The 129,928-nt window shown below is 45.8% G+C and overlaps 3 protein-coding genes and 1 pseudogene across 10 annotated transcripts; 2 read left to right on the top strand and 2 right to left on the bottom strand.

The window, feature by feature from the left end:
* Positions 1-9,448: 9,448 nt before the first annotated feature.
* On the bottom strand, positions 9,449-54,204 carry DDI2 (DNA damage inducible 1 homolog 2). 4 transcript variants are annotated; one of them, XM_032594198.1, is made up of 10 exons: positions 54,020-54,203; positions 46,381-46,510; positions 43,034-43,270; positions 41,088-41,214; positions 36,603-36,730; positions 31,931-32,059; positions 25,170-25,273; positions 22,827-23,016; positions 20,437-20,499; positions 9,449-17,936 (listed from the first exon to the last, which is right to left on the bottom strand). In XM_032594198.1, the coding sequence occupies exons 1-9, from the start codon at positions 54,155-54,157 to the stop codon at positions 20,483-20,485; spliced, it is 1,200 nt and encodes a 399-aa protein (XP_032450089.1). In that variant the 5' UTR covers positions 54,158-54,203; the 3' UTR covers positions 9,449-17,936; positions 20,437-20,482. The 4 variants fall into 4 exon arrangements, with proteins under 4 accessions (XP_032450089.1, XP_030183324.1, XP_030183325.1 ...); XM_030327464.1 differs by lacking the exon at positions 20,437-20,499; XM_030327466.1 differs by lacking the exons at positions 9,449-17,936; positions 20,437-20,499 and adding an exon at positions 17,943-19,592 and having other exon boundaries at positions 54,020-54,204.
* LOC115521302 lies at positions 36,834-37,197 on the top strand (annotated as a pseudogene).
* A 22,143-nt stretch (positions 54,205-76,347) lies between the features above and the next one.
* Positions 76,348-84,845, top strand: AGMAT (agmatinase). The gene is made up of 7 exons (XM_030327122.1): positions 76,348-76,619; positions 77,819-78,021; positions 80,218-80,266; positions 81,327-81,522; positions 82,224-82,403; positions 84,016-84,100; positions 84,772-84,845. The coding sequence occupies exons 1-7, from the start codon at positions 76,348-76,350 to the stop codon at positions 84,843-84,845; spliced, it is 1,059 nt and encodes a 352-aa protein (XP_030182982.1).
* On the bottom strand, positions 84,425-128,749 carry DNAJC16 (DnaJ heat shock protein family (Hsp40) member C16). Of its 5 annotated transcripts, none has more exons than XR_003971147.1 (16): positions 128,574-128,668; positions 126,539-126,723; positions 122,345-122,411; positions 120,345-120,681; positions 109,822-110,006; positions 107,648-107,752; positions 106,712-106,870; positions 95,518-95,648; positions 93,211-93,394; positions 92,266-92,448; positions 92,040-92,116; positions 90,693-90,773; positions 90,229-90,327; positions 89,474-89,644; positions 85,724-88,983; positions 84,425-85,597 (listed from the first exon to the last, which is right to left on the bottom strand). XR_003971147.1 is itself a non-coding variant. In XM_030327117.1 (15 exons), the coding sequence occupies exons 2-15, from the start codon at positions 126,703-126,705 to the stop codon at positions 88,584-88,586; spliced, it is 2,346 nt and encodes a 781-aa protein (XP_030182977.1). In that variant the 5' UTR covers positions 126,706-126,723; positions 128,574-128,749; the 3' UTR covers positions 85,668-88,583. The 5 variants fall into 5 exon arrangements, 3 of the variants coding, with proteins under 3 accessions (XP_030182978.1, XP_030182977.1, XP_030182979.1); XR_003971148.1 differs by lacking the exon at positions 84,425-85,597 and having other exon boundaries at positions 85,668-85,854; positions 87,792-88,983; XM_030327117.1 differs by lacking the exon at positions 84,425-85,597 and having other exon boundaries at positions 85,668-88,983; positions 128,574-128,749.
* Positions 128,750-129,928: the final 1,179 nt, after the last annotated feature.

Genomic DNA, 129,928 nt, shown 5'->3' with positions numbered 1-129,928 from the left:
CGTGGGTTCGAGCCCCGCGTCGGGCTCTGGGCTGACAGCTGGTGGCCTGGAGCCTGTTTTAGATTCTGTGTCTCCTTCGCTCTCTGCCCCTCCCCCACTCGCACTCTGTCTCTGTCTCAAAAATAAATAAACATTAGGGGCGCCTGGGTGGCTCCAACGGTTGAGCGTCCGACTTCGGCTCAGGTCACGATCTCACGGTCTGTGAGTTCGAGCCCCGCATCGGGCTCTGGGCTGATGGCTCAGAGCCTGGAGCCTGCTTCCCATTCTGTGTCTCCCTCTCTCTCTGACCCTCCCCGTTCATGCTCTGTCTCTCTCTGTCTCAAAAATAAATAAACGTTAAAAAAAAAATTAAAAAATAAATAAATAAATAAATAAACATTAAAAAAAAAAAAACAACAAGGGGGCACCTGGCTTGCTCAAAAGGTACAGCATGTGACTCTTGATCTTGAGGTTGTGAGTTCAAGCCCCCTGTTGGGTGTAGAGATTATCTAAAAAAAACAAAAGCAGGAGCGCCTGGGTGGCTCAGTTGGTTAAGCATCTGACTTCAGCTCACGTGATGATCTTGTGGTTCGTGAGTTCGAGCCCCAGCTCAGACTCTCCGCTGTCAGCACGGAGCCCATTTTGGATCCTCTGTCTCCCTCTCTCTCTCTTCCCCTCCCCTACCCCTCACTACCTCTCTAAAAAAGAACTAAACGTTTAAAAAAAAAAAAAACTCAGAAAAAAAAATTAAATACCCCAGGATGCCTATCAATCTTGTTATAGGGAGTCATTGAAGCTCCTTCATTTATTGCACAAGACTGCTGATCATGTGGAAAGTGCATGAGACTCTGAGGCATGAGGAGTTGAGACGCTCAGTTGACTCATGCTAAGGCCTCGGGCAAATCACTCTGTCTTAGTTTCCAAATCAGTGTCACAGGAAAGATGACTTTCTTCTTCTTCTTTTAAATATCGTCCTGACCTCGCAACTGCACAATCCATCGGGCGAGGGATGAAGTTGGGAAAGAAGGCACATCACAGAAAGTCCACAGACTTGGCCACCAGCTCGTCTTTACTCTTCTTTCCAAAGATGTGCGCTGCCTCAGAGAGGAAAAAGATAGGAAAAAAGTCTGGCAGCTTTATCCTGCCACAGCCTTAAAAGGTCATTGGACTGGATCATTTACAAAAGGTTTTTTTTAACGTTTATTTATTTTTGAGAGACAGAGAGCGTGAGAGGGGTTGGGGCAGAGAGAGAGAGAGGGACACAGAATCCGAAGCAGGCTCCAGGCTCTGAGCTGTCAGCACAGAGCCCAACACGGGCTCAAACTCACGGACCACACCACAAGATCATTACCCGAGCTGAAGTCAGAAGCTTAACCAACAGAGCCACCCAGTTGCCCCATTGGACTGGCTCATTTAAAACAAACAAACAGGGACACGTGGGTGGCTCAGTTAGTTAAGTGTCTAACTTTGATTTCAGCTCAGGTCATGATCGCACAGTTCATGCCCTGGAACCCCACCTCACGCTCTGTGCTGACAACACGGAGCCTGCTAGGTATTCTGTCTCCCTCTCTCTCTGCCCCTCCCCTGCTTGCTCTAAGAATTTTTTTTTTTTAAAAGTGGGGGTGGGCAGGGGGATGGATGGGTTAAATGGGTGATGGGTATTAAGGAGGGCATTTGTGATGAACACTGGGTGTTGTTTGGAAGCGCTGAATCATCAAACTCTACACCTGAAATAAATATTACACTGGAATGTAAACTAACTGGAATGTGTTTTATTTATTTTATTTATTTATTTATTTATTTATTTATTTATTTATTTATTTTTGAGAGAGAGAGAGAGAGAGAGAGCGAGCCAGAGCGTGAGCAGGGGAGGGGCAGAGAGAGAGGGAGACACAGAATCCAAAGCAGACTCCAGGCTCTGAGCTGTCAGCCCAGAGCCCGAGGTGGGGCTCGAACTCACGAACCATGAGATCATGACCTGAGCCAAAGCTGGACGCTAAGCCGACGGAACCACCCAGGAGCCCCCAAACTAAGTGGAATTTAGATAAAAACTTGGTGGGGGGGGGGAAGGTGGAGGGTGGTTTAAGCGACTATTTCCTCCCTGGCTCCTCAACTCAAGGCAAATACATTCGTGTTTCCAGAGGAGGGAGTAAATATTTCCTTGGTCATCAGCTTGTGAAGCTGAGTCCCTGAGAGGGGAGATAGGAGGGGCTGGGGGTACATCACAGCAAGCCTCAGGTTCCTATACTTTAACTTTGGCACCCACAAGTGCAGACGGTCTAGAGATCTAGGACTGGGTAAATCAAAACAAGGCAGCTTTAGTCCAGGTGATTTATTTTATTTTACTTTATTTTTTAGAGATATTTATTATTATTATTATTATTATTATTATTATTATTATTATTATTTTAAGCTTATTTATTTGGGAAGAGAGACAAAAGCAGGGGAGGGGCAGAGAGAGAGGGAAAGAGAGAATTCCGAGCAGGTTCCAAGCTGTCAGTGCAGAGCCTGAAGTGGGACTCAGTTTCACAAACGATGAAATCATGACCCGAGCCAAAATAAAGAGTTGGATGCTCACCCCCAGGTGCCCCTAAAGATTTCATTTTTAAGTCATTTCCACATCCATGTGGGGCTCAAATTCACAACCCTAAGATCAAGAGTTGCAGGTCCCACCAACTGAGCCAGCCAGGTGTGCCCAGGTGATTTTATTTGAAAATGTTGAACATCCAGGGGACCTGGCTGGCTCAGTTGCGAGAGCGTGTGACTCTTGATTTGGAGGCTGTGCGTTCGAGCTCCATGTTGGGTGTGGAGAGTGCTAAAAATAATAACAATCTATTTTTTTTAAATGTCGAGGGGCACCTGGGTGGCTCAGTCGGTTGAGCGACCAACTCTCAATTTCGGCTCAGGTCATGGTCCCAGGGGCGTGGGCTTGAACCCTGTGTCGGACTCTATGCTGAGCAGGGAGCCTGCCTGAGATTCTCTCGCTCCTTCTGCCCTACTCCCCTACTTACCCTCTCTCTCTAAAATAATTTTTTTTTAATTAAAAAATTTTTAAGAATGTTGAACATCCAGTTCCTTCCTCATCACTGTCCAGTCAGCAAGACAGTTTGGTGAAAATTGGGAAGTCATTCCACCTCCTAGTTTATTTTTTTTTAAGTTTGTTTATTTTTGAGAGAGAGAGAGAGAGAGAGAGAGAGAGCAGACACATGAATGAGAGAGAAAGAGCAGGGGAGGGGCAGAGAGAGGGGAAGAGAGAGGATCCCTGACGGTGCAGAGCCCCATGTGGGGCTTGATCTCCCGAATCTTGAGATCGTGACGTGAGCCGAAATCAACAATTGGACGCTTAACCAGCTGAGTCACCCGGCTGCCCCAGCTTCCCAACTTCAACGCCTCCATATCTTCACGTCACGGCATCTGGAAGGACATCCGGACTCTTCTCTGGCCTCCAAGGTCACAGCTGATTGGTCCAGCCTCTCTCCCTGACTCATCTCCCAAGCCCTCGGCTGGTGCGTGCCGGGACCTGTGCCAGTCCTTGTGCCGTCCTAGTGCGTTCACGGGCTGCCCAGCTATTCACCAAAATCCGCTCTCTCCACAGTGACAGCATCGTAGCCAGGCCCAGGGCCAGATTACGTCCTCCTCTGTAGTGGGCACAGCTATCCCATCAAGTTCTCTCTAACGGAACATGAATAGAAATAAAGTGATCAACTTCTCGGCTGGGCTTCCGAGCAAGGAGTACTCCTTCTCCGTGCTGTTTCTTCTTCCACCAGGTAAGATGAAGCACAGCGGAGGTCACACTTATGAGATGTAAAGAGCATGGTTCCGGGGCGCCTGGGTGGCTCAGTCGGTTGAGCGTCCGACTTCGGCTCGGGTCATGACCTCGCGGTTTGTGGGTTAGAGCCCCGCGTCGGGCTCTGGACTGACGGCTCAGGGCCTGGAGCCCGCTTCGGATCCTGTGTCTCCCTCTCTCTCTGCCCCTCCCCTGCTCATGCTCTGTCTCTCTGTGTCAAAAATGAGTAAACATTAAAAATAATTAAAAAAAAATAAAAATAATTTTTTTAATAAAAAAAATTTATTTTACAGTTCATTTATTTTTGATATAGTCAGAGCGCAAGTCAGGGAGGGGCAGAGAGAGAGGGAGACACAGGATCCGAAGCGGGCTCCAGGCTCTGAGCCGTCAGCACAGAGCCCGACGCGGGGCTCGAACCCACGAGCCGAGCGATCATGACCCGAGCCGAAGTCGGACGCTCAACCGACTGAGCCACCCAGGCGCCCCTAAAATTTTTTTTTTTTTACATAAAATAAATGTTAGCTTCTCAGAAGACCTTTCTCCTTGATTATTCAACACTAAGGAGTCTCTAGTCCCTTCCAACATAGAAATCTACTCCATTTTTGTTGTAGGATTTATTACTACCTGTCATGTTCTTATTGGCGTCACTCCTCAAAGACACCGCTATGGTATAAGCTCCCTGGGACTCTATGCCTTTGCTCAGTTCATGCGATGATGTAGTCACAGCATCAACTCTGTGTCTGGCACATGATACTTAATGTTTGTTGAATTAATGTCTTCTGCTTAATTTTTTAAAGTTTTTTATTTTATTGTGAGAGAGAGAGAGCACGAGTGAGTGAGGGGCAGAGAGAGAAAGGGAGAGAGAGAATCCGGGCTTAAGCTCACCCAACGCAGGGCTCAACCTCACGAACCGTGAGATCGTGACCCGAGCCAAAGCCGGATGCTTAACTGACTGAGCCACCCAGGCGCCCCACCTTCTGCTTAATTTTTAATCCGATAGGGATGCAAACAACCTTTGTAGCTGGCCGTAGGAATAAAAGGATGGAAGAGAAGTGGGGCCCAACATAAAGTCACTTCTCTTTACACCTGATTTGGGCTTTTCCATTCTAGGAAGGTAAAGGATGGGACAGTGTAGTCAAAGCCTACACAGCCATCCGCTGAGGGGTGCTGTTTGCCTACGTCCCAGATTAGTTGTCTATGTGGGTATGATAAAAAGTACTGCTTCAGGGCATCTGGCTGGCCCAGTCTGAAAAGCATTCGATTCTTGATCTCAGGATCATGAGTTCAAGCCCCACATTGGGTGTAGAGATTACTTAAAAAAAAAAAAAAAAAAAAAAAAAAGTCCTCTTTCAAAATCTATGCTAAACTCAAACTCAGCAGTCATCCTAGGCTAGAATTCCTAAGCCTGCAAATTGACCTCGGTGGCCTGGCCCGGTTTCAGGCCCAGTTCTGCTATGTCACTCCACTTACGGGACAGCCCCTCGGGGCCTTTGAGATGAAAAATCGCAGCAGCATGATGGCGCCCACGGACTTACTATCCGCTCTGCATCGGGCACCGCTCTAGGCACTGGGGATACAGCGGTGAGAAGGACAGGCATCAATCCCTACCCTCCGGCAGTTTCTTTCTGACAGAGAGAAAGGAAGTAGACAAGAAGCGAAATGCAAGGATGTTAGGCAGTGGTTAGTGCCTCGGAGAAGAATGGAGGGAAATGACATGGAAGGGGGTGGGTGGGTGGCTTCAATTTCAGATCAGGTAGCCAGAGAAGGCCTTTACGGAGGTGATAGTTGCGGAAAGACCTGGAGGAAGTGAGAGAAAAAGCCACGAAGGTGTCGGAGGAAAGAGCATTCCAGACTAAGGAGACAGCAAATCCAAAGGCGAGAAAGAGCTCAAGGAATACGGAGGTCAGGGTGGCTCAGAATACGAGTGAGGAGGGGAAGGAGGCAGGAGAGCAAGGCGGAGAGGTGGGTAGGGGGCCTTGGAGACATCGTAAGGACTTTCAGCTTTTATCCGAGTGGGAAGGGGCCCCACTGAAGGGTTTTAAGGAGAGGTGCGGGCTGGCTGTTGTGTTAGGGAAGAACAGAATGCAGGTGGACAGGAAGACCCACTGCGGTAACCCAGGCGAGAGGTGAGGGGTCCTGGGACCGGGGTTCTAGAAATGATGGGATTTTGAATATGTTTTGAAGTGAAGCCAACAGGCTTTCGGATGGATTGGATGTAGGTTGAGAAAGAAGAGCCAAGGTTTTGGAGTGAGCAACCGGAAGGAAGATGTTGCCATTGACTTCTCGGGGAAAACGGAGAGGAGCAGGTGTGGGGTGTGGGTGGAGTATTTCTAGCGCAGGGCTCTGTGATGTCAGATACCTGGAGTCTAAATGGGAAAATGTCGGCTTTTAGTAACTCCCTAGGAGGAACCAAACCACTCTAGCTCTTTTTTTTTTTTTTTAATTTTTAAAAAATGTTTTCTTTATTTTTGAGACAGAGACAGAGTGTGAGCGGGTGAGGGGCAGAGAGAGAGGGAGACACAGAATCAGAAGCAGGCTCCAGGCTCCAAGCTGTCAGCACAGACCCCGATGCGGGGCTCGAACTCACCAACTGTGAGATCACGACCTGAGCTGAAGTCGGACACCCAACCGACCGAGCCACCCAGCTACCCCGTTTTTTGTTTTCATAAAGATGTAGTGAATTCCCCTTTCTCTGTGCCAAGGACCCATAATTCTTTCTGCTAGTAACTAATTATGTCTCACATTTTCTATCACTCTATAACCATTTTCAAATGGTTATCAAAAGATTGAGATCTGAAGAATGGCAACATAATTCTTACCTCCAACTAGAAGTAGCCTTTGCTGTCGTCATTCTTATTAGACAGGCAAGGGATGGTCACAGGATAAGGGAGGGGATTTGTCTAAACTCCTCCCTACATATACCAGCTGGTCCAGGTCCATTGAAATCTTCTTTTTTTTTTTTTTTTTTTTAATTTTTTTTTTCCAACGTTTATTTATTTTTGGGACAGAGAGAGACAGAGCATGAACGGGGGAGGGGCAGAGAGAGAGGGAGACACAGAATCGGAAACAGGCTCCAGGCTCTGAGCCATCAGCCCAGAGCCTGACGCGGGGCTCGAACTCACGGACCACGAGATCGTGACCTGGCTGAAGTCGGACGCTTAACCGACTGCGCCACCCAGGCGCCCCCATTGAAATCTTCTCAAGTGAAGACCCCACAATACAAACCATACAGAAAGCAATGACTCCACATTGGCCAACCCCTCAAAGGTGTTTCCAAGTTACTCACTGATCTCAAAATCATTAATCTTATGTTATTTTAACATTTTTTGTAAAAAATTAAACACACGGCGTTTACAAGCTTTAGGATAGAAAAGAGATCGTCCTGCAACCCTCAACAAGTAATTGACTCTCAGTAGTTCAGAATGAGGGGTCTCAATTTGTGAATATGTAACTGGGAGTCAAGACGAGACTCTGTCCCCTGAGCAGACATTAGAAGGTGGATATTCTTTCCGAGACAAAAACTGGGCTAATCTCTTATCGCGCACAGAGCTAGTCTACGTTTCCGTCTCTCTTTCAACTAGGTGTGGCCAGTTACGTGGTTTTCATCGATTGTGTGTAGGGAGGGACAGGTACCATTTCCAGGTCTGGCCTGTAAAAACCACTTGAGCTCGACTCTCTCCTCTCTTCTATCATCTTCCAATTGAATGTAGACCAGGGCAACCTTGGAAGCAGGGCGAAAATGGCAGAGATGCTGAAAGCCTGTTTCCTGAATGACAGCGTGAAGAGCCCTCCTGCCTCCACTGACTTGGACTGTTAGTTAAGGAGAAACAAGGTTCTATCGTGTTAAGCTGCTTACATTTGGGTTGAGTATGTGACAGCGGTTAGCCTATCCTGATACAGAAATTGGTACTGAAATGGGATAGTCACCATAAAAATCCAAAAGACCCTGTCTTGGTGGTCAGGAAGCAAACTGGTCTAGGGAGGCTAGAAAAATAGGAGACCTTTAAAATTCAGTGGCAAAACATCTACTGAAACTCTCCTGTGGCAGCGTGGATGGGTGACTACATTTACTACATAGCCCGAAGTTCAGGTCTACGAGGAAGGGTTGAAAACTCATGTTTGTGTGTTGATTTTTACACTATGAGAAAGACCAAAGTTTAGGAAAGAACTTGTCGCAAGCCGAACTGGAAAGGAATAGAGCTAAGAACTTTGGGGCCTTGAATGCAGGGTTGTATAAGGAAATGAAGTCATGCTTGAGGACTGTGTACACGAAAGAACTCGAGTGTGGTTACTGGTAACGGAGGATTGACTGGAGCAGATAATCAGAAGGCCACTGTGACGGAGGACATTGTTTTGCCAAAGAAACCACAAATCCAGAGTTCAAAAGCCACAGCCTCTCTTCCAAGCCTTCAGACCAACCCCCAGTGCTCTAGACTTGTGCCAACAGTAAGCTAAGAGAGCTGTGTAGCTCCCAAGGAAGGTAGAGACCTAGCACCTGCTTCAGATGGGACCACGGACGATGGATACGGGAGTTTCTTCCACTGAAGATAATTAGAGTTTTAAGCAGTTTCCCCAACCCCTTCACAAGGGTTGCACTTCCTGTTCTCTGTTCTGTTAAGGGATTTGCTAATGCGGTTTATTCTGTCCCTGCACCCCAAGGTGCAGGAGCAAGATAACTTATCTCAAGTTCAGTTTGCTAAACAATAAAAAGCCACAATCAAGACCCGAAGGAGGGCAGGGGATCACAGGGGATTCTGGACTGAAGTCAGTTGAGTACCCGGATAGTATGTGGAGCCATCTCCTTGGGGGGTGTTAGGTAGTGGTTGAAACACTGCTAGATGGCCCTAACTGTACTCGTCGCGTTGGGCACGCGAGTAGATTGTATTTCACAGCCTCCCTTGCGCTTCGGTATGGCCGTCCGGATACCAAGCCAGGGAAACGGATCCAGGAGTGATTGCACCACTTCCAGGCCTGGTAGAAAAACTTCCACGAACAACCCTCATTCTCTTCTCCCGTCAGTGGATGCTGATATCCAAGGTAATCTTGGAAGTCACACGTTGAAAAGGTCGGAACCCTGGCAGCCTAGGACCCTGAATGACGGATTGCATGGGGGGGGGGCAGAGCCACATCTGGCTCTTGGAACCGCCCAACTTCTGGTAACTGCATGTCGCATTCTCCAATCCCTTACGTGACACAATGAATAATACTAGCTAATACCTAATGAGCGCTTAGTACGTGCCAGGTACTGTTCTGAAAGGATTAACTCGTTTAATCCCGACAACCACTCAGAAGGTCCCCATTTTACAGATGAGGAAACAGAGGCACAGAAAGGTTAGGAGACTTACCCGAAGTCACATAGCCAGGAAGCCCCAGAGCAGCCTGGCTCTAGAGGCTAATCTAACCACGACACCCTACCACAGCGTTCTGCCTGTTCCAGTGCGTCAGCTGCCCACACAGGCACAAATGCACGGTCTCCGACATGCGCACATAGCCGTGCCCCTGTAGCGGTCATCTGCAAGTGAACTTCAATGGCTCGGGCATAACCCATTTCTTCGGAGGTACAGGCAGCTGGCTCCCAAATCACAGTGCCCGCGTACAAGTTGTTCAAAGGGGCAGGGAGACAGATCAGGACTCAAGTTAAGCAACCATCTCAATTTAAAAGAAACCGATCAAACAAGAGTCTTATGATAAAAACTTTATTGTCTTATTAAATATCAAATGTTTTACACATCACTTTTTCTTCAGAAAGTTCCTATTAAAAAAAGAAAAATAAAGTGTTTTGATTATTTAGGGCTGACTTAACATTTCAGTATGTGACAAAAACTCAAACCCAAATGCATCTAGTTCACTCAGCTGCAGACAGGTCCTATGTCCAGCCCCTAAACCAAGGGCACAGTGCAGCCAACCGTGGGATTCCTGAGTTTGGTTCCCTTAAGTTCTGAGTTTCCCAACTCTCAAAACCAAAGCGCTATGGAGCGACTAAGCTATTGGCAAGCCTATTTTGCCAATCTGCCTAGCTTTTTAAAGACGCAGTAGTCTCAAAGCTTAAAGAAAAGTCAGCAAAGCAATACGTGAGCAACTGCAAGAACAAATAAAAGGGTTGGAGAAGGGTTTCGATTTGCTAAGATTTGCCAAGTGTGGCTACAAAACTGGTAAACAAAGCTTCCTTGACAGCAAAGGCCATTAGCTCAACTTGCCATGAAGACGGGACTTTGAGTAACAATGAGCATCACCAATTTTCGCTGTACGTGCACGGTGAAAAAAGCAAGTATGACCAGTATGTTGAACTGCTCTGAGTGCATCACCAGAACTATCTGAAAAGGGTGATGGAGAGAACAGAGAATGGGATATAATCATTCAGAGAGAAAGGTCCCAGATAGGGGGCATAAACTCAGAAAGCTGTGGGGCCTGCAGGGAAAGAAAACTGTCTGGTCAGCATCAGGTCATCTCAGGCTGAAGGAATCTGGAAACCAAATGGCTCATCTGACTGCCTCTGGTAGGAGATTAAGAGAGGTCTACCTTCCTCTAAACCACAGACGCATTCAGTCAACGTTGCATATAGAGCAAACTCCTGGTAAACAAAATCATTTCCCACCAGACACGGATTTCCCCAGGGAAAAATAAGCCAGCATGCCCCTTCCCCAAGTCGGCTAATGAGAACCTTCGTATGGTACATATTTAGAGAAATATAGTTCTGTAAAAATTCTAATTTTGTATTCTACACCCCCACCCCACGTCTTCGATAATCTGCCTAACTTTTTAAGGTAAAAGAAACATTCTCTAACTCCTACACCCTTGAGCCATTTTCTCTGTAGAGTTTATTCCTTAACATTGTGCCCTGAAACTTACCAGCTATATCCCCCTCACCTTTTACAGCCCCCAGAGGATCTAAATTACCAATCACCAATAAATATCCGATGAACTTGGGAGTTTTCTAATTGTAAGCCTCAGAAGTCACTAGCAGTCAGGCTGTATGCCTCAGGATTACAACATACGTGGTGACATTTTAAAGAATGGGTTAAAGAATTTTCTTTTGATGGAGCGATCCTGCTGAGAGATTTGGTAGAGCCTCGAATCCTCTTGTGAATAATTCTGCCCACCACCCAGTCCCAGAACTGTCGCTTGCTACATTTTCTGCTCTAGATTCTCATTTCCACATTTTGCACTCAGCTGTTTTAAAGCAGCAAATGCCACAGAATCCTCGAAGTCCCGTGGGACCAGATGGCCAGTATTCCAGAGCAGCCATGCTCAAGGTGGGGGGCGGGCAGGGAGAGGATACCCCGGCACACTCCACATTTGAACCCTGCGTGGAAGGATGCCCTGATGGGAGGGAAAGCTCACGGTCACGGCTACATATTTGGGATCTCTCCCGTTTACTTGGACTTCTACCCTGCCCACCCCACCCCAGCAGCATAAATTACTTGCAAATAATTTATACTGATTTCTTCAAGTATTCCTATAAATATTTGAACATTTTTTGTTGGTTTCTGATTCCATAAAAAAATTAAAAAAAAACATTTTAGAGCAGTTTTAAGCTCTAAATAAGCATCGAATTCCATTTTGAGCCTGATTTTCCCACTCTCTGAATTTGAACCAAATCATTCTAGTATGACTTTTAAAATAAAACCATGCTAATAGGCAAAAGCAGATCGTTCTCCTAAAGCTAAAATTTGCTTCATGTCTCCTTACTAGACAAAGCTTCATGAGGACAGGCTTCTAATCTGATTTAGTCACCCCTGTGTTCTCCGTACTCACCAGTACCTGGCACACAGGCACTTAATGTCTGAATCAATCGATTTTTTTTTTTTAAAGTAAACTCTACCCCAACATGGGGCTGGAACTCACGACCCCGAGATCAAGAGTCACATTGCCCCACCGACTGAATCAGTTAGGTGCCCCATGAATCAATGAATTCTTAATCAAAGGCTCATACTGTATAGCCCTCAAGAGTACCAGATTTTCTCAAACTTTTTCTGTGTCTTAACCACCACAATACTGATAGTGCAATGAAGAAAAATCTAATAAACATCTAGAAACCATTTTCTGGTACTCCCAATGCAAAAAAAAAAAAAAGCCCTATTGGAATTTTTCTGTCTAGGGAAATCTAATGATTTGGTGCAGGATAATTCTGAATCGAAGGGGAGTCTTAGGACCACTCCATGCACGCCCTCTATTTCTAGGAAGGCCATTTTCAAACTTTCTCCCCGGTATTTCCACTTTCACTCCCCACCAAAATGTGATGCCTCTGCTACTTGGAGAAACTAAGGCACAAGAGAAAATCAAGTACTTCAAAGGTTTACCCCTAAAATCTTAACTCAACGGACTCCTAGGAACACCTCACTAACACTGAGGGACCTCTAAGATACAGAGCTTGAGCCATGAATTTTCATTTCCACAGTTCTCAAAGACACGCTTTAAATTTACTTGGTCTTTGAGGAATTGGCGTTTTTAATTCTTCCAGGAAAAAAGCTATTTTATGGAACTCCTAAAACGTTAACATTCATCTTCTAGGAAGGGAAACTCTTGATAACGGTTTCTTTCTAACTCAGCCACAGACTATACTAAGTAACCAAATTCAAAGGAGAAATTTGGCTTTTTGGTATTTGTGCTAGAGATTGGAAGAATGCATAATCTAGTTAGCTTCTCTTAGGATATGTTACCGGTGATAACAAGTTTGAAATACACAGCAGTTCAATTATGCTGCCTGCTCTCACTGCAGGTGGCAAACAGGTAGGAAAAGGAAATCAGACGCTCTGCAACTTTCCTGGCTGGTTACCGGCAAGGCTGTTTTTATATACATGGTGGGATAAAAGCCACCGTATGTGGAGGATATATCTGTAAATAGAAAAATTGCTTGCTTTTCATTCTATGTAAAATTAACCGTAGGCTATTTGTCAATCACATATGTATATATACATATGAGCTGATGGTTAAACCAATGAAGTTTTTATGGCTTTTACTAGAGAGAGAAAGCTGTGCTAAGGGAAGAACAGATTCCAGTTTTAACTGGTTATCAAAATTGGTGACACAAAGTCTCATGTGTCTTTCCATTTTTATGCAACCCTCTTGCTAGAGAAATGCTTTGGACAAAAAAAAAAAAAAAAAAACACGGGCTGTGTCTTCCTTTAGTACATATGGAGACAAGGAGCGCTGGGAGGTTTCACAGGCTCCAAGGCAGACCAGTTTTAACACCCACCCACCATCTATCCCATTCTCTTTGCCAAGCCACCGGTAATCTTTAGATGTTAACGCCTAAAGCCCAAACTGAGGGATGAAGGCTGCCGGCTGGGGCCCGGGGGCCTACACAGGTACAAGTGGAAATCCTTCTTCCCAGCTTCAGTGGGCAAAATCTACAGCTGTGTTAGGCACAGCTGTCTGGTCACCAAGCACATTCCAGTTGATTCCATGGAAATCAACTGAAGGTAAACCGCAGAAGTCCTCCAGGAAGGACAACCTCCTCCTCTCTCTGGTGAGTAAACAGAGACCACCCTTGGAGGGGAACACTGACCACAGAACCGTCCGTTACTGGTTACGGCAAAGAAGCTATCCAGTAAGGTGGCCCGTTACTGTTGATGGCTGGCCAGGATCAGTTCTGTTGGCAACCAGAGGAGTTCACAATGATTTTACCTCATTTTTAGAGAAGTTAATCTCGAATCTCTGCACTTTTAGTAAAACTGACAAAGTTCACTAGTGTCGTGTTCCTTAATTCCCTTTGTGTTTTAAGAACTGCGTGATTTAAAATTACTCAAAATCCTAATAATGTCAGCGACTTTACGTTCATACGAATGATGGGACAGGAAAATAAAGTTTTAAAGATCCAAAGCAATTATACACTGAAAAATAAATGATGAAAAAGGACAAGGCTATCTGGCAAGAGGGTTCAGCTCATTCATTCAAGGTACTCCTAAGGAGAATACATGTACAACTATAGGCCTATTCGATTTTCTCCTAAAAATAAATATACATACGTAAAAAGCTATTGTAATCAAACCTTTTCCACACTGATATTCTGTATTCTACCTAGGATGGATTCCCAGATCTCCGCACTGTGAAAATTCAGTGGCCAAGCCGCTGAGCAGTGCGCCACTGCTCAGAAAGACTAGGAGGCCCGTCTTCACCCAGAAGGCCTCTTGGGAGGAGTCTGTTGTCACTGATAACTTCCCCCACCTCACACCCACCCCACTTTATAACCCTAAAGATTTATTAGCTTAGAATAAATTCCCAGTTACCACCCGTAAAGCAAATACGGGGGCCACTGCATTGCTACTGGATTTTGCTTCCCTCATAGCACCAACTACTTAATTATGGTCGCAGCTCTAAGAGTCGGTTGACAGAAATCCTACATGCAGTTTCCTAGTGCATCTTACGTCTTTGGTGTGGGGCAGGCAAAAGGGTCTGCAGCATGTGATTGTCTCAAAGAACATCTTAAAGACAACCTGGCTGACCTGCTGTTCGGAGCGCCCTCGTGAAAACGGTAAACCACAACTCCTTCTGCCAACCATCTCCCAACTTCGGAGGATCATGATGAATCTATGTGACTTTCCGCCACATCACTGAAGACTCACAACATACATACAAACGTCACAGCAAAAAGAAAAGACGACGGAATAGGACAGAAGAGAAAGGTCTCTAAGTGCCCCCAAATGAAAATGTCAAAAACTCCTGAGATATGAGCCTCCGTTTTGATTGTGCTCAATGACTTGAATTTAGAAAGAAAGAATACGCTTGCAAAGAGAGTAAGACTTCACACAAAATCATTTAACACTAAGTTCACGAATCACCCTTTCGAAGCATCTGTTTCAAACACATTGCAAACTCTAGCTTGGAATCAGGAGTCATCCTCAAAATTCTTTTCAATAAAACCAAGATTTCAGATTCCTGCTGGGTACATAAGATAATTTATTTTCTGGGAAAAACTACCTAAAATCTATCCAGTAGGATTATTGCACAGTGGGGCCCACAGGACAATGATTTCCAAGGGCTAGTCCTCATATAAAAAAAGGCCACAATAAATACATCTATATACTATGCCCCACTCTACCTTGACACGGTAAACACAAATGTGATGCCGCCTGCTTTAAAAAAGAAACTCCTGAGGAAAGAAAGGGATGGAAATCTCTACCAAGGCCACTTGAGTCAGAAACTGCCATTACTATTTCCATTGCCGTAAAGGCCACTCACCAAACAGGCTGACCATTCCAAGCACCAAGATGAACCAGCGACAAGGTTATCACACTTCATGATATCTCACTCCGATCGCGGCTCACACTGAGCTTTGGAAGCACTTCCCAGTAGATGAGCTTAGAAAGGAAATGAACTGCAGGCAAATCAACCCCTTAGCAGAAGTTCATTGTTGGTCGCTAAGGGTTGAGGTGAGATCAGTAAGATGCTCGCAAACCCACTCTCTAGTAAATTCCAGCGTTTAGGCCATTATTTTTCACTCCCGGTCCTTGAAACATCACCAAACATTTGCAAACAGAATTACACGCTTTTCCCTTTTCTATCTGGGTAGCACCACGTTCCATTCTGATGTTGATTCCCCCCCACCCCAAAATACTTGGCAATCCATGCAGCAGCCTGTCGCGTACAGAGCAGCCCAAGTTTTAAATCCTCCCAACTCACCCATAAAACTGCCAAATCCTAACCACACAAATAAAAACATACCACTCTAGGAGAGATCACTCAATTATTCTTCAACTTCCTCTTATAACTGATGCACCACCAATACACAGAGCACTAAGTGTAATTCCAAACACCACACCATGTGATCAAGTTTGTAAATGGACAATTGAGCCAACAAGCCATACCCTGCCTACAGCACAGACACAGCCAAAGTGGGAAGGTGATCTGCTTTCAGCTGCATGGGGGGTAGGGTTTCTCATGGCTTCTGCTTTTTAAAGCACTCACTCTCATTCTAAAATGGTATGCTATACACAAAACCATCAATTTTATTCCAGAATACATCATCTTGATAATAAAAAGCTTTTGTATGCACATACTGCCAATACATTTAAAAGGCCCAAATTTTAACAAATAGAATAGACAAATTCATCAGACAAGAGATAAGTTACTTTGGCCGAAAAAAATCTTTAAAAAAAATCTGGCTCAACATTCTGCTTGCAGGTTTCTACATATACTGTGTACGTGGTGAGTGAGTGAGAGAGAGAGACAGAGAGAGAGAGAGAGAGAGAGAGAGAGAGAGAGTGAGTGTGTGTTGTGTGTCTATAGCTTTTTTTTTTTTTTTTTTTTTAAGGGAATGGAGGATGGTTTAGCCCACTTTTCCTTGGTTATGTAGGAACTACAATGTTCTTTGCGAGCAAGACAAGAAGTGCAAGGTCTGCATTTCCACCAACTCGATGCAAAGCCCCAAGAGCTTCCTGCAAAGTGAAGCCGGCACGGAGAATCCGGTCAATGTCTGCAGCAGGAAAAATCAGTGGTGGAAGGATGGAAGGACTTGATGATGGGTGGTTGGTGGGCGGTTCAAAGTCAACAAGTGGCCCTGCAGCTTCAGGACAGACATCCTGTCGTGTCTCAGGCCTGTCTGTCACCAGATTCTGTGCGCCCTGACCCAGATCTTCAACCAACGTGAAATTGGACCAGGACTTCGTTTGCTCAGAAGTGGGACTGACACCATCCTCCTCACCTGCTGAAAGTTTGGGTGAGATTTCTACACCTAAGGTGCAGTGTAATTGATTAGACGTTTTTGCTGAGGCTAGAGCGTCAGAACTGCTCTTGTTCTCGGATTCTCTAGACTCGGGGACACTTTCCTTATCAGTGACTAGGCCATCACCTGGATCCCTGACATTAATATTTTCTACATCTTCTACTCCAGCACCATTTGAAGTGTCTGTTAACTTTTCTGCCCTCACCGATACAGTTATGGTCTGATGAAAGGAGACTTGGGAACGCTCTTCGTTCTGGGTAACTAGAACATGCTCACTTTGGGTCCATCTTTCAGAAAGGTCCTTCACACCTGTTTGGCCCTCAGTTACCATTTCCGATTGACAGATAACTTCTTCAGATGTATTTTCTGAAGCTGGTTTACTACTAATGACCAAAAGTTCATGGAGTTCCTTCAAGGCTGCTGTTAGAGATGAGCAGGATTCCTCTGCTGACTCCACAGAAGGCTGACAACTGCCACAGAGACTTAAAGACGGGGAGCAATCCCCATCTTCTTTATTTGTTCCAGACATTTCAACGTTATTGTCTGGGAGTTGTAAATCCTGAGTGCAAATTGAATTACTCAAAATTTCGGACGAAGGGTTACATTTTGATGTTTCTACTTCCATCAGGGGATTATCTAAGGTGAGATCGGGTGCACCGATGTTCTTGACACTGGCATTCTGACCATCCGCTGAGTTAGGCACAGCCACTAGGGACTCTTCAACTGTATCCACTTCCATGAGTGTTTCTGAATGGGGGCAGCCAAAGCATCCTGAAGGTAGAATATTTTCCTCTGTACCTGGAAGGTCCACATTCTGCTGTAGCCTGTCTTCTTTCATTGTAGCTCCTAAATCAACACTTCTCTGCGGATTCTGTTGCCTTTCTCCAAGAAGTTCAAAGTCCTCTGTGTTACAGAGATGGTCTTGTTCTTGGTCATGTAGAGCATTCTGTTGTACAACCTCATGCTGTTCATTCCCTGGTTCTTTGTGCTGCTGAAGGCCATTCCCTTGACTCGGGTTCTGACTTTCTGGATGCCAACCCTTTTCACCTAGAAACCCCGGTGGTTCTTGCACACTAGTAGTCGTGACGGATAAACTCGCTTGCTGTCTTGTGTGGAGGGGAGATCTGAGGCCCTGGGTGCTTCTTTCAGCAGATTTCGCCATATTCTCTGCAACAATGGCTTCTTCGGATGAATTCTGCAGAGGCATGGCTGGAGCGCTGTCTGCTAAAGAAGCACAATCAGAAAGATCCTGTGGAGGAAGATGTTCTTTCTTTTCAGAGGTTATCTGGAACTCAGCGGAAGCCTTCAAAGCCTTTGGAGCTTTAGGTTCAGTGCTGTCAGGGTCACTGGGCTCGATAGGGCAGCCTGAAGCAGAGACAGAGTGAGCAAGACTCGTAGGATTACCAATCTCAGGACTCTGTCCTGAAGGATGGGCTGAATGGTTAAATCCATCTGAAGTTGGTAAGGATGACATTCCCAGTGAGGTAGTTTCTTTACCACTTTTCTCTACATGGAACAAAAGGGAAAGGAAAAGAGATTAATCAGCAGGTTACAAAGGCCAATTGCTTCTCAGATGATACAAATCTCAACAGGACAGAACAAAATCAGGTCCTTAAACTTGGGTTTGTCTTATACTGATACTTATACGAGAACCATTCTCACTGGGGTAGACAATTCAACATCACAGCATCAGAATAAGAGATAGGCACGTTCTTAACAAAACATGTACACTGTAATTCAGTATTTTTCTTTAAGTACCATTAATAAACATCCACATAATGGCTGCGTTAGTGCTCAACACTGAAGGACATTCATGTATCTTTATTCTCCGTGGGTCCGACCCTCTTAGAAGAGTTTCTCCGGGTGTGTTCTATCACTTGCCCTGAAATCCTGTTTGCTAAGCATGCACACTCTGGGGCACCATCGCTGGGAGTAAACCCATGGGTCTGCACTTTCAAAAAGCTCCTCAGGTGGTTCTGAAGCATGTTACAGATTTTGAGGATCTCTGCACTAGAGCGATTCTCACATCAATGCACTTTTAGCGTTTCAAACGACAAGACTAAAACCAGTTATATCTGGAACAGAGTGGGAATTATAAAGAGAAAGGAGAATATGCTCGGGATTCTCTAGGAGACAGAGAAACAAATATTCTATTTAATTCATTTCTATCCAAACTCCCATGATCCAAATCATGAGATAGCTGTCTGAGCAAGGACTCAAAGCACAAAAATAAAGGTAAAGAGCAAACAGATTAGATCCAATCATCACCTTGCCAAATGCGGCAACCTTAGAAAGGTTTATCAGTTACTTTATCACATTAACATAGTACAACTAAGTGAGGACACTGAAGTCTTTTAGGGCAGGGAAAGGGGGTAGGGTCCTGGCAGCAAAGGCGGATGGTTCATAACAGTTTTCAGACAGGCAATGACCAATTAGACTCAATACAACTGACTGGGCACTCAAGGGTGGCAGGCTCAAACACCACCTCACGAAGCCATTAAACGTCAATTCCAACTCTCCTTTTGCCACCGATACGAACACTGACCTCTATGCAGTGACTAGAAGACTGTTAATTAAATGCCAACGGGTGGCAGCAAAAACTACTTCACGATACAATCTCTCAGGGCAGATGCTTCTCAGACTCAAATGCTTCGTGTTGACTGCCATCCATTGTGGGGGGCTTGATCTTAAGTCAGGAAGCAATCCAGATTCAAATGGCTCTAAATCATTCTAATCCAACACCGGTTAACAGCACGATGAGATAAAGCACTGACTCTGTTGGGAAGTTACTGACTTCTGGTGAAACAATATAGTTTAGAGGTCAACAGGAAAACAGCATTTGCTTCAGTGTAAATTATATCCATTAGTGTCTAGAAACACAGTTATCAGTTTTATTTATCAATCTCTAAGGCCGACTCTGAAAGAGGTTCAGTTGTGAGTTAATGAGAACAGAAAAGATGCATCACAGTGAAATATCCAAGTTAAGTAGCACGGGGCATGTGATGATGGCCTTCGGGCACTGGCACGCCAGTTACAATCACTGTGTCAGGTCAAGGAGAACGTGGCCTCAGTGTGTGTTTTGTGCTAAGAAAGCAGCACACAGTCCTCCAAGGGCTGAGACTTCACTGGCCTAAGTGCTGACCATAGGGGACAGGCTCAGTACTACAGGAGAGGAGAAGGGGATGAGAACAATGGATATTAAGAATAATTAAACTGTGCCTACTTTTACCCCATCTTTCTAAGGAAAAAGAAAAAAACGAAGAAATTAAGTGCTAGGGATCTAATCACAACCAGCCTGCAACCCCGTATGAAGCCCAAGGCTGGGAGTTGCCTTTTTTCCTCTTGATAAATCAGCCAGTAAACTCAGGCTGCCGTCTCCCAAATTTACACTCCAGGGAGATGGGAACAGAGTGTCTCCCGGGGAGGCTCTGCGAGGCTAGGGAGAGAAGAGTCAAGTCTTAAGTCCCGTTTCAGGGAGAATTAAACCTCAGCGCTGCCCACGTTACTGAACCTGTGCCCCCAGACAAGTTTACCTGGCCGAAGCCTCGATTTCGTCTTCAGCGGAATGAAAATTTCTTTCAGGTAGAAGTGCCCTTCTACCACTCTAGGCAGTTGTGTGCAGGGATATGAAAAAGGAACTTCCAGTTTTCCAGAAGAAACAGGCTCATGAGACCCCTAACGGTGTAGTTACCTTCAACAACAACATGCTGCGGGGCGGATATTCTTGATTTGCTCTATTCACAATGGCCAGATGGACCTGGCTTTTCCTGGGATCTCCCTCCCCTCCTTGGACTGTTCCACAACAGTTGATGAAACTATAAATAGGAAACTATACTTCGATGTGTACGCGTGCCAACATACGGATGTATATACAGGCTGGTTGTCACCAGATCAGACGAGGTGACATGGATGGCAGAAGCTAAGTTCCAAAACTGCGGCGGACACAGAGACTTTCAGAGCACAGACGATAACCGGATGGAAGGCTGAACGTGGCGTCTATAAATACCTGGTCTGGGGCCCACTCCAGCTGCAGCACACACACACTACATGCATCATGGCTTCTGACGCTCTGTTTGAATTAGGAAACAGACAAGCAAACTTGGGTTAACAACGCAAACCACACAGCATGCAGGGTTATTGTCTCCATTCCTCTGCCGTCTTTATAATCAGGAGCTGGTAGAGTCAAAGTTGGGGAACGCTTCTGTAGTCTGGTTGGTTTAATTCTCTCACAATACACAGAACAACGTGTCAACTTCAACAGATCTTCAATAGAACTTGGAAAGGAATTCATCTCACACACCCACACACATGGAACTCATGGGCAGACGTGTGAGACAGGTGGAAACAGCAGACCCATGGATGGGATTACAAGCTATGGCAATCTTCAAGGTGAGCGAACACTTGTGACAGTCACTTTCCCAATTTCTTTCTCAGTTGACATTTATTTTTGGGAGAAAAACAAATGAAACTGGATCGTCCTGGCTTAACTTCTCTTCTAGTCAGTGTTTAGAAAATGTATCAGATATAGCTCCTGTCCTGACTTATTTTTCTGCTGATAGAAAAGATAAAAGATACTATGGTATAAGGTATCCACCAAAGGAACAGTTTTTGGCAAAAATACTTTCACCTACTATGTCCAGAGTTTTGATTTTGAAGATACTGGCAAGTCAGCGTTCCAAACAAGACAGACCTGATGTCGAATTCATTCACTATTTAAATATTGGAAAAATTAGCACAAGCCACGTATCGTCACTAAAAAAATATCCTCTGGGCAAAAAACCCACTTCCTTTTAAATCCTTTTCTGAAAACTATTTTTATTTTTTTATCTTATTTTTTTATGTTTTTAAAGTAATCTCTACACCCAACGAAGGGCTAGACTCTCGACCCCGAGATTAGGAGCTGCACGCTCTGCGAACTAAGCCACCCAGGAGCCCCTCCTTGTAATCGTTTGAATTGCCACATTCTGTTCACTATGCCTGAAAACACCTGTGGTTTCTATTTTCATCTCCTTAACTTTTTATTACAAGAAGGTAATTACCCAAAGAGGGTAACTGTTAGTAGGTTAGAAAGCATTGCTATCATCAGCCAGTGCTTCTCAAATAAAAACACCACATTGTAGGGGGAAAATAGACATTTCACAAGATGGTAATACATCCTCATTTTATTAATACCCAGAATGATGACTCAACTGACAAGTTACTAAAAACAGGTAAAACCTTCTAAGTGGGTATGTCAAACTCAGTCAAGCTTGCCTTGCAGGGAAGCTTAAAACTATTCATTCCATGGCTGTTCAGAATATTCCCCTTCCTACAACCAAGGCTGTATTTTGTACGTAAAACTCAAAGGTGCCAAAAGGTGTCAAGGAGCAGACTATGAACACAGCCAGCTTGGAAAAGTCCATCCGCTACCCACACCCATTTTAATTTAAAGAGGCTCAGGGCTACACCTTGGGTGCTCTCCATAAAAACACTGGCAAAATCTGGCTGCCTTTTTCTTTTTTTTTAATAAGCTCCTATCTTTTATGTCTTTAGGAGAAAGCTATTCCCTGGACTTGTAGCTCTAATACATTTTACTGTATCAGAAAACACAACATGTGGTATTAGTCACTGATGAATATAGCTCAAGACTTGAAAATAACCCCAACTTAAAAGTTAATTCTCTTCAGTGTCTAGAAAATGCATCCCACAGTCACGGTTTTAGAACAGATGGGGAAAATGATCACATGGAGGTAGGATCTCATCGAGAATGTGTCCTTCCATCTTACCCAAGAAAACTTGGCTGGGTCTTTAGACTTAAACCAAGACAACTGAGACTCACAAAGAAGTGAATGAGGAATCCCCGTGTCAGGGGTTTGCAGACGGTTCTAATTTGGCCCAAGAACACACTATGCAATCTCATTAATAGCATAAACCCTGTATTCTGATTAGTGTTCAATTATGCTCCTCATTGTTGGTTCCTCTGTCTCTGGTAGCAGCGCTTTCAGTAGATATTAATTAAAAAGGTCAGGACTGCTTAGTCAGGACGACAATGCTATCCTTCAAAGGAAGCGGGCCCAAGAAAAGGAAAATAAATGTTCAGGGAAACTGCAGAACTAAAAGGAAATGTCTGCTTACTGCAAGAATTTGTGTTAGGAAAAAGGAAACAAGAATTTTTAGGAAGCCTACCAAAATGCGCTTAAGCAAATAACTGCCCAAGGTACCTAGCACACAGCAATGGATCTGTCGAAACACCGAGTTTTTCTTTACCGTATTGAGAGAGGACAAGGAACACATCCGTGACAGCACGATGACATGGATTAAGAACTGAAAAGGTCCCCAAACCCTCTCAAGCTCCAACCTCCCCGGCTCACTGACAACAATGAGCAAGTTATCCCAGAGCATGGCCACTGCAAATACCTGCATCCTCTACGGATTTCTGAAGAGCTTCTGCTAATTCTTGGTCTGCAATCTCTTCTGGCCGCACATCCTCTCGCCCCGCCCCATACGCCAATCGGGCACACTCTGGTAACTCTCCCTCGGGCAGGAAGGTGGTCTGTGAGCCTGTCGTGCCGATCACGAGCACGTTTTTCTTGAGGTCGATGGAACACTTAGAAGGAAGAAACCAAAGACGGATGATAGCGGATAAAACACCATGCAGAAAAGTTATCCTGAATTTAAATATTTAAGTTTTATTTAAGTATTTTTTTAATGTTCGTTTATTTTTTAGAGAGAAAGAGAGTGAGCGAGTGAGCAGGAGAGGGGCAGAGAGAGACAGAGAGAGACAGACAGAATCCGAAACAGGCTCCAGGTTCTGAGCTGTCGGCACAGAGCCTGATGCAGGACGCAAACTCACAAACCAGGAGATCATGACCTGAGCTGAAGTCGGGTCAGAAGCTCAAAAGACTGAGCCACACAGGTGCCCCTAATATTTAAGTATTTTTTAAAACATTTAAAGTTTATAGCAGAATCAAAACAAAAAGCTTATAGGAGAATCATCTTTATATGATGTAGTTTTATACATATTTGTCCAACCCAACCTCTGTTCATTTCTGAATTTAAATGTAATACACATCCACTGGACAAAATTGGGAAAAATGCCAAGCATAATCAGCAGCCCCCCTTTTTAGAAATACAGAGATGATTTTTTCTTAAAAAAATGAGACATACCATTTATACACTCACATTACTATTTACATTGTGCTTACTACACAAAGTACCAATCATCTCAAAAGTGGTATATGGGCAAGGCGATCTTTATTTTTTTTTCTTCTTATTTTTTTTAATACAGAGAGATGGAGACACCAACTCTGAAGAAAGCTCCAGGCTCTGAGCTGTCAGCACAGAACGCACGAACTGTGAGATCACGACCTGAGCTGAAGTTGGACGCTTAACCAACGGAGCCACGCAGGCACCGCAAGGCAATCTTTATTTCGTACTTATAACTACCCTCCTTTTCTGTGTATTTTTCTAACTATTTAACATAGGACAGTACACACGTATATGTTTTCTATCTGTAAAGCTGAAGACTACTGGTGGATATCATGACTAAAAAATGGGGACAGAGTGACAAGTTAATAAATTAGGTTTTATTAATACATGCATTCACTCACCCCTTCTACTTAAAATTCTGCACCTTGATTAGAATATTAATGCAATATATGTTTTATAGGATTTCGGTATTAGAACGAGTATTAATAACATGGGGGTACCTGGGTGGCTCAGTCCGTTAAACGTCTGATTCTTGATTTCAGTTCAGGTCATGATCTCACGGTTCATGAGATGAAGCCCTGAGTTGCGCTCTGCACCGACAGTGTGGAGCCTACTTAGGATTCTTTCTCCCTCTCTGCCCTTTCCCGCTCCTGCTCTCTTTCTCTCTCTCTCAAAATAAATAAACATTAAAAACAAAAACAGTATTAGTGACATAAAAATATTGTCTAGATACTGGGGCGCCTGGGTGGCTCAGTCGGTTGGGCGCCCGACTTCGGCTCAGGTCATGATCTCATGGTCCGTGTGTTCAAGGCCCGCGTCGGGCTCTGTGCTGACAGCTCAGAGCCTGGAGCCTGCTTCAGAATCTGTGTTTCCTTCTCTCTCTGTCCCTCCCCCACTCACGCTCTGTCTCTATGAAAAAATGAATAAATGTTAAAAAAAATTTTTTTTTTTTTAAATATTGCCTAGATACAAAATCTTGCTGGGAAAATTTTATCACCCAGTGGACACTAATTGCTTCTTCAATCAGAAGAGTTTATCTTTAAACAAATTACTAGATTTCAGAGTGGAAATACAAATATTGTAAATGAACATAGTTACAACTCATTCTCCCCATACTAAACAAATATTTCCGCTGTCCGCATCTTATCTACACCTTCTTCTTCAAGCACTGACAAGCTGTGAAGGATTTACTAAACTAGTATAGCAGTAAAATCATCATGTGTTTTCTAGATCCCGCTACAAACCCATCAAAACTTACCTGAGTTCTAATCAGAAACTAAAAGTAACACAAGAGAACCAAGTTGCCCATTATACTCTCAAACAGATGGCGGGATTTAACAGATTCAGAGAGATTTCACAAGAAGAGATTCTATTTCTACTGATAAATCGTTTCAAACCATGTATGATGACATCCTTAATTAGGGACCTTTCCAAGTCTCAAAAGCCATGTTTTCTCAGTTTTCTAATATATATAACCAAGAGAAATGATGCAATCATACCCATGTAACATACAAAACGTCAGTGCAGAAAGATAGTGAAGCACTTGATTACCTGATGTCGTTTCAGCATGTCCAGTCCCAGAAGCATGTCCATAGGCTGTTCCTCAAGGATAGAGAAAGAGCACGCCAGGAAATCTCCTTCAATTTGAACCTGAGCTAAAGCATATTAAGAGAAGGGATTGCGGATTTTTGCTTCAAAAGCCTCATGCAATCTTTGGAAAGACTGCATTCTGTGCCTTGCTTCTTGCAATCAGTCAAAGCCAAGGCAAAGCATGAAACAAGTGAGTTAAGTATGAAAATCCAGTGAACCCAATGACCAGTTTAAAAGTCAATGAAGGGGGCACCTGGGTGGCTTAGTCGGTTGAGTGTCCGGCGTCAGCTCAGGTCACAATCTCCTAGTTCATGGGTTCAAGCCCCGCATCGGGCTCTGTGCTGACAGCTTAGAACCTGGAGCCTGTTTCACATTCTGTGTCTGTCTGTCTGTCTGTCTGTCTCTCTCTCTCTGCCTCTCCCCCACTTGTGCTCTGTCTCTGTCTCTCAAAAATAAGTGAATAAATGTAAGAAAAATAAAAAATAAATAAAGCAGAATAAAACAAACACCTATGCATTTATTTCCCCGGTTAGGAAACACAAAACTCAGAGGTTCCTTATGTTCTACTGCTCATAGCTTCGTGTCTTCTCCAACCCTCCCGACTATCCTGGCTTTTGTATCAATCATTCTTAGCTTTTTAAATGATTCTTACGAGTCTTGTATGATTTTCTTTTTAATTTTTCTTTAACATTTATTCATTTTTGAAAGTGAGAGAGACAGAGCATCAGTGGGGGAAGGGCAGAGAGAGAGGGAGACACAGAATCCGAAGCAGGCTTCAGGCTCTGAGCTGTCAGCACAGAGCCCAACATGGGGCTTGAACTCATGGACTGCGAGATTGTGACCTGAGCTGAAGTTGGACCTTAACCAACTGAGTCACCCAGGTGCCCCGAGTCTTGTATGATTTTTTAAAAAATCTTCTTAATGTTTATTTTTGAGAGAGAGACAGAGCATGAGCGGGGGGAAGGGCAGAGAGAGCCGGAGACACAGAATCCAAAGCAGGCTTCAGGCTCCGAGCTGTCAGCACAGAGCCCTATGTGGGGCTTGAACTCATGAACGAGATCATGACCTGAGCCAAAGTAAGACACTTAACCAACAGAGCCACAGGTGCCCCCAGTCTTGTATGATTTCTAAGTGACATACTATTTAGTTTTGTGTTTTTGAATTACCACTCACTAATCTTTTACTCAAGTATTTTGAGGGGTGCCTGGGTAACTTAGTCGGTTAAGCGTCTGACATCGGCTCAGGTCATGATCTTGTGGTTCCTGAGTTCGAGCCCCACATCAAGCTCTGTGCTGACAGCTCAGAACCAGGAGCCTGCTTCAGATTCTGGGTCTCCCTCTCTCTCTCTGCCCCTTCCCCGCCCCCCCTCAAAAATAAACATTAAAAAAAGTTAATTAAAAAAATAAAAAATAGAAGTATTTTGAGATCGATCCCTGCACATGTAACTATTTCTTTCATTTTTAATTATCCTTTAGGGCACCTGGGTGGATAAGCTGGTTAAGCGTCTGACTCTGGACTTTGGCTCAGGTTATCATCTCGCCGTTCATGAGTTTGAGCCCCCCATCGGGGCTCTGTGGTAACTGGGGTGGGCCTGCTTGGGATTCTCTGTCTTTCTCTCTCAAAACCAAACTTAGGGGTGCCTGGGTGGCTCAGTTGGTTAACCATCTGACTCTTGGTTTCTACTCAGGTCATGATCTCACAGTTCATGGATTTGAGCCCCTAATCAGGCTCCACTCTCTCCCTCTCCCCCTCCCCTGCTTATGCTCTCTCTCTCAAAATAGATAAATAAAACTTAAAAAAAAAAAAAATCCCTAGTGTACTGTAATGTCTAATATACCACAACTGATTTATTCTACTGCTCTGGGACTTTCTGGGTCACTTCCAATTTCTGTGGTCATAAGCAATGCTGCCCTGAGTATTCTCCTGGTGTGTATTCAGTTTGTCTAATGGTATATATACCACAGAAAACAGAATTACAGGGTTCTAGGGAATATTAGGTTCAACTTTGCTGGGGGATGTTGAATTATTTTCCAAAATGTTTCTAGCAGTGTATCAGAGTTCCTACTGCTCCACATTCTCACCAACAATTAGTATTATTAGATTGAAAATCTTACTGAATTTCCCTGACTAATAACGAGTAACTTTTCATGTATTTCTTAACCATTTGGGTTTCCTATTCAATAGTGCCTGTTCTATTGCTTCTGTAATTTTTTTTTTAACATTTATTCATTTTTTTGAGAGACAGACACAGTGTGAGTAGGGGAGGGACAGAGAGAGGAGACACAGAATCTGAAGCAGGCTCCAGGCTCTGAGCTGTCAGCACAGAGCCCGATGCGGGGCTTAAACTCATGGAGCATGAGATCATGACCTGAGCTGCAGTCGGACGCTTAACTGACTGAGCTATCCAGTGCCCCCCATTGCTGTAATTTTTAAAAAATGTCTATTTATTTTTGAGAGAGAGAGAGAGAGAGAAAGAGAGAGAGAGAGAGAGAGAGCGCGCGCAAGCAAGGGAGGGGCAGAGAGAGAGAGAGAGAGAGAGAGAGAGAGAGGAGGAGGGGGAGACACATAATCTGAAGCAGGCTCCAGGATCTGAGCTGTCAGCCCAGTGCCCGAGGCGGGGCTCAAATCCACAAACTTTGAGGTCATGACTCAAGCTGAAGTTGGACCCTCAACCAACTGAGCCACTTAGGTGCCCCTGTAATTTTTTTTTTTATAATTTTTTTAATGTTTATTTTTGAGAGAGAGAGAGAGAGAGAGAGAGAGAGAGAGAGAGAGAGAGAGAGAACAATTCGAGAAGGGGGGCAGAGAAAGAGGGAGACACAGAATACAAAGCAGGCTCCAGGCTCTGAGCTGTCAGCAGGGCTCAAACTCATGAACCATGAGATCATGACCTGAGCCCAAGTTGGACACTGGGCCACTCAGGACCCCTGTAATTTTTTTTTTAATTTTTGAATGTTTATTTATTTTTGAGAGAGAGACACACACAGAGCATGAGCAGGGGAAGGGCAGAGAGAGAGACACACACAGAATCCGAAGCAGGCTCCATGCTGACGGCTCAGAGCCAGACGTGGAGCTCGAATCCACAATCCCCGAGATCATGACCTGAGCCGAAGTCGGGACACTCAACCTAGCCACCCAAGTGCATCGCTCCTGTAGTTTTTTTATAGCATCTTACTGCATTGAAGGACGGACACATGCATACACACACACTGTATATATTCTGAAAACGAATCCTTTATTGGTCACTGTTATAAAAACTCTTTCCTGGTTTGCATTTGTTCACATCCTTTATGATGTCTTTTGATAAAAAATTCTTAATCGTAATGTGGCCCAATCTACCAAATAATCTCCTTCTTAACTTTTAAGGAACTCTTTTTCTGCATGCGAGATATTCTCCTAGATTTTCTTCTAAAAGCTCTGATACTGCTTTTAACATCTAGGTCTGTAACCCACGCCGAACTGACATTTGTGTGTGATGTGAGGCAGGGTCCGTTTTCCAATTCATTTTTTCCACAGGGACACCCAGCTGGCCTCGCATCATTTCCTGAAACCTTCCCTCCGCTCTGTAAGATGTCCTCTGTCATTTATCAAGGTTCACGTAAGCACAGGTCTGTTTCTGTTTTAGTCCTTTGGTCCTGACATCTAGAAGGGGAAGTCATTCCAGAGTTATCTTGCCTATTCCTACAATAAAGGGCTGATTTTATTTTATTTTATTTTTTTTTTAATTTTTTTTTTTCAACGTTTATTTCTTTTTGGGACAGAGAGAGACAGAGCATGAACGGGGGAGGGGCAGAGAGAGAGGGAGACACAGAATCGGAAACAGGCTCCAGGCTCTGAGCCATCAGCCCAGAGCCTGACGCGGGGCTTGAACTCCCGGACCGCGAGATCGTGACCTGGCTGAAGTCGGACGCTTAACCGACTGTGCCACCCAGGCGCCCCAAAGGGCTGATTTTAAATGAGCACATCAGGTCTCACAAAAAACCTACTGAGATCTTGATGGTACCACAATGACTGCTGCTGATGAATGTGGGAGAATCCTCACCTTTGACACACTGAGTCTTCCTACCCATGACACAGCTCTCCTTTATTTAGATTTCCCTTATGATCATAGGTTTTCAGCCTGCTGTCGTAGCCAAGCTGCAAAATGCTACGACCTGTCCATCCACAAGGAAGGACGCGAGGGACTGAGACTTACTTTGCCTCATCCTATTATCTTCCTACCTAAAACCATGGAAAATCAAACCCAGACTCTGAAGCAAACCAGTTTGTGGTATTACAGTCCTACTGTGTGTAGGAAAGTACGTGACAGTAACATATTTAAACTACCCTAATTCTATATAAATCAATAAAAGAAACAAAAGACTCTAATAAACAGACAACTATATTACAAAACAAAAAAGAGAAAAATGGGTAGAAATGATCACTTGCAATGAGAGAAGAGCAACTTACAATAAAAAAAAACCACACTTTTTAAATCTGTAAATTAAGGGACTAAAAATTAGTAATACTTGATTGTAGAAGGACATTAAGATGAATACTGACGAAGTGCTGGAAAAGCCATTTTGGTGCAAATTAGAAATACATCAAGAGGCTTTAGGTGTTCATAACCTTTGACTCAGTAGTTTCATTGACAGGAATCTTTAGTAAGGAAAAAAAAATTAAAATGTGCACCCAAAAAACCCCACAAAAATCTACTACCATATTACAGTAACAAAATATTGGGGGAAAAATTTATCCTAAAAGTTGACCATTAAACCCATATAAGAGAATCCCATGCATCTGCATGGTGCTTATGAAAATTATAGTAACACTGAGAACATGTTATCTTTTCTTAAAACAGAGTATGAAATTCTATACATTATACGACCACCTTTTACAAGAATAAGATGCAAGGGAAAAGGGTCAGAAGGAGATTACTTGGTGGTTGAGTCTCAAAGGGATTTAAGGAATTAAGAAAAAAAAAATTTGGTTACAAAGGAAGGACTGAGCACATGTATTTATCTCCATTTACTCCTGAAAAATTACAATAAAAGTTTATCTTTTTTAAGGTACAAATCACTAAGGGCAAAAAATAAATATAAATAGATAAATAAATGAATAATTTAAAAAACACACACAGAAGAGACAACTGAAACGTAATTTTGGAACAGAAATCAGAGGACAGTGAGGAAAACTGGGAAGCAAGCCAATTAACATCACAGAACCCCCAAGTGTTTCATGAACAAGTACCTCCGCAGGCAGGGGTAGAGGTTGAGTCCAAAGTAGCAAGACTGGGTGAAGGTCTATGTAGGAGGCACAGTTAGACCTTGGGGTTCCCTCTTGACCTCTGCTCAGCCAGGTGACTATCTCCTTTCCCCCCAACAATAGACTAGAGGTTTATTTTCTCAAGAGAGTGAAACAGAGGTGCACATGGAGAAAGACAAAGACACAAGAACCTGATTGAATCCGAAGGGGATTAAGTTTAAGTTTACTGAGCCTCTAGCCCTTTCCCCCCTTCCCTTCCAACTTCCAGATCACCAAATATCGCCAAGGCTGCCTACCCAAGTAATGTTCCAAACAGCCTTTTGGTGTCCCAGTCTTCACTATGAGCAGATGCCAAGGATCACCAGATATCTGAGAAAACCATCAAACAACAGAAAGGTTGGAAGGCAATGTTGAGGAAATCCCACAAACACCCACCACACCCAGGACACATGAAAGAAACAGAAAAGAAAGGAAACTACAGGACAAGTCTAGGACAGGACGTTATCCCACCGAGTAACAAACATCCTGGGGGCGGGGGAGAGGAAGTGAAAGGTACCCCTTGCGGTGGATGAAGACAGATCTACACCCAAGTGCATCACTGTGAATTTGAAATTCCACAACACTGAGGTCAAAGAAGATTCTATACGCTTCAGAAATGGAAAAGAAACCTTTCAAATATAGGATCAAGAACTGAGACAGCAGCCAGCTTCTCCGCAGCAACACTGACAAAAACTGTGGAAAACAAAGTGACTTCCCACTTAGCCAGACTGGTAGAATATAGGAAAACAACAACAATGACAAATTCTGATATTTAAGGACTCAGTTTCCTCCCTTATATTCTTTCTCTGGAAGCTACCCTCCAATAAACTGAGGAGCAAAATTACAAAGAGCAAGACAGAGGATTCACATAATCCCATCTAAAAGCAAGAGGAAAGCAGCCTTTGGGACCCAGTCAAGAGAGATCCTAAAACAACAGCTGTGAAGCAGCTCTACAGCACTGTTCCAGTCTCTAGAAGAATCTTCAACAGGATGAACTGTATAAAGGAGATTTACACAACTAGGTAAGTGTTTGGGGACTGAGGAACACTTAGAATACCAGATGACCGAAAGAAGACAATTACTAATTGTAAGACAAACAACACAAAGAGAAAAGCAATCATCTTCAATTAGGTGGCTCAGCTCTCCGCAGTATTTACGTGTCAGTGACAGCACGACAAACATGTTATTTCGAAATATGGAGGTGAGCACCACAAGAAATGAGCTAACATAGTTGAAAGCGGTCTCGAAGGAGCAGGAAAATAGAAGTACATAGGGACTGATTTCTTGTAACAAATTAAAACATGTACATGTGTAACTCTGACAGAACACAGGATTTAACATTTCTGGGGATCAGGCTTGCTGGATCAGGTATGCCTACACAAAACAAATTTTGAAACACCCACTACCCTGAAAAGACTCCCATAGTGCCTTTTACTCACCTAGATGTACCCTTCCAATAATCTTCTGGGTGCCCACTCCTTTGGCAATCCCTGCCCACCGACGGTCCACCAGCCGCATTATATTACACCTTTCTGCACAAGCTTGGCTCATAATAGTCATCTGGGCACCTGGAAGCAGAGGGAAACATCAGATAATAAAAATGAAATCCACGTTTGTGGGCAGATTAAAAACTGCAGCCTGAGGACAAGGCAGAAAGCAAGTAGTCCCCCAGGCTTTTGTCTGTGTACGATTATTCACACCTGGGTTAGTCTAGCCCTCAGCCGTTCTTGCCACACTTCATTCAACTTTCAGTTCCACACTGGTATCTGAAACACAGCGTAGAAACCTGATAGTGACGGAAAGAATATTTTGTTTGAATGTCTCGTTACATTTGTTTCATGAGATGATGTTTTAAAACGTTACCAACAGAAAGCAAAACTATCCGGAGAGGACTTCCAGAAAGTCAAACCACATCTACAGATGGAAATGTGTTAAGTGCTCAGTTAAGCACTCCTATACACTCAGGTCAATCTTCATCATGTATCTCTAAACATCCTATCAGATTATTTTTATTCCAATGTTGGGACTTTATAATTTACCATGTAAAACCCACCATCTCTCAAAAAAAAAAAAAAATTAAATCTGAACTCCCCATCTCTGCTCCAACAATCACACTCTGTTTCCTTTCAGGAAGAAGGCATTTAGGGTCTTTTCTCTCCTGGTTACGTGTATTCACCCACACAGCTGGAGCAGGCCCGCACAGGACACAGACACATCTCTGTTTTCACCTACAGCCCTAATCTCTCTCACAGATTCTGGTCTACATGCCCGTGTGCTCAACATTTCCATCTCAAAGCCAACAGGGCTATAAAGCTCTTTTCTCCCCCAGTAATTCTCACTTTGGATTTCTCTCTTTACCAAGGGAATTACTTTCTTAAAACATAACACCGTTCACTTGTGACTCCTCTTTTTTAATTTTTTTTTTTATGTTTATTTTGTTTTTGAGAGAGAGAGAGAGAGAGCGAGCATGAGCAGGGGAGGGGCAGAGAGAGGGGGAGACACAGAATCCGAAGCAGGCTCCAGGCTCTGAGCGGTCAGCACAGAGCCCGACGTGGGGCTCGAACCCACGAACTGCAAGTTCATGACCTGAACTAAAGTCGGATGCTCAACTGACTGAGCCGCCCAGACAGCCCCCGTGACTCCTCTTCCTTTAGCCTTCCCCTCGCTCTCTTTTTTTTATTTTTAAAGTTTTTATTACTATTTTTTTAATGTTTATTTCTTTTTGAGAGAGGGAGAGAGACAGAACACAAGCAGGGGACGGGCAGAGAGAGAGGGAGACACAGAATCGGAAGCAGGCTCCAGGCTCTGAGCTGTCAGCGCAGAGCCTGACACGGGGCTCGAACCCACGAGCCATGAGATCATGACCCGAGCTAAAGTCGGGCGCTCAGCCGACTGAGCCACCCAGGCGCCTCAGCCTTCTCCCCATTCTCAAACTCTGCTCCAACCCTGTGAGTAAGTTTTATGCAATTTCTATTTCTGACCTTCCTTCTTCTAACTATAGCAATCGGCCTAGCTCACACCCCATTCCCCTTGCTTCTCTGGTTTCCAAACCACTCTGTGGATGCATAATTTAAAGCAAGGAAATAGTCCTGCCCCTGAGGGGTACAGAATTCTCCAGATCTGTAACTATCTTTGGTCTTCCTCAAATAATCGTCTTCTTCAGACCACTTATTCCTCTGCTCACAAATCCTCCATGGCTTCCACTCTTTAATAAGATTAGCCTCCAGCTACACTGTCACAGCTTCACAACCTACCTCATCCTGGCCAAACTACTTCCTGCTGCAATAGACTGAGTATCTGTGTCCCTGCAAAGTTCCTATGTTAAAACCTGACCCTCAACATGATGGGATTAGGAGGTGGGGTCTTTGGGAGGTGATTAGGTCACAAGGTGAAAGTCTCAGGAATGGGCTGAGTGCCCCGGCACAGGAGACCTCGGACAGCTCCCTCCCCCTTCCTGCCACGTGACGGCACAGCCAGAAGCGAACATCTGTGAATGAGGAAGCAGGTCAGCAGACGCTGGACCTGCCTGCATCTTCACGGTGGATTTCCCAGCCTCCAGAACTACGAGAAATAAATCTGTGTTGTTTATAAGCCCCCCAGTTGACAGTATTTTTATAGTAGCCCAAACAGACTCAAATATCAGACTTCTACTCTGACTGTTCAAAACCCTCCAATTTGACAGGAGGAAATTGTTCCCTTTGCCTCTTACTCGTGCTGACCCTCCTGCAGAGCGCCCCCTGCCTTCACTTTCTCTGATTTCCACTTACACTTTAAGACCAAGCTCAAAACTGTCCTTACCCAGTGAGTTTTCCTCTCCTTCAGTTCCAACACTCCCTGTTTGCATTACTCATTAGGCACCTTACACTTTATGGACACTGAAAGCTCTTGGCACTAGAGGAAAGTTAGATTCAAGAAGGCCCAGCAAAAGTGAAGGAAGAGAAAACTGGAGAAGGCAACTTTCCTCTTTTCTTCCCCTCTCCTCACTCTACCCCACAGAAGCTGTTTACTGATGTAAAGTAAGCAAGCCCAACACGAGAAGGGTCCCTTTCACCACTCCCCTGCCTTCTCTCAAGCCTCGGCTTGAAGCCCCATCCTCTTGCTCATGGAGACAGCTCAGTTCAAAGCCATGCCTGAGCACCCCAGTCGTGGTGCGAATGTGGTCTCGATGTGTACCCAACACGCGTCGGATTTTTGCTGTTGTGGAATCTGCCATCAAACAGATCTGGGGCTGGGGGCGCCTGGGTGGCGCAGTCGGTTAAGCGTCCGACTTCAGCCAGGTCACGATCTCGCGGTCCGGGAGTTCGAGCCCCGCGTCGGGCTCTGGGCTGATGGCTCAGAGCCTGGAGCCTGTTTCCGATTCTGTGTCTCCCTCCCTCGCTCTCTGCCCCTCCCCCGTTCATGCTCTGTCTCTCTCTGTCCCAAAAATAAATAAACGTTGAAACAAAAATTAAAAAAAAAAACAACAAAAAAAAACAGATCTGGGGCTGGACCCACAGCCTCCTCCTCGTGACCCTGTCTAGCTGAAGAGGGACACCACCTCTCAACGTCTAAGCCTCCCTACCTACAAAATAGGGCTAATAGTCAAACACAGCTCACAGGGATTTCCTGAGGACTAACTGAAATTAAGATGATTTATATTAAGCACCTAATACGTTGCCTGGCATACAACAGAGGCTCAATAAATGCTGAGTGTGGTAATATTAGAGTCTCTTGGGTATTTGTCTCTCTCACTCACAGGAGCCCCATTAGGCTACAGTTGGTGAGTCTTAACTCCCACTCAGCACAAGTACCCTGCCTACGGCATTCAACAGACATTTTTAAACCGAATAATCGGCAAATTTGCTTCTCCCAAGAATGTATGCATCTCAAGGTACATAGTTTTTTTTTTTAAGTAGGCATCATGTCCAGTGTGGAGCCCAATGTCTGGCTTGAACTCACGACCCTGAGATCAAACCCTGAGCTGACGTCAAGAGCTGGACATTGAACCGACTGAACCACCCAGGTGCCCCCTCAAGATACAAACTCTTAATGACAACTGAAACCTAGCATGTGCTCAAATAATTGTGGATGAACAAACGGAGGAAAGTATTACTTGAGCAGAGGCTTCCACTACTCTAGGAACTCATCCTATCTTACAGCCTGAGGGAACTGCACAGAATGAAGACACATAAGACCGCTCAGCCATACCCGCACGGAGCTCTGTGCGATCTTACTGAGAAACAGAGCTATTACGGTGAGGAAAGGTGCCAGCTGGTACAGGGATTATCTGAATCCTCAAGTGGGAAACTCCCTGTCTCCTGACCTGGCTGTTAAGTTCTTTAAGGCCGAGGGCCCCGACACACACGCTCCCCCTCCTCGTCGTCCTGGCAAAGCGCTGGTGCACAGACCGTGCTGAAATATCTGCCTGACCTACGCTCCACGCAGCCGCTTCTTACAGCTCCTTCTGCTGAACCCATTTACTCCCAAATTTCCCACAGAGATATCCGAAAAACTCAGATGCCAAATAAGGGGAGGGAGGAAGTTAAAGGAGATCCTGCGAAAGACAAAACCAGTTAAGAAACGATTACGGGGGGCGCCTGGGTGGCGCAGTCGGTTAAGCGTCCGACTTCAGCCAGGTCACGATCTCGCGGTCTGTGAGTTCGAGCCCCGCGTCGGGCTCTGGGCTGATGGCTCAGAGCCTGGAGCCTGTTTCCGATTCTGTGTCTCCCTCTCTCTCTGCCCCTCCCCCGTTCATGCTCTGTCTCTCTCTGTCCCAAAAATAAATAAACGTTGAAAAAAAAAAAAAAAAAAAAAAAAAGAAACGATTACGGGTGCCTGGCTGGCTCAATCAGTAAAGCGAGTGACCCTTGATCTCAGGGTTGTGAGTTCAAGTGCCACGTTTTGGGGCATAGTTTACTTACTTAAAAAAAAAAAAAAAAAAAAAAAAAAGATTACAAAAATAAACCTGTGACAACAGACACACACAAAGCTTGGCAAGTGACATAACCCCCGGGCTGGTCAGGTGGCAGCCTGGAGGACTATTGCCATCTTTACCAGGGTTAAAGCAGAGTCTCCCCTTCTCCCTGTGTCAGGTCAGAATGTCGGACAGATGGACAAAGATAGAGACGTCACCTGAGTCAACAAAGGCTTTCACAGGATGTCCATTCACTTTGCAGTTAATATAAAGCATCACTACTTGGCCAAAACTTTCAGGAGCCTCTTCCATAGCTATTGTCATGTTTTCCTCGATGTTCTGTTGCCTGCAACAAACCAAGTAGAGCGAAATCATCATCTGTTTCAGAAGTCACAGTATTAAACACAGACAGGGCTTTCTCTTCCACAAGAGTGGCAGACGCAGAGACACAGATCTTTGTGAAGACCCTGATGAGCGAGACCACCACCCTTGAGGTTGAGCCCAGGGACACCAGTGAGAATGTCTAGGCTACAATCCGAGACCAGGAGGGCATCTCGCCTGAGCAGCGGCTTCTGATTTCCGTGGGCAAACAGCTGGAGGATGGCTACAATACCCAGGAAGAGTCCGCCCGGTGCTCGGTGCTTGGCCGGGGGGTGGCACCCTCCAGCCTTCCCTCCGCCAGCCGGCCCAGAAATACAACTGCAACAAGATACCTGCCGTGAGAGCTCTGCTCGCCTGCACCCCTGCACTGTCAACTGCCACAAGGAGTGTGGTCACAGCAATGACCTGCGCCCCAAGAGGAAGGTCAGGTAAGGCCCTTCCAGCGGCTCTTTGCCTGCGGGACGGCCCCCTGCCCGAACCCCAGAGCCTGTGTGCCTCAATAAAGTCTCCCTTTCACTGACTGAAAAAAAGAAACCACACACCAGATGTGTCCATATCTTTTGCCCCTATTATAGCAGCTGAGCCCTGGAAGTGGACATTGGCACTCTCCCCTGCAGCAGGTGAGGTAGTGAGATACAGCTGGCAGAAAATCTAAAGGCACACAAATTACTTTCACGTCAAACAGTTCTGCACCCTTTACAAGCTCAGATACGGGAAACTGAATCTCGAGAGAGTAAGAGTCAAAATCTTTTAATTCTGTAGAATGTCAGAATCTCGTGAATGCTTCCGTTTTCACGGGGATTTACTGGGTGTCTGGGTATGCGTCCTATGTCCAGTGTGTTAAAGACGGTTGGCAAAGGTAAAACACAGAGGTTTCTTTTTTTTTTTTTTTTAATGTTTATTTATTTTTGAGAGGGAAAGAGACGGAGTGCAAGCAGAGGAGGGGCAGAGAGGGAGACAGAATCTGAAGCAGGCTCCAGGCTCTGAGCTGTCAGCACAGAGCCTGACGCGGGGCTTGAACCCACGAACTGTGAGATCATGGCCTGAGCCGAAGTCAGACGCTTAACTGAGCCACCCAGGTGTTCCAAAACACAGAGGTTTCAACTGCCCTGCTGCACCCGCTGCTTCACCTCCAAGACTGGGTTTTCTACCTGTAAACGAGGGGGCGGACTCCTACTCCAGGACTGCTAAGAGGGATAAGGCATCTACGACACAATGTTACCAAAAGAGCAGATGCTGGGAAAACGCACACACCTCTTTAGCTACCTGGCTATCATTTGGAAAACCACACACACACACACACACACACACACACACACACACACACACCACAGTTCACTTGGTCCAGCAAACCATTTCTTCAAACATTAGACAGATTCTAATTCTTAAACGAGAAAGGGATGTAAAAGGGAGTTCCAGCTTACTTCTACATCTCCTGTCTCCGTTCCCAACCTCCTTTTAAAAACATCACCAAACACTACCAACATTAATGGAAACGAGGGCAGGCGCTGGGCAACGTACCCAAAGACTGAGATACTAACAGAACAGGGCCCAAGACTGGGGAGAAATTATAACCGCAGACGAGGGGCTAGCACATCACAGGCCGCCACCTGCAAACTTCTACGGGAGCGCAGCCACACCACTCAGTTCCATCCTGTGGGGTCGTCTATGGTCGCTCTGATACCGCGCTGGCGGACGGGAGTGCTGGTGGCAGAGACAGCACGGCCTGCAAACCCTACGATCTTCACGGTCCGGCTGTCTGTGGACGAAGTTTGCGGAGCCCTGTTGTAAACTGCAGTGCCTGTCCTTTTCGCGGTAATACTCCACCTCAAATGAACTGCTGGTTTTAGCAGTCATTCTGTAAAATGCATGAGACTTCTCAGAAAGTCCAAGGCACCCTCGTTTAATTTAGTTGGGGAAACATGCAAGCTATTATACTCCAATGTATACATATGCTGAGGAATCGCTGGTGCAACATACCAAATAAAACTTCAAAAGGCACTTGACAGAACTACACAGCTTTTCTCTTTTGTCACATTATTAAATTTAGAGATGAACTAAAATTAGTTGTATATTCCTGACCTTGCGTTGACTCCAACCAAGATAAATTTCAGCAAAACATCTTCTGAGATAATACCAGTCGCTTTGGCTATTCTGGGCTCCGTACGTATGTAGAGTCTCTTCAGAGGCACAAGGTCTTCTTGAAAAGACTGTACGCGTTTTCCCATTTCCTTAACCTCCCCGGGCCCCCCTCGAGCTACACAAATATGCCTCATCTCATGGCTACTCTGCCAACAGTGCAGGGTCAGGGTTCGGCTACGATACCCTCCCTCCCACCCACCACTCCTGCTCCTGGATGGAACACATCTATTTTTTTTTTTTTTTTTAGAGAGAGAGCGAGCACGCAAGACCACACGCACCACGTGTGGATTCTCACTTCTCTCTCATCACTCTATGGGAGAGACTTTACAGCTCTTACTTGAGACATTTCTGGTCCATAATCCTTCACTTGAGAAAGAGACAGACAGAGAAAGTGTGGCCCCAGGGGGGAGGGCAAAGTAGGGGCAGGGAGAGAGGGAGGGTGGGAGAAGGAGAGAAGAGAGAGAGAGAGAGAGACAGAGACAGAGACAGAGAAAGAGAGACTGTCCCAAGCAGGCTCTGTGCTCAGCACGGAGACTGACACAGAGCTCAATCCCATGACCCTGGGATCATGACCTGAGCTGAAATCAAGAGTCGGACATTCAACTGAGTGAGCCCCTGAACACATCTATTCTTGAGAATTATGTCAGGTTCCCTTACAACTGCAATGTGGTCAAGTTCAGAGAACACAAATTTCTTCCTATTTCTCTGGGTAGATTTAATTAGTGAGATGTTTTTGGTTTTTTTTTCCCCCAAAATATTCATATACTAATATACTGACGCAATTAATGGGGACACTTAATCAACAAGAACACAAGTGAATGGCTAAGGGCTAGCAACTGATTCCGGCATACAATTTAAATGTCCCTGATTTCAAACGTAGTCAGAGAAATAAAAGATAAAATAACCATTATCTGACTTCTAAGCTGACAGTATAATGTAATGACCAAGTCAGGCTTCATCCAAGTAACCAAAGATTATGACAAAGAACACAGTTCTTCTTAGCTATGCAGTGGTTCCCCCTTATCTGCAAGGGATACATTCCATGACCCCCAGCAGATGCCTGAAAACACAGACAGTACTGAACCCTATACATACTATGTTTTCTTATATATATACACACCTATGATAAAGCTTAATTTACCAGTGAGGCCCAATAAGAGATAAGCAACAGCAATAAAACAGAACAATACTCTGTGGCAAATGTTATGTGAACGTGGTCTCTCTCAAAATACCTTACTGTACTGTACTCACCCTTCTTGTGATGATGGGAGATGCTAAAATGCCCACGTAATAAGATGAACTGAGGCGGATGACACAGGCCTTGTGACACTGTCGGGCTACTACTGACCTTCCGAGGTACCTGCTCCTGGACTGCAATTAACCACGGGTAAGGTGAGGGACTACTGTGCCAAAGCCTTCACCGTTCGCAACAAACACGACATGGGGGTGGGGGGCAGCTGTGCTTTCATTCTAACGGACTGACCGCTGACCAGCATCGTTCTTGTGACTCATGATGTGACTGAGGCTGGCATTAGCACCATTATACCTGCTCTGGCCCCACCTCTTACGATGCTGATCCGTCTGGCTGACTGGGGAACGGAGCACAAGCCATCTGCATGTTTAAAGCTTCCTATGTGATGCTACCTTAGCCCCAGGTGCGAGCCACAGCATTAGGGAAACTGGAGCTGGAAATGTGTCTGGCAGTCTGTCTATCCACGGAGGCCAGCTCAAGGACTGCAGAAGGAGAACAGACCCAGGACTACAAGGGCCCATCCGTACAGGGCTCTCTAATCCAATCACGCTCAAGCCTGGGCTTAATTAGGGCTCGTGTATTATGTGTAAGGACTGAGATTCCAATCAGCCTGTACAGACAGCCTAACGGTCTCACCGAACTGCAGCTTGTGCGCAGTCCTGGGGTCGTCGACCCCAGGTTGATGGGCTTGCTCTAATGATGCACCGCAGGCTAGTCCGGGAGTCTTCATTAAAGTCCCCAAGTTAGGTACCCGTACTTTGTACCGCTAAATCCACACGTGAGGAGAACGGAAGAGGAGAGTGCCCTAAAAGGCTGAAATTACTATCTCACATACAAAACAAGGACGCGCTGCCTCAAAGTAGATGCCCGACTGATACCAGGTCACCTGGATTCTCTAAAGCTTGCTCTTTAGGCAAAGGGTCATTACCTTATATCTTCCTCTATTTTTGCCTGAGCTTCAAGATCAAAAGGGTCGGCAGAAAAGAGACGAATCCTTTCTTGCTCTCTCCGGGCTCGGTCCTGCTGCTGTCCCTCCAGGACCCTAGAAAATTTCTCTACAAAAACAACAAGGGGGACATCTTGAGTACCACGCTATTTCCATTCTCTGTTAGTACTTTTCCAGATCAAATCGCTTCTCAAAATACAACTATAAAAGACGCAGAAAGGATGCCTAAGAATTATTTTAAATGGGCAATTACATTTACTTGCTATTTGAGGCAAGACTACGTCCCCTAAGTTCAGTGTCAAGAAATAAAGTATTTTCAAAAGTCATTTATTCCGGTAAGAAATTATCCGTCACACTGTTTCTACTCAGAGGTAACAGCTTTTCAATTTAAATCAGCAGAAACAGCCATCTGTGTGGCAGATGAGTGACCCCACTCCTCTCCTCCCCGCTGCCCCCATTAACCTATTACGCAGAACTAAAACAGAGCGCGACCACAGGGCACGGAGCCAGTGGTGCCGTCGCAGCCCTGCGTGGGGACAGAGGGCAGCCACACCTGCAGCGGCACAGCACAAGGCGTGGGCATGACGAATCACCGTGTTGTGCCCCCGTGACTCTACCGCCAACACCGTGTGTCAGCTACGCTTCGATGAGAGACGACAACAAGACCCACAGGGCACTACAGCCCCGCTTTTCCTGCCACTCCCTTGAGAATACCCCCTGCTTAGACCAGGGACGTTACATGCAAACTATTGTCAGTCCACCTACAGGACCTCGTGAGTAACAGGCAGGAAAATGAGCAAAGAGAAAATACTGCTTGCTATAAAATGTATGTCACAAGAACCACCTTAGTCTCGCTGTTTCTTAAATGAGGGTGTATTTAAATGTATCAAGTTCTACGTGCCATCATCACGGTCTTTGGCGATTAGATATATTGCGGAAGAAATTAAAGACGCCAAGATAACGGTCATATGAACTATCAATACACACGACATGAAGGAATCTAAACCACATTAAGCTGACAAAAGAAGCCCGACATGAGAAGGGACGTACTGTGTGATTCCATTAACCCGGAGACTGAAAACACGGTTATCAGAACGGCAGTAGCCCATAAGGGGCGGAAACTGACCAGCAGAGGACATACTGGAATTTGAGAGCGAGAAAAATATTCTATCACCTTGACTAGGGTGGCGGCTCCAGGACTTTGCCAAAACTCAATGAACTGTATACTTAAAACCTGCGCATTTCTGTTAGGTAATTATTACCTCAGTTTAAAAAAGGGTCAGCTGAAGAATGAGCTATTGAGCATCTGTTACGCTTTAAAATGTAATCAGCACAGTTGCATAAACCCAGGAGTAAAACTGGAGAAATTTACAGAGAAAAACTTTATTCATCGAGCTGACTAAAAACAAACATTCTGTTTAACTCAAGAATGGCTCAAACACAGCAACAAGCCATTGGCGACAACCGACTATCGTTAATCTTGGGGTGGGTGAGAGTCAGAGGGCTCCGTTTTGCCATACGGGCTGAGGGCACCGGACAGGTTTTCTGTCCCTAAGAGCGTTTCACCCGGCATCAGCTGGCTTACTGGTGCTCTCTTCAACTGAGGCTCCCACCGAACAGGTTAGAATACCAGTCCCTAGGTTATGCGCCGTGAAAATAATTTGGGGGAACAAAAAACCGTCAGTGGAGGAGGCTGGTCAAGCTGGATTTCAGAACTCTGTGCTGCTGCAAAATCGGATCACGACCGCCACTCAACTCCGCCTTTGGCATCAGCATCACTTTACCTCTCGGAGAGCAACTGGGGTGCTCGAGAGATCATGTGACCTGGCGGGCTGAACACCCCCGTTGCTGGAGTTTCTCCAAATTTGCCGCGACACCACTACTTCCCCTCAGGTCCGCTCGCCAGTCTTCCACGTCGATAAGCTTACCAAGGTCTCCACTGAGCAGAGCGTCCGCCAGGGGTGGATTGCGCTCCTTCAGCAAGGACAGCTCATGGGGGTTGGCCAGCAACATGTCTCGGAGCAAGGCTGGATTGTCCAAGCCCTGAGGAGATGAAGCTATGTCTCCGGGAGATGAGTGGGACTGCTGTGCTCCTGGTGGCCGGCGCTGCCGGGAGCCTGACGTGCCAGGCACGGCTATACTACGGAAGTCTATGCGGGGCAAGTCTGTTGGGGAAAATCGGTTCAGAGTTTACTTCCAGTGACACACAAGCATTTGAAGGGCACAGCGGAACATTTGCCGGTGAACGGTATACGGTAAATGGTAATTGCAGACATCTGACCTTTCCTCCGCGCTCTCTCACGCTGACTGAATATAAAGACTGCAGTCTGAGTGAACCCACAATCAAGAACAGAAAAGGAGTGCAGTCAATGGTAATGACCTTAGATCTTTGGCTTCTACAATATCCCAGAAGACATAACAAGTTTTTACTTACTTGTATTTTTTTTAACGTGTATTTATTTTTGAGAGATAGAGACAGAGCGTGAGCAGAGGAGGGGCAGAGAGGGAGACACAGAATCCGAAGCAGGCTCCAGGCTCCGGGCCGTCAGCCGAGCCCAACGCAGGGCTCGAACCCACGAACTGCGAGATCATGACCTGAGCTAAAGTCGAACGCTTAACTGACTGAGCCACCCAGGAGCCCCTACTTACTTGTATTTTTTAAAAATTAAAGCTAGTCTTAATAAACATAACCACATAAATCTGGATGTGATTCTTGAGAAAAATCCTAGTTTGTTTTGACGTTTCTCAAAGGGCCCGGACACCTGGGGTAAAGAATACTATACAAACCAAGTGAACTGCATAAATTTTAGATGTAAAATTCTACAAGTCTCTGCTAAACATACTCGTTCTTGGAACTTACACTTTCATCTGCGCACCACGGCTAACTCCTCTCACACCCCCAGGGAGCTAGCAGGTGTAATCATTTTACAGGAGAGACAAACAGAAGAAAAGGAACTTGCTCAGGTTCTCGGTGCTGAGGTCACCAAAAGAGAGAACAGATTTAGAGGCTACAACTCCTGGGTTCTATAATCCAGGCTGAGCTGACCTTATTAAAATGAAAGGAAAATAAAAGGGAGCCTTACACAAAGGACCCACGTATTATATGATTCCATTTCTATGAAATGTCCAGAATAGGAAAATACAGACACAGAAAGTAGACTGACGGTTGCCTAGGGCCAGAAGGCTTGGAGGCAGATGGGGAATGACTGCTAATAGGTCCAGTTTCTTTATAAAGTGATAAAAATGTGCTACGATTGATTGTAGTGATGGCTGCACAACTGGGAATAGACTAAAAATGAACTGCACCCGTTACATGAGTGAATTGTATGGTATACGAATGATATCTCAACAAAACGGTTACTTAGAAAAGGAGTTTTACCTTTAAAAAAAGGTAGAGCAGAGACAGAATTAGGGGCTAGAACTGAGCAAATGTGTATCTCCTCAATCCCAAAAATGTGACTGATGGTCACTCCTGTTTCAAGTTGAGGCTATCCTGAAGCTGTTGGGAAAGCAACTAGAAGGGAATCCTTTTTTTTTTTTTTTCCTTAATGCTTATTTACTTTTGAGAGAGAGAGAGAGAGAGAGAGAGAGAGAGAGCGAGCGAGCGCACAAGCGGGAGAGGGGCAGAGAGAGAGAGGGAGACACAGAATCCGAAGCAGGTGCCAGGCTCTGAGCTGTCAGCACAGAGCCCGATGCGGGGCTCGAACCCATGACCTGTGAGATCATGACCTGAGCCGAAGTCGGTTGCTTAACCGACTGAGCCACCCAGGCGCCCCTAGAAGAAGGGAATCCTTAAACTCAAGTATCATTCTGCCTCTTTAGCATGGGTTCAACTAGCCACTTCCTTCCAACAGACCTCAGCTGGCAGCTTGTGTGTGTGTGTGTGTGTGTGTACACACACATGCGCATGAGGGAGTTAATCCATACCAACCAGCAACACATATATGGGTGGACCTTCTCTGCAGGGTAAGAAATTTTTATCTTTAACCATGGTAACACTTATCTTGAGAGTCCATTCGCTTCAGAGTAATTCTGAAAAACTTGTTTACCTGAACGACTAGATCTGCTCCCTTCCCCCCCAGACTGGCTCTCTTGTCCACATGCGACAGTACAGAAAAAAAAAAAAAAAAAAAAAAAAAAACAACCAGCAATTCTCCAGAACTAACAATTTCACCAAATTAACCAAAGGAAGATTTGTTTTGTTTTTTTTTTGACTGACATGTTCAAGTCACAACTCTTTCTAAAGTTTAACAGTAGACCCAAGGGACTGATGTAATCCCGATCTGGGAGGAACAGTGCTTGATGGTCTCTTACAGCCCCAGTTTCGGGCTGAATGGATGCACTGTGTTCTAAGCTGGCATGTGTCATCATCACCCAGACACTCATCAGCTGGAACCACAAACTTTAAACCCACTGACCTAGAGACTAAACAGTATTTAAGAAATCTACCTGAAGACAGCAGGGAATGGAAAACACGATTACATTTCATTCAAGGGTTCCACATCAGAACCCTGGCCACTTTTTGTAGATCGTGAACCCCTCTGAGTATCCAAAGAAAGCTACTAACCCTCTCCCTATCAAATGCACACATGCTCTCAGCCACGCACCTGTGAGTATTTATTTCAGGGACACAGAAACGTTCTAAATCCCAAAGCACAGATTCCAGACTATAAACCCCTATTCCTGATAGAACACCGAGACAGGTAAGTTTCCTTTCACATGATTAACACGGCTGGTGGGCAAGGAGCAGAATCTGGTGGTCCGGCTGCCTAATGTTCATAAAGCTCAGTACAATGGGAAAAGTACCACGTTTTAGTTCCCATGCCTTCACTTATTAGCTATGTAACACTGAAGACATTACTTAAAACCGGAGCCTTGTCTAATAATGATAACAAATTATAAAGAGGAATCTCCTCCCCTACAACCGTGAAGTGCCTGGCTGACTGTAAAACGTCCCACACAGGCCTGCTAGCTGAGGGCCAGACACGAAGCAGCAAAAGTCAGTCAGGAATCACGGGCACAGATGGCCTCTTAAGTCCTTCCCCAGGACACGGTTCTCATCGATCACAACACAAGCGAACATTTATCGAGGGCATGCTGAAGGCTGCGCTATTCTCACAGCTAAGAAAACGGCCACAGGGAAGTCAACCCGGCCAAGGATACAGAGCAACCAAGGGGCAGACTCTGTACCCCGGAGTCTGAACCCGAAGCCAGTCCACAGCTCTGAGCCACTGCATTATGCTGTCTCCTGATGCCTGTGTCAGGGATGTCTTACTTGGGAACTGCACTGGAGGTCGAGGGTCTGCATTCTCCTTCTGTCGTAAAATCACGACATCCCCATCTTTCAAGCCGTAGGAAGCCAGCGATCTGTGGTTGTCTGTGAGGGGTCTTTCAGCATAGACGATCTACAACCAGAAAAGAGTTCACCATATGAAGCACTGAGAAATGACATGGAACAAAGCAGGAAGACTACGTACAGTGTCCCTTTTCACCACATGTCAGTCCCAGCCTGCTCAAAACCCTCCAATGGTTTCCCATCACACCTGGAATAAAAGCCTAAATCCTTCCCGTTACCTGCTAGGCCCAACAATTTGGTCCCTGGCTCCCCCTCTGACTTCATTTCATACCGTAATTGCTGCTCCCTAAATAATGTGATCAATTTCCCCCTTGGGACTGTTTCACTTGCTCTTCTACCTGAAGAATGTTCTTTCCCCAGCTATTTCTTTTTTTTAAGTAAGCTCTATGCCTAACATGGGGCCTGAACTCAGGATCAAGAATTATGTGCTCTACCAACTGAGCCAGCCAGACGCCCTCCCAGCCACTCTTTATTAAGGTCTCTGATCAAATATAACCTTTCCAGAGCCCTTCCCTAATCACCCTATTTAAAAACCCTCTCATATTAAGTATCTATTTCTTTTTACTGTTTATTTTTGAGAAACAGAGTGGGGGGGGGAGAGGGAGAAAGAGAGAAAGAAAGAGACAGAGGGGAAGGGAGGGAGGGAGGGAGACAGAGACACAGAATTTGAAGCAGGCTCCAGGCTCTGAGCTGTCAGCACACAGCCCCACACGGGGCTTGAACTCACAAGCCATGAGATCATGACCTGAGCCAAAGTTGGACACTTAACCGACTGAGCCACCCAGGAGCTCCTTAAATATCTGTTTCCTTATTGTCTTTCTGTTCCACTAAAATGGAAGCTACCTGAGGACAGGAATTTGTTTTGTTTGCGTAGCTCAAATGTCTTTTTTTTTTTTTCTTGTGACAAGAACTTTTAACATTTACTCTCTTAGCAACTTTCCAGTATGGGATACAGTCTTGTCAATTACAGACACCAAGCTGTATATGACATCCCAATGTATCCATTTTTAAATGATCTTGCACGCTGGCAAGTCTAAAAGTTTTCCAAATACTGCCTGTTCTGCATTCTTCCTTCTCTTCTACTGGATCAGGGACGTACTACTAATAAGAACATTTTTTGATGTGCAATCACACACTGAAAAAATCTGAGAGCATAAAAGCAGGTGAAACACTGTGCTGTAGGAAAAAAACGGAGAAAGGGCACACTACAGTTTAACCACAAAGGAACATAAAACCTATCCTGCACCATTACATACTGCAGAGGGGTATTCAGAATAAACTCAGGCTTTGAAAGGTTTTCTTTCAAAAGATTTGCTGTGCACCAGGCCACGTGCAAGCCGAGGAACCTGAGTCCTGTCCTGATCTGACAGTGGCCGCGTCCCTCCGCTGGTCCTGGCTTCACATTTCCGTTTGTCAAGCAAGCAGTTGGGGCTAGATAATCGCTACAGCTGTCCCTTCCAGGTCGGTCTGCTACACTACCATTTTACAGTGCTTCCTCACATGTCCTCACAGCTCTTGCAGGAAGACTGCCTGACACGCAACCTGAAAAATACAGATTTCTGCTGGGAGAAATGATCTGTCATATCTGCTCTCAGAATCTACACTGACATGAGAAATAGAACCAACAGGAAACCGAATTTCCGAAGCCAAATACTTCTGGGGGTGCACAAAAAAATGGACTCAGAGCTCATAGGGCCGATTACACTTCCTAAGTTCTATACAGCATTAGAAAACGTATCGTTGGTTCTTACCCTCAACCTGCAAAGTTAAAACATGTTCCAGCAGTCCACTGGACTGTCACTGCATCGATCCACTCACACTCTGCTATTCTCCCTCATGTAACCACATATCGCGTGGCAAAGGTACAACAGAATCAACACAGACTGTTTGCAATACAACCCGCGAGCCGTATGGTAACTCGTGGAATTGTTGGGAAAACTACCATAAATCTGAAGGGACAAGTGTCCCAGCTGAGGTGTGCACCAAGCAAGAGGAGGCATGACAACAGAAATGCCACGCAGGCGGCTCTCACAAGGTGGCCTCAACACAGCGAAGCCACCTTACAACAAAGGAACTGAGTGGTCCACGGCCCGCTCCTTAATTTTCCAGGTTCAGAAACTCAACCATCAGTACATGTAGAGATACAATCAGCTGACACATTTTAACTGTACTTACAGAAGAACATTTATCTACAACAGGGAATCAAACGCAGAGCATCAAAATGCTCCTATCCGGCAGCAGACTTGTCTTCAAGCTGGCAATGCTACCTGGAGGGCCATATGAAAACACAGCAGACACAACCACGGCTTGCACTTGTATCGGAACGGGTTCCCACAGTCTCCCGCCTCATCCTACGCCCTCTCATTTCTAGGTGGGCACTATTCATCCCATGTTGCGGACAGGGAAACAGAGTGCGGTGACCTGAGACTACACAGCTATTAAGAAGATAACTAGGGCAGCTCTTTCTGCCCCCAGGTCCTATCCCTGTGCTTTGATAAAACCACCTATTTTGTACCAAAAAATAAAGAAAGAAAAAAATAAGAAAATAAAAAAAGGAAAAAGAATAGAACTAGGATTGGAACACCTGCCTGACTCCAAGAGCGGGAGATCTTCCCTAAGGACCACATACAACTTCCCCAAACCGAAGTCCAATGCGGCCAGCTCAATTAGCTGGTGACCTGAACAAGAGCTATTAAGCCATCTGTCACCACTGAGGGCCTATGCTCACCAGGGGAACCAAAACCCTGTGCACCGCTCAGCGTATCAATGTGTCCTGAACATGAGGAAGGACCACTGGCGGCTCCTCACTCAGGACTTCCACGTAAAAACTCCACGATGTTCAGTGGACATAGTCTTTCCTCAGCAGACGCTGTAATTTTTTTTTTTTTTTTTTTTTAAATAAAGACAGCCTGGGGGCGCCTGAGTGGCTCAGTCAGTTAAGTGTCCAACTTCGGCTCCGGTCATGATCTCAGGGTTGGTAAGTTCGAGCCCCCACGTCAGGCTCTGTGCTGACCGCCCAGACTGGAGCCTGCTTCGGATTCTGTGTTTCTCTCTCTCTCTGCCCCTCCTCTGCTCGTGTTCTGTCTCTCTCTCTCCCCCCAAAATAAATAAACATTAAAAAAAAAACTTTTTAAAATAAAGACAGCCTGATCTAACAATAAAAGTTTAAGATCCTGGTAATAACTACCACCAAACACATACATGGCATGTGGAACATTGCTATCTTGCCCCATTTCCTAAAAATACTAGACTGAAGAATGTGGGTGAGGAGCAAAACATTCTTCACTCTGACAAAGCAGCAGGCGTATTCCATTTTAGTCCAAGGACGCAAATGAAATAAACAAAAGCTTAGCTGAAATTATAACTGCCACAAAGAACGGACTTCTTTTTGTTAAAACAGGCTTAAGAGTCTAAGAAAGACAATTATTGTATAGCTAAAATCCTATAAGAAATCTGAATGAGTTTCCAGCTCAACAAGAGTGTATCATCAGACCAATGGTTTCACATTTCCACCAGTCAAAACAAAGAGTTTCGGTAAGGCATTGGTGATGCTTTCCACCATAATATCCAACTCAAAGGCCACAAAGCTAAAAATTCTGGTTTTGCCAGTTATGAGGACACACAACAGGACAATTTACACATCTACAAGTCTCAAGCTGCGAAACTGGCTAGTACTTACTCCAGAGGCAGCACCCTAGAGACTAAATTCTAAGCTTAATCGACATTTAACAATAGACTAAAACAACTCCAAGACCAACAACTCCATCATTAAGCATGAGGTCAAATGCCTTCTTGTCTCCAATCAACAGAAATCGTAACAATACATTTGTAGCAGTAAGGACTATCAACTGGCCACAGAATCTTTGGACTCACATCTGAATGACTCCCTAATACTATCTATCATTAATTGAAAACCTACTATATGCCAAGTGATCTACATATACATCTCATGCCACAGCTTGACTTTTCCAACCCTTCTGGAAAACAATATGGCAACAGTTACTAAAAGCCTTTCAAAAGACCTGGCAATTCCATAGCTAAGAATACATCCTGAGAAAACAATCAGAAATGAGGACGAAGCCTTAAATACAGATATCCATGGAAATGTTACTAATAACTGCTTCCGATTCCCCCAATTCAAATGCCCAGCAATAGGCAAATTTTTAAATAAACTGCGGTACATCTGTATTACATGGCCATTAAAATTATAAATTTGAAGAACTTGAAATGTCAGGGAAAAATGCTGACAATGTAGCTTTGACTGAACAAAGAAAGTTGAAACTGTTGGTACAGTTCAGGGCATCATGTTTAAAAGTTACATTGTAACCACAGAAAAGGAAGAAAGCTTGGGGAAAAAGATACACTAAGAAGTAAACTGCAGTTGTTTTGGGGTGATATGGTAATAACTTTTTCTCTCCACCTTTTCCTAGAAGTTACAAATTCTCTAAAACGAATATGCAGTACTTATCAGAAAAAAAATTCACGAAAATGACCTGCAAAAATAAATATGTCATAACCAGCTACAATAGAAAATTTCAGTTTCCACTGCTTTAAAATAGTGTTTTACAAACGACAAATCACGCTGTGTACAGAGCTGCTTTCCCAGGATCATACAGTTACTGCTATTACTTGGCATTTACACACGCCTTTTGAGAGTCCTTACACATTCTGCACACGTTTTTACCACATGCCACCTACAGGGGTAAATTATAATGATGTTTCAAAAATACAAAGACATTAATTTAAAGTGAAGCTAAGTTCTGATAATTCTTTGAAGTCTGCCCAGCCAAGTTCTGCATCAAAGCATCAAACAGAGCCATGACCGGCTTCCAAGCCCACACTTGTATTAAGAGATGGAACATGCCCAGCTTTAATCACATGTACAAGTAGAGATAGTTTCTATTCTAAATTTGTTATCATCACATTATAACTACTATAATCAGACTAGAGCTGTTAAAAAGTAACGTCTTTTCCAAGCGCATACTTATGCACGACTGATGCTGATGTCAAAGTGTGAATTCTAAACCAGTGATCCCCAATGTGGGGCAGGCATGCGAAACAGTTCTTTAAAGATGTGGGAACAGAAAAATATTAGAATTTTCATTTCCATTTATTTTAGTTCATCCTTCCTTAAACGCTATCCTATGGTTGTTTATAATGGACATAAGGTTATTACTTCACTCATTGATGTTTACGGTTATTCTATACCTATGTGCGCATATATATAATGCATATAACATTAGTTCATGCTTGTAATTTATTATATGTATCGCAAAGATGTATGTTCCAAAACACTGTACGCAAAGGGAAACCTGACTGAAAAAGTTTGGAGATCCGTGGTTTGGACACACCGTGACAGGGAAGAACAGCCAGGAACCTTAAAAAAAAAAAAAAGAAAGAAAGAAAAAGGAAAGAATAAAAGAAAAAGAAGAAACTCCCTTTAGAAATGGAGGTGAAGGAACGAGGACAGAGAAGGTAAACAAGAATGAGCAGAGCAAGCAGGAGGACTAGGAGGGGAAGAGGAGTAACATGGGAGAACCTGGGCGGCGAAGCCGTGGGAGTGGGGGCCTCAAGTAAGTGATGTATTTGTAGGTAAAACTATAATGATGTTTACCGTTACGATCTGGCAAACGGAAATGACTCAAGTGTGTGTCTAGGGTGGATCCTGTTCCTGCCTCATGGGCAAGGCAAGCAACTGAAAAGACAACCGACCACCAGACATCTTAAAATAGATACTGTGTTAGGTTACAATGGAGCCAACGGAACAAACTTGAAACAGGGGAGCTGTTTACAGCTGGGTAATACAGGCTTCACAGAAGTTGAAGCCCAGGCTTCCATATGCTAATTTGGCTTGGGAGGAAGTAAATGCCCAAATGGTGACCTAATGAATAAGAAAGAATTTGTGGAGTTAGCCTAACTGTCCAATTAGTGAGGTACTCCTAACATCCTGAGCTAACAGAGGACTGTGCCAGCCTGGACCATACAACGAACGGTCTTTTCCATCGGTCTCTTCCTTCAAATTTGTTACAGCCCGTCTCAAAAAGGGCTGTAACGATGAGACCAACTTACATTTTCCATTTTTTATTCCCCCCGCCAGCTGGTGATTATAACCAGGGTAACAGAACCGGAGGGTAGAGAGCAATTGAAAATGCCACCTTCAAAAATTTCAGAATTGTGTTTACTTCCCTACTTAAACTGTCCTTCCCTAGTTTTTCACGTGAGGGATTCATGGGCAGGAACTGGCTCTTCAGTTTTTAGAAAACATTTGCAAAAAATTCCTTTTACCGATTTCTTTGTAGCTTCTGCAGCTTCAGTCTGCGTATGTGACACTTTGCATCCTGAAACCTATTCCTTCTTGATATTCAGCTTTATGCCAAGGTTCTAAAGTTCACATCGTGTAAAGGAATCATACTCACTTCTGAACAAAATATTGACGCATCTGTTTATCACAATAAAGGGCAGAACACGCTGCAGTTGGGCAATAGTTTTTGGAAGTATTTCATAACTGCAGTAGAAAATCAGGATTTACATTCTGGGGCCCTGGAGGACTTCTATAATTTTCTCAACGTTTAGACCATGTCCTCCACGGTCCACTTATCAAGTCGAGATTTAAATGTTTTCCTGTAAAGGCCAGAGTTATCGTCACCGATTCTGTTTGGTGGCAGCTCAGGGCATTCTGAGAATAAATTATGTTGCTCGTTTCAAATAAATGTAAGAGCAGCTGAATTTCCTTCCAGCACGGTAGGGAAATGAAACAAGCAAGCAAATCACACTGAGAAGATACCAGGCAATTTTTTACGAAAATATCCTCATAAAGCTCTGAACTTTGAACCCACCCAAACACTCAATTGTGGCCTGAAATAAAGAAGGATTCTGGCCTACTACCAGCGAAGAAACCAGAGAAACAAACAGCTTGAAATGAACGAATAACTACCTTTTTTTTTTTTTTTTTTTTTTTTTTAGAGAATTTAATCAGAAATGCCATGCGGTAGGGAAAAAGGTACAGGGCATTTCCAAATGCCTCAAAACAAGGTAATGCAAGTCTCAAACTTTTTCCTTCACTAGGAGTGCAGATCTCTACATTTAAAGGTAAATTACCGCTGCTTAAGCAGGAGCTCTGTCCAGAAAACCAGATGAACACCAACCTACCACAGCGATCCAAACTGGTATTTCTGGTTGGGGAAGTAGAATGTATGAACTCTTGCAGACCTGGAGCTGCTTCTTAGGTCCACAACACCCCAAACTCGGGATTATTAGGGGAGAAGGGGCCAAAGAGCCAGAAGGTGGGGCGGGCCGCCCAACAGTCCACGCGCCCCTCGGGCTGCAGTGGGTGCGTCTGCGGTCAGGTTCTCCGCTCCCTCCCATGGCACCCCACCCCACGCTCGGAGTGTGTGGGGGCAGCTACCGATCCCAGCTCCCTCCCGGACGCGGGGGCGAGCTGGGAGAGGCCATCCTGCTCCCCCACCCCCAATTCCCCACCAGCAGCAAAGGGAGGGCGTGAGACCCCAAGGCAGGAGGGTCAGCCCTGGAGAGAGACCCCGCTCGCTGCCCGGCGTACCTGGCTCTCGGCTGCGGGGATGCCGGACTCGAGCTCGCACAGCGCGCGGAAGTTGTGCAGCTCGAAGTCGGCGTCGACCTGGAGGGAAAAGGTCACCTCGGAGAGGTCCCTCCGCACACAGTACACGGTGAGCAGCATGGCCCGGGCCCGACCCAGCTCGGCTCGGCCCGGCCTCGGCGCTGGGCTGCGGGGCGGCGGCGGGGCCTGGCTGGTGCTGCGGGCGGACGGCGCGGGCTGCTCGCTCGCCCGCTTGCTCCTTCCCTCCCTCACACACGCTCAGTGACTCACTCCCTCCCGCCCTCACTACCAAGCACGGCCGCCGCCACCCGCCTGCGACTCCGTCTGCCTGCCTGCCGGCCTGCCTCCCACCGCTGCCGCCAAGCGCGCCAGCCGCCCGGCGCCCCGCCCCGCCGCAACGCGGCTGCCGTAAAGCCCGCCTGGCCCTCTCTGCCGTCGCGACGCGGCGAAGGGGCGGGCCGGGAAGAGGGAGGCGGGCAGCTGGGAGAGGATTGGAGGGGCTGGGGAAGAGAGAGGGAGGAGGCAGGGCGAGAAAAGGAGAGAGAAGGAAAGGAGCGAGGAGAATCAAAAATGTACCAACTGAGGGAGTTAGTAGCTGAAGTCTGTGGCGGACTCCACAATCTCATTCATCCGGCAGGCATTTATGAAGCGCCCTCCAGGTGGATACAAAAAATGCGTAAAAAGATAGGTCTTTCTTGGCCCTTAAGAACTCTCAGCTTGGTATAGGCGACTGGCAACTAGGCAGAGGGTTCTAAAATGTGTTCTACGAAGCAGAAATTGAGGCTCAGAGAGCTTAACCCACTTCTTGTGCTAATGATTGAGGGTTAAAACCAAAATCATAACCCTGCCTAGTCTATAGAACCGGGCTTACTCTGACCCCTGACCCCTGACCCCTTCCTGCGCTCTGCCCTCCCAGCCACGTTGGGATTTTCAGTTCCTCCAAGGCTCCATTCCTCTGCCTTGTAAAGTGTTCCCTCTACTCGGACTGTCTCCTTCCTACACCTGACAATATCGGGCACGGCTTAGACTCCACCCCACGAAGTATTTTCTCCTGTCATGGCCTGTTTCGGGCCACCTAGCTGACGAGTGGATAGAGGCCCAGAACATAAGGCTTCGTCAGAAAACCAAAACGGGTGCATGAGCGGCACCTCCCTGCTTACCACCCACTTCTTCCCTATCCATGGAGTAGGGACCCCTCTTCTATTATAACAGGAGGGAAGGAGGAAGCAGGATGGCTGCGGAGGCAGGTAAGTAGGTAGGTTGGCTGGCGAGAAAGTCAATGACCGGCTGGAGACTCTGGAGGAGCAGGGGGTTGAGAAGAGTGGGTGTATGGGCTACACAAAACCTGGCTGTCAGCGACTTAAGCAAAGAAAGGTCTATTTTTCTCCCAGGATAGGAAGCCTGGAGGTAGACAGCCGCATCTGTTCAGTGACTCAGTGATCCCGGGGCCTGTATTTCTGTAAATCTTTTGGCCTTTCCCTGAGAGTCACAACATGGCTGGCTGCCTCCACGCCATGCCTCATTTTCTTGTTCGAGGCAAGAGCTTGCCCAGAAGTCCTGCGGCGGGTTTCTGATTACATCTTGCTGGCCAGAACTGTGCCACGCAGACGCCCGCAAGGCTAGGAAAGTGAGTGTTTAGCTTTCCTCACCTCTTTAAAGGACATGGGCAGGAGAAAAAGGTTTTGGCAACGGGTGTTGGGTGAAACCTGCATATAGTGCCTGCTACGGCAGGGAAGATTTGAAATAACCGTTGCAAATTGAAGCAAGTTGAACAGAGAAGTCACGCAGAATTGCCAGGTGGTGTCGAGGATGCAGCTGACGTTGGAATCATGAATTGATGAATTTTTCTGTTACGTGATTTTTCTAGTGGTGCTCAGGTGCCCAGGGGTGACAGAGTTTATTTTCCAAAGATGGCCAAGGCAACATCTTATACGTATACACCTTATACGTTCTTCCTACGATGTGTCCATAACATTCCTTCTATGAGGAGATGGGGTGTATGTCCTTCCATGTATTTTTATGTTATTTTATCTTTTTTTAGAGAGAGGGCAAGATTTGGGTAGAGAGAGAGGGAGAGAGAGAATCTCAAGCAGGCCTCACACCCAGTGCAGAGCTCAGTGTGGGGTGATGTGGGAAACAAAGGCAAGAAGGAAATGGCAGATAAAAATGAAATTTCCCTATAACCTGCAGCCCATTAACAAATACTTGAGCTCCCTACTGTTTTAATGTTAATGCTTTGCTGGAGGGTTAAACAACCTTAGCTTGACAATAACTCGGCCTCCAGTATCCTGTGACTCTTCTTTAGCATATGAAAATCTCTTTGAAAACTTCCCCTTGACTTTACCTCTCCCAACTCCCAAGTATATAACAAGTTTCTCATGGTCCCCGGGGCAGCACTTCCTGCCCATGGGTCCTGTCTCTATGCTTTAATAAAATCACCTTTTTGCACCGAAGACGTCTTCAAGAATTGTTTCTTGGCCATCGGCTCCAGACCCCCACGAGCCCCCCATCACCCCAAAACTTCATCACTTCCAATCACTAACCCTGCCCCCCACTGCAAGTGTGACCACTTTCCTGACTTCTAACAGCACAGACTCAGGAGTCTTGTGTCTGCCTTCTTTCACTCAACAGCAAGTGTCTTGTTCATATCACTGCATGTAATTATAGCTTGTATATCCCCATTGCTGTATAATGTTTTGTTGTGTGAATATACCACAATTCATCCATTTTGTGGCTGATGGGCATTTGAATAGATACATTTTTTTTTTTTTCTTGAACCATTTTGAATTTTGGTGTCCCAAACTTGCAGTCTAAAAAGTCCTAACGTAAGGGGCACCTGGGTGGCTAAGCCAGTTGAGCGTCCAACTTTGGCTCAGTTCGTGATCTTGCAGTTCGTGAGTTCGAGCCCTGCGTCAGGCTCTGTGCTGTCAGCCTGTCAGCACAGAGCCTGCTTCGGATCCTCTGTCCCCCCACCCCACCCCCCGCCCCTTCCCTGCTTGCGCTCTCTCATAAAAAAATAAAAAATAAAAAGTCCTAACGTAAAATAAATAAATAAGTAAATAGTCCCAATGCAAGCCAACATCTGCAAATCCAGGGTACACACACCACTAAACAGTTCTGAAACTCCCCAACTTGCAGATTCTGCTCATTAATTGTTAGAAGATAGCTTAAGTTACCCATACACTCATTGAACATGTTTTGAGCACCTACTGTGTGCAAAAGTATCATTTAAGACAGAGGGATTCAAAGTCTAACTGGATGGATAAGGTTCCTGCCTCATGGACAGCACATTCTAGTGGAGGTGACAGACAATAACACACATGAATAAATAAACACAAAAAGCACAGACTTTATAGGAGAAATAAACAGGGTGATGTCATAGGGAGCAACTTAAGGATGGAAATATGGTGTGAGGGGCGCCTGGGTGGCTCAGTCGGTTAAGCACCCGCCTTCGGCTCATGTCATGATCTCACATTCTGTGAGTTCCAGCCCCCCGTCAGGCTCTGTGCTGACAGCTCAGAGCCTGGAGCCTGCTTTGGATTCTGTGTCTCTCTCTCTCTCTGCCCCTCCCCTGCTCACACTCTGTCTTTCTCCCTCTTAAAAAGAAATAAACATAAAAAAATAAATTAAAAAAAAAAAGAGTTCATGCTGTCCAGAAATAAACCCTCACATTTATGGTCAATTAATTTTCAACAAGAGTGCCAAGATAATAGAATGGGAAAACGAATAGCCTCTTCAACAAATGGGACAACTAGACCTCCACATGTGAAAAAATGAAGGTGGACCCCTACCTCCCCCTACATACGAAACTAACTCAAAATGGATCTCAGACTTCCATGAAGGAGCTAAAACTATGAAACTCTTAGAAGAAAGTACAACAGTGAATCTTTGTAACCTTGGATTAGGCAAAGCCTTCTTAGATAGGACACCAAAAGGTGCCAGGAAAGAAAAAACAGATTAATTGGACCTTATCAAAATTAGAAACTTTTGTGTTTCAGAGGACACTACTGAGAAAGTGAAAAGACCATCACAGGAGATAATATTTGCAAATCATATATTTCATAAAGGACTTACATCTAAAATATGTAAAGAACTCTTGGGGCGCCTGGGTGGCGCTGTCGGTTAGGCGTCCGACTTCAGCCAGGTCACGATCTCGCGGTCCGGGAGTTCGAGCCCCGCGTCAGGCTCTGGGCTGATGGCTCGGAGCCTGGAGCCTGTTTCTGATTCTGTGTCTCCCTCTCTCTCTGCCCCTCCCCCGTTCATGCTCTGTCTCTCTCTGTCCCAAAAATAAATAAAAAGCGTTGAAAAAAAAAATTTAAAAAAAAAAATAAAAAAAAAAAAATAAAATAAAATATGTAAAGAACTCTTACAGCTCAGTAATAAAAAGGCAAACAAGTTTTAAAAAATTTTTTTAAATATTTTTTTTGGGGGGGGGGGGCGCCTGGGTGGCTCAGTCGGTTGAGCGTCCGACTTCAGCTCAGGTCACAATCTCACGGTCCGTGAGTTTGAGCCCCGCGTCGGGCTCTGTGCTGAGAGCTCAGAGCCCGGAGCCTGTTTCGGATTCTGTGTCTCCCTCTCTCTCTGACCCTCCCCTGCTCATGCTCTGTCTCTCTGTCTCAAAAATAAATAAACATTAAAAAAAAATTGAAAAAAAATAAATAAAGGCTGCTTTTAAAAAATAATAAATAATAAAATATTTTTTGGGGGGTGAAGGGGCAGAGAGGGAGACACAGAGTCTAAAACAGTCTCCAGTCTCCAAGCTGTCAGCACAGAGCCTAATGTGGGGCTTGAACTCATGAACTGCAAGATTGTGACTTGAGCCGAAGTCGGACACGCAACCGACTGAGTCACCCAGGTACCCCTAAAACATTTTTTTAATGTGCAAAGAAAGGATCTGAAAAGACATTTCTCCAAAGAAGATATACAAATAGCCAATATGAAAAGATGCTCAACATCATTAGCTATCAGAAAAATGCAAATCAAAACCATAACAAGATACCATTTCACATCCATGAGGATGGCTACAATCAACACGACAGATATGACAAGTTGTGATGAGGATGTGGAGAAATTAGAACTCTTAAATTAGAATTGTTAATTGTTAGTATTTATTTTTGTTTTTATTTTTTAATTTACACCCAAATTAGTTAGCATATAGTGCAACAATGAGTTCAGGAGTAGATTCCTTAGTGCCCCTTCCCCATTTAGCCCATCCCCCCTCCCACAACCCCTCCAGCAACCCTGTTTCTTCTCCATATTTAAGAGTCTCTTATGTTCTGTCCCCCTCCCTGTTTTTAGATTATTTTTGTTTCCCTTACCTTATGTTCATCTGTTTTGTCTCTTAAAGTCTTCATATGAGTGAAGTCATAGGATATTTGTCTTTCTCTGACTAATTTCACTTAGCATAATACCCGCCAGTTCCATCCACATAGTTGCAAATGGCAAGATTTCATTCTTTTTGACTGCCAAGTAATACTCCATTGTATATATATACCATATCTTCTTTAACCATTCATCCATCGATGGACATTTGGGCTCTTTCCATACTTTGGCTATTGTCGATAGTGCTGCTATAAACACGGGGGTGCATGTGTCCCTTTGAAACAGCACACCTGTATCCCGTGGATAAATGCCTAGTAGTGCAATTGCTGGGTCGTAGGGTAGTTCTATTTTTAGTTTTTTGAGGAACCTCCATACTGTTTTCCAGAGTGGCTGCACCAGCTTGCATTCCCATTGTGTTTTTTTATTTTAGCCATTCTAACAAGTGTGAGGTGATATCTCATTGTAGTTTTGATTTGCATTTCCCCAATAATGAGTGATGTTGAGCATCTTTTCATGTGTCTTGTTGGCCATCTGCATGTTTTCTTTGGAGAAATGTCTGTTCATGTCTTCTGTCCATTTTTTTTAAAGTATTTTTTTTTTAAGTTTACTTATTTATTTAGAGAGAGAGACAGAGCACACAAGCAAGGAAGGGGCAAAGAGAGAATCCCAAGCAGGCTCCACACTGCCAGCACAGAGCCCAATGCGGGGCTTGAACCATGAACCATGAGATCACGACCTGAGCCGAAGTCAAGAACCAGACGCTTAACCAACTGAGCCATCCAGACGCCCCTCTTCTGTCCATTTTTTAATTGGGTTATTTGTTTTTTGGGTGTTGAGCTGTATCAGTTCTTTATATATTTTGGACACTAACCCTTTATTGGATATGTCATTTGCAAATACCTTCTCCCATTCAGTAGGTTGCCTGTTGGTTTTGTTGATTGTTTCCTTTGCAGTGCAGACACTTTTTATTTCGATGTAGTCCCAATAGTTTATTTTTGCTTTTATTTCCCTTGCCTCAGGAGACCTATCTTGAAAAATGTTGCTGTGGCCAATGTCAGAAAAATTATTGTTCTCTCTTCGAGGATTTTTATAGGTTCAGTCTCACATTTAGGTCCTTAATCCATTTTGAGTTTATTTTTGTGTATGGTGAAAGAAAGTGGTCCAATTTCATTCTTTTCCAAGTCGCCATCCAGTTTTTCCAATACCATTTGTTGAAGAGATTGTCTTTTTCCCATTGTATATTCATTCCTCCTTTGTCAAAGATTAATTGACCATACAATGGTGGGTTTATTTCTGTGTTTTCTATTCTGTTCCATTGGTCTATGTGTCTATTTGTATGCCGGTACCATACACTTTGGATTACTTGAGGTTTGTAATATAACTTGAAGTCTGGAATTGTGATACTTCGAGTTTTGTTTTTCTTTTTCAAGATTGCTTTGGCTATTCGGGGTCTTTTGTGGTTCCACAAAAATTTTAGAATTTCTGTTCTAGTTTTGTAAAAGATGCTATTGATGTTTTGATAGGAATTGCATTAAATCTGTAGATTACTTTGGGTAGTGTAGACATTTTAATGAAATTTCTTCTTCCAACCCATGAGCATGGGATGCCTTTCCATATCTTTGTGTGTCACCTTTTTTTTTTTAATTTTTAAAAATGTTTTTATTTATTTTTGAGAGACAGAGCATGAGCAGGGGAGGGTCAGAGAGAGAGGGAGGCACAGAATCGGAAGCAGGCTCCAGACTCTGAGCTGTCGCACAGAGCCCGACACGGGGCTCAAATCTGTAAACCACGAGATGGTGACCTGAGCCGAAGTCAGACGCTCAACCGACTGAGCCACCCAGATGCCCCACTTTGTATCATCTTGAATTCCCTTCATCAGTGTTTTATAGTTTTCAGACTACAGGCTTTTCACCTCTTTGGTTACATCTATTCCTAGACATTTTATTGGTTTTGGTGTAATTGTAAATGTGATTGTTTTCTTTTTTGTTTTTTTTCAATTTAATTAAAAGAATTTTTTTTGAGAGAGAGAAGGAGAGTGCAAGCAGAGGAGAGGGGTAGAGGGAGAGAGAGAGAGAGAGAGAGGGAGAGAGAGACAGAGGGAGAGAGAGAATCTCAAGCAGGCTCTATGCCCGATGTGGGGCTTGATCCCACAACCTTAGCATCATGACCTGAGCTGAAATCAAGAGTCAGATGCCCAACAGACTGAGCCACCCAGGCACCCAATATGATTGTTTTCTTAATTCCGCTTAAGAAAAAAATTTTTGCTTTAGAGGGGTGTTGGATGGGGGGAGGAGAGAGAGGGGGAGAAAGAGAAGGAGGGAGAGAGAGAGAGAGAGAGAGAGAGAGAGAGAGAGAGAGAGAGAGAGAGAGAGAGAGAGAGAGGTTGATTTTCAAGCAGGGTCCACACCCAACACGGAGTCCAATGCAGGGCTCAATCATGTGACCCTGGGGTCATGACCTGAGTCGAAATCAAGAGTCACTCAACTGACTAAGCCACCTAAGTGCCCCCTTAATTTCACTTTCTGCTGCTTCATTACTAGTGTATAGGAATGTAACAGATTTCTGTACATTTTGTATCCTGCGACTTTATTGAATTCATTTATTAGTTCCAACAGTTTTTTGTTGGAGTCTTTAGGGTTTTCTATATACAGTATCATGTCATCTGCAGAGAGTGACAGTCTTCTTCCTTATCAGTTTGGATGCCTTTTATTTCTTTATGTTGTCTAACTGCTATAGCTACGACTGCCAGTACTATGTTGAATAAAAGTGGCGAGCGTGGGGGCACTTGGCTGGTTCAGTCGGTGGAGTTTACGACTCTTGACTGATCTCAGGGTCATGAGTTCCAGCCCCATGTTGGGTGTAGAGAATGAATGAATGAATGAATGAATGAGTCTATTTTTTTTTAAGTGAGTGACAGTGAACATCCTTGTCTTGTTCCTGGCCTTAGGGGAAAAGCTCTTGGTTTTTCACCACCGAGGATGATGTTGGCTGTGGGTTTTTCATATAAAGCCTTTATTATATTGAGGTATGGGCCTCACCCCTTTTGGACTCTGCTCAACTGCCTCTTGAGATCTGGTTCAGAGTGTGGATTCCCACCTCTCTCTCTCATCACTCTATGAGATAGACCCTGCATTTCTATTACTTGTGACCACAAATGGCTTGAGACATTTCCAGGTATTAAAAAAATTTTTTTTAATTTTTTTTTTTGAGAGAGAGAGAAAGAGAGTGAGCGGGAGAGAGGGCAGAGGGAGGGAAACAGAATCTCAAGCAGGCTCCGGGCTCAGCACAAAGCCTGATGTGGGACTTGCTCCTATGACCCTGGGATCATGACCTGAGCTGAAATTAAGACTTGGACACTCATCTGACCGAGCCACTCGGGCGCCCCTGTGATCTGTAATTCTACGTCAGGATGGGGTGGGGCGGACCTCAAGAGAAAGCCTAGACAAACAGGGTTACCCTTGATTCCCACGTATCAATGAGTGCTGTGTGTCAAGAATCTTGCAAATGGCTGCTACCCTTTCCTGAATGCTAACTTTGTGCCACACATTCTTCTAAGCACTTTGTGTTACCGAGTCATGTGATCGTCACAAAAGTCCTGTGAGATGTGATGTCCATTCTACAGATGAAGCACCTGAGGTGTAATGAGGAGTCAGTCTCCTGCCCAAGGACATACAAGTAGTGAATGGCAGTTCTGGGATTCCAACCAGGCAATCTGACTCAAGTCCATAGTCTTAACCACTACTCTACGTTGCTACACTGACAACCTCATTTTATTCTTCTAAAAATTCTCAGAGGTAGGAACTACAGGTTTCCCCTGTGATCTGAAAGTAGGTGGTTCCTCTGAAGCCTTTTGTAAATCGAGATGGTGTAAAATGAAGAAGGGATTAGCATTTCATGAAATTGAAAATCCTCTGCAGGTTTCTCTTGGTTACTGAAAATAAGTAACTAACGTAACGTAGGTCTTTTGTAAAACTGAAGTTTCGTAAAGTGAAAACATCTAGGGGCGCCTAGGTGGCTCAGTTGGCGAAGCCTCCAACCCTTAATCTCAGCTCAGGTCTTGATCTCAGGGTCATGAGTTCAAACTCTGCACTGGGCTCCATGCTGGGAGTGAAGACTACTAGAAAGGAAGGAAGGAAGGAAGGAAGGAAGGAAGGAAGGAAGGAAGGAAGGAGAAGAGAAAAGAAAAGAGAAGAGAAAAGAAAAGAAAAGAAAAGAGAAAAGAAAAGAAAAGAAAAGAAAAGAAAAACATCTATTTCTAACCTTTAACTAAAGCACCAATGTGCTGCCTGCACACTACATGTGGAGACATCTGGGTCTGCTCCAAAACCCTGACTTTCAAAACCATATGGTTGCCACCAGCAATGTTTTTTGTCTGCTTCTGGGTGCTTGCCTAATTCTTCTGTACTAGAAAAAACAAATCGGTAAAGGCATTTCCCCGGTTGAGTTTTAAAACTCCTGCAAAAGGGACTAGACTCCCCAAACACTGTAAGCACTTGTTTGATATTTGTGACTTGTTTTTTTTTTTTTAAACAGGTATATATTGTTCTTTGAATTCTTCCCTTACCTTGCCATTCCTGGCATGTCAACTGATAGCAGACAGTGCTCTGTTTTACTCATTTTACCTTAACACAAAAACTCTCCTCATTCGGTTTCCTGTTTCTTAGGCCGGGATCATGTGCAGATGTATAATGCAATGCCTCCTCCCTTTCCTGCTTATCTTTCCTAAAATCCGATAGCATTTCAGTCCCACCATATTCTAGGTCAACTCCTCATTTCCAATGTACCGTGTACTCCGTGTTGTCACAACATGGCAGGTGATTATGGCTTTAATTTCAAGCACCATAATTTGCCTACTCGGAAGTTTGTCGCTAGAGATCAAAATGTACTTTGATTACCAGAGTCAGCCTGGGCAGAAGTACAAAACAGGCCAAAGTCTGTCCTTGGCAAGCTCAACCTGATGCTCCTTCCTTGGCTCATGGACTCTCTCTCCACCTGTTCCTCTTAGTTCTCATGGGTCCTGCTTTCCTCACTTGCCTTTTTAAAACCTGCTCTCAAGAAAAGAGCTGGCCTGGGGTGCCTGGGTGGTTCAGTCGGTTGGGCATCTGACTCTTGGTTTTGGCTCAGGTCATGATCTCACGGTTTGTGGGTTCGAGCCCTGCATCGGACTCTGTGCTGACAGCACAGAGCCTGCTTGCGATTCCCTGTCTCCCTTTCTCTGTCCCTCCCCTACTCGTTTTCTCTCTAAATAAATAAATAAATAAATAAATAAACATTAAAAAAAAGGGGAGCTGGACTAATTCACACTAAGGTACTAATGAACTCGGTATGAAACTCGGTATGCTCTCTCTTATGGTAGCTAGCTGCATTTTATTTTATTTTTTTTTTCAACGTTTATTTATATTTGGGACAGAAAGACACAGAGCATGAACGGGGGAGGGGCAGAGAGAGAGGGAGACACAGAATCAGAAACAGGCTCCAGGCTCCGAGCCATCAGCCCAGAGCCTGACGCGGGGCTCGAACTCCCGGACCGCGAGATCGTGACCTGGCTGAAGTCGGACGCTTAACCGACTGCGCCACCCAGGCGCCCCTCTAGCTGCATTTTAATAGGGGATAAAGGTATCAATCATCAGCTCCAGATTTCTAGGCTTCAGGGAATTTGGTTGGGAAAGTAAATTTTCCCAAGAACCTCTGGATTGACACCAGCTTACTTCACCTGTTCTGTTGACATTTGACCAGGAGTTTGTTGATCTATCCTTGTTATTTATTTACCTTTTCTATTCTTTCCCTTCAGGAAGCTCCCAGTTTTTCATGACAAACATGAGTGTCCTTCTTCTTGGAACACCGCATCACAGTTGTGGAGGGATCTCAGGTGTCATGGCGAAGAGTACAGAGTCAGCTTTTAAGATATAAAGTAGATACAAAACATTCTTAGTGGATACTGCCAATGTGAGAATCATTACGATATCATGGATATGTTCAAAGCCTTTTAGCCACTTGGAACAACTTGGGTTCACTCACCATAATCAGCAATAGAACTGTATTGGACATAGACCATTCATTAATTTCTTCAACAATTCTTAATACCTACTGAATGCCAGACATTGTTCTAGGTACAGCAGGAAACAAGGCAAAGACCCTGTCCACATGGAGCTAGAATCCAGCCCATGAGCCCCCCAATGCGGGGCTGAAACTCACAAACTGTGAGATCGTGACCTGAGCCGAGGCTGGACGCTTAGCCGATTGAGCCACCCAGGCGCCCCCACATGGAGCTTTCATTCTATCGAGAACATATAGGATGCATCAGTTGGTGATAAACGCTCTAGAAGGAAAAAAAGGAAGCAGAGGGTAGGGAGTGTTGGTAACTGGGGGGAGCAATTTGAGCATTCAGTGGTTGCTACTTCACAGAGGGCAGTCTGTCTTATAAGGTAACATCCAAGCAGGATGAAGCGGAATGGAGTAAATCACGTGGACAATGCAAGGATACTCGGCACAGGGTAAAAGCAAGTATAAAGACCTAAATATGGAAGCATACCTGCCCCGCTCAAGAAACAGAATGAAGAAAAGCACTTCTGGAAATCAATGAACGAGGAGGAAAGTAGACAGGAACCCACAGGACCACATTATGGGGCAAGAGATTGTAAGGACCTTGGCTTTCACTGAAATAGGAAGCCACTGAAGGGTTTTGAGCAAAGTGACATGACGTAACGCGTGTGTTAAAAGATCACTTTGGGGGCACCTGGTTGGCTCGGTTGAGTGTCCAACTCTTGATTTCGGTTCAGGTCATGATCCTAGGGTTGTGGGATCGAGCCCTGCGTTGGGCTCCACGCTGAACATGAAGCCTGCTTGAGGTTCTCTTTCTCCCTTCTGCCCCTCTCCCCTGCTCGCGCTAAAATAAAAAAAATAATTTGAAAAATTGAAAAAAAAAAAAGGATCGCTTTGACTGAGGTGCCTGGTTGGTTCAGTCGGTGGAGCATGCGACTCTTTATTTTGGGACTCCTGAGTTTGAGTCCCAGTTGGGCACAGAGCTTACTGTAAAAAAAAAAAAAAAAAAAAAATCACTTTAGCTGACTCGTGGAGGAAGGCATGAGGAGACTATGAGAATTAGCAACAGGGGCACCTGGCTGGCTCAGTCGGTGGAGCGTGCAACTCTTGATCTCAGGGTTGTGAGTTCAAGCCCCATGCTGGGTGTACAGATTACTTGAAAATAAAAACTTAAAGAAAAAAAAAAAGATCCAGCAAAAAGATCCCCAGGTGACAGGGGACAGACCATGGGAAATCTGACCACAGTGGTAGCTGAAGAGGTCGTGAGAAGCTGTCAGACTGTGAATTCATTTTGATGGTAGTTCCAATAGGAGTTGCAGATGCACTGAACACAAGGTGTGGAAGAAAAGAGGAATCAAGCATGGCCACAAGATATGTGTCAGTGTTCCAGAGTATATATAGTATTTTAAAGTCCTCTGCTTGCTAGCTTGAAATATATTAGAAGGAAAGAATGGTCTTGCCAAACCTCACGGCAGCTTTAAATCTTTTTTTTTTTTTCTTTTTTTTTTTTGAGAGACAGAGCATGAGCAGGGGAGGGGCAAAGAGAGAGGGCGACACAGAATCTGAAGCAGGCTCCAGGCTCTGAGCTGTCAGCACAGAGCCTAACTCGGGGCTCGAGCTCATGAACTCATGTCCTGAGAGATCATGACCCGAGCAGAAGACCCACGGGCCCCCACTGGGCCCCCCAAGCGCCCCAACCCCCTGACAGTTTTAAAAAGATCTGGGCCGTCCCAGTCATCTCCTTAAACCCCCTTCGTATTCGAGATACATGTATGTATTTTTCCCCCAGGCCTCACCTGGTGCAAGGGAGGAGGGGGTGCGGGTCACGGGAGTAGCCTGCGACGGGGTCCCCCCATACCCTAGATTTTATGAACTGACGTGGATAATGTGGCTCTGCCCCCTCGTTCTGAGAAGCTGGATTAGTTCTCTAAATTCAGTTGAAGTTGTACCTTTCCAATAACTACCTCAACAAGACCGTACCCTCCACCCCAAGAAAGTCCTCTTACTTCAGATGCAAGATCTCTCTTCCAGCCAGTGCTGCATATATCGTCCAACTCAATAGCTTTGATATCCCTGTCACCCCTTCTTAAATGTTACAAACTTCACAGAACTTTTTCTGTGCCCACAGGAGGCGGACTTCAGCACCTGACCAGTCTTATTCTCAGGACATGCTCCTGCACGAACAAAGGAGCCTCACGAGCGCAGTTAGCACCGTTTTATCGCTTCACCGTCGCCGGTGCGGAAAGGTCCCTGCTGCCCCTTACGTGCTTGGTCACTCTCTGGCCACGCCGTGCAAGGCCAGGACTTCGCGCGACACCGGGAAGGAAACCCCAAGAGGTTCTCCTGCGAAACCACCACCACCGTGGTCCCAGAGCCTTGCGGAAACGTACCTGCGCCGCATCACGTGGCTGCAGCGTAATGTCCCAGTGGGCGGGGGCGCCGAGTCACGTGACACGCGCAGGCCAATGCCTGGCGTCCGCGCTCTGGGCTCCTGGTTGCTAGGCGACCCTCCCGCGGTCTGGGTTTATTCTGGGAGGTAGAGTTCAGCGCTTCAGACCCGGCCAGGGCTTTGGATGTGCCGCGCCCTGTGGGGGCTTTTCGCGGCTGCCGCCACCTCTGTGGCGGAGGCCCGGGTGGCGATCCCCACCCCCGTGCGCCCTGCGGTCGGGCGGGCTCGTGGTCCCGTGAGACCGAGCGGGCGGCCGAGGCGCCGCGGGGCCGCGCCGGGTTAGGCCAGTGAACTCGCGAGCTCCCCGCCTTGGCCAGCGCGGCTCGGGAGAACTGGCTCAGACTCCAGCTCGGGGCGGAGGTGTGACCGAGGCCGTGGCGAGCCGAGAAACTGGGGCCTGGTTGCAAGTCCCAGGCGTGGGTGGCTTCCCGAAGCTTCCTTGCGCCTTATGTCAGGGCTTAGGCTTGTTGCCTTGGTCACAGAAAGGAAATGGGCAGTGGGGACTCTGTGCGCTACTAATGCGTCTTGGGTGAGAAGATTGTGTCTTGAATAGTTGCAGACCAGAGGATAACAGATTTCCATAAAAAAAAAAAAAAAAAAAAAAAAAAGATATTCCCCGAAGTGAAGAGTCAAATCCTTAAAAAAAAGAAAAAATGTTTGTATATATTTGCCGTGGGCTTGGGAGTTGTATGTAGCTCAGCTCTAAAATTTCAGTTATAATCTTTTTTTTTTATTATTTCCCATGATGCTACTCAATATTTTGAAGATAGGGAATAAGGTTTTAATAGTTTTAATGTTTTGGCTAATGTTGTAAAATGTTTGTTTATTTTTGAGAGAGAGAGGCACGCTGGGGAGGGGCAGAGAGAGAGGGAAGCACAGAATTTGCAACAGGCTCCAGGCTCTGAGCTGTCAGCACGGAGCCCCACCCGGGGCTGGAACTGGTGGACCCGTGAACCGCGAGATCAAGTCCGAGGCTTAACCGACTGAGCCACCCAGGTGCCCCATCTTGGCTAATTCTAACATCTGTGTCACTTCTGGGTCAGTTTTTATTGGTTGGTTTGTGTCCTCGTTATGGGCCACATTTACCTGTCTCTTTCCATGCCTGGGATTTTATGCTTGGGTGCCAGGTATCGTGAGTGTTACCGTGTTTCGTGCTGGATATTTTTGTGTTCCTTTACATCTTAAACTTTGTTCTGAGGTGCAGTGAAGTTACTTGGGAATAGACTGATTCTTTGGGGTCTTGCTTTTTTTTTTTTAAGTTTATTTCTTCATTTTGAGAGAAAGGGAGACAGAGAATCCCAGGCAGGTTCTGAGCTGATAACGGGTGGGGCTCAAACTCACAAATCTTGAGATCGTGACCTGAGCCAAAATCAAGGGTCAACACTAAACCGCCTGAGCCACCCAGGCGCCCCTGGAGTCTTGCTTTTAAGATTCCTTAGGACCAGAGCAATGCTAGTTCTAGGGCTGATTATTCCTTCTGAGGCAAGACTTTCATGAATATTCTTCTCAATGCCCCATAAATTATACAAGTTTTTCTTATTTGGCTAGTGGGAATAGGCACTATTCCTACGCTGGTGAGCACCTTTCCCTCTAAGCCTTTCAAGCGGTTCTTTTCCCAACCTTGGGTAATTTTCTTACATAAACGTGCAAAGCAGGACTTAGTGAATACCAGAAGAGGGCCATCTACAGATTTCTGGGGTTCTCTCTCTTTCTCCTTTCCTCTCTTTTCTCTCTCTCTCTCTCTCTCTCTCTCTCTCTCTGCTGTGTGTGTGTGTGTGTGTGTGTGTGTGTGTGTGTGTGTGTATAGCTCTCCTCTCTGTGACTCTGTCCTGTGAGCTCCAGCTACTTTGGTTACCCTGGGCTCCCAGCTCTGCCTTCACAACTCAGGGACTCCACTGAGCTCTGCCTCAGTTTTCATTCCCTGCACCGTAGCCCATAAGCTCGCGGTAAAAAACCAGGGCAAGTACCAAGGCTCACCCCATTTTGTTGTTCTTGCTCAGGATGACTATCCGTTGTGGCCATATGTTCAGTGTATTGAAAAAAACCATTGTTTTCATATTTTTTGTCCTCGTTTGGTTGTTTGAGGTGGGAAAGGAAATCATCTCTGTTTCTCTCTCTTGACTTCTGGAAGTGGAAATCCAAATACCACACCCATCTGGAACACTTTTGTGATTCAAAACCATTGAATCTTGAAACTCTTAGGTTGCATGCTATTGAACTGACACCCAATTTATTCCAGGAGAAGACAGCTATTATCTGTCTTTATATCCCTACAGACTTAACCAATAGCCTGATACTTGGCTAACACTCTGTAAAAGCTGGAGTGGATGAATAAACTATTTTGAGCAAACAGCTGTCGGTCAGCTTATGGTGTTTTCTTCCAACATTTGTTGATGGGCTTTTGCAATTTTCTTCTTGCCTGCCAGCAGCAAGTGAAAGCTAGGCAAAATGGAAATTTCTGGGACTTGTTATTCATGATTGTAATTATCCACAAAAATGCACCCTCTAAAAAAGCTTATTTACAGGCACGAGAAAACTTTTAGGGATGGGGGAAATGTTCTAAAACTGGGTTGTGGTGATGGTTGCACAGGTTTACAAAAAAAAATCATTGAATTGTACACTTAAAAATAGGTGAATTTTGTGATATATAAATTATACCTAAATAAGGCGGTTAAAAAAAAAAAAAGCTTATTGTGAAGATTTCCAAGGCATTTTAAGGTGAAACAAAGGAAGTTGCCAACCACTTTATATAAGCTAAGCCCAGTTTTGATTTTTTTCAAAAGCCTTATATGCTATGGAATACAACCTTGCTTGGGTAGGGGTAGGCAATGATGGACTCTCACTTTGTACAATACACATGTATGAATTTTGTAATCAGAAGAAGTAAAGATTTTAAAAGGAAGATTAAAATTTATTTTTTTAATGTTTGTTTATTTTTGAGAGAGACAGTGCAAGCAGGGAAGGGGCAGAGAGAGAGAGACACAGAATCCGAAGCAGGTTCCAGGCTCTGAGCTGTCAGCACAGAGCCCCACGCGGGGCTCGAACCCACGAACCGTGAGATCATGACCTGAGCCGAAGTCACACACTTAACTGACTGAGCCACCCAGGGCCCCCAAGATTAAACTTTAAAAGAGAGAGAAAATCAAGCCGAGGGTGACACCAAAAGAAAAAAGTTTGATTTGACCCATCCACAAGGCAGTGGACAGGATATTAAATTAGAAATCAGAAAGCCCGAATTCTGTTCTCATTCTGGTTTTTGAACTCTGAGCTAAAACAAATTATTTAGCTGATGGCTGTCATTCCAGAAACCAGGTTTGAGTCATGAAATGAATATTTGGAGCCTGGATCTTCAGTGTCAAAAGTGGAACTTGGAAATAGTTTTGATAGCAACTATGGAAGGATGTCAATTCAGGGGAGGTTTTTTTGTTTGTTTGTTTGTTTGTTTGTTTTCCTCTTAACTGTCCAAAAATGGTGAGACTCACTCTCTCCCAACCACTCTGACTGAAACCTTTAACAGGTAAGGCCATTTCTAATCCTGGATCCCGGGGAGGAAATGGCCTTGCACTATACTGTGACATCACTGGCTGAGCACTTCAGTTTCCTTATCAAATATAGACACTATGTTTTATCTGTAGGGTAACTGGAAAGACAAACGAGATAATATACATCGAGTGTTCAATTCAGACAGAAATTGCGATGTAAAAGTAAGTCATAATGAAACAGAACAAATACTTTCTCATCCCATTGACTTTATGATACTGCAGGAAACATTGTATCATACCTGCTTTGTTGTATGAGATCTGTACTTCAAGCTTCCATCCTTCTCCTCCAAACATGCATGATGACGTTCTCCTGGTCTGAACTGCCTAGCATGAGTTGGTTCGCAGATGGGTTTGTCTCCATAGCATTTTCCCACATGTCCCTGAGCTTTCCATCATTCTGGAACCTGGGTTTTAAGCCTCAGCCCCTTTAGTCCTCAATTACTGAGTATTCAGTCTCACTAGTAACTTGAGTCAGGTCTACTTACTCAGGGTATATAGTTTATAGTTAATAATCAGCCCCGCATTTGTCTAATGCCGTTCGCACCATCGGGAGCAGGTTGACGATGTACTTTCAGCTGTGCGTCAGCACCAAGAAGTCAGGAGAGGTTAGCTCCTCCAGTCTCCACTTTGCAGGGGAAGAAGTGCTATTCAGAAGCAGGTGACTTCCTGCGAGAGGCAAAGAGGACTGCCATCTGAAAGAAATCAGGGGAAACTGCCGGGGCCTTAAAGAAATCTGAACATTTTCTGCAAGAGAGAATTAAACAGTGCAAAGATCACATTAAGGTGGCCTACTGCATAATAAAATTGTTGTGGGCTGATGAAATCAGACTAAATGACCTAAACTCTGCGTCACATGATAGAAGATTGAAGGAGCGCTGTGTCCATTTGCTAAAACTCCTCTTGCTTATTAGCCGACCGAGCAGAAGTTTTCTGTGCCCTCTCCTGGCTTGACTTTGAAACTACATGACAGTGGTATTCTTTAAACTTCAGTGGGTGGGTCTTGCCTGTGATGAATTCATGCTCTCGCCTCCCTTTCTCTTGCCCCATTTGGACCAGAGAGAGACTGAGCGGGCCATTTACATGGCATCTGGATAAAAGTGGTTGGATCAATCGGGCTCCCGGTGTCCACTGGGCAAGCTGAATAGACCGAACGACCAATGTCGTGTTCAAATAGTACATATTATTTTCGAGATTCAGAAATGATGATGCCACTGCTGGAGGTAACTCCACGCTCGTGTGTAAAGCATTCCCTGAGGGATTGTTGAGTATGTAACTTTATAGGTGAAGTGTGGGGAGTCTGACCAACTTTGATGGAAGTATTCTAAACATGCTGAAAACTATTTTTCTTCAGGGCCGGTGGACAAAGAAGTGTAACAGTGAGTAGAGTGTCCCAGAAAGCTCCCTCCCCCCACGCCAGGTGTCTCACGGAGGCGGGAGTTGATGCAGGCTCATTTCTTCAGTCTCTGCAAGCACAGACAAGTTCAAGGTGTTGACTCCTTCTGTGGAGCCCTTGTATCATTCTTTAGGCCAAAGGGAATCCACGCAGATAGCCGGAACATACACAATGTTTTCCTCACATTCTTCGGCTGTCACGGCTTTTTCATCACCCTAGAGCTGGTCTCCACAGCTTCCAGAAGATCTGTTCAGTCTTTCACTCACTCACCCACCAAACATTTATTCTATTACTTTTTTTTTTAAGTTTATTTATTTGAGAGACAGGGAGAAAGAATCCTGAGCAGGCTCCATGTTGTCAGCCCAGAGCCCGACTCAGGGCTCACAGTTTGTGAGATCATGACCTGAGCTGAAATCAAGAGTCGGATGCCTAACCAACGGAGCCACCCAGACGCTCCTGTTTTTTGTTTTCTAAGGCACCGCAAATTAGAGGCTGGCCAAAAGGATGAAGCACGGATCGGAACTTAGAGTTTGCCAGAACGGTGCTTTGGAAACTTTTTCCGGTCATGACACACATAGAGAAATCATACAATTTTGGGGCGCCTGGGTGGCTCAGTCGGTTAAGTGTCCGACTCGGCTCAGGTCATGATCTCATGGTCCGTGACTTTGAGCCCCGCGTCGGGCTTTGTGCTGACAGCTCAGAGCCTGGAGCCTGTTTCAGATTCTGTGTCTCCCTCTCTCTCTGCCCCTCCCCTGCTCACGCTCTCTCTGTCTCTCAAAAATAAATGTAAAAATAAAAAATAAATTAAAAAGAAAAGTTTGGGGGGAACATTTAGCTGGTAAATAATACCAAATGTTTTAATGCTAACATAAACGTATTACGAAATGGAATGACACACACACATTTGCAAGATCAAGCATGAAACTGCAAAGAGACGTTGTGCTGGATGGAGCGTTGCCTTGAGCTGTCGCCCCAAGCCCAGCGGAAATGCGAATGAGCTCTCTCTCCTGCCCTAAGTAATGGAGATACGTGGATCGCAGAGCGAGGATTTCACTTTTTTTCCTGATCCCAGTTCCTATACTTGAAAACTGAGAATTTTAAGGGTTTTAAGAGTTCCAGAGACAGTGGTTTGAGCACGGGCTTCAGCAGAACATTGGCATGTGGGGATGAGGGTCGTGGGAGAGAACCTTCCGGGCGAGGAGATGGCATGAGCAAAGGACTGGAGGCAAGAAAGTGAGGGCTGTGTAAGGTGAACAGTGGCTCGAGAGCCAAGTACTGGAAGATGCACGAAGGGAAACAGAATTTAAAAAGTGGATTGCAAGGCACCAGGGTGGCTCAGTCGGTTAAGTGTCTGACTTCGGCTCAGGTCATGATCTCACGGCTCATGGGTTCGAGCCCCGCATCAGGCTCTGTGCTGACAGGTCGGAGCCTGGAGCCTGCTTCTGATGCTGTGTCTCCCTCTCTCTGTGCCCCTCCTCCGCTCACGCTCTGTCTCTCTCTCGCTCTCTCTTCTCTCAAAAAGAAACATTATAAAAAAAAAAGTGGATTGGCTTCAGGAAGCGTTATCTGGTGGGAGAGTGGAGACACCAAGTGGAAAGCTGTAGCTGGCACCACAGTAACAACAGAGGGAGCCAGTGGGGGTCTTGTAAGCAGGGAACCACCAGGACTGAGCAAAGCATTGGGCAGAGAGCAGGATCAAGAAGGAGGTGGAAAGTTGCTGAGCCACTGGCCACCTGAGGTGCCATCAGACCATACAGGTGGGGAGTCAGAAAATGGGCAACTGGGGGGCGCCTGGGTGGTTCAGTCGGTTGAGCATCCAACTTCGGCTCAGGTCATGATCTCGCGGTCTGTGAGTTCGAGCCCCGCGTCGGGCTCTGTGCTGACAGCTGGGAGCCTGGAGCACGTTTAGGATTCTGTGTTTCCCTCTCTCTGCCCCTCCCCCACTCATGCTCTGTCTCTCTCTGTCTCAGAAGTAAATAAACATTAAAAAAAATTTAAAAAGGGGCGCCTGGGTGGCTCAGTCGGTTAAGCGTCCGACTTCGGCTCAGGTCACGATCTCGCGGTCCGTGAGTTCGAGCCCCGCGTCAGGCTCTGGGCTGATGGCTCAGAGCCTGGAGCCTGCTTCTGATTCTGTGTCTCCCTCTCTCTCTGCCTCTTCCCCGTTCATGCTCTGTCTCTCTCTGTCTCAAAAATAAATAAAATGTTAAAAAAAATTAAAAAAAAAATTAAAAAAAAATTAAAAAAAAAAAAAGAAAGAAAGAAAACGATACAACCAGGACAAACACTATGGGAGAAATGGTGGTAGAATCTGTCCATAGGGGTGGTAAGGGAGGGTCGCTTTTTTTTCTGGAAAACGGCAGGGACCTGTTCTGCAGCCCTCTTGCGACACTGAACACCCAGGATTGACCATTAGGAAACTTTGCCCCCATCGTGCAGAGTGGAGGCTGGGCGGTGTGGGTTTAAGGCGTGACGTACATGTAAAGGTTACCATTGAAAATTTTTTCTTTTTAACATTTATTCATTTTTGAGAGACAGAGAGAGAGTATGAGCAGGGGAGGGGCAGAGAGGGAGGGAGACACAGAATCCGAGGCAGGCTCCAGGCTCCAAGCTGTCAGCGCACAGCCGCACGCGGGGCTTGAACTCACGACCTGAGAGGTCATGACCTGAGCTGAAGTCCAACGCTCAACCGACTGAGCCATGCAGGCGCCCCATGGAGGTTACCGTTTAAAGCCAATGCCGGCCTCTTCCATTCAATTTCAACTTCCAGACATTAAAAATGTATACCACCACCCACGGCTCACATAACTTCATGACAAGTCACTTTTTCTTTCCCTGGTGGTCCCCGCCCCCCCCCCCCCCCCCAGAAATAAAGAGGACTGGAGATTAGGGGGCCCCCTGGCAGTGTGACCTTCACCAAGCTGGTCTCTAAGGCCTTTTTAAAAAAAAGGTTATTTAGAAAGACTCTACGCCCTGGGGCGCCTGGGCGGCTCAGTTGCACAGGCCTCTTGATCTCCTCTCGCGTCCTGATCTCACAGGTCAGGTGTTCAAGCCCAGCCTGCGGCTCAGCTCTGATGGTGCAGAGTCTGCTTAGGATTCGGTCTCTCCCTCTCGCTCTGGCTCTCTGCCCCTCCCCTGCGCATGCTCTCTCTCTTTCTCTCAAAATAAATAAACTTAAACAAGAGACTCTGCTTCCCGGGAATCTTACCCCAGACATTTCGTAACACATTGTTTAAAAAAATGCATTTCCAATTTCTCTTCCTTAGAGAAAGTTTTCTTTCCCCCCTTTAACTCTTTCTGCTTTTAAACAATATTACTCTGAAAGGGACAAGCAGGCGCCAAGGGCTTGCTTTTGCGGGGCGCAGACCCCAGGGACAGTGCGGTGGCCGCGGGGTGGGGGCGGGGGCGTCCCCCGGGGCCCGGTTCTATTTACCGAGGGAGCCGGAGGCCGAAGTCCGGGGAGGGGGCGGGGAGAGCGCGGCCCCTCGCCCGCCCTTGATCCCCAGGCCGCCGGCCCTTTGAGCACAGTCGGCCGTTCGGGCCGCTGCGGGGACCGGCGGGTGACATGCTGCGGCGGCTGGCGTCCCGCTGCGCCCGGAGCCTGGGGGCCCGCGGGGGCGCGCGTCCTGCCGCGGGGCTCCGCCACCTGGGCCGCAGCCCCCGCCGCCGGGCCTCCGATGCTCCCCGGAACCAGCCCCCCAGCTCCGAGGTCGTGGCCCGGCCGGTGGGCGTCTGCTCCATGATGCGGCTGCCGCTGCAGGCCTCCCCCCAGGGGCTGGACGCCGCCTTCGTCGGGGTGCCCCTGGACATTGGGACCTCCAACCGGCCCGGGGCGAGGTAAGGCCCGCAGGACTGGGGGACACGTGGCCGGACCACCCGAAGGCCACTGGGCGCGAAAGCCCCACGGACGGCGCCTCCCCTCAGCCAGGGTGGGGGCTCCAGAACGCCCCTAATCGACTGACAGACCGTTGGTTTCCCCCCTCCCTCATCACACAATGCGATGGCACCTGATCTAGATGGCACCCGATCAAGAATTGCTCAAATACGAGGCTTTTATTTTTTTTAAGGTTAAAAAAATATGTATTATTTTTTAAATTCTTAATTTTTTTAAACATTTACTCGTTTTTGAGAGAGAACGGGAGACAGAGCATGAGTGGGGAAGGGACACACACACACACACACACACACAGAATCCGAAGCAGGCTCCAGGCCCTGAGCTGTCAGCACAGAGCCCCACGCGGGGCTCGAACTCACCACCGCCAGATCATGACCTGAGCCAAAGTCCGACGTTTAACAGACTGAGCCAACCAGGCGCCCCTAAAAATTATTTTTAAATAACCTCTACACCCAGCGTGGGGCTGGAATTTACAACCCCAAGAAAAGGGTGGTAAACTCTATCGACTGAGCCAGGCAGGCGCCCCAAGGCATTTTTTCCCTAAGATCATGGCAGAGGAAGCGAAGTCTGTTTTCCTAAATAGTGAGCATCAACTATGTCTGATTGGGCTCAGCCACTTTACAGATGTAAATACCGTATAGACGAATAATGTGAAGTAGAAATGCCACCATTTATTAAATGTCTACTAAATGCAAGGCGCTTTGCATAGATGACCTCACTTCATTCCTATAACATCCCAGGAAGGTAAATGTTTTACAGATTAGGAAACTGAGGCTCATGGAGATGAAGAAGTTATCTAATGCCATTTAGTAAATTGGTGATGGGTGGGCTTCCAAGTCTGTGCCTTTAATCTCTTCAGTATACAGCCTGGGTTTTAGTGATTCTCAATCAGGGATGATTTTGACCCCAGGGGACATTTGGTGGTGTCCTTGGAGGACTTTTTGGTTATCACAACTTGCTCCTGGCATCTAATCGGTTACAGACAGACCAGGGGAACTGTCTCACAATGTACCACATGGCCCCCCACATCAAAGATTCATCCAGCCCCAAATATCAGCAGTGCAGAGGCTGAGAAACCCCGGCCGAGGTAGGACCTCTGACCTTTCAGGGATGGCTCACAGGATGACTCTTCCTCCTCCAGATTTGGACCCCGGCGGATCAGGGAAGAATCCGTGATGCTTCGGACAACCAACCCTAGCACGGGGGCCCTCCCCTTCCAGACCCTCTCGGTTGCAGATCTAGGTGATGTGAATGTCAATCTTTACAACCTTCAGGACAGCTGCCGTCTAATTCGAGAGGCCTATCAGAAAATCGTAGCAGCTGGCTGTATTCCTCTGACCTTGGGTAATAACATCTACGAGGGCAAGTGCAGTTCTCTGCACGGAGGGTTTATTTATCACGGGCAAGCCACGGTGAATATGGAGACGGTATAGGAAAGAGAATTTGTAATCCTTTTTGTTTGTTTATTTATTTTGAGTGGGGAAGGGGTAGAGAGAGAGGGAGAGAGAGAATCCCAAGCAGGCTCCATATTCAGTGCAGAACCTGATGCTGGGCTGGATCCCACGACCGCGAGATCGTGACCTGAGCCGACCTGAGCCACGATCGAGTTCGACGCTCAACCAACTAACCCACCCAGGCGCCCCTCTAATTAATGTTTCTTCTCCCCTGGGGAGAGGATATTTACATTTTTGGATTGGTACGATTGACAGGGATGGACTAGGGTGAGGCAAATGCATTCACTTTAATGTTTATTTATTTTTGAGAGAGAGAGACAGAGCGTGAGGGGGGGGGGGGGGTGCAGAGGGAGAGGGAGACAGAATCCAAAGCAGGCTCCAGGCTCTAAGCTGTCAGCACACAGGCAAGGCATTTGCTTTAGTGCAAAATTTAAGGGGGGGGGGGGGGGGGGTGCCAAAAAGTCAACAATAAATATGACTGACTTTTCCCTTTTGCCTGAGGCTCCGATAGGACTCAGAATAGCAGTGTTACTGATCCTATCTTTCTTTAAAATTTATCATGGATTTTTTGGGGGGTACTGGTTTTGAAGTTTAAAAGTATTACATTAAACTAGTATTTATCTTAATTACTGAGGTTTTTTGTTTTGTTTTGTTTTGTTTTTGGTGTCCCTTAAATTTTGCATCCCAGCAAGTGCCTCTACCCACCTCACCTTTGTCACCTCCCTCCTCCATTCCAGGCCCGGGGGAAGGCTCACAACAGGGGCTCAATTGTGACTTCCTAACTATTTCAAGAACCTGCTTTTATATGACTTTGAGAGAGAGGTGCGAAGGGGCATTTTCCTCCAAGCCAGGGTCTCTGTCCACCTATGGAGCAGTTTTCCTCTTATCCCCCCACCCCTCCCACCCTTCCATTTCTCTTTCTCTTCCAGTTCACAAAGAGTTAAAATGACACAGACCTTTTTCCAAATATCCAAATGTATTTTTGCCAAAAGCGTGGGCCCAGCCTGCAGAACATCGTGCGTGGTGTGGAGTGTGGTTTCTGGAGGGACACAGTTTGAAATCTCAGCTGTACCTCTCCCTGGCTCCCCCTGCGTCATTTCCTCACCTGTAAAATGGGAATCATAGCACCTACCTCACTGTGTTGTGTGAGGGCCACATAATGAAAGCGCACATAAAGTGCCCCGCATCCTGACTGGCATATTTTGAGCTTCTGTAAATGTGGCTACTGTTGTTTTTAATGGTCATCCATCGTAATACTTCTTTACTGAGCTGGCCAGTGCAGTGCCCATTAGCCACATGTGGTTATTGAAACTGAAATTAATTTTCAGTTGGTTTAGTGGCTGACTCTCAATTTCGGTTCAGGGCATGATCTCCCGGTTCGTGAGTTCGAGCCCCGCATCGGGCTCTGCACTGACCGTAAGGAGCCTGCTTGGGATTCTCCCTCTCTCCCTCTCTCCCTGCCCCTTCCCTGCTCGTGCTGTTTTTTCCTCCCAAAATAAATACACTTAAAAAAATAAAATTAAAAGTAATTAAAATAAAATAAAAAATTCAGCTCCTCCGTGGCATGAGCTGCATTCCAGTGGCCACATGTGGGGAGTGGCCACCACGGTGGCCAGTGCAGCTAGAGAACATGCCCATCATTGCAGAAAGAAAGCTCTACTAAGCTTTAATTTGTTTCCTCTTTTTAAATTTTATTTATTTGTTTTGAGAGAGAGAGCCAACAGGGGCAGAGAGAGAGGGAGAGAGAGAATCCCAAGCAGGCTCCACGCTGTCAGCAGAGAGCTCGATGCAGGGCTCGATCCCACGCACCGTGAGATCATGACCGGAGCCAAAGTCGGATGCTTAACCAACTGAGCCACCCAGGTGCCCGTTTCCTCTTTTGGATGACAATGTAATCCCGAGTATCCCGTGGCCATTTTCCCACCTCTGAACGAGATCTCATTTTAGCTGAGTATGTTATAGTTCTTCAGTCCAATCAAAAGGGTGGCACCGTTGGGCGATTTGAGGATTGCTCTGTAAAATACACGGTCCCCCCCCCCCCCCCATCTTATCCACATGTCAGATGTTTTCTTTTTCCTCTTTGCAGGTGGAGATCACACAATCACATATCCTATATTGCAAGCGATGGCCAAAAAGTAAGTCCCAGGCGTCTGGTTCCACACAGGGTTTCAAACTTCAGGGGCTAGGGAATGAGTTGTTTGCGACTCCCTGGCATCGAGTGACCTCTGCTGGCTCAGGTTATTTGGGGTGATAGGAAATTCCCGGCTGAGTTGCTTCTGTGGATCAAAATTAAGGTCGGGCGAGCTCCAGGTGTCTCTGTCAGTCACCAGCTGGGAGCCAAGACGATTTATTTTTAACACTTCTGGCCACCCTGGCTTGCCCTACATTGGCTCTGGTGAATGCATGCTCAGCCTGTGCCTCTGTTTTGGGAAGATGAGCCCCTCGTGAAATATACAACCCCAGTTAACTTCAGTTTCTGTTTTGCTTCAAAAGCCAAATGCACAATGATGTTGCTTGCCGGGGAGGGGCCCCGTTTCTTCCCGAAAGGGCCCCTTCCCCAGAGAATGAGAAAATGGATATTCTAGTAATGGAAGTCTACCAGGGACGAACTAACTTTGGTTAATTAGCTTGAAAAAGAGGCAGAAGGGCCAAGGCGGTGGCGGCTCCAGTATCCATATGAGGGAAAGACACGTGGGCAGCCTTCTGGTTGGTGGTGGGTGGGCTCAAGTCTTTTCTGGAGGCTGGGCTTGCCCAGCATCGATTTAGACGATATGTTTCTTTGGGGCGGCCGGCAGGGTTGATGGAGATTATGGAGAGGGAGCCGGGTTTGAAGCTGCTTCTTGGTGCCCCGGTTGTAGACAGGCTCTGATTAGTTCAGCCAAGCTCACCTGAGCCCCCATCCTTCCTTCTCATCCTCCTGGGCCTCTCCGTCTCCAAGTGAAGAAAATTCGTGGTGCTAGGTAGTGGGTGGGTAAGCTTCAGTACCTGTCTGTTCTCTGCCTGCCTTTCTCCGAGTTTATCGCTCTGAGATGCTAAACGATTTGCAGACGGAGACCAGTTGCAAGGCCGGTAATTGATGGCAGGTCTCCGCTCCGTGGCCATGAACTGTGAAGTTTGGAAGTTTGGTGGCCTAGGGGGTGGCTGTGCTCAGGCCCCAGGAGGAGGTCTGGCCTCTGAGCTGTGTGTTGTCATCAGGCATGGCCCCGTGGGGCTGCTGCACGTGGATGCCCACACGGACACGGCTGACAAGGCCCTCGGCGAGAAGGTCTATCACGGGACGCCCTTCCGCCGGTGCGTGGACGAGGGACTCCTGGACTGTAAGCGTGTGGTGCAGATCGGCATCCGGGGCTCTGCCATGACCCTGGATCCCTACAGATACAGCTGGAGCCAGGTGACAAACCAAACGCCCCTCCCTCTGTCCCCAGTCTGCAAAGTGCCCTTCTGTCCGGTGCCCCCTCAGTGGTAGCTGTAGATTCAACAGGGGCTTCAGTGACCAAATTCAGAAAACGGGACGGAAGGCCGAGTGTCCATCGAGAGGGTCACGTGGAGCCGAGAGGAGCGAGGCTGTTAGTTCGTGAGGCAAAGGAGGCCTCTCGTCGCTGGGGTGGGGAGACGGGCGGAAACACACCCATCCCTGGGCCGTCGCTGGCTTGGAAAAGAGCCGGGGAGGCCCAAAGCCAAGGCGAGCGGCCACCTTTTCAGTTCTTGTCCTCTTCCCCACCAGGCAGAGTGGCTCCTAGGTGGACACGTGTGACAAGATCCCAACAGGAAAGACCCAAGTCCCCTGCTTTTAGAGTGTGCCAAGGCTAGTCTTGGAGGAGGTGCTACCACGAGCTGACCCGAGTTTCTCCCTCCCGTCCTAGCCAAGCTGCTCTCTGATCCCGTCCCCCTGGGGCAGCTTCGACTTCCTACCTGCTTCTTCACCAGCTGTCGTTCCTCCCTTCCTCACCACCGTTCCGTCCTCGTGAAGATTGGGGGTCACGTGTGAAGCGTCCACAAGCACTTGGCGTGGGGTTGGCACAGGAGAAATGCCCCGTAAATGCTGCCATGCAGAAGCCTCGACCTCCTGCTCTTTACTTCCTGCCTCCTCAGGGCTTCCGGCTGGTCCTGGCTGAAGACTGCTGGATGAAGTCCCTGGTTCCTCTGATGGGGGAAGTGAGGCAGCAGATGGGAGGCAAACCCATGTACATCAGCTTTGACATTGACGGCTTGGATCCCGCCTATGCCCCGGGGACAGGGACGCCCGAAATTGCTGGTCTCACCCCTAGTCAGGTAAGGAGGTTTCACCAATGATAGTTCCTGGGGGTGAGGATTCTTAGCCAGTGCCACCCCCCCCGCCACACCCCTACCCCCCACTTTCCTGGGACGTGTAGTGAGTCTTCAGGATCAAGATAGGATTTTAAAAGCAGAGCACTTGGCCTTTTACTCTGCTCAGGGCTGACCACAGGTTGAACACTCTTCTGGCCTGAGGAGTGGACTGATTTTGGCAAAAGCCCTCATTTCTTCTCTGGGACATAACTGTCTGTTATTTGAGCTTTGTGCCTCTGATCACCTGTAGTTGGTTCATGGGGACAGTTTGCAGCATCCCCTCTTAAAAACACTGAACTTATCTTTTGGGGGTTAAATTTAAAAAGTGCTCACTATGGGACTACCTACCAAGGTAGTTCAAGAGTTTTAGAAACATCCAAATAAAGCTCTCTCTTTTCCTTTTTTTGAGAGAGAGAGAGAGAGCGAGTGCACATGAGCAGGGAGGGGCAGAGGGAGAGGGAGAGAGAATCTCAAGCAGGTGACGTGCCCAGTGTGGACCCTGACATGCGGACCCTCATGATTGTGAGATCATGGCCAGAGCCAAAATCAAGAGTTGGATGTTCAACCAACTGAGCCACCCAGGTGGCCCCCAAATAAAGATCTCTTAAGGTGTGCTGAGTATAAATTAATGCAGGAGGCAGAATTGGAGTGTGGTTATAACTGGAAGGTAAGCTTCAGGAGGGTAGGGCTTTTATTTTACCAGTCCACCCCTCAGTCTAGAACAGTGCCTGACTTAAAGGGTAGGAACTCAAAGGCACCTGAGTAAATAAATGAAGGCCACTTACACCTATCAGTGATCTTATCTCCTCTAAGAAAGGGGCATGTTAGCAACTACCTCTTCCAAGCCATTCTCCATCAGTTCCCCTCGGAGAGATTTCTAAGACACAATGCCCATTCCATAGTTTATCATTCTTCTGGGCTTTTCACCGGCACAATGGAAACTCTTTGCGATGACGTGACTTCTTCCTACCATCCCCCCTCACTTATCTTGTCTTCTGGCCACATCCAGCTACCGGTATTTCTTTCCATCTCGGGGTCTTTGCATGTGTCTTTCTGCCCAGGCTGCCCTATCCCTAATCTGCTTGGTCAATTCCTTGAACTAAGTGTTTCCACCTTGGGGAGGGCTTCCCCCAGCTCTTTGGGTGGTTTTTGTATTATACTTTGCTACACTTGTGTTTTTTGTTGTTTTTTTTTTTAAAGTAATCTCTGCACCCAACACGGGGCTCGAACTCACAACCCTGAGATCAAGAGCTGCATGCTCTACTGACCGAGCCAGCCAGGGACCCCTACGCTTGCTTTTCTTGAAGCCTTTCATGCATGACATTGAAATGACTGGCTTGCTTGTGTCCATCATCACACGATGGACCCCCTCGGGAGCAGGGGCTGTGTGTTGGCCATTTGTGTCTACGTGATGCCCAGCAGTGTGCCTGGCAGTCGATAAACGTTTATCGAGCGGAAGCAACAGCTCCAAGTCCAAGGGTGGGCATGCATTGGGAGAGATCCACTGAGATCTCTGTAGTTGCTTTTCCCGGTCAATGGTGACTGCTGTGGACAACTCAGGCTTGGTCTTGGACAGGCGCTGGAAATCATCCGGGGTTGTCAAGGCCTGAACGTGGTGGGCTGTGATCTTGTGGAAGTGTCACCGCCTTATGATCCTTCTGGTGAGTAAGCGACAGTACTGTGATCCGTAAGCAGCTGCGAGTTTAAATTCTATTAATCTGCTTAATAAGTAGAAGATGGCTGCGTCCTTTTGTATAACTTGGGAACCTGCTGCGCGTGTTTTGCAGTGAAGAAAATAAACCTATTGCTCCACACCTTACAGACGTGAGCTAATTAACTCGAACACACACCCCTGGGAGGTGGCTCTTACTAGCTTGCCCTCCCGTCAGCAGAAGGAAAACCAGCCCGCAGGAGCAGTGGTAAGGTAATTGGTAGTAGGATAGCACAGCCCCCCCTCCTCCTTTGCTGTTTCATGGAGAAGTGAATTGTCGCGGCCTAAGTGATGTTTATTAATATTAAAAAAGTGGGCAGTTAGCTGGTTTAGGAGAGATATTCAAAGCAGAGGCCGCCCCAACAATTTCAATTTAGAGAACTTACAGACTGAGGCCTGTTAGCTTCGGAGGAGGGTAGGTGATAAATACAATACACACCATTATTATAGGCTTTCCTTTGGGGTGGGAGTCTGTTTGTAAACAAAGAGCCTTCTGGTTCAGGGGAAAGCGTGTCCATAGGGTGGCTGGGCAGAAGAGGGAATCTGCAAAGGCAGCACGAAGGCAAGCGAGAGGCTCGGCCCGCTGGCTCGGTGTTCACCTTTGGTTTTTTATCTTTGTAGGAAACACGGCCCTCCTGGCGGCTAACCTGCTGTTTGAGATGCTGTGTGTGCTCCCCAAAGTGACAGTCGTCTGAACCTCGTGCTCTTCCTGATAAATCAGCAGCTTGTGTCGATGACAGGTTCTCAGGAATTTATGTGCAAGAGGCCCGAGTACTCAAGAGTTTACGCCAGTAAAACCTTCTGCTAGAGTGTCACTGGAGGCTGTAAAATCAGGGCATTCAGTAGAAGTCTGATTCAACAGCTAATATTTCTAAGGAGTCTGAATTAAAGAGAAGCACGTGTGTTGTTACAAGGGACAGAGTTTAGGATTATCTAAAAACTGGAGAAATGAAATAAAAAAAAAAACCCATAGGACAGAATCCCGTATAAACATCTCCTATGTCTCCAGTTTCTCTTCCTTTACACTATGGCTCCTCCTGAGGAACTCAGGGCTGCATCTGGGTTTTAGGCCATTTGTGAACATAAACAAATAGTTTGAAAGTAACATGCAGACTCTCACAAAGAAACTGCCCACCCAACAGCCCAGGAGGGCGCATGGAATGTCTTTTCAACCAGACAGCGGGTGGCCTCCAAAGTGCCCTTGGTGACACTTCCTTAACCTACTCCCTGCCTCAGTTTCGCATCATCTGCTCTTTGCGCTGGCCCACCCTCTAGGATAGCAGCTCCTGAGATCTGCACTGAAGATTCAGGCATGTGTTTGAGTTACACGCAAATTCAATTTTGTTGAGAATGGGTCCGCGATCAAATCCTCCTCTTCCTGATGCAAGGGCGACGCGTCATCGTCACACATTAAAATAGTTTATTTCTGTTTCCAGTCTGTAATATTCTTAAAACAAAAATAACATCAGCTTCAGTGCCTGTTCACAATACAAAACAAAAACAACATAAAAAAGACACCATTTGCCAAGTGAGTTATTTGTTCCTAAGAGTATCAAAAGTGCAAAATATTCACCTTCTTTTCAGACCGCTCTCTAAAGTTTCATCCTCCTCCTTGACAAACTGAGTGGACAGATTCACGGCTGCCACACTGCATTTGTTTCCAAGGGACAAGGTCAGGCATTTGGATGCGAGCAATTATTTCATCTGTAAAGACATTCTGCATCAGCTTTTAAAGAATTTTACTTAGAAAAAAAATTTGAGTGTCTGCTTCCAATCTCTTTTCCCAAACAAAGCAAATCACTTAAAACACAGTTAGACCTCATTTCTTTTTGAATCAGGAAAAACATGTATGTGCTGAACGAGGAGGCAATCAGCCTATTAATTTGAAAAGTACGGCCAAATTTTCACGGTCGGTAGGCGATGGCAGAGAGAGACCGTGGTGCTTAATGGAAGTCAAGGTGGTCTTATGGAAACGCTGCTGACTCATAGCTGACAATCTCTTAGACAAATTATGCCACCGGCACCTGGACGATAAAAAAAATATTTGTAAGTAGGTGTGTATTCTACAAAGACTTGTTTTAGGCCAGTTTTCATCCCCATCCGCTAAACATGATGCGTAGTCTCTATCATCAACCAGAAAACCCTACTTCTAAAAATAAAACAACATTGTCAGTCTCAACATATTCAAAGGCCAGGAAGTTAACTTAAAGCTGAAATTAGGTCTGTGTGATTACACACAAGAGAGGAAAAGGTGGCATTGGCCGAGTGTGACAGCGGCTCATACATTTGACACAAAAGTAAACAAATTCACGGGAACGTTCAGGAGGATAGGCTTGGGTGGTCAAGGGCGAAGTTCAGTCGAAGTAAAACCTCCCTAGTGTCCTCTTGGGGGACATCTCTTTCAGCCCCAAACAGACCAGTGGAAGAATTTGCCAGGAATGTTTCTAATCCTATTCTCACTTTCCTTTCTCAGTGCAAAGGAGGGTGCGGCTAACTGTCCGAAGGTGCTTTTGATTTCAATGGGAAACATTTTTAAAGTGAACAAAGCTGGGGAGATTCTGTTTTCAGAAATGAAGGTCACGAATCCCATTAGTACCAGAAGTTAAAAATCAAAGCCCACCACTGAACCAAAACACCACTCGCATCAGCAACGTGGCCATAAGAGACCTAGAAAATAACTCGGAGGACGGTGCATCGAGGAACCAAATGAGTCCCTTAATCACGCCTGCCTGGGCCAGGTGCCAGGAGGTACGGCCACCAGAGCAAGCATCCAATTTTTAGAGGATCATGTGGAAAAAAAATGCAGCCTGGCAGTGATTTCGTTCTTTCTTTCTTTTTTAAACAAAGCTAAAGACTCCACGGAAACTACAGGAACTCCTGGGCTTAAATAATTAATTACTTGCCACTGTAGCTCAGTATCTAAATTATTCAGGATCCAAATCGCTTAGTTTCAAGCAATTATGATTAAAGAAATACTAACTCAGTAAATGTCCCATCACTGATTCCGACCCTTCTTTTTATAGAAGGGCAAATTTACTCTGACAGAACTGACCACTCTTGGAAGTTGTTCAAACTCCACCGGTGGTTCTGCCCAAAAAAAAAAAAAAAAAAAAAAAAAAGAAAAAGAAAAAAGACAAGAAAAAAAGGCAAGCTCTCTAGCTGGCTGGTGTGATCCACTGTGCACTGGAGCTCTGCAAGCTGGGTGCTGATGGTGGGTCGGACCCTGTTACTGGTGAAGCAGTTGTTGAGTTAAGAGTGAAAGCAACTGAGATATCAAAATCTAGGCCAGAAGCTCAAAGTAAGCCTTTTGCCAAACAGGAGTCTAGAACAAGTCTTGGGTCACTTGTCACAAAAGAGAGCTCAAAGTTACAGCACTTTGGGGGTAACAGTGTTCAAAATACAATTGTTGAAAAGAAATTTTAAGTTCCTTGATACAAAGACAGGTCTGGTAGTTTACTAAAGAGACACGACTAGAGGTTCCTCGAGCCTGATTCATGGCAGGTGGGAATGAGGTGTCTTCATTGAACATCTACTGGCTTCTAGCAGCTTATCTCTACGTCCGGAGAACAAGGTCACAAATCATGGCTCCTAAGATTCATACCCTAAAACTGACAGAGGGAGAAAGGCATGGGAAAACATACGCGTGAATGGCTCAAAGTCATTACAGTACTTCTTGCCGTGCAGATCCCTCCCTGGCGACATCTAGTGCTGAGGCGGCGGCCGGGGGGACACCACCGAGAGGTCACTTCGGTCACTGCCCAGCCCTCCCTTCTTTTGTCTTGGGAAGGAAACCAAATTCACATGCAGAGCCCCCACTTATCCCCAGCCTTTTAAAACTCTGGCTGCCAAACTGGGGCAGGGGGATACCCCCCAAATATACTTTTAGCCACTGACTACTGGAAAAACTATCAAATGTTAAGGTTGCTTGGAACCGGGCCTCTTTCGGGATGCAGGGCCTAGAAGCTGCCGTGGGCTGTCCGGGTGACGCAGCATGCACCGGGGCAGAAGCAGAGCGGGGGTGGGAAGTGACCCGACCAGCACTCCGGGCTCGCGAGGTTCCATCTGGGTGCCGCTGCGGGCTGGAGTCCCCAGCTTCTCCCACAGCACAGAGACAGGACAGGGGAGCGAGGTGTGAGCATGTGACGGGACGGGACGACAAAAAAAGAGGGAATGAGCAGTCTGCTTTAAATGGTGTGGCATTCAAACGAGGGCGGAGAGACCCACAGGAAAATCTTTTGATCTGGGGGATTCAGCTTGAGGTGTTTTTCACTCCTAGGTTAGAACAGGACAAAGGAAAGATTCTTCTAGCCATTGTCCAGAAGAATAATCTAGAATCTATTCTCTGTCCTCGGCGATAGGTTGAGTCCTGAAAAGGCCTGTTCGCAGGGGCCTATTAAAAAGCCTGAAGAGTTTAAGTCTCTCTTGAGCCCCTCTCAGTCTAGTTCGGGCCACGACGGGATATAAAACCTCTGTAAGGAGCCTTCCAGCAGCCGCTCCATCCATAAGGACAACTTGCTCAATTTTCCTTTGACGGGCCTGGGTCCAAGGCCACAGGAAGGTTTCCCCCGCGATTCGCCCAGATGGAGGGAAGAGTCAAGGGCACCGCCAGACCCCATGGCTTCCTCCTCTTCCACTGCTTTCTGGGGCTTGAAGAGGCAGAAGTATTTCTTGTGGCCGTTCAGGGCCAGCACGTAACCCGTGTAGTCCCGTTCCATGAAATGCTTGTCATACTGGTTTGGGATTGGGGCTGCATCTTGAGCAAACTCCAGCAAGTACTCCAGCCATTCTCTGTGTTTGTCGAGACTCAGGAAGGAGAAGTGCAGGCAGCTGCTCCTGCCGGAAGGACAGAAGAAAGACTTAGGGCACATCCTGACGCCTTTAACTGCAGGGGACACGGATGCCTCAGTCGGGTTTCAAGTGGCAGGAGGAGGCGTTGCGTCGGGTGGGGCCTGGAGATGGGCAGAATGGGGGATTCCCCTGGCGCCTGAGGGCTGCTTCAACACGTGCCACGCTCTGCTTGCCCCATCGCCCTGTCTCCTGCTGGGTGTCCCCTGTGTCCCTCTCGGGGTCCGGCTTCAGTAAAAACACACGAGAGCGACAGGGTAGAGCTCCCTGAAAGGCTCAGGGAAGAAGCCGGGGGCGGGGGGGGGAGCTCTTCTGTTCAGAAGCATAGGGACAGGGAGTCAAGGGGAGAAGAGGTCACAGCCAACATCTCGCTGCAAGCAAGGAGCCCCCCGTGGTCAAGGGGAAAAGGGTGAAACTGTCCTCCAGGTCCCCCCTCACCCGAACGTGCCCTCCCTTGCTCTCCCTCCCACGAGCTTACCCAGTGAATGTGTAGACCTCCAAAGCGAACTTCTGCAGTAAGCTGGTCTTGGTGGGGTCTGACAGGATGAGGACCACGTTCATGTGGCCCGGCCTCAGGCGGACCAGGTTACTGGTGTATGTCACGTCTGTGAGTTCCGTTACCTCCACGAAGCCCTTTTTAGGGATCTTGCTGTGGGGAGATAGTGAGGAATTAAGATGTTATCAGGACAGGGGAATGCCATTACTTTGGGGAAAAAAAAATAGGAGGGAGAAAATGCTCTGTTCCAACCAGACTAGACAGGTTATTTAATATTCTCGAGCCTGGCACCCTGGCAGGACAGGGACGGTCCCTCCTTGGTGGCCCTGGGCCTACAAAGAGCCTTTCAGATGCTACTGTTCAGCTGGTGGAGAAGCGGCTTTAGGACCGGATGAAAGCGCTCACCACGGTTATGGTGATGCACCCTTCTCTGCGTCTGGCTCGTCTAGTGGCTCTGACATACTTTGCCTCCTGCCCCCATTATTAAATTTGAGATCGAGAGCCTGCAGGTACTGAGTAGAAGGTAAGTAGGTCCTGTGTCTAAAGGCCTATGGGGTCTCAGTAAACACTAGCCGGCGGCTGACTTGCCCCTAAATTCACATCTCACACACAAGGAGGTGACCCCGAGTGCGTGTATAGACTGGTTCTGGAACACCGCTCTGTCAGACCAACTCGGCCTGTGGCTCTCCTGCCAGGGTGGTGTGGTGGGGGTGGGTTTGGTGTCCCGTTAGAGAAACCTGCTGTTTTCTTTGGTGAAGCTTGGCTCAGTCTTCCCGGCCTTCTCGTGGACTTCCTCTTTATCTGGAGGGTTTGACTCTCGCTCATCGTTCGAGTCGCTAAAGTAAGAAACAAGGAGTTTAGGGGCGTCTGGGTGGCTCAGTCGGTTAAGCATGCAACTTTGGCTCAGGTCATGATCATGAGGTTGGTGAGTTCGAGCCCCGCGTCGGGCTCTGTGCTGGCAGCTCAGAGCCTGGAGCCTGCTTTGGATGCTGTGTCTCCCTCTCCCTCTGCCCCTCCCCCGCTCATGCTCACTCTCTCATTCTTTCTCTCTCTCTCAAAAGTAAATAAACGTTAAAAAAAATTAAAAAAAAAAAACAAAAAAAAAGAAACAAAGAGTTTTACAGAAGGAACAGTACGAATGACCCCGAGGTGTGGGGCCCACCCTTGGGAAATCCCACTGAGAAGCCACACAGGCATTTACCTGAAAGCCTGAACGATGACTGTGCCAAAGAGGATGAAGAGGGCAGAGAAGACCAGGGACAGAAGGGGCATCATTTCCCGCCTAAAACAAAGGGAATAAACCCTGGTCAGCTCTGGATGGGCTGCTGTGACCTCAGTTCATGACACGAGGTATCTTCTCCCTGGCTCAAACAAAACCAAAAAAAAAAAACAAAAGAACAAAACAAAACCAAAAAACCAAAACCAAAACCAAAAAAACCCCAAACCAAAAAGGCTTCGTATCAATAAACACTTTCTAGTTTCATACAAATAGAGGTTCCTTTTGAGGGTGAGGGTGGTGGTGGGGAAAGCGGACAGTTTTTCCCTCACCATTTTAGCTCAGACTGCTTATTCCAAAAGCTTGATATTACGGGGAGCCCGGGAGGCTCAGTCGGTTAAGCGTCCGACCCTTGATTTCGGCTCAGGTCATGATCTCATGGTTTGTGAGTTCGAGCCCCACATCAGGCTCTACACTGACAGCATGCAGTCTGCTTGGGATTCTCTCTCCCTCTCTCTCTGTCTCTCCCCTGCTCATGCTAAGATAAACTTTAAAACAAATAAATAAAATTTTGATATTTTGTCTCAACGTAATAGGTTCTGCTTAGTAAGTTCTGCAGAAGGAAGTCAGAGGATTTACGTTGTGAATGTGGGAGAACATTCTGATGTCAAGGGTGGTATCGGTGGCTAAAAAGTCTGTGGGACTATTTCCTTTATTTTGATTTTTTTCTGGCCAGAATAATTCAGACATGGCCCAAAGGGGGTAGAGCAGGAAGAAAAAGGTGACCTTTCGCAATTTCCTCTAGGACCGGCGCTCTAAAATTTAATTCGCCCACCGACAGTCCTCCAAGGCCTGCCATTTGTCAGGAGCTGTGCTGGGTGCCAGGAATCACCGACGTGAGGGCGACGTGGCTCTCTCCTTCAGGAGCTCGCGGTACTTTGGGGGGTGGGAGTGGGACATGCCTCCCTTCTCTGGTTAACTCACTGACGGGTTTGTACGTCTCTACGCCGGCCCCCGTGTGGGCCAGGCCCTGGGCTGGGCATCAGGGGCGCCTCGATGGAGAGGACAGGTCCAGGCTGTGCCGCGTGCAAGCACGGCCCCGGGTGATCCTTTCTCACCCAACCAGTGGGAAAGGGTCAATCAGCAAACACGTAAAAAGTGAAGTGACTGCAAGAAAGAAAAAGGGAACGAACACGTGTTGGAAACGTGTACACGACCTGCCACTTGTCTGGATCAAGTTTACACTGAAATCGAAGGACAGAGTTTTCAAGAGAAACACAGTGGTTCTACTAGCATTGGAGAAAGAGAAATTCAATGTAGCAATGTTCCCACCAGTTGTTGTGAAATATGCTGTCCCAGCAGTCCGAGATGTAGTCGGAAGCGGAGTAGAGCCACCGGAGGAGGAAGATCTGTTGGGAGAGAAAACACACGTCGGTCAGGACGGGGCGCCTGAACCCCAGGGGGGAGAAGTCCTTGCCCACGACAGCGTGCTGCCAGCCTCTGCTCAGGCTCCTCACGAGCCCTGCCCGGAGCCCCCTCTCCTGGGCCACGTGCTTACAGGGGCAAGTTCATCGGTCAGGTCGGGGAGCACTGCCTCCGAGGACAGGAGAGCGGGGTCTCTGCGCAGCTGGTCGAGATAGCCCAGGAGGGTGAATTTATCGCTCTCACTCCCCGTCCAGGGAGCTTCGAGGGTTTTATACACTACCCTTCCTCCCGTGGTGCGCCTTTCCAAGATAGACACCTGGCGGGAAAAGAGAGGAAGCCATCAGAAGTCTTTCCAAAAGAATGGGAAGTTCCTGTTTGGTCTTTTTTCGGGGGGGGGGGGGGTGGAAAAAAGGATCCAGTGGAGTCAGCAATGAACTCAAACACGGGTATGGATCGGTAGAAAATATGTGCAAGAGATTTACATTTTTTTCCGGCAAAGAAACTATGGTGACTTTCCACAGCTTTTGCTAAAAGTTAAAGCTCTTTCTTCCGAGTAGACTTTTTTCTGTAACCTCTGACTTAATATAATAAAGAAACTTTCTCGTTTAGAGAGATTTTCCATGATTACCAAAAAGATGACAAAGAGAGGATTTAATGCTTCTGTAGAGTGATGACAAAGGAGGGGAAGGGAAGGAGAGATCAATTAAAATGAAGTGAAAGGAGGCAGAAGTAAAGGAGGGAGAAATTTTGAAAGCCTTTTACTGGTGGTCTAAGGAAGATTTTACAAAGTAGGTACTCTAAGACTAGACCCGGCATGGGGAGAAAAACTGGGGAAAAGAACTGACACTCCTGAACCTTTACGCATAGGAAAGATGCTTTCTGTGAAGGTCTAAGGCTGAAAATCTAGGAGGTGAAATCCCCAAGGTCCAAGACTGTTTTAGGAGTAGGCTTTCAAAACAGGCTCAGAGATTTCTGGACCCCTGGAATCTGTATTCAAAACTCCCAAAGGAGGAGGAAACAGTATCAGGCGCCATGAGCTTGTCAAGAGCTCAGAGTCAGAAGAGAATCCACGACTCACCGCGGATCTTCCTGGAAACGTATCACTGTCCGGTACTAAGGTGGTGGCAAACTCCTGCTGCCGGTTACTGTAGATGTGCACGAATCTCACTGTGTCCTGCGTGTTTGCCAGGGCAAAGGACAGGAAAGCCTCAAAGGGTTTCCCCAGCTTGGTAGCCTCGGGAGTCAGTAAAACCACACAGTACCTGCACAACAACAAAAGAGAAGACTTTATGAACTGATCTCCGAGGCCAAGGCTAGGATCTGCGACGGCAGGTGAAGGCGACGAGGAGTAGGCGCTCATTTTACAGACGAAAGCCGGGTGTGAGAAGGTCTCCAACGAGGGATTTCCAAGTCACCGATGACCTGTTCTTTTCCAGACTGGTGATGTCTTCCCCAAAGCAAACTTTACCACACTTAGGAATTTCTTTCTTTCTCTCTCTTTTTTAAATGTTTATTTATTTTTGAGAGAGAGAGAGAGAGAGACAGAGAGAGCAAGCAGGGGAGGGGCAGAGAGCAAGGGGGGCCAGGGGTCGGAAGCAGGCTCTGCGCCGACGGCAGAGAGCCCGACGCGGGGCTCGAACTCGCCAACCGTGAGATCATGACCTGTGCCCAAGTCAGCTGCTCAACCGCTTAAGCCACCCAGCTGCCCAGGAATTTCTTTCAGGGCAACGGCTCTGAGTCCTTGACGCAGAAGGGCTTCCAGAAGCCAACTGTTGTAGTTCTTCTGCCACAGGCAGGGTTGTTCAAATCTATCTTGGGCTGGGTGTCTCTGAGCCTCATTCTGAAGGGCTTCCTTTGCAATCTTTCCAAGGGTAAGTGTAGCTCATCATTTATTCATTCTCCAAAATATTTTTTTTTAAATTTTATGTTTATTTATTTTTTGAGAGAGAGAGAGAGAGAGAGAGAAAGAGAATGCAAGTGGGGGAGGGACAGAGAGAGAGGAAGACACAGAATCCAAAGCAGGCTCCAGGCTCTGAGCTGTCAGCACATAAACCCACGAACTGGGAGATCACGACCTGAGCCGAAGTCAGATGCCTAACCGACTGAGCCACCCAGGCGCCCCTCTTTCTCCCAAATATTTAGGAAGCACTTACTGTATGCCTGCTAAGATGGACAACGTTCTTGCCCTTGTAGAGCTTAGAGTCTAGTGGGCAAGTTGGACCACACATAAATAGATACATCGTGACAAGCAGTAACTAGTGTTATGAAAAAGAAGAGGAGGAGAGAGAGAGAGTCCAGGGTAGGGGGGGAGCCACACTCCATTAGACAGATTGCTCAAGGACACGTCACCTCCCAGAGGTGAGCAGAAGCCTGAAAGAAAGGGGTCAGGGCACTCCAGGCGGAGAGGACCTCAAGATAAAGACCCTCTGATGGAGAGAGACTGGGCCCAATACGCAGTTCCAGTAAGATCACTGGCTGACGTGTGGAGAACCGTGTGGAAGGCACAAGAGGGGTATGGAAGCAGAGACTGGTTAGAAGGCTAGCACGGTCTCTCGATAGGTGCCGGTGGCCTGCTCTAGGGCGGCAGGGGCAAAACAGGTGAGAACAGAGTGGATATGGGAGATTTTCTGAGGGCCACATACACAACAATCCTCAGGGTCCGGGATATACTTCTTTATATCGAGCTAACGTCTTTCTTCTCTCTTAGTCTTATAAAGGAATAAAGGAATCAGACAAATCTGGAAACCGGGAAATTTTCTCACTTTAAATCATATTTCAGTTATATTTTCAAGTAAAACGAGCAGTACGCTTTCCTTTCCTATCTAGACACGTCTCCCAGTGAACTAGCCCTACATTTAAAGCCACTGATTCATTCATCCGAGAAATGTCTAAAAAGACATTTTCCCTGTATTTCCAGACTTTTCAGATGCCCTGTATGAACAAATGTGCCTCGGCCTTCCACTCCCTGCTAATTATCTGACCGTTTCCTCAGTGTCCTACAGCTCCCTAGGGTTAGCTGCTGCCCCGGCCCGCTCCTGGGCCTCTGGAGGCTTGCCCTGTGTGCGACGCTCTTGTAGGAGCAGGGACTCTCTCGTACCTGTGCTTCTTTAAAGGGACCCAGACTGTCCCTGACAATTGGCCCAACTCTGTTCATCCTTCTGGCCTCAGCTAAAGGGCTGCGAATTAGGGAGATCCTCTCTGCCCCCTGGGCCAGGCTGGCACCCTGGATTCACACACCCCACTACCAACAGAGTGGGCAGTCGGTACGTGTTACCTACAGAGAAAGTTCTGACCGTCACAGCTAGATGTTTAATCGCCCTGCAGAAGAATGTGCCGTGGCCTCTCTATTGTAGCGACAGACAGGGACAAAGCCTTGAGTCCTTACTTCCTCTGTCGGTGAGACCGTTTCACGGGGCACAGCTCATGGAACGACTTCTGGCTGGTGAGCCTGGCTACCAGTAGATACTTGTTTTGGGTGATGAAGTCGTCAATGACCTGCTTCTTCATACCTCGGGCCTGCGGAAAAACCAACAAACAGTTGATTTTTAGTCCCTCTGCTCACTGCCAATGGGCTGTACGTAGAAGCTGAAAAAAAATGTGGCTGACCCGTGAAGTTGTAATTTCACGTTGTATGGTGACAGCAGATGGCAGCCACACTTGTCGTGAGCACAGCACACAGGGAAGCAGGGTCACTAGCTTGTACACCTGAAACTAATGTCATGTTGTAGGGAAACCGTACTCAAGAAAAAAAAATATAAAAAAGAAGAACTGGAAGAGAAATGTGGTGGACCCTGGCTAAAGTGATATAATAAATAAGACAGGTCTTGTCCGAAGAAATAAACACGTGGGAATCTATTTGACAGTGTGGGGCCGGACGCAATGACAGAACTACTTCAAGTCAAAGGAAAATCAAGTGCTCTTTCCACTGCAGAGTTTTTGTATACTTTTTTTTTTTAATGTTTATTTATTTATTTGTTTTGAGAAAGAAAGAGAGAGCGAGAGAGCGAGCGAGCATGCACAAGCGGGGAAGGGGCAGCGAGAGAGAGAATCTCAAGCAGGATCCATGCTGTCAGCATAGAGCCTGACGTGGGGATTCACCTCGCGAACCGTGAGATCATGACCCGAGCTGAAATCAAGAGTTGGAGGCTCAACCAACTGAGTCATCCAGGTGCCCCTGTATAAGGTTTTATGCTGGCAGATTTAAAAAGTCACTTTGTTTTGTTTTGTTTTTATGGATTTTATTTTTAAGTAGGCTCCACACCCAACATGGGGCTCGAACTCATGACCCCGAGGTCAAGAATTACATGTTCTATGAAATAAACCAGCCAGGCGTCCCTTAAGAGTTATTTTGAATTCCAGGCAAATTTACTTCCATTTAAGCTTGGCAGTAAACTGAACAATTAAAAATAAACTCCAAAGTACCAAGGTTACTAAGTATAAAAGGCAGACTACAAAACCGTATGATGGCCACTTTGTTTTTACTAATTTTTGTGCATTTCAAAGAGCTGAAATTAGACAGACAGCAGCCTGTCTGACCACAATCTAGAAATCCATATAAAATGTCAACTAGAAAATCTTACATTTTAAGAAACACACTTTGAATCACCTACTGAACTAAGAAGAGCTTATCAGATATTTAAAAAATTCTCTGAATCTGAATGACTCATGAAAACGCTATTTATACACGCTGGGGTATAGCTAAAGCAGCACTTGGAGGGTAATGTTAAAAAATGAATAAAACAGAAAAGAAATTAATGACCTAGAGGCCTATGTCCAGAAGTTAACAAGAAACAACAAAAAATATGAAAGGAGAAAGAAGGAAATGATAAAAACAGAGATCCATGAAGCACAACAAACGTAGGAGAAGAAGAAGAAACAAAGAAGCAAAAAAGCTAAAGTTGGCTCTCTGGGGGAGCTAATAATCCAATGGACAAACCTCTGGTAAAACCCATTGTGAAGACAAGACAGAGAGCACAAATGACCATTATCAAGGATGACAAGGAGGTATCACCACCTGTGTTGCAAAAGTTAAAGTTATTTGAGGACTTAGATGAAAGAGAAAAATTTCTAGAAAAATACAGCAGTATCTGAAAAAAACAGAAAACTTAAAGAGTTGTATAACCATTAAAGGAGGTGAATTGGTGGTAGTCAAAGATCTTTCCTTAAACACAAACTCAAAGCCCAGATGGTGTTACAGATGGTTTCCATGAAACTTTCAAGAGGACAATCCAATCTTACATAAAGTCTCCCCCAGAATAGAAAAAGGGAGAACGCACCCACCTCACTTCCTGATGCAAAGCCTCACATGGGCCTCAAGAGAAAGAAAAGTCAGAAGTCAACCTCGTTTCTGAACACAAATGCAAAAATCCTAAACAAGAGTTTAGCAAACTGAATCCAGCAGTATACCCAAAGCATAATATGATCCTGCTGGACTTATCTGATCAGCTCAAATTAGGCTTAACATTAGAAAATGAATTAATCGGGGCGCCTGGGTGGCTCAGTCGGTTAAGCGGCCGACTTCGGCTCAGGTCATGATCTCGAGGTCCGTGAGTTCGAGCCCCGCGTCGGGCTCTGTGCCGGCAGCTCAGAGCCTGGAGCCTGTTTCAGATTCTGTGTCTCCCTCTCTCTGACCCTCCCCCGTTCATGCTCTGTCTCTCTCTGTCTCAAAAATAAATAAATGTTAAAAAAATAAATACAAGAAAATGAATTAATCTAGTTGGCACATTTTATTTTATTTTTTTTTTATTTTTTTATTAAAAAAAAATTTTTTTTTTCAACGTTTATTTATTTTTGGGACAGAGAGAGACAGAGCATGAACGGGGGAGGGACAGAGAGAGAGGGAGACACAGAATCGGAAACAGGCTCCAGGCTCCGAGCCATCAGCCCAGAGCCCGACGCGGGGCTCGAACTCACGGACCGCGAGATCGTGACCTGGCTGAAGTCGGACGCTTAACCGACTGCGCCACCCAGGCACCCCAACATTTTAGATGATTAAAGATTAAACACAAAAAACCAAGATAATCTCAATGGATGTGGAAAAAACATCTGATAAAAACCAATACCATTCAGGTCAACAATAAATAGAAGGGAACATCCTTAATCTGAAGAGGGTAGCTACAAAATGCCTTCTGCAAATGCCACACTTTATTGGGGAAATGGAGATCAGGAACAAGGATGCTCCCCCACCCCCCCATCACTACATTTCTAGTCTGCGTCACACCAGAGGTCAGCAGTAAAGTAAGAAAAAGAAATAAAATAGGGGCGCCTGGGTGGCTCAGTCGGTTGAGCGGCCGACTTCAGCTCAGGTCATGATCTCGCGGGCTGTGAGTTCGAGCCCCGCGTCGGGCTCTGTGCTGACAGGCTCAGGGCCTGGAGCCCGCTTCGGATTCTGTGTCTCCCTCTGTCTCTGCCCCTCCCCCGCTCATGCTCTGTCTGTCTCTGTCTCAGAAATAAACAAACATAAAAAAAAAATTAGAAAATAAAATAAAATAAAATAAAATAAAATAAAATAAAATAAGGGCTGGAAGAAAATGAAGCAAAACTGCCATTAATCTCAGACGACATGACTGCAATTCAGCAAACCCGAAAGGTGGTACAGATAAATTATTTAAATCAGTAGGAGAGTTTTAGCAAGACTGCTGGACACAGAGTCAGTGTTTAATAATGAATGGTATTGGGGTATTGAGCCCCGAGTCAGGCTCTGGGCTGACAGCGTGGAGCCTGCTTGGGATTCTCCCTCTCCCCCTCTCTCTCTGCCCCTCCCCTGTTCACACGCAATCTTTCAAAATAAATAAAGAAAGAAACGTTAAAAAGATTAACTGTATCACCTAATACCAGCAAACAAAAAATGTAATAACAAAGATACCCTTTCCAACGGCATAAAAAATATGAGGTACCTAGAAGTAAGCTGGAAAAAAAGCATGATCTTTACAGAGAAAATTATAAAAGCTTACAGAGGGCCACGTGGCTGACTCAGTCGGTGGAGGGTGCAACTCGTGATCTCGGTGTTACAAGTTCGAGCCCCATGTTAGGTGTAGAGATTACTTAAAAATAAGATCCTTTTTAAAAAAAAAAAAAAAAAGCTTATGGAGACATATTACTGAGCACCTAAACAAATGGCAACAGATCTATGATGCTCATGGGTAGAAAGGCTCAATTTTGTCAAGAGGCATGTTCTCCTCAAACTTATATAAAATAATTTTTTTTTCAGATTTTTGTTTATTTTGAGAGAAAGAGAGAGTGCATGTGTGTGAGCAGGGGAGGGGCAGAGAGAGGGGGAGAGAATCCCAAGCAGGCTCTGCGCTGTCAGCACACAGCCCCACCCAGGACTCGACCTCACAAACCGCGAGGTCATGGCCTGAGCCAAAATTGAGAGTCAGACGCTCAACCGACGGAGCCGCCCAGGTGCCCCTCTCCCCAAACTGATTTAAAGAATCAATACCTAATCAATAAGATCCCAACAAGTTTTCTGTTTGTTTGTTTTGATGGAACTTGACAGACAGAACGTAATGCGTATACAAAATGTGCAAGACACCAAGAACGGCCAAGGTGCTTTTGAAGCCACTTCCCCACCCTGCTAAAATCCAAAAAATAAAGTGGGAGGATTTGCTCTGTGAGCTATCATGACTCTTTCTAGATGGCTTCTACCGGAGTACAAAAGACAAACTATAAAGCTTTTAGAAGCTCCACGGAAGGATTATCCTTACTACCTTGCTGTAGGGAAAGACGTCCTGAATAGTAAACAGAACCAATCATAAAGGAAATTGTTGATACAAGCGACTACATTAAAAGTAAGAACGTGTGTTCATCAACGTGATACCAAACACAAGAATATATGCAGAGCATCACTGGTCACATAACTAAACAGTGGAAGGATCTAAACGTCTGTCAGCAGCAGATTGGATACGCTGTAGTATATTCACGCCAAGCTCCACAGACAACACGTACAAACCTCACAAACATAAGCTGGCAAGAGCCAGACGCGCCAGGAATTCACACTCCATGAGTCTAGCTGGATAAGTGACTGGCTACAAACCATCAGCGAAAAGGGAGACAATTCAATAGAAAAAAATGGGTGGAACACTTGGTGGGCATGCCACCAAAGGGGAAGGAAATCCAAAAGGCCCATAATCAGCTTCTTTGTGATTAAGGGAAACGCAAAGCAGAAGTACAAGGAGATGCAGCTACAGACTCAGTCAACTCGGAAACATGAACTTGAACTGGTGTTGGCAAGGACGTGCAGCACTGGAACTTTCGCCCGTGACTGGTGGAGATGGAAACCGGTAACATCACTTCGGGAAACACACCACCTAGAAACGCTAGAGATGTGCACAGCCCAGGGCCCAGCAATGTTGCAACCAGATACACCCTAGAGGCAATGGGTCTCAAAACTTTGTGGTCTCAGAACACCTTTACGCTTTTTTTTTTTTTAAAGATTTTATTTTTTATGATGAACACTGGGTATTCCATATCACTACATTCTACTCCTGAACCAATATTATACCATATGTCAACTAACTAGAACTTAATAAGTATTTGAAAAAACGAAAAAAAAAAAGATCTTATTTTTTAGGTAATCTTTATATCCAAGATGGGGCTCGAACCCATAACCCTGAGATCAAAAGTCACATGCTCTACTGACTGAGCCAGCCAGGTGCCCCACCTTTACACTCTTAAGATTACTGAGGACCCCAAAGAACTTTTGTTTAATGTGGTTTTTACCTATTAATATTTATTAGATATAAATTAGACAAATTTTATCTTTTTTTATTTTTTAATTATTTTTTTAAATATTTATTTTTGAGACAGAGGGAGACAGAGCATGAGCAGGGAAGGGGCAGAGAGAGAGGGAGACACAGAATGTGAAGCAGGCTCCGGGCTCTGAGCTGTCAGCACAGAGCCCGACGTGGGGCTCGAGCTCACGGACCGCGAGATCATGACCTGAGCCGAAGTCAGGCGCTCAATGACTGAGCCACCCAGGTGTCCCTGTCATATCTGTTTCTGTGTGCAACCTGTGGTGATATGTTGTTTTGGCTGAAAAATCCAGCCTCATATAGATACACAGTTGGAAAAGGGAGGTTTAGTTTAATAGCTTCTTTTTTTTTTTTTTCCAGATAACTGTGGATATTCTTTGCTACTATGTAAAAATTCGATAGAAAGTAGTTTGTTAAAGGTTAGTTGCTATCTGGATTCAATGGACTTTAAAAAAAAATTTTTTTTTTTAAGTAATCTCCATGCCCAATGTGGGGCTTGAACTCGCGACTCTGAGATCAAGAGTCACGTGCTCTACCAACTGAGCCAGCCAGACACCCCTGGATTCAATGAGTTTTTAATACTTTGTTAAATTCATAGTCACTGAACACCTTGCACTTAGAATGGATCTTTTACTCACGCATGATTTTTCAATATCATGCACTGGTTATTTGGATAATACTGGTTCACTGATCTTCCAAATGCTGACAAATTTCATTATACATATAAAACAAAAGTGCGCCACATTGATGAACCAACTTTATCATAAAATTCTGAGAAGTTCATAATGGCAGATATCAATTTTTCAAAATTCTAATTTTCTTGGAAACCTGAATTTTGTCATTGGCAACAAATGCCATCAGGTGTTTCCGTTCAAGTGCTAGGCTCACTACATTCAGCTTTTAGGAAATGTCTGCCCCAAACCCAAGTCTGAATAACCACAGGTGTCTGTCACTTATTCTTTCAAGTCAAAATAACATCCCGTTGGGGCGCCTGAGTGGCTTAGTCAGTTAAGTGTCCAACTTCGGCTCAGGTCATGATCTCATGGTTCTTGATTTCAGGCCCCGCATCGGGCCCTCTGCTGTCAGCCCAGAGCCTGCTTTGGATCCTCTGTCCCCCCCTCTCTCTGCCCCTGCCTCGCACCTTCTCCAAAAAAAAAAAAAGTTCCATTAAAAAGGGCTAGTTCAAAACTCATGAGTTAAGTAATCACACAAATGCTCACCCTCAAGACAATCTTTATACCCTGCCTGTAGCAGCAGTGTGTTGTCACAAAGAATATTAAAAATATCCAAGAGACATGTACTCAAGGGTCAACAGATTTATTAACAAAATTATACTTGTTACTGCTTCATCAAGGGTATTAAGTGATAAATGAGGGTGGTTTTGGTTAGTTTCTATGGTGATTGCTTAGGAGTGAAAACACATGCTTACTGGTGGTCTGGGGCCTAGGCTTTCGATTACCGTCTGGGTTGTGCCCCGGGGGGTTTTACCCACCACTGCTTTCGCACCATCAGGGCAAGTGTCAACACAGAGACAAAGGACCAATTATGTTATGTCTCTGTGTGATTATGGAAATCATTCTGAGCTCACAGACTTCCCACCCCCACTCCAGCGTCCGTGAACCTCGATCTGACAACTGCTGTCCTAGAGGCACCCAGATGGACCGAGATGCACACGGTGTTCATGGCGACACTGCTCCTAAAGCCCCGAAATGCCCGTCAAAAGAAGGATGAACCAAGATGTTACCGTGCGGCCAAACATACTATCCAGCAAAGGAAAACAAGCTCGGGAGAGCTCCATGAGACCAGTGGTCCTGCTGGTGTCACCTACTAAGTGACTTGACGTCGGGAGTCACTTTGTATCATTTTATGTCCTTAATGAACATACTGCTAAAGCATCCACCGTGCCAGTAATTTTCTAAGTGTGTTTGAGTTACAATTGTCTACAAGGGATAAATAAATCATTCTCACGAGTAGTAGCTATTACTGAAAAGCAATTCGGGAAGTCGTCAGAGATTGACCTTGGATTAAGATGATCTTTTCTCTCTACGCCGCCAGCATGTTTTCGTACGGACCCTCTCAGCTCCTCAGTCGCCATCGGGCACCCCCTTTTCAATTGCTGACGGCTGTCCACAATTTTGTCCTTGGCCCCCTTCTCTCCTTACCTCACATAATCACTGGGAGATCGCTCCACACTGAAGAGTTCCGCCTCTGACCACTCACTCGTGGCCTACAAATCCCTCTCCCCAGCTCCCTAAGACCCACACCCCTACACCCGACTGTCCGATGGACATCTCCCCTTAGATTCCCTGTGGGCAGCTCTCACCCTGTACGTCCACGGCTGAATTCGTCACCTTCTTCCTAAACCTGCTCTTCTCTCCTCACTGTCCACTTCCCCCGTCTGCTTCTGTCACACGCGATGTCCTACCTCATTCCCATCTCAAGTGCCCTTTCCCTACATGCGCGTCTGAGTGAGTCACCTAGGCCGGTGGATGGGAACTGCCTTTAGGCCTCTTCTCCTCTAACTGGGCCGTGAGGACAAAGACTCACTCTGGATGTCAGGGCGCCTCTGTATTCATTACACAGCAGGCAGGCGATGAAACGTTTACTGCATGAAAGAAACACAGGATTTTACAGAACTTCTCCTTCCGGCTTCCTTTAGGAGAAGGTGAGTCAAGGGGTTTTTTTGATTTTTTTAAAATAACATTCAAGAAATAAAAGAATACGTGCTCATTGCAGGGATTTTTTAAAACCCCAATATGCAAATGACATGCGATTTTACCATCAAGAGATGTATTTATTTCCAGCGTTCTCCTACGTGCATGCACGCACATATACACACATGCATACATGTGGTTACAAAATTGAGATCAGTGTTGAAACTGTGTATACGGTTGACATGTGTTGATCTTTTAGTCTCTGTGCTTTTATCTGTTTCAGTTTTCAGTATCCTACAGACTTCATTTAAATGATTTTGTCTGAGTTATTAACTAATATGTCTTGCCTTGCTCAGAATGGAACTCTGGTCTGAGATGACCACAGAGTCCCCACCGGCTGCAGGGTGAGGCCCCTCAGTTATGCATCCTGCTTGGTCTTTTTGACATTATGTCACGAAAATCATCCCCATCATTCAGTGCTCTTGAACTGCCATTTTAATTGGCTACATGGCTGTAGAGCAGTCCCTGTTTGGGATATACCAATAATTAGCCTACTGCTGCATATTTATATTTTCTCCCCAGTGAAAACTGTTACGAATGATACTCAACATCTCTGCATTAAGTTTTGGCTGAATTCCTAGTCCCCGAGGAAAGATTCCTAACAGGTAATCTCATCTTCCCAAAGGTCTTTACTCAAACATCATCTTTTTTTTTTTTTTAATTTTTTTTTTTTTTAATTAAAAATTTTTTTTTTCAACGTTTATTTATTTTCGGGACAGAGAGAGACAGAGCATGAACGGGGGGGGGGGGGGCAGAGAGAGAGGGAGACACAGAATCGGAAACAGGCTCCAGGCTCTGAGCCATCAGCCCAGAGCCCGACGCGGGGCTTGAACTCGCGGACCGCGAGATCGTGACCTGGCTGAAGTTGGACGCCTAACCGACTGCGCCACCCAGGCGCCCCTAAACTTTTTAAAAATGTTTATTTTTGAGAGAGACAGAGAGACAGCTCAAGTAGGGGTGGGGCAGAGAGAGAGAGAGAGGGAGACACAGAATCCAAAGCTGGCTCCAGGCTCTGAGCTGTCAGCACAGAGCCCGACGGGGGGCTTGAACCCAGACTGTGAGATCATGAGCTGAGGTGAAGTCGGTCGCCTAAGTGACGGGGCCACCCAGGCACCGCAAGCATCATCTTAATGAGGCCCTTCTTGGCCACTCTGCCTTAAAAAAAAAATCGCCCCTGCTCTCCTGATATTCCACATTCCCCTTTCCTGCCGTTTTTCTCCTTAGCACTTCTCCCGTATGACATGCCACCATGGAGTACATTATGCCAATTGTCTGCTGTCCCCGCTAGAACACAGAACAGACCCTAGGACAGGGAATTCAGGGGATTTTGTCCAGGGCTCTGTCCCCAGCACACAGGGCAGGGTTTGGCTCATGCCGGGTACTCAGGGGTAGTCTTTTCCTGAATGAATCTAGACAATGTATATATTATCACCCAATTGCTTTTCTGAAAATTCTGAAGCTTCCTCCAGCGAGCAAAACAACAGAGTCCTGTTTCTCTATACCCTCAACACTACTGAGTATCTTCGCTTTGAAAATCTTTAACAATGTGATGGGAAAAGAATATGTTAAACTGGGTTTTCTTGATTAGTGAGATTTAATTAAAAAGAACTTTTTTTAATGTTTATTTATTTTTGAGACAGAGAGAGACAGAGTGTGAATGGGGGAGGGTCAGAGAGAGAGAGAGACACAGAATCTGAAGCAGACTACAGGCTCTGAGCTGTCAGCAGAGAGCCCGACGTGGGGCTCGAACCCACAGACCATGAGATCATGACCTGAGCCGAAGTTGGATGCTCAACCGACTGAACCACCCAGGTGCCCCAGTGAGATTTAATTTTTAAAAGTGATTCTCGGTCACTGGAATCTCTTCTCAGAATTTTGTTCATATTCTTAGCCCATTCTTCTTGGAAAGTTTTACTAAAATTTGTTTTTATTGAGGTGAAATTCACATAAAATAAAATTAGCTATTTTTAAATGTACAATCCAGTGGCATTTCGTACACGCACAGTGTTGTGTCACAATCACCTCTCTCTAGTCCCACACATTTCCATCATCCCAAAAGAAAGCTCTGTATCCATTAAGGGGTCACTTTCGGGAAGTTCTGTGTTGATCTCTTTGACTAGAAGAAGCTCATGAGAAATTAAAGATATCAATCTTTTTTAGATTGGTTGTAAATATTTCCCTCAGCTTATCGTTTAACTTAAAAATTATAAAGTATGTGCAAATTTTAAACTTATAATCAAGTTAAGATTTTCCAATAAGACTTTTAGCTCTTCTTTATCTTAAGATCAGATAAATATTCATGTATATGGTCTCTGAGTTAGTTTAAGGTTTTTAAAAAAAATTTTTTTTTTACGTTTATTTATTTTTGAGAGACAGAGACTGAGCACAAGGAGGGGAGGGGCAGAGAGGGAGGGAGGCACAGAGTCCAAAGCAGGCTCCAGGCTCTGAGCTGTCAGCACAGAGCCTGACGTGGGACTTGAACTCACAAACCATGAGATCATGACCTGAGCCGAAGCTGGACACTCAAACCGACTGAGCCACCCAGGCGCTCCAGTTTATGGTTTTTTTAATTCCTTTTTATTATTGTTTTACATTTGACTTTTGAATTTATTTTTGTAACTTAGAAGAACATTATTGATTTTCTGACAGGAGCACTTTAGAGGGAAAAGATGATTATTGGTTCTTATTTTATTTTTGTGGCAAAATACACATAATGTAAAAGTGACCATTTTACCCATTTCCAAGGGCATAATTCTGTGACATGAAGTATATTCACACTCCTGTGCAGCCATGTCCAGACTGTCCATCTGTAGAACCTTTTCACTTCCCAAACCAAAAGTGTACCCACTAAACACTAACCCCCTGTATCTTCCTCCCTGGGCCCTGGAGTTACCATCATTCTAGTTCCTGGTGAAAGAGGTGTTTTTTTTTTTTTTTTTTTTGAGCAAGATAGTACCAAATCAGATGACAACCAAACTCATTTTTAAATTTTGTGCCTCTGAAGAAATTCAAAACGAATTTCTCCTCCTCACTTGCCTTGTTCAATTTTGTTGTTTACAAAGGTCAAGATAAAACATGAGGGCAATCTCACAACAGGATGACTCTCACGTACCTGGATGACATCTGCAGGCTTGTTGATGTGTTCTTTAAAGACCAAGATGGTGGGGGTGTAGACGTTGACGTTGTATTGCCTTGTTATCTCTTCTGCCCCTCTCAAGCCGACGTGTACGTATCCAAATGACAAGTAATCCTTGTATGCAAAAGCGGTCAACTGTTAGGGTGCAATAGAGAGGAAGAAATTAAGTTGAGGGCACGGAACCACACGCACCATGCGTGACTCGTTCATACCAGCGGCTGACGAATGTTAGCTTGTATAGCCCCACTCAGGTTGCTAGACCCTGGTGCACTCGGAGGAATTCTATGGTGTTCCACGCATGCAAACTGTACCAACAAAGCTAAACACAGGGATTTCTGTGTGTGTGTGTGTGTGTGTGTGTGTGTGTGTGTGTGTGTGTGTACAAAGAGAGGAAAATATTCATTTTACTGAGATCTGCACTGGGTCGGAGGTGTGGCGTGTTTGAGGCATTACCTCAACCCTGTACGATGGCAGTGACTGGGCCCAAGGTCAAGGGGGACACTCTCCTCTCGCATCTCAGGTCCCAGCGCTAGCCAGAGGTGTGCCGCAAGTGCAGGACCACAGGGTGTCTGTCACTCAGGGGGCGGGTCCGGGTCCAGACAGGCTTCAAGGGAATCACACAGTCACCCCGGGGGTCGGTTCTACAACCTAAGTTTCAATGTCTTCGTCTGTAAAACACGGATGGTCTCTGTATCGCTGGGCTCTTCTGAGGACTAAATACTGGCACGTGTGGGGAAGGCACACTAGCGCAGTAAGGCCGCCCATAGGTGCTCTGTGTATGGTGGTTAACGCCCATTTCTGGTCTTTATAAACGCTTCTTTTTGGATCAGCTCTTACTCGCGGGAAGGGCAAGCATATTGCAAGTTCCCTGCACCAACAGAAGGGCAAATGTTCCCCCGGCATGCAAAATACCTTGTACAGCAGTGGTACGACGGGCATTTGGTCAAACAGAAGGACGTGAGGTTTATTGTCTTGCTGCCAGCCAGAGAGGAATCGGACGTAATTTTTATTTGTAACCTTAAGTTGAAAAGAGGATGTCAGTTTCAGTATTTGGTTCTCAACAGCCGCATTGTAAGGCAGTCAGGAGATCGTGAGACAAAATCACGTATGTGTAAAAGATTGTTTTGTAAAAAATAAATGCAGACGATGAATCTTTTGTCTTTCTTTGACTAAACAAAATGCTTTAAAAGAACAGAGCTATTGATTTCGTGTTTTCAGGTGCCCCACTCTGACAGACTGAAATCGTATGTTTTCTGAAACAATTGCTGAGTATGCTATAAAAAAAAAATTGAACTTTCGAATTTTAGACTGTGCTTCGTAATCTATTAACCTGCGGAAGATAAAGCAATGATTGCTCCTTCAAAATGGCTTTTAAAAAAACAAGTGGGCCCACTCAGTCTATACGTTACACGATTTCATTCATTACCATCCGATTTGCTACTTTCGTGCTTCCCTGTTTATGCCTTAAATAATCCTACCGAGAGAAGAAGAAACATGAATACATTAAAATTCTACCTAGAAACTTTTCATAGTTAAAAAAAGATTTATCTTTCCATTCTGCTTCCAGAATGATCTATATTAAACCTCAGTCTGGGCACTTCACTCTCTGCTCAGCCCCCTTCAGTGGCTCCAGCCAAGGCCCAAGTTCCTCAAAGGGGTAGCCAGGCCCTCGGAAGTCCTCGAGATTCCTGTTAATGCCTCTCATCTGGTCCTCTCCTGCTCACTAGTGACTGCTTCATCCAGAGCAGGCTGTTGCCTGTCCCAGACCTCCTGGGGCCTGGAACTCATCCCCTACCACCTCTCCTCCTCCCTTGGCAAACTCTGTCCAGGAAGCCATTCCCAGCTCTCAAGGACAGGCTCTTAGCATATCAGACGGAAATAATCACCCACTAGACTGGGAGCTCCTTGAAAAGTATCCACTTGCAGTGCTTGGCATAGAATAGTTATTTCATAAACGTTTGAGGACCCATTTGAACAACCTGTGATTGTTCAAAATTCCCTTTGACAATTTCCTTTCACACTAACTCCAATGAATATTTCTTCTGTGGATAACGATGCTGGCGGGGTAGTCTATGAATCGTGCATGTGGAAACAGGATGCAAATGTTGGTATGTTCACTCTCCCTGGTATATAGTTAAAGGACTGAATCACTTAAAGCAAACAAGAATCCTGTTCTTGGGGTGCCTGGGTGGCTCAGGCGGTTGAGCGTCCGACTTCAGCTCAGGTCATGATCTCACGGTTTGTGAGTTTGAGCCCTTCGTCGGGCTCACTCCGGTCAGCGCAGAGCCTGCTTTGAATCCTCTGTCCCCCTCTCTCACGGCCCCTCCCCTGCTCATTCTCTCTCTCTCTCTCTTAAAAATAAATAAAACATTTAAAAAATATATAAACTTAACGCATTAATTAAAACAAAAAAATCCTGTTCTAGTTCCTTTGATCCCTAACCTCAGATACTGGGGGAAAGAATGCTTAAGTATAAAAAATCGTAAACTAGTATGAACTGTTTGTGCCTGGCTTTTTTAGCTCAACCCTTTGTTTGTGAAATTATTCATATCGTTGCATTACTCTAAGTTCTGAAAGTTCCAGACATACTATTTGATTTTGTGGAATCTCGCGTATTCCATAGATGTGATTAAGTACTGCTTAATACCAAACGTAAGGTGCCCCCTTAGAGCAGTAGGCAGCACTTGTCAGTCTCATGTAACCAAATGTAATTCAATTTGAATACTTTCATAGACAAGTACCTTCAAATTCACCAGTCAGAAAGAAATCCCTCATCCTACGTTGTGATCTGAGTTTTGCTCACAAAAAGAGAGCCCCTGTCGTTTTAGGCTCAGATCCCCACCTCTGTGTATATGTGCACGGTGGTCACTAACAGGCAGGGATTCCTTCGGTTGTTCTACTTTGTTTCGATTTTCAGTCTCCTACTGACTTCATTGAAATGATTTCGGGTGAACGATTAATTAATTAAGTAAGATATGTCTTGCCCTGTTCGAAACGACACTCAGGCCTGAGAGGACTGCGGACAAGAGTTCGGGACAGCCAGGGGTCCCGGGACCTCGTAAATTTCTTCTCCGCCGGGTACTTACTTTCTCCACCAAGTTCCCTGGAAGAAGACTTTCTACAAACTGTCGTAGGTTCTCACGGACGACTGCATTATGGAAGAAGGAGATCTTCCCATTTATGATTCCCAGGATGGAGGGTGTGCTGTGTGCTCCCAGGTGATGGGCCAGGCGTCTCTCGTACCCAGCGTGGACCACACCGATTCCTACACCTGGAAAGCAGGGAAGACTTGCATGAAGCCTTTTATACCCCCCCACCCGCGCCGTGGTGGATGAAGAAAGGCTGGTACTTTTCTGGTGTGCAATCGAAATCCATCCTGACCCAGCAGGGGACGATATCTTTCCCAATAGGTTGTGTATCAATGTTTTCGTTGCTGACATTCTAAATCGGTTCAGTTTTTCTGCAGAATAATCTGGCAGTATTTAAGAGCGACAAGTCTTTCTTTTAGTCTGTTATTCCGAATTTTGGGAGTAGAACATGAGAAAATACTTGAGAAGAAAAGAAAGCCATCTGCTCCCCGTGTTCCTATGCACAAAGAAAAAAACCTGTGAACAATCCAGGGATTCAACAACTCGGTAACGGTTGGAAAAAATAATTACGATTTATCGATCGAAGTCATGGTCTTCTCGCTCTTGAGAGCAAATCTCCCTGTCCTATTAATTACTTTGTAGAGATATTAGGAAGTGCACATTCTCAAAAGGAAAAAGAAATTTAGGTAAAATCACTCGGAAGCCCAATCCCGTTACCTACTGCTACTATTTTGGTATCTCTCTGTGCCTTTTCTTCCCCAAACATCTATATATAAAATAAAATAGAAGCATCTGACACTCATTGCACTTAATAGTTGAATAATTTTCCTCGCTCCTCCATCAGCCGATACATTTGGAGAGCTCTGCGAACACTGAGGTACGTGAAGTATTAATAGCCAGCAAAGACACGCGGCTTCTCTTGGATGTCCAACAGACTTCTCAAGCTTAACACTTCCCAAACCCACCTCCTGATCTCCTCCCCCAGGCCTGTCCCACGCAGGCCTCCCCTGGTCACGGACGGGGCCCCTCCCTTCCTGTTACTTGGACGGAAGATGGGAGTCATTTTCCACCTCTTGCCTCTCACACCCCACGTCCAATCTGTCAGCAAGTCCTGTTGGTTTCGTTTTCAAAATATACCAGGGATCTGACTGTTTTTCTCCGTCTTCTTTAGGCTCTCCTCTCTGAGACATCAGCTCTCCTCCCCCGTGGCTGCAATACCCTCCTAATGGCCTTGTTTCTCCCGGTCTCCCTGCGGTCTACTCTCAACGTACTGGCCGGACCATCCCTTCGAACACACAAACATGGATCAGGGCACTCCTCTGCCCAAACCCTGCAAACACTTCCCGTTTCACTCAGAATAAAAGCCCGTCTTCACAAAGGCCGACAAGACCCTCTGTGATTTGGTCCCCGGTTCCCTTCTGCCTCCTTCCCCTCCTCCCCTCCTCACTCACCTTGCTCCAGCGCCCAGCATCCTTCTCTTCCTTAAACACACGGGCATGTTCCTGCCTTAGGGCCTTGGCACTGGCTCTCCCTTCTGCCTGGAGCGTGTACCTCCCTGACCTCTGTGCAGCCGACTCCTTCGCCAGCTGCAGGCCCTTCCCAACGAGGCCCACTTGGCTACCATGTTTGAAACAATACTCCCCCCTCTTGGAATCCCCCTCAACCTGCTCACTTTCCCTTTTCCCGTAGCACTTCCCACCTTCCAACGTATCACACACTTTCCTTTCTCTGTCGATTGTTTGTTGTACATCTGCCCCTGCTAGGATGTAAGGCGGGGATCTTGGTTCGGTCACTGGTGTATCCAAGCAGCAGATCGGAGCATGGCACACAGCAGGAGCTCACTGAAACCGGGACATCAATCTTTTCGGTTTTATTTTTGTTTTTTAAATTAAAAAAAAATTAAAAAAAATTTAACGTATAGAGAGAGAGCGAGCGCACGCGCGCACGTGTGCAAGAGGGGGAGGGACAGAGAGAGAGACACAGAATCCAAAGCAGGCTTCAGGCTCCTAGCTGTCAGCACAGAGCTTGACGCAGGGCTCGAGCTCATGAACTGTGAGAGCATGACCTGAGCCAAAGTCGGACGCTCAACTGACTGAGCCACCCAGGCACCCCTAAGTTTTTAAGATTTTTAAGTAGGTTCCATGTCCAGTATGGAGCCCGATGTGGGGCTTGAACTCACGACACTTCGATTAAGACCTGAGCTGAGATCAAGAGTCGGATGCTTAACAAACTGAGCCACCAAGGCGCCCCCATTAATCTATTTGAATACTGAAACTGCTTTTGGCTTTCACTATTACCAGAGTATTCTGATGGGCATCCTTGTATGTCTTTGTGTACATATCTTTGTGCACTTGTGTGATTTCCTAGTTAAGTTCCAAAAACGGAATTACTAGGTAAACAGCAGGGCTCACAAGCTTCACACATTACAATTGCTGAGCAGACTGAACACATCTATTTGCAGGCGACCTGACGGTGACCCTTGGAGTATCTCAAGGGCAGGAAAGGAGGAACCTTAAACATCACATAGTCCACCCCTCATTTCACAGACAAAGTGAGCTTCAGAGAGATTACGTGATCCTGGCTGGCAGAACTGGTAACACTGTAGAGCAAGAATCCAAACTGGATGGTCTAGAGCCAAGTCTCGTACATTGGGCCACACTACAGGCATTACAAATACTGATGGAATAATGTCAGTAAGTGGAAGTGCATATAAGATTCTGTGAGAAGAACAAGAATATAGCAGGCACACACATTGAGAGGTTTGGTTTTCTGTGAAGTCAGGAAGAGACATCCCCTAGGGAGGTCGAGCGGCCACACAGCAAAGGCCCAGGGGCGGAATGACCATGTCCTGAACCCTTTCTAAGTTAGGCAGCGTGGCCAAAGCTTTATAGACGTTTTCACTTTTCATACAAGTATCCTGAGTGGTCAGTGTAGTTGCCTTCATGGATGAGGACCGCAGTGCCTGGAGAGGCTGAGGACAACGGACCTGGCATTACAGTTAGCGTGCAGTGGAACCAGGACTTGAACCCAGGCCTGGCTGCTGCCTGGCTTGGAAGAACGACCTCTTCTAACCTAGGTTCCAAATACTGGAGGCATCAATTTCTTAGAGTCGGGCTCACCCTAAACCATCTCCTATAGACCAGACGCCAATTTATTATACAATCCCAGGCGGTACGCTCAGGTAACTGCGCCATTCCGGGTGTCCTCTACAGGGTTTCGGGACACCCGGGGACCAGAATCAGTAATCAGAAAGGTGGCTGGTGGGCCTGGAGTCAGGATGAAGGATGCAGGCAGCCCTGGAGAGCAAAGGGAAACCGGAAAGATCTTCGGAGCTTGCTGTTCCTTCTACTCTTGCCCCAGATATCCCTGAAGCTCGCGGTCACACCCCTTGTGCGTTGCCTCCTCAGCAAGGCGTGTCCTGTCTGGCCAGCTTCAGCCTGTCACCTCGCCCTGGCCTTCTCTAGTACCTGCCCTGCTCACCACGCCGTTGCCCTTTGATGGACTCGGTTTCATTTAGTTGTGTGCAGTCACTAGAACACAGCTCGATGAGTACAGGGACTTTTGCTTATTTGGTTTACTGCTGCATCCAGTTCCTGGCACTTACTAGGTACTCGATTTTATTGTTTAAAAAATGCTTTTACTTATTTTTGAGAGAGAGAAAGAGACAGAGTGCCATCAGGGGAGGGGCAGAGAGAGGGGGAGACACAGCATCCGAAGCGGGCTCCAGGCTCTGAGCTGTCAGCACAGAGTGAATCGCGGGGCTCGAACTCACGAGCTGTGAGATCATGACCTGAGCTGAAGTTGGATGCTCAACCGACTGAACCACCCAGGCGCCCTAGTAGGTACTCGATTTTTTTTTTTAATTTTTTTTTTTAACGTTTTTATTTATTTTTGAGACAGAGAGAGACAGAGCATGAACGGGGGAGGGCCAGAGAGAGAGGGAGACACAGAATCGGAAGCAGGCTCCAGGCTCTGAGCTGTCGGCACAGAGCCCGACACGGGGCTCGAACTCACAGACCGTGAGATCGTGACCTGAGCCGAAGTCGGACGCTTAACCGACTGAGCCACCCAGGCGCCCCCTTTTTTTTTTTTTAATTTTTTTTTTTAGGTACTCGATTTTTAAAACAGAAACCAGTGAATTCAAAATCAGTCAGATCCAGATTCAAGGCCCTGCTCTGCTCCCCACGAGCTGTGTAACTTGAGGCAAGTCATTTAACCCCTCTGCCCCGGTTTCCTCATTTGTAAAACGGAGGGAAGTTGTTCGGTCAGGACTAAATGACACAACAAAAAATGACCTAATCCAGAGCCTTGAACACAGTGGGTCCCTAATTAATTACAACTGCTATTATGAAGTATTATTCCATCCCGACCATGGTGAAGCCCGAGACCGTCTCTGTGCGGGTGCGTCCCCGTGTGGTGCCTCGAGGAGAAGGTCTCCTCCTGCAGAGTGCGATAAACGCGTCAACCCTTGCTCTTCATGCCCTCCTTCCCCCACCTTTCCTGCACTCCCATCAGTACGGCTTTTTTCCCAGTTAAAATAGAACACAAGTGATTAGGTTTCATTTCTTTTACTTAAATTACCGTTGAGTCTTTACATAAATCATATTAACTGTAAGTGTTTCAGGGGCCCCTGGGTGGCCTGTTTGGTTAAGCATCTGCCTCTTGGTTTCGGCTCAGGTCATGGTCTCACGGTTTATGAGATCGAGGCCTGGGTGGGCTGGGCTCTGTGCTGACAGGGCAGAGCCTGCGTGGGATTCTCTCTCTGACCCTTCCCGGCTCATGCTCTTTCTCTCCCCTTCAAATTAAATAAATAAACATTAAAAAAAAACAAGTGTTTCCACATTTATAAAGGCTATTTCCTTGGATTGTTTCTACAAAGGACCTCAATTCTTACCATCATAATCCCATTTCTAAATTCTGGAGGTATTTTACTTCTCTCCTATAGATTAACTAGCATAAGGACTAGAAAAGAATAAAGAATGATAAATATTTTGTGTTTCAATTCATGGTATTTTTCCTCCTGAGAAGATATTGAATAAGAATTCAGATCTAGAGCGCCTGGGTGGCTCAGTCGGTTGGGTGTCTGACTTCGGCTCAGGTCACGATCTCACGGTTTGTGAGTTCGAGCCCCGCGTCGGGCTCTGTGCTGCCAGCTCAGAGCCTGGAGCCTGCTTCGGATTCTGTGTCTCCCTCTCTCTCTGCCCCTCCCCTTCTCATGCTCTGTCTCTCTCTCTCTTTCAATAATGAATAAATGCAAAAAAATAAAATAAAATAAAATAAAATAAAATAAAAACAAAAAAGAATTCAGATCTCACCCCCCACCTCCCCACCCAAGCTGGGAAGGAAGAGTAAGAAAAGCTGGCAGGGCTGTGATCTCGCGGAGACTCAGGCTGGGAAATGACCAACGAACTGGTGGTGACTTAGGGTCTGAGTCACAGTGAACAACACGGTCGCCATGGTCGCCTCTGCTTTTGGATGTTCTACCCTTCAAAGTTCAGGGTCCATAACGCAAGCTCAGCTAGGCCAGCAGCAAGCAAGAGTAACCACGTTTTCTCATCTTGATTCAGCATAGCCTGGCGAGATGACAGACGGATATGCCCGAAATCCAAACAAACATGAGTAGCGAATTTAAAAGAAAGGCAAAGCAGATGTGGCCTCTTTCAGAAACATTATTTGATTTCGATATGCATTGATGTTTCTGGCTAGTTTGCAGACCTTGGCTAATCAAAAACACTGACATTTTCTTCCCTCTCTGCGGTCGTAAGAAGTCTTCTTTGTGCGCTAAACGTGTCTGTGCCACACGTGTTTCGAGGTAGCACTTGTACCTTTCATCGTATGATCCCAGACACGTAGTTTGCATCTTTGAGGGGACTTCTTTCTCCTTCTCCTCTGCAGCATACACACATTCACTTTTACTTCAAGTTTTGCATACGTCTTCAGGAACCGTACAGAACCAGCTGCAGGAACAGGCCACCGCAATTCCGACTGAACACAAACCCATCGATAAAATAACTGCTAAGATGCAAACAATGTGAAATGGAGCAAAATCAAGGACCTGCAGCTAAAGCAGACTTTTAAAAGCCAGCATTTAGATAGATCCTTTTTCTAGACAGCGTGAAACTGCTACACGCTTAGCAATTCCTTAAAAGAGGAATTCATTTACTCCTTCTTTTAACCTGAGAAGTCACGGGAAAGAATTTCTGCACGACGGTTCCAATCGGGTCGCCCTAAAATGGTATTTGATTTCAAGACCCTCAACCTCCCTGGCGCTCTGGTAGCTCTGTCTGTGCCTCCCCGGGGGGCACTCAGTGCGCCGTGACAATTCACGTGTGTCTCCCATTTGGGTGTGCGGGTGCAAAGGCCACGTTTGACGTATTTCTGAAGCTGTGCAGCACGGCAGGTAAAAGTGGCCCCTGGGGTTGAGCTCCCGGGTCCGTGTCCCCACACTGCCACTTGTGGATAGTGTGATCTCGATCAGTTCCTTAGCCTTCCTGGGCTTCAGTGCCCTCATCTGGAAAATGGGGCTAATAATAGTCTCTCCCTCAACTGAGTTGCTCTGGGGATAAAGATAATCCATACAAAGCACCTGGCATGGTGGAAAACAACTAAAAGGCTCAAGAAAAGCTATTATATTCGTGTCTAACATAGTACTTGGCTCATCAAGAAGAAAGTCTGAAATGAGAACGAGAATCCCTTCTCTCCTCGGCTTACTCCTGCAATGCTGTACTATTCCGCACTTGCGAATGTAATTCTGTACTTGCAAATGTCAAGTGTGAATTCTCAGGGTACACATTTTCTCTTCAACTAAACAGTGAGCTCCCTAAGGGCAGGGGTAGTGCTGACTACTTCTGGTCCTCCCCCTTGGCGCGGCTGTCCACGAATGCCGGCTGCTTTGGCACACTAGTTGCTGTCGCACTGCGTGACCAGAGCCTCCACCTGAAGGGCCGCAGCATTTCTCCCCGGGGGCAGGTTCACACGTGAAGAGTCGGGCCATTTACGTTATTCTGACATAAGGTCCCAGCTTCCCCAGACCACTCAGCTGATCTCCCTGTTGACTCAGAATAGAAAATTTTTGGCATCATCCTGTCTTAGAGGGTAGTGCTGCCTCACCCGGCCAGGGAAATGGCCACAGATCTCATGGTCGTGCCCAGCTCACCCAGCTGTAACCCAGTGGGGCCTGTTGGGAATCTGCGACTAATGTGAACGTTCCAAAGGGGAAAAATGGTTTACAAACCAAACTCATCTAACACATTAGGCCAAACCTGTCTTCCAGGGAACTTGGGGGGTACAGCGGGGGAATGGACTGAGCCCTCAGTAAATGTCACTTCTACGGATCTAAATTCCGCTTCTTCCATTCCTGTCACTTGAGTCCTGACTTACCACGATTATACAGCACGGCAACCTGAAAGAATGCCAAGATCTTCAATCACTACAGATTTAAGGACATTAGAAGACAGGACGGCACGGGGCGCAACGCAAGGATTACAGGGCCAGCCTACTTGGGTTCCAATCCCAGCTTTGCCAAACACCAACGGTGAGACCCTGACAAGCTACCAAAAATGAGCTAAGTGTCTGAAAAATGATGAATGACAACAGCACCGGCTTCAAATGGCTGCCGTTTAACACGAGTTGATTTTTACAATTGTGTTTGGCATATGGTAAATTATCGATAAACGGAAGCTAATATTATAATTTTCACGTCATCACGCACAGTATGTCCAGACGGTAGCTACTATTTAGAACGACTCAAATCCAGCTCTTCCCTGCCGATCCAGTAGCTCAAGTCAATGCAGAGTCAACTGTGACCCTCTCTCTCCTTCTTTCCTCACTCCTCACATTCAGATGGGTCTCCAGGAGCCAGGTCCCTCCAGACTTCCATGATCCTACCTCTCAAATATCTAACACTTGTCCACCTCTCTCTGTTCCCACTGTCCTAGTCTGGGCCAGTGGTTGCTGTCACGCTGGGGCCGGTGACCTCTCCCAGCTTCTCTTCTTACTTTCTTCAGTCTGTCCTTCACGCGGCTCTAACAGCTTTCCAAAGCGTAGATCGGATTAAAGCATAGCTCTATGTGACAGCTTTCCTTGGCTTTATTACATACTGTAAAATAAAGTCCGCTTTTCCTTCGTCGTCTTCTTTTTTTTTTTTTTAAGTAGGCTCCACACCCAGCCTTAAGCCCAACACAGGGCGTGGACTCACAACTCTGAGATCGAGAGTTGGACGCTTAACCGACTGAGCTACCCAGGCGCCCCGAAAGTCCCCTTTTCGAGCCTGGACTTTAAGGCTCCTTACTACCTCGTCCCAGCATACTCTTCCTCCTTCCTCCCCTCGTCTACACCCGACTCACACCTTGCGACTGGCTCTTCTGTGGACTCTCTTTGTTTCTCTGCCTGTAATGTTACTCTTTGGTTTCCTGCCCATCCAACTTCTAATTACCTTTCAAGACTTAAGCTAAACGTAAGTCAAAAGTCGGTGCCTGGGAGTCAGTGAGTTGAAGAAAGTAGGCTGATATAGCTGAGAATGATTTTTAAAAATGTATAAAACAGGTGCCTTGAATTTTTTTTTCTTTGGTAAACCAGAAAACCTAGTTGACTCATTTTTATGACTCATTTTATGTTTGTGTTTGATCCATGTCAGGCACTTCGTGTAATTTTTTTTTTCATTTAATCTTCTTAACGACCCTATTGGTTTGACATTATCACATCCACTTTGGAGATGAAGAAACCTGGGTTAGGGAATTTGTCCAAGGGCAGCAAGATAGTAAATGACAGAGCTGAGATCTGAACACCGGTCTGACTCCAAAGCCCAGGGCTGCAGCACAGGTCACCAAACGCTGTGCTTCGCGACCTCACGTTGTGTGTATTTGCCTGACATGTTTAAAACGTAATGTTGGCCCTGATCTGACTTCGGTGTAGACGCATTACCACCCTGACTTATGCAGTGCCTTATGTTCTGCTAGTGGGTCTGAACGCCAGCTCCTGGTGAAATAGCTTTCAGTATACCAAGTGGGGTGGCATGAAACGTAATTATGCTTTTTTGACGAGGAAGCTGTTCAGTCCAGGGGCTTCCAGCTGAGGTCAGCCTCTCGTTCATTCATTATGCACCACGAGCAAGCACCTACTGACTTCCCACCACGTGTATGACACTATGTTAAACTTATTTCCTTGTCTTTCTCCAAGAACTTCTTTATTCAATCTCAGGAAAGCCGTCTGGCAAATCTGAGTGCTTCCGAACCACAGGCTGATAATTTCTGCTTTAGAATAAGTGAACTGATGGCTTTCAGGGGCACTTTCTCTCCAGAGAAATCAGGCCCTGTGTTTGAGCTGGGCCTTTTTTAGTTACTCAAGAATAGGTCTGCTAAAGCCTATGAAACACAACATACACACGCAATTCAATAATTCCAACTTTTAAAAGTTATTAAAATAAATATCCTGTCTAGATGGTTGACATGTTCCTGGCACTAAGTGGTAACTATGAACACAGGAAAGGCTCATCGGTGATCGAGAGTGGTCACCCATAACCGTTAGTGTTACGGAGTGAACTGTGTCCCCTACCAGAATCCATATGTTGGAGTCCTAACCCCCAGTACTTTAGTATGTGACTGCGTTTAGACAGAAACTTCATGGAAGTAATTACGTTAAAACTAGGTCATTAAAGTGGGCCCTAATCCAGTTTCATCGGTGTCCTTATAAGAAGAGATTAGGACATGAAAGGGAGAGAGAGAGACACCAGAAATGTGCACATACAGAGGCAAGACCACGTGACTGTGCATGGAGAGGGCGGCCGTGTGCAAGCCAAGGAGAGAGGTCTCAAAAAAAAAACCAAACCTGCCCACACCTTGACCATGGACTTCTAACCTTGAGGACTGTAAGAAAATAAATTTCCGTTGTTTCTGTGGTATTCTGTTAAGGCGGCTCCAGTAAACTAAATCAAAGAACGAAATCACAGGGGCGCCTGGGTGGCTCAGTCTGTTAAGCGTCTGACTTCAGCACAGGTCATGATCTCACAGCCTGTGGGTTCGAACCCCGCATCGGGCTCTGTGCTGACAGCTCAGAGCCTGGAACCTGCTTCGGATTCTGTGTCTCCCCCTCTCTGCCCCTCCCTGCTCACACTCTGTCTCTCCCTCTCTCAAAAAATAAATAAACATTAAAAAAAAAAAAAAAAAAAAAAAAAAAAAAGAACGAAATCACACACAGTGTGAAGAATAACCTGCAAATCCCACCGGCATCTAAATTGATGCTTTAGGGCTGCTTTGTCCAACTGATAGTTTTTAAGCTTCTCCTATATATTAGGCCCCCAGCTAGATGTTAGGAGACTCTATGGATAAGGCTTCAAATTAGTAATGGAAAACGCAAGTGGCTGATACATTCCCCTGCTCTGAAAACGTGTCCTTGGAAGACATCAGTCACCATGAACTTGTGAGAGAAATCTCAGCTTCATTTCCCCAGTAGCCTATATAATTCAAGATATGAAGGTCACCTTCTCCCATACAAACATCTTCCAGAAAATAAAATTATCTTACCCAGTCCTTCCAGTTCTTGAACCACTTCTTTCCAAACGGGCTCGATGTGGATGCAGCTGAAGCACCAATCTGAGGTGATCTTAATGAGGTAGGGTTTCTTGAAGCTATCTGGAACCACTTCGTTCACATAATGTGAAAAGTGCAATAAATACTTTTCGTCAATGGAGTCCCGCCGCTCCGAATTAAAAGGGAAGTGAAAAAAAGACTCATCAAAGTAAAAATTCTCATGGAAATGGCGGAAGCGATACTCTCGTTGCTGCTGCTTCTGGTAGCCCTGGTTCTCTCCGGCATCTCCGTAGTGATCATAATTCGATCTCTTTTCTTCGTTGGAAAGGATCTGTGAGGAAAGAAAAAAAAAAAAAAAAAGACATTTAAGAAGTGGGGAAAGTTTCACCCAGAGGATTTTCCTGTGAGCAGCATGGAAGACACAGGAAGAAAATGAATGGAGAGCCACGACATGGTTAGATATTCTCAACGTAATCTGCAACATACCAGGAGACTCTACTTTTTTTCTTTCTTTGTTTTTTTCTAAGATATTATTTTATTTTATATGTTATTTATTTATTTACTTACTTATTACATGAAATTTATTGTCAAACTGGTTTGCATACAACACCCAGTGTTCATCCCAACAGGTGCCCTCCTCCATGCCCGTCACCCCCCTCCCCCCTCCCACCCCCATCAACTGTTTATTCTGTTTTTAAGAGTCTCTTATGGTTTGACTCTCTCCCTCCCTAACTTTTTTTTTCCCCTTCCCCTCCCCCATGGACTTCTGTTAAGTTTCTCAGGATCCACATAAGAGTGAAAACATATGGTCTCTGTCTTTCTCTGTAGGACTTACTTCACTTAGTGTAACACTCTCCAGTTCCAGCCACATTGCTACAAAAGGCCAGGTTTCATTCTTTCTCATTGCCAAGTAGTATTCCATTGTGTACACAAACCACAATTTCTTTATCCATTCGTCAGTCGATGGACATTTAGGCTCTTTCCAGAATTTGGCTATTGTTGAAAGTGCTGCTATAAACATTGGGGTACAAGTGCCCCTATGCATCAGCACTCCTGTATCCCTTGGGTAAATTCCTAGCAGTGCTATTGCTGGGTCATAGGGTAGATCTATAGGAGACCCTACTTTCAACAGAAACATTAAATATGTCAAGACTGAAATACTTCGGTCATTTAGATACTTATGTTCGTCCTGCCTTCAGAGATTTGGGGTTATCACAGTACTCAATACATCAGTAAAGCAAATAAAACGTAACATACTGTTGATCACCAGGGCTGGATGACAAGAAAATTGACTAGGTTATGCCACTTAAGTTGGAATAACTCAAAGCAAGATATGAAAAGCTGCGAACACCAAAAAGCAGCCACAGGGTTGAGCTCAGTGTCCTGGACGTTAGCTGACTTTGTTTTGCTTAATTCTGAAGAGTCTAAAATTCAAGAGGCTGTTTTCGGATGATGTGCCATTCTATGAGCCAAGCACTGTTTCTTGAAGAGCATTACCCTACACAAACCATAAAGCCATGGACTTATCTTTAACGCACATTCCAGAACAAGTTACTTAAGTGGACATGTTGGAAAATTGTTGAAAAAAGTCTCTTTAAATGCATTTGTAACCTTGTGTCACTTTAATAAATTGGGAAGTCAATCTTTCTTTAACAGAAGTTCTAGTATGTGTGCTGTCAAAGTGACCATGTAATAGAAGTTTCTACAAAGGAAAGAGAGACCTACAGTTAGGAATTCTGAGAACTCTACAATTCCAATTAAAGCCTTTAAAATAAGCCAGTTTTTTTTTTTTTTTTTTTTTTTTTTAAGAGCTGAAGGATTCAGGCACCAATTTCAACATATTGGATGTAACTAAATAAGTTTTCTCTACCATCATCTAGAAACTGGGTCAAGGGCATTGGGACTGTGCCCCTTCTGAGAGGTCTTTACAAAACTGGTCGCCTAAAGCAGATTTTATAAGAGCTAATGGACGCATCACAAGTTTGACAGGATACCTCATAAGCCTTGCTAATTTGGATGAACTTGTCTTCTGCTCCAGGATCTTTGTTTTTGTCAGGATGCCTGAAAACACAAATGGGCAGGCAGTGAGAACGCATTTAATGTTTTACACACAGTCAATTAACATCTTGTACACACGGTTCACTACCTCAGATGGAAGGCCATTTTGTTAGGACGGTTTCTTAAAAATTCACAGGAGAAGCAATCACTTGCTTCGCGTGACAGTAATAATTAAGTGAAACTTTGAAACAGGCAGTTTCTACCAAAAGCACTCCAGTGGGGCACATTTTCACAACACCGGGGAGCACTAGAACATTCCAGTGAGGAGAGGTGGGCTATGCACATGCCTTTACGCTGTTCCTAATACTGCTGAGCTGGGAGCTGGCTCCAGGCTAATGTCACTGAGGCCTCAGAACCGACTTCCCTTCCCAAGATGGCGGCAATTCATCCCCATGTTAGAATGTCATCGAGGAAGGTATTTCTTCGGACAACTCGGGAGGATATAGGAAATAGCTTCGAGGACACACTGTGAATTTGTTTCGTAACGACCATATTCCAAGTGGCATTTTGCTGCTGACGTTTAAGAGAGAACATTTTAGTTTCGTCATTGCTCTGCTTGTTCCTTTTTGCCTAAGATGGCCTTTCACCCGTAAACGGATCATGGTTTCAAGGCCCCATGTTTTAAGGGGTGAGAAAAATCTACAGTTTACGCAAAGTGATTTAAACTAATATTAGAACTAATATTTGCTATTACACACAGCTTGCAATTAACTGTATCCATCTGTGGTCATTCAGTATTCTATCATCTGCCTGTGTTCATGCCAATTTCAGCTTTGGGGATTTAAAGTCCTGGCAAGTAGGGGCTGGGTTTCACTTCCTTAGAGCTCCCGAAGTCCTAAGTCAGTGTTTGCCACCAACTGATTTTTCAATGTTCTCTTTATTAAGAGGCCCTATTACACAGCGTATTCTTTATATAATCACTTCTGCTAACTTCCAGTAAGTTTCCTCTAGCAAAGGTTCAGGAAAGAGAAGCATTCCTTCTTCTGGAAGCCAACGACTACTAAAAACGGCACCAAGTACACCGGAATAAAGAAATTTTATAACTTGGTCAACTTATCTGGCCGGGACATGTTCGAATGAATTATACCACATATTCTGATTTCTCTAAAAATAAATTGCAAATGGCTGTCCATTAAATTTAGACATTATTCCTTGCTTTACTATTTAATTCTTGGTGTGAATATCAGTGGGAAAGGAAAATCTCAGCTGGGTTATCATGAAAATAGTATGACTTAAAGAAACAAGATGGTGGTTCCAAAACGTGCTTCTGGATGACCAAAAAAACCCAAAAACCAAAAACCAAAAAACCCCAAAAACCAAAAAACCCCCCAGTGTTTTAAATATTCAAACTTAGGCTAAAGGCTGAAAAGATAAAATAAAGCAATCACACAAATGAAGATTTAACGTACAGAACTCGGTAGGGCGGTGTTGAAGGATAGGAAGGGGCTTTTGAGGAGACTGAGCCAAGGCGAGGGCTGTGAGGGCAGCTGGGCCAAAACCACAGATCCTGACGAAGACAAAACCGAGGCCCGGGAACGGGGAGGAAGCCACAAGACAGTTTCAGGTCATGAGAACTATCTTCCTAACTGAGGGGTGCTGCCACGAGGTTGCAAACATTTAGAAAAGGACAAATCCAGCTCTAGGAAAGCCCTGCCTAATACTATTTTCAGTGTACTCGTCCTTTAAATCTGGAAGTGAAGAAAAACACTGCACTTGCTATCTACTGGCTGTGGAGCCACCTCTAAGGAAATAAAAATGAAGGGAGAAAAAGTAATATAGAGAAGTGTTAGGCAAATCGTTTTACTGTTCCAGTGACTGACCCTGTTATATCTATTTGCTTAGGATCAAATTTTACGATGCCTTTTTCTTGGGGTGGGGTTGTTTATATCGCCAATGAAGATGATAAAAGAAAAGTACGTACGTTAAAACCTAATTATTAGGAGAGAAACACAGTTTTCCTGAGAGACAGAGTAACTTTAGATGGTTTCACTGAGGAAGGGGAAAGCTCTTGAGAAGCCGAAGAGACATTATTTAGTAGTAAAACCTAGTAGAGGAAACCTACAAATCCAGGTCAACCACTAACCACTCCCCCCTGCTACTGCTCTGAAAAGTCAAACTGGGAAGCACTGTCCTTTTCAGCGTGTGTGAAGCCATCATGAAATGAAACAAATGATTCCAGTGATAAAACCCTGCCAGAGCCCAAACGGCAAAAAATAACAGCACGGTGAACACGCAAAGGTGGAGTAAAATTTTAGACTTTCGCTGGATGATATTCTATATATTTCTACGGTGATGAATTACTCCTAGAGAGAGTCTAATTACGGAAGAGGAGCATATGACTCATTTAATTAATATCATAACACCCTTTTCAGCTCTGGAAGACAGAAACGTCAAAGCTGTCCATTTTAACAAATCCCATACTCAAGCGATCATTTCTGCTTTTAAAATGTGGCCGAAGGCCATACTCTGTCCAAAAGAATGTTGCTACTTCATGAATTTACGGCAGACTTATATATTTTGCTTTAAATATAAAGAGGCAAGAGTTTGAAATGATGTGGAAGGCAACTTTGCTGTAAAGAGAGTCCCTGGAAAGAGGCCACACATAATTAGATTGTGTTTTCAGTATCCAATTCTGGACTCCCTGTGATAGGAGTTTGGTTTAAAATATGTATTCAAAACGTCATATTTGAAACTATCTTTTACCTTGATTGCAACCAGCTTAAAACGGAGGTCTTTCACTGAAGAATAACGGTGTCAGGCAGAGTCATGCACGGCCTGCAATGTCATCTGCACGTGGCAGCTTTGCTCCTGCAGAACTTCCTGCCCCGCCCCACCCCCAAACCTAACCCACTCATTCTTCTGCTCACGTGGGCAAGTGATTACAAAGTAAAAAAAAGCAATAAACTATCTATTAGCACAGAAGGTCAAGCTACGGAGCCCAGGGGCGATAAAGACTTAATAACAGTGAGCCTAGATTTCCCCACAGGTAAAAGGGGGACAGCAATATCCTCCCTCATAGGGTAATGATCAGGTTTATATAAGATAAAAAGCATAGAACCTGGAACCTAGCATGCAGCAGGCTAGTTGGAGCCTCGTAAGAGCCTAGCATGTACAGTCATGATTCCCATTCCCACGGTCTTTTATATTTACGACTGGCTCTGCCAGCTTCTAGTCACCTGTGCCCTTCCTGTCCTTTCCCTCCTGCTGCGCCCCTCCAGCTACATAATCCAAATACCTCTACTTCTTTGGCATGTCCAAAGTGTTGGTGGAAAAAACGGATGATGCCTGTCTGTAAGTTTTAAATTCATTGCTGTCCTGCTAATTCACAAACACTGGTATACTCTTTGGCATATAGAAAACCTACCTACGTAGAATTAGGACTTTTCTACAATTTTTTTTTTTTAACGTTTATTCATTTTTTTTGAGAGACCGAGAGTGAGTGGGGGAGGGGCAGAGAGAGAGAGAGGGAGACACAGAATCCGAAGGAGGCTCCAGGCTCTGAGCTGTCAGCACAGAGCCCGACACGGGGCTCGAACCCACGGACTGTGAGGTCATGACCTGAGCTGAAGTCGGACGCTTAACCCGCTGAGCCACTCAGGCGCCCCGAATTATGACTTTTCTGTAGAGTAATTCTTAACAGCCATGTACTCGGTTCCTGAATATTCTTATAAAATTGAGAGCAAAAAAGCTCTTACTCTAAATTTTCTTGGAAGCTTAAAATTAATAATGTAGAAAATAGGATTGGAGAGTCTTCCCTTTAGCATAAAGGGTTACTTTATGAATAACATCATGGGGTGGTTAGCTTATTCATTGCTGATGACATATATACTTTAAAACTAAAGCTCCCTCCTACTTTAACATTAAATATGCTGGCAGTATCTAGGGTAATTCTTCAGGCCAAAAGCATTCACAGCAATACAGGCTTTGGATCTCATCACTAAAAAAAAAAAATTAAAAAAAAATTATAGAATAACATGAACATTAGTTCTCCCAAATGAAATATTTTAGACAGATATAGATTTACTGAACATAGACACAGAGACAAATAAAAGCTAACCATAATTTAGGCTGCATTCCCCTACTGCAACTGCTTAGCTTATATTAAACTGCTATTTCTTTGTTTCACCTACCATTCCCGGGCGAGCTTCTTATAAGCCTTTTTAATATCAGCCTGACTGGCTGTTCGGCTGACCCCTAGGACTCTGTATGGGTCAAAATCCAACGCAGACAGAATTTGCAGGACCAGAACCAGAACTATCAAGAACTGCCAGGAAATGCTCAATTTTTTCACTTCCATTTCTCTTCCTTTCCAGAGCTGAAATGATTGAAGAGGCAATAAGTTTCAGCGGTAGAAACCTGGACAGTCTCGCTTTTGAGGTAAAGGGCTAAGATAGACAGATGAAAAACAAAACAAACAAAAGCTGTTTGGCAGGAAAGGTGTCGAGCTGTTTGACCATGTCTTTTGAAATCGACAATCTTACTACTGTTTTTGAATATCACAAATAAGAACTATTCTAGGTGAAAAGGTGAGCGGTAAGACTTAACAGCAACTTGCCAGAATCCTTGGATTAGGTTGGCTCTAGAAATGACTGAAAAATCAATGAGATGGAGAAATAAAAGCAAATGTGGGAAAACATTCATAGGAAAATCAAGGCAACTACATCTCAAACACACTAGTTCACTTATGCTGACAATAACACTTTAAATTTAAAAATACGTGGCTTCAGAATACTTCACTGAGTACATGCTAAATAAATTCAAGAGATCAGAAGAATTACCAAGTGCGAAACTGTGAAATGACATAGTTGTGACATTCTTGGGGTTAAATAAGTACCAACAGGGAAGTGAGATACTCTAAAAAAATAAAAAACTTGTTATGACGTTGTGTACCCCAATTCTAGTCTTTATCACCACACCCAGTGAAGCAAGAAAACAGAGAGGATGCTCTTTAATTTAACCATCAGCAATATGGTTGTTATAAATGGAGACCTAAGAGGAGAAAAACGGGTGAGAAAAAAATTTAGTTTTCCACGTGAAGGGAGATTAATGGCAAAGCCTGTAGACCAGGCATCTTCAAATGTTAAAGATCCATATCTGGTCAGGGTGGTCACTGAACTCACTGTGGGCTGGGAAATAATCCTGGTTGGTTAATGAACAAGGTAGTGCTGTATTGCACGGACCTTTACGGTCAAGAATTACGAACTCTGTGATATCATACAGTGAGTTTTCACGGGTCATATTTATCCTGACTTTACATGAATTACTAACATTTTAAGGTTCAAATGTCTAAGGTGACACCTTACTTAAGGTGGGCAAATCTGTAACAGTGGTGGATTTTGACAAGTGGAAGTCTAAACACTGACTGGGAGTGATCACAAAATTGACTGACACGATGGCCAACTTTTAGGACTGCATGCATGCTGAGCCAAATCCGAAAACACATTCGTTTCTTCCTTGTGGAGTCAACCTATAACCTATAAAACATGTACAGAGCGCTAAAACTCGGTAAGAGGAGACAGCTACTAGTTAGGCACACAAGCTCTGGAAACAGACTCAAATCGGGATCCGTCCTCTACCACTTTATGACCTTGGGCAAGTTACTGAAACTTGCTAAGCCTCAGTGCCATTCATAAATGGAGGCTGAATAATACCACCTTGAAAAGATCAGCAAGGGAGTTAAACGTATGTAAAGATTTACTGAACACCGACCGGGTCGACAGTCAGAAGGGGGTACTTATTTTTTTCTACCACGCAGGGCAATCGCTGCCTTATTCCACCGTGTCAGTCGCCTCCAGTGAGGGGCCCAAGAGGCGGGGGGGGCTGTTAAGTTCTTTGGCTGACAGTCTCGAGCTCGACTGTGCCGGCGTCGGGGCAGGAAATCACCTGCCCAACAGGTAGGCTACCGCCCGCGGGCAGTATCCCCCAGACCAGGCAGCGGCTCCAGGAGGCACGCTCCAGGTCTGAGCTCCCGCCGGAGGTCGCAACCCTCCAGGAGACGACCGCCTCCCCCGCCGCCCACCGAGAGCCCTGGGCCCGGCCCTGTCGGCTCCCGGTTTCCCCCGGGCCCTGGGGAACCGGGAACGAGGAGGAACTGACGGGAAATCCCCGAGCCTGCCCGGCCCCGCCGCGTCCGCGGCTCCGCGCGTCACGCCGGGAAGGAGTTACCGGGAAAGGGCACCGGCCCAACCGGCTGCAGCGTCCGTGCTCCAGTCAGTCCGCCGGGCCAGGAGCCTCCCGTCCGCACCAGCGCTCGCCGGGACCTGGGGAGGGGAGAGGGGCGGGGACGAGTGGAGGGGGTCACGTGACACTTAAAGGCTCGGCGCCCGGAAGTCACGGACTGAACTGGTCGAGGGCTTCTACTTTGCGAATCTGTTTTGACCCTTGCTACCCGCCGTCTGCGCGTGGACCTGGCGCGGTTGCCATAGGAACGCGGCCCGCTCTTTGGCTGGATCCAAAGGGATGACCGTGACCAAAGAGGACAAAACGTGCCTCCTAGCGAGGCGAAGTCGCGATGCATGATGGGATGCCCCCAAGACCTCCCCGATCCAGGGAGGTGTTTCAACACTTACCGGGAGATGGCCCTCGTCTGGCAACAGTTGCTAGGGTGGGGAAGCAATCGCTGGTCCCTGTTCTCTTTAACCCTATTCATAGAATCGTAGAGCGTCAGAGTTGGAAGGGACCTTAGGGACCCTTTCTAGTCCAACTCCTCCATAAACTGATGGGGAGACTGAGGCCCAGAGAGGGGCAGGGACTTGCCCAAGGCCTAGAATCCAGGACCCCTAAACTTATTTACCAAAGCGAGATCTGCCATAGAATGTGCCAGGGACTGCCCTCGGCTCGGGGAAACGGATGTGTGTGTGGTGGGGAGGGAGGGGGAGACACAGATGAATGAGGTAAACTTTCATTGAGCCAATGAGATACGTATCCTTGGGGATATAAAGAAAGAGGTTTCTTATCCCCCCACCGCCCTGTTTTTTATTGACTTTTCTTTTCATTTATCATTGACACACTGTATCTTTTCTTTCTTTATATTTTTCATCGTCTGTCTCCTCCCACTGGAATGTAAGCTTCTAAGGGCAGGGCTTTCTGATTTGTTCAACTGTATATTCTCGATGCCTGTGTAGACCTCAGCGCAGGCAGGATCTCAATAAATATTTGTGGAATGAGTGAATAAATGGGGCTGAGGTTTTGATGCTCAGGAGAATGGATTCTAAGGCAGACTTGAGTCAGGTTCAGGTTTAAATCTTGAACGGACTTGTGCCACTTACTACTCTGTGACCTTGAACAGACACCACTTCCTCCAGATCCAGCTTCCCCCATCTGTAAAATGGGGGAAAAGAATAGTTTTTGGTATTCCTTTGATAGGACTGTAGTCAAGGATAAGTGAGATAACACAATGTAAAGTGACTAGCACAATGGCTGGGACTTAGCAAACGTTCAGCAAACAGGAGCAATTATTTCTGAAAGGTGGAAGTGAGCTGTACAAACTGGGAGTTCAGAAGAGTAGATTTCTGCCTTTT

This window comes from Lynx canadensis, chromosome C1 (genome assembly GCF_007474595.2).
Source record: "Lynx canadensis isolate LIC74 chromosome C1, mLynCan4.pri.v2, whole genome shotgun sequence".
NCBI lineage: Eukaryota > Metazoa > Chordata > Mammalia > Carnivora > Felidae > Lynx > Lynx canadensis.
Note: the sequence above shows the minus strand (reverse complement) of the source record. Positions and strands in the feature narration are given on the sequence as shown.

What these genes read in the sequence shown, in the direction of transcription:
- DNAJC16 (XM_030327117.1), bottom strand. Translation starts at nt 126,705, where the DNA reads ATGGAAGTGAAAAAATTGAGCATTTCCTGGCAGTTCTTGATAGTTCTG. An exon ending in CGTTTCCAGGAAGATCCGCG is followed by an intron (nt 92,449 to 93,210) that starts GTGAGTCGTGGA and finishes TTTTCCCGCCAG; the next exon opens with GTGTCTATCTTGGAAAGGCG. An exon ending in GTCATCGTTCAGGCTTTCAG is followed by an intron (nt 90,328 to 90,692) that starts GTAAATGCCTGT and finishes TTCTTACTTTAG; the next exon opens with CGACTCGAACGATGAGCGAG.
- AGMAT (XM_030327122.1), top strand. Translation starts at nt 76,348, where the DNA reads ATGCTGCGGCGGCTGGCGTCCCGCTGCGCCCGGAGCCTGGGGGCCCGC. An exon ending in CTGTATTCCTCTGACCTTGG is followed by an intron (nt 78,022 to 80,217) that starts GTAATAACATCT and finishes TCCTCTTTGCAG; the next exon opens with GTGGAGATCACACAATCACA. An exon ending in TTGCAAGCGATGGCCAAAAA is followed by an intron (nt 80,267 to 81,326) that starts GTAAGTCCCAGG and finishes TGTTGTCATCAG; the next exon opens with GCATGGCCCCGTGGGGCTGC.
- DDI2 (XM_030327464.1), bottom strand. Translation starts at nt 54,157, where the DNA reads ATGCTGCTCACCGTGTACTGTGTGCGGAGGGACCTCTCCGAGGTGACC. An exon ending in TCCCCGCAGCCGAGAGCCAG is followed by an intron (nt 46,511 to 54,019) that starts GTACGCCGGGCA and finishes TTCTGGTTGTAG; the next exon opens with ATCGTCTATGCTGAAAGACC. An exon ending in GAAATCCGTAGAGGATGCAG is followed by an intron (nt 17,937 to 22,826) that starts GTATTTGCAGTG and finishes TGTTCCATGTAG; the next exon opens with AGAAAAGTGGTAAAGAAACT.